The sequence below is a fragment of the Rhinolophus sinicus genome, chromosome 3, assembly GCF_057876585.1.
Source record: "Rhinolophus sinicus isolate RSI-liver-muscle chromosome 3, RSI-T2T, whole genome shotgun sequence".
NCBI classification, from domain to species: Eukaryota; Metazoa; Chordata; class Mammalia; order Chiroptera; family Rhinolophidae; genus Rhinolophus; species Rhinolophus sinicus.
This window is the reverse complement of record NC_142503.1, coordinates 89,780,161-89,908,228: the sequence shown is the minus strand read 5'-3', so window position 1 is coordinate 89,908,228 and position 128,068 is coordinate 89,780,161. Positions and strand designations below refer to the sequence as shown.

The 128,068-nt window shown below is 42.4% G+C and overlaps 5 protein-coding genes and 1 non-coding gene across 16 annotated transcripts; 2 read left to right on the top strand and 4 right to left on the bottom strand.

Moving 5' to 3' along the window:
- The first annotated feature begins 41,507 nt into the window (after window positions 1-41,507).
- Window positions 41,508-42,452, top strand: LOC109438445 (putative olfactory receptor 1F12P). Its single transcript, XM_019718315.3, has one exon. The coding sequence runs from the start codon at window positions 41,508-41,510 to the stop codon at window positions 42,450-42,452; it is 945 nt and encodes a 314-aa protein (XP_019573874.3).
- An 11,196-nt stretch (window positions 42,453-53,648) lies between these two features.
- ZSCAN25 (zinc finger and SCAN domain containing 25) lies at window positions 53,649-65,375 on the bottom strand. Of its 3 annotated transcripts, XM_019718354.3 has the most exons (6): window positions 64,995-65,375; window positions 62,448-62,864; window positions 61,382-61,583; window positions 60,708-60,799; window positions 59,264-59,387; window positions 53,649-55,406 (listed from the first exon to the last, which is right to left on the bottom strand). In XM_019718354.3, the coding sequence occupies exons 1-6, from the start codon at window positions 65,289-65,291 to the stop codon at window positions 54,574-54,576; spliced, it is 1,965 nt and encodes a 654-aa protein (XP_019573913.2). In that variant the 5' UTR covers window positions 65,292-65,375; the 3' UTR covers window positions 53,649-54,573. The 3 variants fall into 3 exon arrangements, with proteins under 3 accessions (XP_019573913.2, XP_074184610.1, XP_019573914.1); XM_074328509.2 differs by lacking the exon at window positions 62,448-62,864 and having other exon boundaries at window positions 64,995-65,372; XM_019718355.3 differs by lacking the exon at window positions 64,995-65,375 and having other exon boundaries at window positions 62,444-62,674.
- Window positions 65,376-73,292: 7,917 nt separating this feature from the next.
- Window positions 73,293-99,789, bottom strand: TMEM225B (transmembrane protein 225B). Of its 2 annotated transcripts, XM_019718356.3 has the most exons (7): window positions 99,655-99,677; window positions 81,138-81,218; window positions 78,845-78,908; window positions 78,539-78,749; window positions 76,931-77,077; window positions 76,015-76,152; window positions 73,293-73,621 (listed from the first exon to the last, which is right to left on the bottom strand). In XM_019718356.3, the coding sequence occupies exons 4-7, from the start codon at window positions 78,747-78,749 to the stop codon at window positions 73,449-73,451; spliced, it is 669 nt and encodes a 222-aa protein (XP_019573915.3). In that variant the 5' UTR covers window positions 78,845-78,908; window positions 81,138-81,218; window positions 99,655-99,677; the 3' UTR covers window positions 73,293-73,448. The 2 variants fall into 2 exon arrangements, with proteins under 2 accessions (XP_019573915.3, XP_074184632.2); XM_074328531.2 differs by lacking the exon at window positions 78,845-78,908 and having other exon boundaries at window positions 99,655-99,789.
- LOC141570662 (uncharacterized) lies at window positions 89,028-99,794 on the bottom strand. The gene is made up of 2 exons (XM_074328528.2): window positions 99,655-99,794; window positions 89,028-90,647 (listed from the first exon to the last, which is right to left on the bottom strand). Exons 1-2 carry the CDS (start codon window positions 99,728-99,730, stop codon window positions 89,704-89,706), a joined length of 1,020 nt encoding a protein of 339 aa, XP_074184629.1. The 5' UTR covers window positions 99,731-99,794; the 3' UTR covers window positions 89,028-89,703.
- Window positions 99,795-103,096: 3,302 nt separating this feature from the next.
- Window positions 103,097-117,703, bottom strand: ZNF655 (zinc finger protein 655). Of its 8 annotated transcripts, none has more exons than XM_019718346.2 (6): window positions 117,547-117,703; window positions 116,422-116,584; window positions 115,183-115,268; window positions 114,661-114,787; window positions 107,586-107,690; window positions 103,126-107,070 (listed from the first exon to the last, which is right to left on the bottom strand). In XM_019718346.2, the coding sequence occupies exons 2-6, from the start codon at window positions 116,555-116,557 to the stop codon at window positions 105,674-105,676; spliced, it is 1,851 nt and encodes a 616-aa protein (XP_019573905.2). In that variant the 5' UTR covers window positions 116,558-116,584; window positions 117,547-117,703; the 3' UTR covers window positions 103,126-105,673. The 8 variants fall into 8 exon arrangements, with proteins under 8 accessions (XP_019573907.2, XP_019573905.2, XP_019573906.2 ...); XM_019718347.3 differs by lacking the exon at window positions 117,547-117,703 and adding an exon at window positions 117,246-117,490; XM_074328507.1 differs by lacking the exon at window positions 115,183-115,268.
- Window positions 117,704-120,485: 2,782 nt separating this feature from the next.
- Window positions 120,486-126,327, top strand: LOC109438457 (uncharacterized). The gene is made up of 2 exons (XR_012494949.2): window positions 120,486-121,319; window positions 124,405-126,327. It is a non-coding gene; the product is annotated as an uncharacterized LOC109438457 (transcript).
- Window positions 126,328-128,068: the final 1,741 nt, after the last annotated feature.

Here is a 128,068-nt window from a genome sequence, read left to right as displayed (position 1 = left end):
GGCCATCTGCGGGTTGCTTTGTGGCTCATGCCAGATGGCCCCAGGCAGGGCACAGGCTGCATCTTGATCTGCTGCAAGTTCCCTCCCAGGAGGCCCCGAGGCTGGCATGCCCAGTGGGCAGCTTCAAACAGAGCTGGAGCATCACCCGGCCACCTCCAAGGACAACACACCCAAAGGGCAGACTGGGCAGGCACCAGAGTCCCACTAAAGCAAACCCTGCTCTGTAGGGTCAGCCCCAACACCACAGCTCCTCCACTATAGTCAAGGCCAGTCCTCACAGCCAATCAGCGTGAGGGTCAAACCCTCCCATTGTCCCATTGATGTGCAATCAGTAACCAACACTCAACTACAATAGGAGGGCACACACAACCCACACAAGGGACACATCTGGAGCACCCAGTTCCGGTGGCCAGGGAGACTGCACCACTGGGTTCCACAGGGCACCTACTACATAAGCCCACTCTACTAAGACCAGGAGGCATAGCAGCCCTACCTAATAAATAAATAAAAACACAAGAAGGCACCCAAAATTGGGAGACAAAGAAACATGTCCCAAGTAAAAGAACAGAACAACGTACCAGAGAAATAACTAAACAAAATGGAGAAAAGCCAGACATGGAATTCCAAACACTGGTTATTAGGATGCTCAATGATCTCAGAAAGATCTTCAGCAAAGAGATAGGAAACATAAAAACGGAGATAGAACCAGTCAGAATTAAAGAATACAATGATAGAAATGAAGAATACATTACAGGGAATCAACAGATTAGATGAAGCAGAGGATCGAATCAGTGATTTAGAAAATAAGGTACCAGAAAACACCCAAACAGAAAAGCAAAAAGAAAAAAGAATCCAAAGAAGTGAGACTAGTTTAAGGAGCCTCGGGGGCAACATCAAGAGTACCAACAGTCATATTATAGGGGTACCAGAAGGAGAAGAAGATAGCAAGGAATTGAAAATCTATTTGATGAAATAATAATAGAAAACTTCCCTAACCTGGCGAAGGAAATAGATATACAAGCCCAGGAAATGCAGAGTTCCAAATAAGATGAACCCAAAAAGGCCCACACTAAGACACATCATAATTAAAATGCCAAAGCTTAAAGACAAAGAGAGAATCTTAAAAGCAACAAGAGAAAAGCAGTTAGTTACCTACAAGGAGCTCCAATAAGACTGTCAGGTGATTTCTCAACAGAAACTTTACAGGCCAGAAAGGATTCGCAGGAAATATTCAAACTGATAAAAAGCAAGGACTTACAATCAAGATTACTCTACCCCAGGAAGCTATCATTTAGTATCGAAGGACAGATAAAGAGCTTCCCAGACAAGAAAAAGCTAAAGGAGTTCATCACTATGAAACCAGTATTACAAGAAATGTAAGAGGGACTTCTTTAAGACAAAGAAAACAAAAAAGATAAAAAATGTGAATAATAAAATGGCAATAACTACATATCTATCAATAATCACTTTAAGTGAAAAAAGGATTAAATGCTGTAATCAAAAGACAGAGTGGCTGAATGCATAAAAAAACAAGACCCTTACATATGAATATGCGACCTACTACAGACCAACTTCAGATCTAATCAAGACTGAAAGTAAAGGGATGGTTGGAATACTACTAAGCCATAAAAAAAAAAAGAAATACTGCCATTTGTGACAACATGGATGGATCTTGAGATTATTATGCTAAGCAAAATAAGTCAGACAGAAAAAGTCAAGAACCATATGACTTCACTCATATGTGGGATATGATACTGAAAGCAACAAAGGAACAAGACAAACAAAAGGAACAAAAAAACAAAAGAAAACAAAAACTCATAGATACAGACAACAGTTTAGTGGTTACTAGGGGGTAAGGGGGAGGGGTGGTGGTAGAAGAGGGTAAAGGGGATCAAATATATGGTGATAGAAGGAGAACTGATTCTGGGTGGTGAACACATAATATAATATATAGATGATGTATTATAGAATTGTACACTTGAAACCAACATAGTTTTGTTGAACATTGTCACCCCAATTAAATAAATACATACATAAATAAATAAATAAATAAATAAATAAATAAATAAATAAATAATAAAGTAAAGACATGGGGAAAAGATAGTTCATGAAAATGGAAACAAACAAACAAAAATCTGGAGTAGCAATACTTATACCAGACAAAATAGACTTTAAAAAAGAGACAAACAAGGACCCAGTAATCCTACTTCTGGGTATTTATCCAAAGAAACACAAAACACTACTTCCAGGGGACCTGTGCATCCATATGTTCAATCCAGCATTGTTTATGTGGGCCAAGATGGGGAGGTAGACTGGGTATCCATCGATGGATGAATGGATAAGGCAGGGCAGCTGGTTGGCTCAGTTGTTAGAGTGCAGTGCTCATAACACCAAGGTTGCCGGTTCGATTCCCACTTGGGCCAGTGAGTGGCGCCCTCCACAACTAGACTGAAAACAACAACTTGACTTGGAGCTGAGCTGCACCCTCCAAAACTAGATTGAAAAAAACGACTTGACATGCAGCTGATGGGTCCTGGAGAAACACACTGTTCCCCAATAAAATTTTTTTTTTCATCAGAATGAAAAATTGACTTTAAAAAAAATAATAATAATAATAGGTGGTACATATATGTACAATAGAATATTGCTCACCCATGGACGGGAATGGGTTCTTGCCATCTGTGGCAGCATGGATGGACCTTGAGGATATTGTACTGAGTGGAGTATGTCAGACAGAGAAAGACAGATGCAATGTGATTTCACTTTTATATGGACTCTAAAGCATAAAATAAACAAATAAAACAGAAACAAACTCATAGATACAGAAAACGTTTTGATGGTTGCCAGATAGGAGGTGGGTGGGGATAGGTGAAAAGCGGGAAGGGATTAAGAAGTACAAATTGGTTGTTACATGGTAGTCATGGGGATGTAGAATATAGTATAAGGACAAAGAAATGGAAAGACATTCCATGCTCCTGGATTGGAAGAATCAACATAGTGAAAATGGCTATACTACCCAAAGCAATATACAGATTTAATGCAATCCCCATCAAAATCCCAATGGCATTTTTTAAACAAATAGAACAAAAAATCATCAGATTTGTTTGGAACCACAAAAGACCCCGAATAGCCAAAGCAATCTTAAGAAAAAAGAACAATATTGGAGGTATCACACTCCCTGACTTTAGCTTGTACTACAGGGCTACAATAATCAAAACAGCATGATATTGGCAGAAAAACAGACACATAGACCAATGGAATAGAATTGAGAACCCAGAAATAAAACCACATAAATATGGACAGATAACTTTTGACAAAGAAGCAAAAATCATACAATGGGGAAAAGACAGCCTCTTCAGTAAATGGTGCTGGGAGAATTGGATAGCTACGTGCAAAAGAATGAAACTGGACTGCTATCTGTCACCATATACCAAAGTTAATTCAAAATGGATCAAAGACTTAAGCATAAGACCTGACACAATAAACTGCATAGAAGAAAACATAGGTCCTAAACTTATGGACCTTGGGTTCAAAGAGCATTTTATGAATTTGACTCCAAAGGCAATGGAAGTAAAAGCTAAAATAAATGAATGGAACTATATGAAACTTAAAAGCTTCTGCACAGCAAAACAAACCATCGACAAAATAAAGAGGCAACCAATTGAATGGGAGAAGAGTTTTGCAAATAGTGCCTCTGATAAAGGGCTAATATCCAAAATATACAAGGAACTCATGCAACTCAACAACAAAAAAACAAACAACCTAATTGAAAAATGGGCAGAGGACCTGAAGAGACATTTCTCCAAAGAGGACATACAAATGGCAAATAGACATATGAAAAAATGCTCAACATCACTAATCATCAGAGAAATGTAAATAAAAGCTACAATGAGATATCACCTCACCCCGGTCAGAATGGCTATCATCAACAAGACAAATAGTAACAAGTGTTGGACAGGCTGGGGAGAAAAAGGAACCCTCATACACTGTTGGTGGGAATGCAGACTGGTGCAGCCGTTATGGAAGGCAGTGTGGAGATTCCTCAAAAAATTACGAATAGAATTACCATATGACCCAGTAATCCCTCTCCTGGGTATCTACCCAAAAAATCTGAAAACATTTATACATAAAGACACGTGTGCTCCAATGTTCATTGCAGCTTTGTTTACGGTGGCCAAGGCATGGAAACAACCAAAATGTCCTTCGATAGATGAATGGATAAAGAAGTTGTGGTATATATACACAATGGACTACTATTTGGCGGTAAGAAAAGATGATATAGGAACATTTGTGACAACATGGATGGATCTTGAGATTATAATGCCAAGCGAAATAAGTCAGACAGAAAAAGCAGAGAACCATATGATTTCACTGATATGTGGTATGTAAACCAAAAACAACAAAAGAGCAAGACAAACAAATGAGAAACAGAAACTCATAGACACAGACAATAGTTTAGTGGTTACAAGAGGGTAAGGGGGGTGGGGGGTGGGAGATGAGGGTAAGGGGGGTCAAATATATGGTGATGGAAGGAGAACTGACTCTGGGTGGTGAACACACAATGGGATTTATAGATGACGTAATACAGAATTGTACACCTGAAATCTATGTAATTTTACTAACAATTGTCACCCCAATAAATTTTTAAAAAAGAAAAATCGGAGAATAGGAGAATATAGTGTAAGGAATATAGTCAATAATGTTGTAATAACTATGTGTGATGTCAGATGGGTACTAGGTTTATCGAGGTGATAGATGGGAGGGGTTGGGGGCAGAATAAAAAAGGTGAAGGCATTAAGAAGTACAAATTGATAGTTACAAAATGGACATGGGGATATAAAGTAAAGCATAGGGAATATAGTCCATAATATGGCAATAGCTATGTATAGTGTCAGGTGGGTACTAGACCAGTCAGGGGGATAACTTCTTAAATTATATAAATATCTAAACACTATGCTGTATACCTGAAATCTATATAAAATAATATGGAATGTCTAAATGAATAAAGTGTAAAAAAAATAAAAAGGAGAGAAATGTTGGTGGAGTTGAGTTGGTAAAGGTGAGATTGCTGGGTGCCCTATGTATTCTTTCCATAGCTTGCTGGTGACCACACCATCTTCCTGGATTGTCAAGTTCAGGCCGATGCATTAGGATTTCATTGACAAGGAGCCCCTGAAGGAGAGGCAACACGTGGTCAAGAGGGTGATGGCTACACCAAGCTTATCAATTCATGCTGCTTCCTTTCCTGCCCCTCAGAGGGTCCTACAGTAGAAAAACAGACAGGTTCATGACAAAAGAATGGCTCCCTCTCTCTGGAAAGACCACAAGTCCAAGAACAATGGGTGTGAAGAGAACAGCAACCTGGATGGCCAAGTGGACCCCGATCACCTAAGCCACAGCTGGCATGGCAAATGTCACTGTGGGTAGTACACACAGTATACAGGACATGAGATTTTTTCTGGGGCCAAAGGGGTCATAGCAGAGGTGGCTTCCTGCTTTCAGACCTGTGGGGGCTTTTTTAATGGGCACTGAGGAGCTGGTCAGGAAAGGCCTGTAGCAGCGATCAGTGTCACCTGTGACTCCAGACCCCTGCCCCTCTGCCTCTGCCACATTCCTGATGGGAGAAATGTGAGGCCTGAGCACCTGGAATTTCCATGGGTTCATTATCATCACTCAGATGCACGTTCTGTGTCTGCTTGGACTGAGACCCTGTGGATTATGTCACAAAAAAACCTCAAAGTTCCTTAATACACAAAGAAAGAGGAGACACTTAAATTGTGTTTGTGCACTTCCTTCTCTCTTCATCCTTTCTCACTTTCAGCCCTTCTGCAGAAAGTGATACTCATCTGTCGTCAATTCTTCAGGTCCCTCTGGCCTGAAAGTCCCCAGGGCTCCCTGACACTGGACTGAGTAGGTGGACGTCTCATTGGTAAATGCAGTAAGTCCCAACTATCTTACCCCCTTCCTTTTATTCACTTGGAAGCTTGTCATGCAGCTGAAATTTCTACCATCATGGTTTGTCACCTTTGGGTTAAGGTTTTCTCCAGGAGGACATGTCAAATTCCATAGCTGCCACTGGAAAGTGTAATGAGCGAATACACCTATTCATCCACGCATTGAGTCAAGGACAAGTGTTATGTGTCATATCGTGCCAGGCTGTGGGCTATAAGCCATACAGTCCCCATCCTTGGGAGTGGCCTCCAGTGAAGGGAGAGAGACACGTAACTGTGCTGAGAAAGCGGCTTACCTCTGCAAGGATAATGGAGCCCTACAGAGAGGTAAGTAAGAAAGGACTGCAATGCTATTTATAACAGCCAAGATATGGAAGCAACCTTAGTGCCCATCAATAGATGATTCAGTAGATGGTTAGGTAAAGAAGAGGTGGCACAGGTATGCAATAGAATATTACTCGGTCATAAAAAAAAAAAGAAATCTTACCATTTGTAATAACATGGATGGACCTAGAAGGTTTTATGCTAAGTGAAATAAATCAGACAGAGAAAGACAAATACCATATGATCTCACAGGTGGAATCTAAAGAACAAAATAAACAACAGAAAAAGAGAAACAGATTCATAGATACAGAGAACAAACTGATGATTGCTAGATGGGAGAGAGTTTGGGGGACTGGGTGAAAAAGGAAAAGGGATAAAGAAGTACAAATTGGCAGTTACTAAATAGTCATGGAGATGTGAAGTACACCATAGGGAATATAGCCAATAATATGGTAATAACTCTGTATAGTGCCAGGTGGGTACTAGACTATTCAGGGGAATCACTTCATAGATTACACAAATATCTAACCACTATGCTGTACAACTGAAATTAATAAAAAATAATATTGAATATCAACTCTAATTGAAAAATTAAAGAAAAAAAAATCAAAATAAATTTTTTAAAAGGAAGGTTGCAAGCTTTAATACCAACAAAGGGCAGACATGGGAGGCTGGACAATGATCCCCAGAAAAAGTAACATATCTCTCCCTTAATGTACAGTTTATGAAGTTCTTTCACATCTCTCTTAATTCGCCCTTGTGGCAACCCTGTGAGATAAGCAGTGCTGGAATATTTTAATTTCCACTTTACAGATGTGAAAATATAATTAAGGATGGAGAAGAGTCTTGTCCAAGCAATTAATCATGAATCCAGGGCAGGGAGCCAGATCTTGTGATTCCAAAGTGTGCCGGTGTCATGCTTGCTTAGATTCCAGGAGGCCACCTGAGATAACTTGGCAGACTGTCAGCCTCGCATGGAATAAACATGTTCTTCCACACCTCCCAGCACACTTCCACTGTAGTTGCAATAGTACACAGCTGGTTCTTACTGCAAAACGAAATGCACATCCTACTACCCATTACAAAACTGCGTATTCACTGAACTCATGGCCTCAGCAGACAGGAGATGTTCCAAATAGTTCTGACATGTCACCGTCAAAATCATTTAGGCTTCCAGGGAGACAGAAAGTAAAAGGTGATGAAACCAATGCGTGAAAGAGGAATCAGAGAATGGTAGGCAAATAACAGAAGACTAAGTGGACAGGAATTAATAAAACAGGAAGTGTATTGTGAAAAAAAGATAAACAACTCAGGATATGTTGCAAAATGGGGGCAAATCTTTCACAGTCTAACCTGATTGTTCATGTCACCTCCTGAGGTGTGTTGTCTGACACTAGACTGGCCTCATCCAGGGTCGCCTACAAAAAACAATGTGATTTAAAAAAAAAAAAAAAAAAAAAAGAGGCAAGGACCTGAACAGACACTTTTCCAAGGAAGACATACGGATGGCCAAGAGACATAAGAAAAGATGTTCAGGGAAGGCCCAGGGGCTCAGGCATTTGGAGCGCCTGGGAGCCCGTGTTCCTAACACCAAAGGCCCACTGGTTCGATTCCCACATGGGCCAGTGAGCTGCACTCTCTACAGCTAAGACTGGGAACAATGGCTCTCCCTGGAGCTGGGCTGCTGTGAACAGCTGGAGGTTGGCTGGCAACCAGTGTGTGGCCGGCAATCAGTGTGAGTGGTTGGCAGCCATTGTGAGTGGCCGGCAGCCGGCAAGAGCCACTGTGAGCTGCTGTGAGTGGCCAACCGACGACTGGCGACCAACTTCCTCAGCTGGTGTAGCGCAAGGCTCATAATACCAGCATGGACCAGGGAGCTGTGCCCTACAACTAGACTGAGAAACAATGGTTCAAAAACCAGGACGGGGGGTGGGGGGGTAGGGGGGTGGGAGGGGTGAGTGGTGGTGGTGGGGACAAAAAAAAAAAAAGATGTTCAACATCACTAGCTATTAGGCAAAGCAAATCAAAATCACAATGAGGTACCACTTAGACCCATTAGAATGACTGTTATAAAAAAGATCAAAAAGTGTTGGAAAGGATGTGGAGAAAAGGGAACCTTCATATATTGTTGGTGGGAATATAAATTAGTGCAGCCTCTATAGAAAACAGTATGCAGGTTTCTCAAAAATTAAGAATAGAACTACCAAACAATCCAACAATTCCACTTCTGGGTATTACTTGAAAAGTATGAAAACATTTATTCATAAAGATATAAGTATTTCTATGTTCATTGTAGAATTATTTACAATAGCGAAGACATAAAAACAACCAAAGTATCCTTTGATGGGTGATTAGATAAAAAGAAGAGGCAAATATATACAATGAAATATTACTCAGCCATAAAAAGGATGAAATGGTGCCATTTGTGCCAGCATGAATGGATCTGAAGGGTATTATGCTAAGTGAAATAAATCAGATGGAAAAGGACAAAAACTAAATGATTTCACTCATGTGTGAAATACAAAACAAAGAGTAACAAACAGGTCCGCACCTGTGGCTGTGGGGACGCAGCCCACACCTTCAGCTGTGGAGGTGCCAACCACATCTGCAGTGGTGGAAACGTGGCCGACATCCACAGCTGCAGAGACACAGGGGATCCCAGAATGGAACAGAGAACACAAAAGCCAGGAGGTGGGCTGTTTCCCTGCATCCCACAGCTGATCTCTCCCGCCGAGTGGGCAGAATATCTAGCATTTGAGGCAATAACCTCAGCTGATACCTCCAGTTAAGCCCTAGGTTGGACAACAGACACAAACTCCATACCTGGGCCCCTCCCCCCACTCTTCCAATCTTACCCCCGCCCTTCCAGAGATTTCAACTGGCCCCTGAACTGAGGAGTGGTGTCAGATTGCAGAGGAGCCTTGGTGCTCAGGCTGGGAAGACTGGCGGGCGGCTCTGGCCCAGGGAGGAGGCTAGGAGGAGTGTCGTTTTTGCTGGGCTGGGAGAGACAGGACTCCACCGCCCCCAGCCACCACATTTTCTGGTCTGCGGGAAGAGTGTGACATGGCTGGGCTGGGAGAGAGAAGACCCCTCCATCCCCAGCACCCACCCTTTCTGGCCTGCCTAGGGTGGGGCAATTACATCGGCGGAGGCACTCCCCGGGTTCAGCAGTAAGCAGCAGATGCAGCTCCCGGCTTTCAGCAGCTCAGAAATCTCCCGCCCACCAAACACACACATGGAAGAAGTGCCCTAAGACTCAGGAGAACGGACACAGGGCTGGTGGTGCTACTCTGTGTGCGTATGTGCAGGCAAGGGCAGAAACTGCACTGGCTTTGTAAAAACTACCATCCAGACCCCTCAGCCCCACGCATTTAAATCTGCAGTCCCAACGTCACTCTGGGCACCAGGTGACCTGCTCTGCCTGCACAATACGCAGGGAACTCTTTGGTACAGCAGAGGACAACCTGGAGATTACTTGGTAGGCTAAAGCCAAGACTGGCACTGCTTTTTGTTTTGTTTTGTTTTGTCTTTATATCTTTGATATCTTTGCCTGTGTTGAGTGGGGGTTGTTGGTTTTTTTTACATGTGAATGTATTTGATTTTTTCTTTGTTGTTGTTGTTGCTGTTGTTGTTGTTGTTGTGCTTGGTGATTTGCTTTGTTCAGAAATTGCCCTACCAGGGCCCAGCTTAAGAGGCACAAGATTCAACACACCAAGAGGCCAACTCCAGACCAAACCAGAGTACTACCGGGTTTGACCTACAAGTGACACACCCAGAGGGAATTCTTTACAGGCACAAGAGACCATAGAGGCCAAACCACATTTAAGCAGTCAACCCTCACGCAGCAGAACACCCTGCAGTGGGCAGAGCCAAGTCTCACAACTAGTCAGCCTAGGAGTCACCCCACCTACTCACAAGTGAAAAGCAATTAAAGATCTTCTTTAACAGGACAATATACACAACACAAGAGTCACCTTTGGAGCACACGCAGAGGAGAAGAATGAAGTAGTGCAAGTCAAATATAAAGGACACATACTACATAAGATAACACAGCAAGAACTAAGAACTCTAGGGGATCTACCTAATACATCAAAGCACACACAGAGAGTCAGCCAGAATGGGGAAACAAAGAAACATGTCCCAAATAAAAGAACAGAAGAAACCTCCAGAATGGAACCAAATGAAACAGAGGTAACCAACCTATCAGAGACAGAGTTCAGAACACTGATGATAAGAATGTTTAAGAAGCTTAGAGATGACAAAACGAACAACCAGTTAGAACTAAAGAACACAATTACTGAAATAAAGAACTCACTTGAAGGAATTAACAGCAGGTTAGATGAAGCAGAGGATCGAATCAGCGACTTAGAAGACAAGTTAGCAGAGATCACCAAAACAGAACAACAGAAAGAAAAAAGAATAAAAAACAATGAAGATGGTTTAAGAGACCTCTGGGATAACATCAAGCACAACAACATGCACATCATAGGAATACCAGAAGGTGAAGAGAGGAAGCAAGGGATTGAGAACATATTTGAAGTAATAATGTCCGAAAACTTCCCTAACCTGATGAAGGAAACCAGCATACAAGCCCAGGAAGTGCAGAGAGTTCCAACCAGGATAAACCCAAACAGGTCCACACCAAGATACATTATAGTTAAAATGGCAAAGGTTAAAGACAAAGAGAGAATCCTAAAAGCAGCAACAGAAAGACAGAGGGTTACATACAAGGGAACTCTCATAAGACTATCAAATGACTTTTCTGCAGAAACATTGAAGGCCAGGAGGGAGTGGCAGGAGATACTCAAAGTGATGGAAAACAAAAGCCTACAACTTAGGTTGCTTTATCCAGCAAGGCTATCATTCAAAGTTGATGGAGAGATAAAGAGCTTCCCAGAAAAGAATAAGCTAAAGGAATTTATTACCACCAAGCCAGCATTGCAAGAAATACTACAAGGACTTCTGTAAATAGAAGAAAGATGAAAACAATCTAACTATAAATTTTAAAATGGCAATAACTATGTACCTATCAATAATCACTTTAAATGTAAATGGATTAAATGCCCAATCAAGAGACATAGGGTGGCTTATCAGAAAGCAAGATCCTTTTATATGCTGTATACAAGAGACTCACCTCAGATCAAAAGACACACACAGGCTGAAAGTGAAGGGTTGGAGTAAGATATTTCATGCAAATGGAAATGAGAAAAAAGCTGGAGTTGCAATACTATTTCTGACAAAATAAACTTTAAAATGAAGAACATATTAAAAGACAAAGATGGGCACTATATAATAATAAAGGGATCGATCCGACAAGAGGACATAACCCTAGTAAACATCTATGCACCCAACATAGGAGCACCTAAATATATAAAACAGATATTGACTAACATAAACACAGAGATCAATAGTAACACTATCATAGTAGGGGACTTCAATACACCTCTGACAACAAGGGACAGGTCTTCCAGACAGAAAATCAATATGGAAACAACAGCCTTAAATGATACATTGGACAACTTGGATTTAATCGATATTTTCAGAGCATTTCACCCCAATGCTGCAGAATACACGTTCTTCTCAAGAGCACATGGAACATTTTCCAAGATAGACCATATGTTAGGCTACAAAACAAGTCTTGATAAACTTAAGAAAATTGAAATCATACCAATTGTCTTCTCTGACCACAGTGCTATGAAATTAGAAATGAATTACACGAAAAGAACTGGAAGAAACACAAACTCATGGAGGCTGAATAACATGTTACTAAATAATGAATGGGTCATGCAGGACATCAAGGAAGAAATCAAAAGATATCTCGAGACAAACAAAAATGAAAACACGACGACCCAAAATCTATGGGATGCCGCAAAAGCAGTCCTAAGAGGCAAATTCATAGCATTGCAGGCCTACCTAAAGAAACATCACTAATCATAGCTGGCCTACCTAAAGAAACAACACTAATCATAGCATTGCAGGCCTACCTAAAGAAACATCACTAATCAACAGTTTATCTTCACACTTAAGGGATCTGGAAAAAGAACAGCAAAATAAGGGCCGGCCCGGTGGCTCAGGCGGTTAGAGCTCCGTGCTCCTAACTCCGAAGGCTGCCGGGTTCGAGTCCCACATGGGCCAGTGGGCTCTCAACCACAAGGTTGCCAGTTCAATTCCTCGAGTCCCACAAGGGATGGTGGGCAGCGCCCCCTGCAACTAAAATTGAACACGGCACCTTGAGTTGAGCTGCTGCTGAGCTCCCGGATGGCTCAGTTGGTTGGAGCGTGTCCTCTCAACCACAAGGTTGCCGGTTCGACTCCCGCAAGGGATGGTGGACTGTGCCCCCTGCAACTAGCAACGGCAACTGGACCTGGAGCTGAGCTGCGCCCTCCACAACTAAGACTGAAAGAACAACAACTTGAAGCTGAACAGAACCCTTCACAACTAAGTTTGAAAGGACAACAACTTGACTTGGAGAAAAAGTCCTGAAAGTTCCCCAATAAAGTCCTGTTAAAAAAAAAAAAAAAGGAACAGCAAAATAAGCCCAAAGGGAATACAAGGAAGGAGATAATAAAGATCAGAGCGGAAATAAATGAAATAGAAACCAGAAAAACAATACAAAAGATCAATGAATCCAAAAAGTTGGTTCTTAGAGAAGATAAACAAAATTGACAAACCTTTAGCAAGACTCATTTTAATGAAGTCTTTTTTAAAAAAGAGAGAGAGGACCCAAATTAATAAAATCAGAAATGAAAGAGGAGAAGTGACAACAGACACTGCAGAAATACAAAAAATTTTAAGAAATTATTATGAGCAGTAACTATATGCCAACAAATTTGACAATCTGGAAGAAATGGACAATTTTCTAGAGGCGTACAACCTTCCAAGGCTAACTCAAGAAGAAACAGAAAACCTGAATAGACTGATTACCACCAGGTAAATTGAATCAGTAATCAACAATCTCCCAACAAACAAAAGCCCTGGACCAGATGGCTTTACAGGTGAATTTTACAAAACGTTCAAAAAAGAATTATCACCTATTCTCCTCAAGCTCTTCCAAAAAATCTAGAAGGAGGGAAGCCTCCCAGACACTTTTTACAAAGCCACTATCACCCTGATCCCAAAATCAGACAAAGACACCACAAAAAAAGAAAACTACAGGCTGATATCTCTAATGAACATAGATGCAAAAATCCTCAACAAAATATTAGCAAACAGAATTCAGCAATACATTAAAAAGATCATACACCATGATCAAGTGGGATTCATCCCTGGTATGCAAGGGTGGTTCAACATCTGTAAATCAATTAATGTGATACACCACATTAATAAAATGAAAAATAAAAATCACACAATCATATCAATAGACACAGAAAAAACATTTGATAAAATCCAGCAGCCATTTATGATAAAAAACCCTTAAGAAAGTGGGAATAGAGGTATCATAGCTCAACATAATAAAAGCTATATATGATAAACCCACAGCTAACATCATATTCAATGGGGAAAAGCTAAAACCATTCCCCTCAAGATCAGGAACAAGGCAAGGTTGCCCACTTTCTCCACTTCTATTCAACATAGTGCTGGAAGTTCTAGCCACAGCAATCAGACAAGAAAAAGAAATAAAAGGCATCCAAATCAGTAAGGAGGAAGTAAAATTGTCATTATATGCAGATGATATGATTATATAGAGAACCCTAAAGACTCCACCAAGAAACTATTAGAGCTGATAGATGAATTTAGTAAAGTAGCAGGATACAAAATTAATATTCAGAAATCAGTGTCATTTGTATATACCAATAATAAAACATCAGAAGGAGAAATTAAAAAAGCAATCCCATTTACAATTGCTCCAAATACTATAAAATACCTGGGAATAAATTTAACCAAAGAAGTAAAAGATCTATACTCAGAAAATTATAAGATGCTGAAGAAAGAAATGAAAGAAGATACAAATAGATGGAAACACATACCATGCTCATGGATAGGAAGAATTAATATAGTTAAAATGTCCATACTGCCTAAGGCAATATACATATTCAACGCAATTCCTATCAAACTACCAACAACGTTTTTCACAGAAATAGAACATATAATCCTAAAATTTATATGGGACCATAAAAGACCCCAGATAGCCTCAGCAATCTTGAGAAATAAGAACAAAGTGGGAGATATAACAATACCTGACATCAAATTATACTACAAGGCTTCCGTAATCAAAACAGCATGGTACTGGCATAAAAACAGACACGTAGATCAATGGAACAGAATAGAGAGCCCAGAAATAAATCCATGCCTATATGGTCATTTAATCTACTACAATGGAAGGAAGAATGTATAGTGGGGTAAAGACAGTCTATTCAATAAATGGTGCTGGGAAACCTAGACAGACACATGCAAAAAAATGAAGCTGGACCACCTCCTTACACCATGTACAAAAATAAATTCAAAATGGCTTAAAGACTTAAATGTAAGATCTGAAACCATAAAATTCCTAGAAGAAAATATAGGAAGAAACTTCACAGACATTACCCAGAGTAAGATTTTTACTGATATATCCCCTCGCACGAGGGAAGTAAGAGAAAAAATAAACATGTGGGATTACATCAAACTAAAAAGCTATTTCACAGCAAAGGAAACCATCAATAAAACAAAAAGGGATCCTACTGAATGGGAAAAGATATTTGCCAATGATATATCTGATAAAGGGTTAATATCACAAATTTATAAAAACTCACTCAACTCAACTGCAAAAAAACAAACAACCCAATTTAAAAATGGGCAGAGGACATGAAGAGACATTTTTCTAAAAAGGACATACAGATGGCAAACAGACATATGAAGAAATGCTCAACCTCCCTAACCATCAGAGAAATGCAAATAAAAACCACAATGAGATACCACCTCACCCCAGTCAAAATGGCTATCATCAATAAATCAACAAACAACAAGTGCTGGTGCGGATGTGGAGAAAAGGGAACCCTTGTGCACTGTTGGTGGGAATGCAGATTGGTGCAGCCACTATGGAAAACAGTATGGAGGTATCTCAAAAATCTGAAAACGGAACTACATTATGATCCAGCAATTCCACTCCTAGGTATCTATCTGGAGAAATCCAAAACTTCAATTCAAAAATCTTTATGCACTCCTATGTTTATTGCAGCACTATACACAATAACCAAGACATGGAAACAACCAAAATGCCCATCGGTAGATGACTAGATTAAGAAACTGGTACATTTATACAATGGAGTATTAGGCAGCCATAAAGAAGAAAGAAATTTTACCATTTGCAACAACATGGATGGACCTAGAGAACATTTAGTTAAGTGAAATAAGTCAGACAGAGAAAGACAAATACCATATGATCTCACTTATACGTGGAATCTACAGAAAAGAATAAGTGAATGAACTAATCAGAAACAGTTTTGGAGACAGAGGAAAAACTGAGGGTTGCTAGTTGGGCGGGGGGGTGGGGATAAGGGGGAAAGTGAGGGGTTCAGAAAATAGTTGGTAACTACAAGATGGCCACGGGGTTTTGAAAATTAATTTGGGGAATGTAATCAATAATGTAAAGATTTTGTAGGGTATCCGATGGACACGTGTCCCATTTGGGAGACCACCTCAGGGATGATGTAGATGCCTGATCTCTGCACTGTACACCTGAAGCTGAACAATAATGAATGCCAACTATAATTTTATATATATATATAATTTTATATATATATATAATTTTATATATATATATAATTTTATATATATATATAATTTTATATATATATATAATTTTATATATATATATAATTTTATATATATATATATATATATATATATATATATATATATGTATGTATATGGTTACAGGAAGCGGAGTACATCATTAGGAATAGGGACAGTGGAAATGTAATGGCTCTGTGCGATGTCAGAGGGATAGTGGATGGGGGGAGGGGGGTTCACACAGTGTGAGGGATATAAATGATAAACGTCTAAGTATTGCTTTGTCTTGTGTACCTGAAACTAATAAAATAAAATAAAAATGGGGGAAAAAAGCAACAAACAAACCAACAAAAATAAATAAACAAAATCATAGATACAGACAACAGAATGGTGGTAACCACAGGGGAAAGACAGTGGGAGGCAGGAAAAGTGAGCAAAAGAGGTCAATATGTGCTAACAGAAGGAAACTAGACTTCGGTTGCAGAGAATGCAACAGGGTACACAGATGTCCAGTTATAATCTTATACACATGAAAATTACATAATGTTATTAACCCAATAAATTTAATTTTAAAAAACAAATAAAATAAATAGCTCTTTTTACCACTTGCTGGGTGAGGAGCTGCTGAGCTCATAAATGTTTAGACACTTAATTTCCTGGATTCTAATTAGGGCTGGAACTGTCTGTCCAACGGTGTGAGCATAGGGCCTGGAGCAGGCCCACCACACCCCACCTTTTTGCACTCTTATGGGATCTTAACACCCCATGGGTTGAAATCCCTTTCACCCTCCTCAGGTGCAGCAGAATTTGTTTTAAACAGTTCCCAAAGTTGAACACTTTACTTTGTAGGAAGAGAAAAGGCAAAATCCAAAGGAACCACAAGAAGGATTGGAGAGAGCTTTTTTCCTCCTTACTAACACAGGCTATTTATAACATTTGGTGGAAACTTCCAGGCAGGGCCAAGACTAGGACAAATAGAGTAAAACAATCCACTTGAGAGCAAAATTGCCAAAAATCTCAGTAATAATTATTAATTACATTGAAATGCAATATATTTAACAATCAATATTAATGCAAAATATCTATCAGGAACAAAATATCAAAATTTTAAACAAAGGGAGGATTAGTAGGTTAATTTTATTTACATAGCAAGGTTCATCTAGGTAATTACACTCATGCTGCTGTGTTCAGGGGCACAGTGTTCTCATTCTGCACCTTACATTGAAATGCATTAAAAAATAAAATGGGTTGATGAATAGATAGAGGAGTGAACAGATAAATGATAAACCGAGTAAAGAAGCGCCAATTGTAGAATCAGAGTGGTGGGTGTTTACTACACAATTTTTTCCCCATCTTTCTGTTGAAATTTTCTATATTTGAAAATTATCATTCTAAAAATTCGGGAAGACATTATTAGCAGTACTTTCTAAGAGTTTAAATATCTTTCAAACTTCCCCCCTTCTCCTTCCCCAGCCCCTGCCTTAGTCAGACATCGTCATCTCTGGCCTAGACCATAACCACAGCCTCCTGGCTGATCTCTTGTCAGAGGGTGACCTTTGCACATCAGTCAGGGCGCTCCCAGAATTGATCCCTCACATTGGGCACTGCCTGTGCCACGCCCAGGTTAGAGGTGACTCAAGGCACCTGCTGTGTTCCCAGTGCCTGTCCTCAGACCTCACGCTGTGTCACCCTGGAGTCGTTACAGGTCCCTGCACACACCCTGGTGCTCACATCTCCACACGTTTGCTCATATTACTCCGCTTGCCTCTTCTCTCTCAATCACCTCCTCATCTTTAAGATTCCTCTCAGAAACTTAAACATGGTGATTGAACACATGCATTTACTTCTGAGCCTCCAGAAGCCCCATAAAATGCACTGAAGTGCTTTCTTAAAAGACATAAATCCACAGTGACAAAGACAACCAGGGCAAACAACTGCCTCCAAATGTTTGAAACCTAGAAGTAGAAGTAGCCCTCACTGTGCAGAACAGAGAAAGCTGGAGCTGAGCCCACAGCACTGGGGAGACCAGACAAAACAGAACCAGGCCACCAGGCCCACAAAGACTCAGGAACTGAATGCACAGGCATGTCTACCATCAGGAGGTGTGACTGAGAACAGGATGATTGCTTAAAGTCTGCATAATAAATAGATTTCCAGATTTCCTCCCGTATTGGCTTGAATAGTGGTCCCCCAAAATGCATGTCCTCCAGCAACCTCAGAATGTGACTCTATTGGGAAACAGAATATTTGCAGATGTAGTTAGTTAAGGTAAGATGTGGTCATACCACAGTGTGTGGGCCCCAATTCAGTGAGTGGTGTCCTTATAAGAAGAAACCCAGAAACCCCCGTAAGGAAGGCAGCAGTGTAAAGATGGAGGCAGAGCTTGAAGTGATGCTACCAGAAGCCAAGGGACACAAAGATTGCCGGTAACCACCAGAAGCTAGGAAGAGGTATGGAACAGATTCTCCTTCAGAGGCTCCAATAGAAATCAACCCTGCCAGCACCCTGACCTCTCCCTTCTGGCCTCCAGGACAGTGAGACAATCAACTTCTTTTGTACTAAGCCACCAGTTTCCCAGTTTGTGGTGCTTTGTTACGGCCACCTTTCCTACCCTGCAGAAGACTGTGGACACGACTCTGCCCATGTTGAACTGGACACACTCTGGACTTAGGGACCCCTGGCAGAGAGGAGAAGGGGGCGCTGGACTAGAATTAGGGGAATCATGAGATTTCCCTCACCTTCCGCCTCCTGGGCAGAAGACCAGAGAATTCCTCCTGGGGAAACTGAACAGTCCCAATGAGCTACTGATATAGAGATTTAGGGGTCCTCCAGGCAGATGGCTCTACTCCAAAGCCCACTACTGACAAATTACGCATGCTCTCAAATACAGGCAGACCAGCCAGCATTTAAGGGAAAGACTAAAACAAACAGGGATAGACGCTTAAAGGAAAACAAACAGTGTGGGGTCAGAATGGAGTTTGGAAAGCAGCCATAGTGACCTGAGAGATGTGCTCTCATTAAAGGAGAACAGAGTAAAAAGGAACTCTTGGAAATAAAAAATACAACCAAAGAGGTAACATTCCATAGAAAGGCAGGAAAGGGAAGTTAACTAATTTACTTCAAAAAAAGAAATAAAAAGATGGAAAATAGAAGAGAAAAAATAAGAAAACCAGAGTAGCATTCTAGGCTGTCTGTACAATTCCATTGGAAGGGGAAAACTGGAAGTCTTGGATCCTCCATGCCTTTCACCTTTGCCAATTTTAACCTAGATCCTTTTTCAGTAATGGATCATAACCATGATTACAAAAGCTTTGTGGAGTTCTGTGAACCCTAGCAAATCACTGAACTTGATTTTGGTCTTCAAGACATCTGACACAGAGAGCAACTGGAGGGAGAACACCCCATGCAAAGAGAGTAACTTGTGCAAAACCCTGAGGTGGGAATGTAACGAGGCTTAAATCAAGAACAAGGAAGGGGTCTGCCCAAGTTCACACACTGATGTGGAGGAAGAACCACACCCAGAGCTTAGGTCTCCTGCCCCCAACCAGCTCTTTGAAGTGGTAGAAATGGGACAGCCTTAGGAGTCACACAGACACAGTTTCAAATCCTGGTTTTACCCTTATTAGCTGTGTGACTCCGAGGAACCCACTTAACTTCTCTGAACTTCAACAGCTTCATCTCTAAAAAGGATTTGACGCATATATCATAGCTTGTGTGAAAAGTGAATATGATAACGCTTGTAAAACTCCACGTACATAATAGGATTCTTAGTTTGAATTTCCCCCAAGAGCAGACCCTAAGCCCAACATCTGGATGTAAATAGTTCATTTAGGCGGTGATCCAGGAAACATTTCGAGAGGATGGAGAAGTGACTCAAGGAAGGTAGAAATGCAAATACAGTGTATATTCATGAGCAGCTCACTTCTATGGGCAACTGGAAGTCCAGCTCATAGGAGACAATCTGATCAACTAGGCAGAATATGCCTCAGAACTGTGTTGAGGGAAAGGGAGGCTCGAATGCTTCCCCACCTCTGATTTGTGAAGTATTGCTCTTCTGGGCTTTAATTACCTAGCATCTCCTACCTGTCCCTCATCAAGCCAAGCACATGCCAGTGGGAAGACAGTAGCCTCAGTTCCTAAAGCACAGGAAGCCCCAGCATGGAAACTGTCTGCAGGGATATGTGTAGGTCACCAAAAGCGTCTATTCCAATATGCACATAACTGAATGTCACTTTTCCTTCTCCTTCCTCCTTTTTGCCTGCAGCATATACCACCAAAGAATGAAATTAATAGATAATATGGTTGGAAATCTTGATAGAAGTAAAATTGTTTTTATTTCTCTACTATCAAGCACCGTGCCTGGCAAAAGCAAGAGAGCTTAGGAAGACATGCTTATCCAACTAGATGACGGTGAGGGCCTTATGCTCAGCCTTTGCCTCTTGGCCTGCTAACTGCTAATGTTGCCCTCACCTCCTATTCCAGAGCCTTCTTCAAGCCACTCCCAAGGGCCTGCAGCTCTTTTCACGGAGCCCAGCATAGTTCTGAAGGCAAAGTCCTTCCATGGAGACAACACCCAGAATTGCTAGGTTAGAACAGAGGATATGTCTAGATGGATGAAAGATGGAACAGGAAGGAACAGACCAGCTGATTGAATGGGCATTCCAGAATAAGCCAAAGGATCAAGTCTGACTCCTAGATCAGCTCTTTCCAAGCAGGAGCCGCCTCCAGAAGTGGAAGACAGATGTCAGAAGATGACAATGCCAAGTGGACAAGGCCCAGGCTTCCCATCAGCTTCACCCAGAACAGCTTTGTAAATTTAGGCTAAGCATTCCCTCTAAGAATGTAGTCGAACGCCAGAGAGGGTCTCTGAATCACAGAATGACCTATGGACCTCCTACGCATTGAAGGCAGGGAGTGGAAAGCAGAAAATGGCAGATCAGATAGACATGAGATTATACAGGAAATGAAGGGACAATTGAAACAGAATTGTTGGGAGGAAGTCATCATGGGAGTCCAGATTCCAGGGTCCCACTCCAATCTGTCATTCACTTACTTGACTGTGGGCAAGACCCTTCCACTCTCAATTCCCTGTCCATCACATAGGGATCATAGGGATGTCGTAGTACATGCTCCCATTGCGCAGGTACTAGATTTCTATGAACTAAGTTCAAAACTTCCAAGGTTGCAGACCTAGAAGACAGAGGCAGGGATGCGGGGTAAGCTCAGTAGCCAGGTGGACCGTGTTGCAACTCAAATCAATTCACCAACGACATCGCTATCTGATGTTTTCCTACCGCACAGCCTTGCTGGCATAATCCTTGTTGAATATTAAACAGTGAACTCAAATTGGCACATGAACCTTAGGAAGTTCAAGTTATAATCAGGCTAGTTCAGGTAGGTTGAGAACGTGAACTCTGCTCACTCAAGGGACACATTACGAGGCAACTCTAGCACCTGCCACTGAAAGTCAAGACTACTTTGGCAGTTTCAATTCTCTCAGAATATATACATTGAAGTAGAACCTAAAAGGCTGTTAACTGCATGCCCAGAAAAAAAATTTATTCACCAAAGAAAAGGCCCTACGGAAGTTGACGGAGACATAATAAATTCATACCCATTAAAATATCTAGGGGACTTTAATCAATAAAACCCAATGCTAGTGAAGTTACTTTAGTAATAACAGAAGCCAGAATTTTTCAGATACCTCTCTGGAAGGAGGCAGGGACTGTGTGACATTCCCTTAGTACTATAATAGGCTAGAAATGGATTCTCCTTTTTTCTCCTACACAGTTCCTCAAAACCATACAAAAATACGTAGTCCTCCAATATAAAAACCTGTAGTATTGTAATTTTGGTTTGTAACTCCACATTTTGTTCTATCATAGGATTTAAAAGACAAAAGCATAGAACTCAGTTTGAGGAAGTCACTCATTCAACAGCCACTCCTCCCAATATGTTTTTCCCCTCATTGCAAAACTGCTATATGCATACAGTGACTGAAAGGACTCAATTTACTGCACCTGCTGCGTGGGTTCAAGTACAACTTTTTAATAAAGGAACTTACCTCCATCTGTCTTTTCAAGGACTTAGATGATGTCACACTACAATTTAGCTATGTTCAAAGAATTTAAGTTTAAGTGAACTACAATACAAAATAATTAAACATTAATTTGCTCTAGGGGCAGAAATATATGAAGCATATTAATGAATAGCTGAACAAAAAGCAGTGACTCGAGACTTATTTTTATCCACAACAGAAATACAGTCATCAATCCAGACAGTTTTATCTTCAGATCCTCAGGTTTTAATAAAGCATCTCATCATCATAATGAGGAAGATCAAAACTATCTGAGAGGAGGGGGGTTTAAGATGATGGTGTAGGAAGACCCTGAACTTATCTCCTTCCAGGGTCACAACAAATTTTCATTTCAGCTACATATGGAAAAGTTTTCCTCTAATAATGACCTGAGAACTAGAGGAAGGGCGCCTCCACAACCAAAGACAAAAGAGATGCATTGAGAAGGGTAGGAGAGGCAGAGACATGACCTCACCCAGGACCCCACACCAGGTGCAGTGACCCACAAGCAGGAGGGATCCCTCCCCTCCCGGAAAGGAACTCTCCTTTAAGGAGTGAAGGGATTAGGCCTCACATCAGGTACCCCAATCCTGAGGGCTGGCACTGGAGACACAAGTCCCCAAAATGTCTGGTTTTGAAAAACAATGAGGATTAAGACCAGTAAAAACAGAACTATAGGACTAGAGAAACTGCTCTTAAAGGGCTTGCACACAAACCCACTCCCCCTGAGTTCCAGCACAAAAACAACAGTTTGAAAAGCCCCTAGACCCTAAGTAAGGGAGCTCTACTAACTAACTGTAAGGAGGCTGCCAGAGCGGCAGGAACCTGCAGGGACTTTATCCAGGGACAAAACTACTGGTGGACAACATTTTTGCTATTTCATACTAACCTGCGGGTGACAGAGATGACAGGTGCTATTTTTAGAACTGTCCCTCTAGCCTGCTAGCATCAGGGGGTGTGCTCCAACCTGAAGTAAGTGGGCTGGACAAGTGTCCCACACCCCACCCACCCCATGAAACCTGACCAGGTGAGTGCTACAAGCCTTACTGTTCCTGTGCAGCCACCAGGCCACAACTGGGCCAGGCAAGCACCCTGAGCCCTGTCCTCCTCCTTGCAGCAGGCAAGCTGCGATTGGCCAGAGTGGGGCCCTGAATCCTGCCCACCCCACACAGAGACTGAGCCACAGCACGGATTGGCAAGTGTCCCACCCTGTACACACAGTAGTAGAACTGCAACTGAGTCTGGTGAGTATCCCAAGACCAGCCATCCACATGTCTTTCTTTGGTTCCAAACCAAAGAAAGCTTCCACTGGACTGGGTGAGCATCCCACACCTTGCCCTCACCATGCAGTGACTTAGCCTCAACCTCCTAGGTGAGTGTCTTGAGCCCTGCCATCCCCATACAGTAGTTGCAACCCTGTTACAGATGGCAGGCACATGCAGCACACATGAGGGAAGCCCATAGAGTATTTGGCTCTGGTGGACACGGGAGATTGTGCTTCTAAGCTACACAGAACAGCTCCTACTCAAGATTACTCTTTCAAGACTAAGAGAGGTAGCCATTTCACCTAATACATATAGTCTGACACAGAGAGATACGCATAATGAAGAAACAGAGGAATATGTTCCAAACCAAAGAAAGCAAATCCCCAGAAAAACTTAATGAGATGAAGATAAGCAACGTACTTGGTAAAGAGTTCAAAGTAATGGTCCAAAGTAAGAATCCAATTTTAGGAGAAGAATAGATTAACACAGTGAAAATTTCAACAAAAAGATAGAAAATATAAGAAGATACCAAACAGAAATTGTAATTAAACAGAAAAAATATACTAGAGGTGTTCAACAGCAGCATAGATGAAATCGAAGCATGAATGAGCGAGCTGGAAGACAAAGCAATGGAAAACACCCAGACTAAATAGGAAAATGAAAAAAGAATTAAAAGAAGCAAGGATACCTTAAGGGACCTCTGGAACAATATCCAGCAGAATAACATTCATATAGAGGTCCCAGAAGGAGAAGAGAGAGAGAAAGGGCCAGAAAAAATTATTTAAAGAAATAATGGCTGAAAACTTCCCTAATATGGGGAAGGAAACAGATATGCAGATCAAGGAGGCCAAGAGAATTCCAAATAAAATAAACCCAAAGAGAAACACACCAAGACACATTATAATTAAAATGGTAAAAGTTAAGGATAAAGCGAGAATCTCAAAATCAGCAAGAGAAAAACAATTTATTACATATAAAGGAAACCTCATAAAGGCTATCAGTAGATTGTTCAGCAGAAACCTCACAGACCAGAAGGGAGTGGCAAGACTTATTCAAAGGGTTGAAAGGGAAAATTTCCAACCAAGAATTCTCTATCTGGCAAGGTTATCATTCAGAATTGAAGGAAATATTGACTTTCCCAGATAAGCAAAAGCCAAAGGAGTTCATTACCACAAAACGAGCCTTACAAGAAATGTTAAAGAAACTTCTCTAAGCTTAAAAGAAAAGGTATTAATTAATAATAAGGAAACACACAAAAGCAAAATCCACATCAGAAAAGGTCAATAAATATTAAAGATTAATAAATGAATAAATATTAAAGGTAGTGGATCAATCACGTATAAAGCAATATAAAGGGTAAAAGAAATATGTAGTAAAATTAATTTAAAATACTATAATTAGTTGAGAGATACATAACATAATAAGATGTAAAGTGTGTCATCAAAAATATAAAACTTAGGGAGAGAGTAAAAGTGTAAAGCTTTGGAATGTGTTCAAATTAAAGTTACTATCAGAGACATCGTCAGGGTGGTGGCGTGACGTGGGCCTCTGAGGGGCTCCTTTGGAGTTTGCAACTGGTCGAGCAATGGTGACTCCAAGGAGGACTCCCTGCGCAGCAGATGGGTGGGGGGAGGAGGAACTCAACTGCTGGGGCTCCGCTTGTGGCCCGCAGGGTTGAGGAGGCAGCATGTGGCACGGCTGGACCCAGCGCTCATGGCGGAGACCCAGGGGAGGGGACTGGGGGACAGGGGCTGAAAATGGTGGTTTGGGCCTCAGTGCGGGGCAGAGGACTGGGGCCTTGGGCACTGGGACTGGCCGCCCCCTCCCTACCCTCCTGGGGCTTGCCCCGCCCCCACCTGCCCAGTGCTGGAGGCGGGGCAGTGGAAGTGTCAGATCAAAGGGATGGAGTGTTTGCTGTCCTGGGAGCTGTGGATCCTGGACACGGATTCGGGGCCGCTGGTTCCAACAGGGGAGGGGGAGCTGTGGAAGCGGGACCGGCTGTGGTGGTGGTCACTGCCATTGCTCTGGGCCACCTCTCACAACTCACCCCGCCCCTGGCCCCACATATCTGGGTGGATCCCTGCAGGAGTAAACAGAACTGCTGAAATATACGGACTCTGCATCGAGAGCAGGAAGAGCTTTGGAACATCAAAAGCTCTTTGCATACCCACACGGACACTGCGCCCGGTTACCCAGACAAACTATTAACAGAGGAGAAGTCTGTCTCCCAGGGAATCCCCCCATTGTGGGAGAAGCTGGAATAGTGCAGAGAAAACATAGCATTACCCTGTGAGAGAGAGAAAAAAAGGCTGCAGTCGGAGAGAAAATAAAACATTCTACCAAAACAAGTACTGGAAAACAAAAGAAAGACCGCTTCCTATTAACCTGTTGCAGAAGCCACTCCTGTAGATGTCTAGGAAGAGAAATAGTAAACCAGTAATTGCCATGAATAACCAAGGCAACAAGACAGCTCAGAAAGAAAGTGAAAAATCTCCAGAAAAGGCACTTAAAGACACAGAAATATGTGACTTAAATGACAGAGAATTCAAGACTGCAGTTCTGAAAAAACTCAACGAGATGCAAGAAAACACAGATAGGCAGTTAAATGAGCTCAGAAACACAAAGAACAGCATGAGCATTTTATGAAAGAGATTGATATTTTAAAAAAGAACCAAATAGAATTTCTGGAGATTAAGAATTCAATAGAAGAAATTAAGAATGAAATAACCAGCTTAGGTAGTCGAGTTGACCAAATGGAGGAAAGAATCAGTGACATTGAAGATAGAAACCTGGAAATTACACCGATGGAAGAAGAAAGAGACTTGAGACTTCAAAGAAATGAAAGAACTCTACAAGAACTTTCTGACTCCATCAGAAAGAGCAATATAAGAATAATGGGCATACCAGAAGGAGAAGAAAGAGAGAAGGGAACAGAGAATATATTCAAACAAATTGTCGATGAGAACTTCCCAAACTTGTGGACAGAACTGGACCCTCGAATCCAAGAAGCAAATAGAACACCTGGTTACCTCAATCCCAACAGGCCTTCTCCAAGGCACATTGTATTGAAACTGTCTAAAATCAATGACAAAGAAAGAATCCTCAAGGCAGCCAGGGAAAAGAAGACAGTAACTTATAAAGGAAAGCCCATTAGATTATCATCAGATTTTTCAGCAGAAACTCTACAAGCCAGGAGGGAGTGGAAACAAATATTCAAACTATTGAAAGAGAGAAATCATGAGCCAAGAATAATATATCCAGCAAAGATATCCTTTAGATATGAAGGAGGAATAAAGACCTTTCCAGACATACAGAAGCTGAGGGAATTTTCTAATACACGACCTGCACTACAAGAAATACTAAAGGAGGCTATTCGACCACCATCAACAGGGACAATTTGTGGCAACCAAAAATCAAAAAGGGGGAGAGTAAAGGCCTGAACCGGAATATGGGAATGGAGAAAGTAAGTGTGCTGAAGAAAATGGAATACTCTAAATATCAAACTTTCTTTTACATAAACTTAAGGGTAACCATTAAAAAAAAATCCAGAACTGAAATATATACTGTTAAAAAAAAAAGAAACAGAGGGAAACAACATAGAATACCACCACAAGGAAATAATAGACAACAACAAAAAGGCAAAGAAACAATGGAGACACAGCCTTACCAGAAAACTAAAGATAGAATGACAGGAAATCCTCACATATCAATAATCACCCTAAATGTAAATGGACTGAACTCACCAATAAAAAGGCACAGAGTAGCAGAATTGGAACAAAAAACTAAACCCAACCATATGCTGTCTCCAAGAGACACATCTCAGCTACAAGCACAAGGATAGACTCAAAGTGAAAGGGTGGAAATTGACACTCCAAGCAAATGGTACCCAGAGAAAATCAGGTGTAGCCATAATGATATCAGATGAAACAGACTTCAGGGTGAAAAAGATAACAAGAGACAAAGATGGACATTTCATAACGGTAAACAGGACTATACAACAAGAATACATAACAGTCATCAATATTTATGCCCCCAATCAGAGAGCACCGAAATACACCAAGCAACTACTAACAGAACTAAAGGGAGAAATTGACCAAAACACAATTATACTAGGGGACTTAAATACATCATTGACAGCTATGGATAGATCATCCAAACAGAAAGTAAATCACGAAATAGCAGCCCTAAACGACACATTAGATGAAATGGACATAATTGACATTTATAGAGCACTTCATCCTAAAACATCAGACTATACATTCTTTTCTAGTGTACACGGAACATTCTCAAGGATAGACCATATATTGGGACATAAAATCAGCCTCAGCAAATTTAAGAAGATTGAAATCATACCAAGCATATTCTCTGATCACAAGGCTTTGAAATTGGACATCAACTGCAAAAAGAAAGCCGGAAAAAAACACAAACACATGGAGATTAAACAACATACTTTTAAAGAATGACTGGGTCAAAGAAGAAATTAGAGGAGAGATCAAAAGATACATAGAAACAAATGACAATGAAAATACATCCTACCAAAATTTTTGGGATGCAGCGAAAGCAGTTTTAAGAGGGAAATTTATCTCATTACAGGCCTATCTCAAGAAATAAGAAAAATCCCAAATAAATAACCTCATGTTACACCTTAACAAACTAGAGAGAGAAGAACAAGTGAAACCCAAGGTCAGCAGAAGAAAGGAAAAAAAAAAATCAGAGCAGAACTAAAGGAAATAGAGAACAAAAAGACAATAGAAAAAATTAATGTGACAAAGAGCTGGTTCTTTGAAAAGATTAACAAAATTGAGAAACCCTTGGCTAGACTCACTAAGATAAAAAGAGAGAAGACACTAATTAACAAAATCAGAAACGAAAATGGGGAAGTTACCACGGACACCACAGAAATACAAAGGATCATCCAAGAATACTATGAAGGACTATATGCCACCAAATTCAATAATCTAGAAGAAATGGACAAGTTCTTAGAAACATATAGCCTTCCAAGGCTGAACCATAAAGAACTGGAAAATCTAAACAGACCGATCACCAGTAAGGAAATTGAATAGGTCATCCAAAACCTTCCCAAAAGCAAAAGTCTGGGACCAGATGGCTTCACTAGTGAATTCTACCAAACCTTCTAAGAGCATCTAATACCAATCCTGCTCAAACTCTTCCAAAAAATTGAAGAACAGACAGTACTCCCTAACTCATTTTATGAAGCCAACATTACCCTGATACCAAAACCTGGTAAGGACAGCACAAAAAAGGAAAACTACAGACCAATATCTCTGATGAATACTGATGCAAAAATCCTAAATAAAATCCTAGCAAATCGAATACAACAATGCATTAAAAAGATTATTCATCACGACCAAGTGGGGTTCATCCCCGGGGCACAAGGATGGTTCTACATCCTCAAATCCATCAATGTGATACATCACATAAACAAAATACAGGACAAAAATCATATGATTATATCAATTGATGCAGAAAAAACATTTGACAAGATACAACATCAAGTTATGATTAAAACACTTAATAAAATAGGTATAGAAGGAAAATACCTTAACATAATAAAGGCCATATATGACAAGCCCTCTGCTAATCTCATAATTAATGGTGAAAAACTTAAGCCCTTTGCTCTATGTTCAGGAACACGACAGGGATGTCCCCTATCACCTCTGCTTTTCAACACAGTGTTGGAAGTCCTTGCCAGAGCAATCAGGCAAGAGAAAGAAATAAAAGGCATCCAAATTGGGAATGAAGAAGTTAAATTATCACTCTTTGCAGATGACATGATGCTAAATATAGAAAACCCTAAAGACTCCACCAAAAAGCTATTAGAAACAATCAACGAATACAGTAAAGTTGCTGGCTACAAAATCAATGTACAAAAGTCCATTGCTTTCCTATATACTAACAATGAAATCTCAGAAAAAGAAATACAAAAAACAATTCCTTTTGCAATTGCAGGGAAAAGAATAAAATACCTAGGAATAAACTTAACCAAGGATGTGAAAGACCTATATGCTGAAAACTATAAGACATTTTTGAAAGAAATTGAAGAAGACATAAAGAAATGGAAAGACATTCCGTGCTCTTGGATTTGAAGAATCAACATAGTTAAAATGGCCATATTACCCAAAGCAATATACAGATTCAATGCAATCCCCATTAAAATCCCAACGGCGTATTTTAAAGAAATAGAACAAAAAATCATCAGATTTGTTTGGAACCACAAAAGACCCCGAACAGCCAAAGCAATCTTAAGAAAAAAGAACAATAATGGAGGTATCACACTTCCTGACTTTGGCTTGTACTACAGAGCTACAATAATCAAAACAGCATGGTATTGGCAGAAAAACAGACACATAGACCAATGGAATAGAATTGAGAACCCAGAAATAAAACCACATAAATATGGACAGATAATTTTTGACAAAGAAGCTAAAAACACACAATGGAGGAAAGACAGCCTCTTCAATAAATGGTGCTGGGAGAATTGGATAGCCACGTACAAAAGAATGAAACTGGACTGCTATCTGTCACCATGTACCAAAGTTAATTCAAAATGGATCAAAGACTTAAGCATAAGACCTGACACAATAAACTGCATAGAAGAAAACACAGGTACTAAACTTATGGACCTTGGGTTCAAAGAGCATTTTATGAATTTGACTCCAAAGGCAATGGAAGTAAAAGCTAAAATAAACAAATGGGACTATATGAAACTTAAAAGCTTCTGCACAGCAAAACAAACCATCGACAAAATAAAGAGGCCACCAACTGAAGGGGAGAAGATTTTTGCAAATAGTGCCTCCGATAAGGGGCTAATATCCAAAATATACAAGGAACTCATGCAACTCAACAGCAAAAAAACAAACAACCCAATTGAAAAATGGGCAGACGACCTGAAGAGACATTTCTCCAAAGAGGACATCCAAATGGCAAATAGACATATGAAAAAATGCTCAACATCACTAATCATCAGAGAAATGCAAATCAAAACCACAATGAGATATCACCTCACCCCAGTCAGAATGGCTATCATCAACAAGACAAATAGTAACAAGTGTTGGACAGGCTGGGGAGAAAAAGGAACCCTCATACACTGTTGGTGGGAATGCAGACTGGTGCAGCCGTTATGGAAGGCAGTGTGGAGGTTCCTCAAAAAATTACAAATAGAATTGCCATATGACCCGGCAATCCTCTCCTGGGTATCTACCAAAAAAATCTGAAAACGTTTATAGATAAAGACACGTGTGCTCCAATGTTCATTGCAGCTTTGTTTACGGTGGCCAAGACATGGAAACAACCAAAATGTCCTTCGATAGATGAATGGATAAAGAAGTCGTGGTATATATACACAATGGAATACTATTCGGCGGTAAGAAAAGATGATATAGGAACATTTGTGACAACATGGATGGATCTTGAGAGTGTAATGCTGAGCGAAATAAGTCAGACAGAAAAAGCAGAGAACCATGTGATTTCACTGATACGTGGTATATAAACCAAAAACAACAAAAGAACAAGACAAACAAATGAGAAACAAAAACTCATAGACACAGACAATAGTTTAGTGGTTACCAGAGGGTAAGGGGGGTGGGGAGTGGGAGATGAGGGTAAGGGGAATCAAATATATGGTGATGGAAGGAGAACTGACTCTGGGTGGTGAACACACAATGGGATTTATAGATGATGTAATACAGAATTGTACACCTGAAATCTATGTAATTTTACTAACAATTGTAACCCCAATAAATTTTTTAAAAATAAATTTAAAAAACAAACAAACAAACAAAAAAATAAAGTACCACACCACTATAAAAAAAAGAAAAATAAACAAAACTAAGAGCTGTTTTTTGAAAAGATAAATAAAATTAACAAATCCTTCGCAAGATTAAGAAGAAATAAAGAAGTGTCAAAAAAAATCAGAAATGAAAGAGGAGACATCACAGCTGATACTACATAAATACAAAGGTTCATAGGAGACTACTATGAACAATTATACACCAGCATATTGGATAACCTAGAAGAATGGATACATTCCTGGAAACATACAACCTTCCAAGACTGAATCATGAAGAAATATAAAATCACAATAGACCTATAACTAGTAAAAAAGATTGAATCAATAATCAAAAATCTCTAAACAAAGAAAAGTCCAGGACCAGAGGGCTTCACTTGTGAACTCTAACAAACATTTAAGGAGGAATTAATGCCAATCCACCTCAAACTCTTCAAAAAAAAATTGAAGAGGTAGGAATACTTCCAAACTCATTTTATGAAGCCAGCATTATCTTGGTAAGAAAAAACTTACAGGTCAATATCCCTGATAAACATAGATGCAAAAATTTTAACAAAATACTAGTAAACCAAATTCAACAGCATATTTAAAGGATTATACACCATGATCAAGTGGGATTTATCCTTGGAATGCAAGGGTGGTTTAACATATGCAAATCAATCAAGGGATACCCCACATTAACTGAATGAAGGGGGAAATCATTTGATCTTCTCAACAGATGCATAAAAAGCATTTGACAAAATACAACATCTTTCCACGATAAAAACTCTCAACAAATTAGGTATAGAAGGAATGTATCTGAACATAATAAAGGCCATGTATGACAAGGCCATAGCTAACATTAAATTCAGCAGTGAAAAGATGAAGGCTTTTCCTCTAAGATCTGGAACAAGACAAGGACGACCACTTTCACCACTTCTATTCAACATTGTACTGGAAGTCCTAGCCAGAGCAATTAGGCAAGAAAGAGAAATAAAAGGCATCCAAATGGAAAAGGAAGAAACAAAATTATTTCTTTTCACAGATGAAGGGATTTTATATGTTGTAAACCCTAAAGATGTCACACAAAAAATAATATTAGAACTCTTAAACAAATTCAGCAAAATTGCAGAATACAAAATCAACACTAAAAAATCAGTTGTGTTTCTATACATTAACAAGGAATAGTCTGAAAAAAATAAGGAAACAATTCCATTTACAATTGCGTGGAAAAAAATAAAATACTTAGGAATAAACTTAACCAAGGAGGCAAAAGAGTTGTATATTGGAAACTATAAAAAGTTGCTGAAAGAAATTAAAGACACCAATAAATGGAAAGAGACCCCATGTTCACGAATTAGAAGACTTATTGTTAAAATGTCAATACTACCAAAGCAATCTATAGACTTAATGCAATTTCTATTAAATTTCAAATGGCATTTCTTTTCAGAAATAGAAAAATCCATCTTAAAATTCATATGGAATCTCAATGGACCCTGAATAATGAAAATACTCTTGAAAAAGAAGAACAAAGTTGAAGGTCTCACACTCCTTGATTTTAAAACTTACTACAAAGCTACAGTAATCAAAATAGTGTGGCACTGGTATAAAGAGAGGCATATAGACCATTGGAAGAGAATAGAGAACCCAGAAATAAACCCTCATATATATTGTCAAATGATTTTCTACCACAGTGCCAAGACCATTCAATGGGAAAAGAACAGTCTTTTCAACTAATAGTTCTGGGGAAACTAAATATCGGCACGCAAAATAATGAAGTTGGACCTTTACCTTATACCATATATAAACGTTTACTGAATATGGATCAAAAATCTAAATGTAGAAGCTAAAACTATCAAACTACTAGAAGAAAACGGGGAGATCTCATGACATTGAATTTGGCAATAATTTCTTGGATAGAACACCAAAAGCACAAGAAACAAAAGAAAAAACAGATCATCTGAACATCAAGTTTGAAACATCTATGCATCAAAGAACACAATCAACAAAGTAAAAAGCAACCTATGGACTGCGAGAAAATATTTACAGATCATATGTCTGATCAGAGGTCTGATCCAGAATACATAAAGAACTCCAACAACTTACCAATTTTTTAAAAACCTGATTTAAAAATTGGCAAAGGACAGGGAAGCTGAATGGCTCAGTTGGTTAGAGCGCAAGCTCTGAACAACAGGGTTGCTGGTTCAATTCCCACATGGACCATTGAGTTTCACCCTTGTCAACTAGACTGAAGACAACGAGCTGCCACTGAGCTGCTGGAGGGGCGGCCGGTAACCTCAGTTGGTTAGGGCGCAAGCTCTCAACAACAAGGTTGCCGGATCAATTCCCGCATGGGATGGTGGGCTGTGCCCCCTGCAACTAAAATTGAAGGACCACTTGACTTGGAGCTGATGGATCCTGAAAAAACACGCTGTTCCCCAATATTCCCCAATTAAAAAATAAGAAGAAGAAGAAGAAGAATTTTTTTAAAAAATTGGCAAAGGACTTAAATGGACATTTCTCCAAAGATATACAAATGGTCAACAAGCACATGCAAAAATTCTCAAAAAAACTAATTGTTAGGGAAATGCAAATCAAAACTACAATGAGATACCACCTCATATCCATCAGGATGGTTATTACTATATATATAAAACAGTATCCATTCCACCTCCCTCCATGTTTATAAAATAATTATAAACATTTTAATTATTATGAGTAAGAGGCCCTAGACAAAGGCAATTCCACCTTCAGAGTAGACTGCCTGTCCTGATGAGGTCTTTATGCATTAATCGTCCCCACTGCTGGAATAGCAATTAAAAATAAAATTATTCACTAGGGAAGGAATGAGCAGAAACCAAAAATCACAATTAAGGAGAACTCTCAGGAATCTGGCATTACATCTCTCCTGGAGACCTGAATTCTCCTGAATTCATGCCCTTTGAACTTGTGCTGGTGCAGAGTTCTTTCTGGTAGGACAAAGGTTTAGCTCCTTGACCAGAAACTCACATGTAGAGGCATCCAAGTCATAGCAGCCCTACCATCCTCGCATGTTCTTGCTGACACCATGGTCTGTGATTCTCCCAATGTCTCACATGTATTTTATATTTATTGATGTTCCTTCCCTCTGCAGATTCACTTCTTTGTGCCTAATAAACTTGAATAATAAAAAACAGAAAATAATAAGTGTTGGTGAGGATGTGAAGAAATTGGAACCCTGTGCACTGTTGGTGGGAATGTAAAATGGTGCGTCTGCTATGGAGAACACTATGGTGGTTCCTCAAAAAATTAAAAATACAGCAACCACATGATCCAGAAATTCCACTTCTGGGTATATACACAAAAGAATTGAAAGTGGGGGCTTGAACAGATATTTGTATACCCATGTTCATTAACAGCATTATTCACAATAGCCAAAGATATGAGTACGCCTAGCGTCCATCACCAGAGGAATAAACAAAATGTGCTATACCGATGTAATGGAATATTCAGCCTTTAAAAGAGAAGGAAATTCTGGCATATGCTGCAAAATTGATGGACCTTGAGGACATTATACTAAGTAAAATAATCCAGTCACAAAAGGACAAATACTGGATAAATCCGCTTACATGCGGTAACTAGAGGAGTCAAATTCATAGAGACAGAAAGTAGAATGGTAGTTGTCAGGGGCTGAGGGAAATGAGGAATGGGGACTTATTTAATAGGTACAGGGTTTCAGTTTGGGAAGATAAAAAGAGTTCTGGAGATTAGTTACACACAGTATGAATGTACTTAACACTACTAAACTGTACACTTTAAAATGGTTAAGATGGTAAATTGATGTTACGTGCATTTTATCACAATTTTTTAAATGATTATCAAGATAAACATTGGAGTTCTGATCGATTGAATAAACAAGATAAATTCCCTGGAATGAAAATTAAAAGTAGGAAAATATTAAGATCTCCCCTGTAGACAAAAATAACAAATTAATCCACTGAAAGCAATAACTTTCCAGTAGGAAAACCCTAAGGAGATGATGTGTCTGGAGCCCTGGAGAATTGGGCCCAGCCAGACCCAAGGCAATTACTGCATGTTTATTTTTAATAATGCCCATTGGGTATTACTCCCTAGAGGTCGAGAGTGGCCCTGTGAATAATCTAAGTGTGAGGTCCACACACCTCTGCTTGGCCCACCAATCAGGGACTGGAGCCCTGCTCTCTCTCAGCTTCCTTGCTTACCCTGCCTTCCACCCATAGACTTGCCCCACATCTTACTTTCCGTGGGGCCTGGGGTTGTGTCTCTGGCTCTAGGCTGCTTGTGAGCCATATGTCTCCTCCTTAGCGAAAAGAAGCAACTCAGGAGGAGGCAGTTTCCTCGGGCAGGGTTGGCAGAAATCAGACCACCTGGACAGGTCAGTGCCAACGTGGGTGCAGGAGGAGACAGTCCTCTCTCATTGCCCCAAAATTATAAGCCTAAAGACATCTCCTCCTCCTCCTCCACTTCTCAAAGACAAACAGAGCCAGAGACCTGTAGAGGACCTTGGAAATCATGCAGGGATCCAACCCCATCACTTTACAGACAAGAAAGCAGAGTACACACTTCCTAAAATCACACAGGATTTGATTCCTAAACAACCTCTGCCCTCATTCCTGACTACGGAGGCCTATCCAGTAATTCCAACCTTCTCTAATTCTTATTCTTGGCAGAGACATCTGAAAATATTTGCTGGTGCTAAGACAGGCTCGGAAGCAGAGCAGGTGAATGCCTACAATGGCCTAATTTTTACATTATGTTGAGTGTAAGCAATTTAAGGGGGGGGGACTAGTAAAATGAAACCTCAAACTGTTCCCATTACCTTCCAAGTTAATATTTTTGTTAGCAGATGTACAAACATTTTGGCAGATGTGTTATCTGTATGTATATGCTATCTTATGTTCTGCTTTTAAAGTCTATATCATAGACAAATATCCAGAAATTGAAATATTCTTTCATTTTTAATATCTGTATAGTATTCCATTGCATTGATATATCATAGTTGCAAATCTATTCTATTATTTTGGACATTTGGTTGCTTTAAATCTTTCTTTTTCTTTTTTTATTAGTTTCAGGTGTACAAAGCAAAATAATAGTTAGACATTTACACCCCTCACAAAGTGATAACCCCCCTCCTCCAAGCTACTATCCCTCTGACATCTTATATAGGTGTTACATTACCACTGACTATCTTCCTTATCCTATACTCCACCTCCCGTGACTATTTTTTTCCTTATAGTTACCATACAATATTATTCTCCTTAAACCTTTTGTTCAATTTAGAAATAATGTTTCAACAAATATCTTTGAACAAATTATCTTCTTTTTCCATCTGATTTGTTTCCTGCTCTAGGGTCCCAAAAATAAAATTCCTACATTTATATTTATTTACATAATCTCTATAAAGCTTTGTAAGTTAGATAACTGTACCTACCTATAGAGTTTTGAGTAGAATTTAAAAGCTAATATTTAAGTACTTAGTACAGTGCCCACTATAAAGTATATTCTTATTAATTTATTATAAATAATAGCATATCTATACACTTACTTGGAATGCATGAGCAGCTGAATATAGTTAAACCTTTCAATTAAAATCTATTTATATCTTATATATTCCTTTACTTTATACATTATAAATTTCCAAGTTTAATTAAAATTCAAATATTTAATTTCATATTAAGGGCAATGAAACCACCCTTTCCATTCCTTTTTTTTTTTTTGACATATCAGTAAGCAATTTACTGATTTTTGTGTGATATGATAGCCTACAACCTTGCCCACCTAACTTTATTTTTAGCAATGATTTCATTTCTTTTAACAGCTTAGTCATAAGATAAATATTTTGCAAAGTGTTTTCTTTATTTTGTATTTCTTTTTTCTTTTCAGGTAGCCATCACCAGCATTTCTAGTGAAATATTAAATAAGGAATGATAACAGAGAACACCCATATCTTGTTCTTCTTTTTAGGAATAAAGTTTAAATCATCAATAAACATGATGTTGACTGTTGTTTTTAAAAACACAGTTTATCATATTAAGAAAAAACACTCCTAAAGTCTTCAGAGTTTAATTTATAATGTGGTGATAAATTTATCTGGATCTAATTACATTATTTTGATATTTTGTTTGTGATTTACTAGGTTAATAGATTCCTTTGATTTTAACAGCTAATTCTTTGAATGTGTTCTTTTCTTAGTTTGCAGGTATTTTATTTGGGGCATTTGCATCTATGTTTATAAATGAAATTGGTCTAAAATATTCCTTTTATTGTCTTTGTTTTGAGTTTCAAATCATATTTCCCTCCAAAAATGAATTGAATAATATTTACAGTAATAATCATAGCCAAGGTATCTGGATGCTTTCTATGTACAATGCCCTGTTCTACATACGTTATGGGTATCTTCTCATTTAATCTGCACAACAACCCCTTTAAGCAGATATTATTACTCTATCCATTTTACAGAGTATTAATATATCTTACTTTTCTATGTTTTCAAGTTTTTTATTACTGAATTAATTATTGGTTCTTGGAAAGTCAGATTTTTTTCATTGGTGTCAGATGCCCTTTTAGATGTCTTTCCCTATTAGCATTATATTCACATTCTCTAATTCTTTTTGCACCTCTGGGGGTATTTAATATATTTGTAAGTAGCCCTCTATTTTATTTGATAAAATATATTAGCTTATAATTGAAAATAATATTCAACTTAAATGTCAATCTTTTGTACTAGCTATTAAATGTATTTTCCAAATCCTGACTTCATTTTAATTTTCATTCTCATTTGTTTATCAAAATTAATATTGTTCATCAATTCTTTTTCAAAGAATCAAATATTAGATTTCTGCTTAAACTAATTATTTTTCTTTTTCTACATCATTTGTTCTATCTTTAGTTATATTATCTATTTTTCAATTTGTTGTTTCCCCTTCTAAATTATTTAAACAGAGTTAATTATGACTCAATTGTTTATACAATAATACAGGAGAAAATTAAACATGAGGAGCCCAAAGTCAAAGACAAGCATTTTCTCCACCTCTTGGGCTTTTATGAAATAGGTCTAATGTTTAAGCCAACACAATCCCAGAGCTGTGGTGGTCATCAGAGAAAGATGCAGAACTGCCGTCATTGAAGCAGGAAAATAAGGTCAATCCGTATGCTGGCTGTCTAAGAATCAGGAACAGAATCCAGACCTAAACAAATAGGTGTCTGAGTCCAGGTATGTATGGGTTACGCAGTGTTTCCCATGGTGTGGAGCCTGTCTTATGGGAGTCTACAAGTTGGCTTTAGGTGCGTTTCAAAGATGGAAGCAAACAGCATCAAATCTTATGGTGAGAAAGGGATTCCCTTTTGAGTTCTCTCTCAACCCTCTGGACTACTTCAGAGAAATACTCAGGTTGGTGCTATTTCCCTCACTCCTCTCTACAACTTTACGTTCTCCTTCACCTGGTATTAGCCTAGTGTCTCCCACACATCAATCATATTTACTTATCACCAGGAATTGTTTCCTTAATACTGTTATTTAATTTACTAACTTTGTTCATTGAAATTCATCTATTAAAAAATTGTGTACACCACGATACATAAGAAAGCAGTATCACTTATTGAATTTTAGCTAGATACCATTACCTGTAGAGAGTTTTGAGTCTGACACCTACTTTTTCTTGATTCAAGGTCTCAGCTCAAGGAGTCGATGAGGCATCCCAACAGGGAGCGATCAGAAGAATGAGGATGAGCAAAGGACACCGAGAGTGAGCACTGGTGAGGTAGGAGAGGTGCCAACATAAAACTGTGAAACCAAGTGAAGAACGTGTTTGAAGAAAGAGGAAGTGCCCGACTGTGCCAACTCTGGCTCGTTGGTTTTAGTAAAACGGAGCCTGAGAATGAACCTCAAGTGTAGCCTTAACAAGGGAAGTTTTACGGCTTGGTGGGGAAGCCTTGCGGGGGGAGCTTCATAAGAGAATGGGGGAAAGGGGGCTGGAGGATGAGACCTGACCACATTCTGAGGACTTTCGTGGAAAGGGGAAGTAGAGAAATGAGCTGACAGCTAGAGGAGAATTTGGGTGAAGGGTAGACTTTTTAAACTGGGAGATATCTGCATGCTGGCAGGAATGATCCAGAAGCTGGGGGGAAATCCTTTCGGTTTTAAGTTAGACTCTCTTAGCTTTAGTTTTCTTAAAATAGGAGGACTTGGGAAGAGTATGTTCCTAACAAGTGGGGAGTAATAATAAGAAAATTTTCTTCTCCCGCATCTCAGGGAGAGGATTGGAAGGAACAGAGAGGACAGAGTCACCCTGGTTTGAAAGGGATATAATCAAGGAAGAGACAGAGCTTTTGTCACTACACACACTGCCGCTGTTGTTCACATGCTTTTGTCAGTCTAGGAATCTATATGCAGCCACCCAAACAAGTCCTCTCTCCTCAGACAAGATGGTCCTCTTCCACCATGCCCCTGTTCCACCTACATTCCCTTTCTCCTGTCCAAACATTGGCCACTCCAGGAATCCCTCGTCCATTTACTCAGATGCCCCAGGTTCAAGTTTATCCAGATATACTTCTTCAGTCAAAACAGTGCTGCTTTGAAATCAGACTGGCCTGGAATCAAATCCTGATGTCTTCGGAGAAATTATTTAAACCCTCCCAGTCTCAGTTTACTCATCTATAAAATAAGAATAATGCCTAGCTTATGTAGGTTATTGTGAGGGTTAAATTAAATACATGCACTTGCCTAACCCTGTATATGACACACAGTAGGTGCTCAATAAATGTCAGCTCCCTAGTCTAAGGGCTGTTTCCTATGTGAAAGTTCTACATTTGACTAGAAACTTCTTGGGAATAAGAACAATGTCCTTTATGGTTTTCTTATCTTTCACATCACCCAGTAAAGAGCTCTTTTAATCAGAACTGATCAAATGAAGATCTCAGCCATATTAAATATGTTTCCCTTCATTTTTAATTTTCACCAAATAGAGTTCCCTCCTGTTAGGCTCCTGCATTTCTATCTAATGGTTGTTTTTTACCCAAATTTCTACCTCTGAATTGCCAAACGCTTGCTTGAATCCTTTAAAAAAATCAAATCAGTAAAACATTAAAGCAAAATAAGCCATTTACCTTCCATACTAAGAAATAGCCTTCAACACAGGCAAGGACCTCACCGGGGACCTGCTGCGTAGCCTAACTCTCCATCCCTCCTATAACCCACAGTTCCTTTGCTCCAAGCAGGCACTACCTCAGCACAGTGGCGGCATGGAAAGTCAGCCTCCCAAGATAGTGTCCCCCTGTTGCTCCCTGCCCAGTTTTCCAGTGAATTATCACCCCACCCTCATAGCTTTTCCAGGCCGATTTCGCCCATCAGCTATTCCCCCATCCCTAGTCAGCACACTAACTCCAGTTCCTTCTCTCTCCCCTCCCTCTTTATGATTTATATTTTCCTAGGACCCAAACCTCAACTATGTCTTGTGAAGCACAGGAAAATAATTAATATTATATCTAATGACACTTCAACTAAGCGTGCATTGAACTATTTTGAAATTCAATTTACTAGAGTCCCTGGGTTGTCCTCCTGCTGACTCTGTTACTTTGGGCAGTGTTAGACCTGTGGTTTCTCTGTTATCTGCAGGGGCAACTCTTACCCTCCAGAGGTGAGTCCCTCCCTGGGTAAGCCCAGACAGAAGGGCTGGCTGAGCTGTACCAGTGCGGAGCAGACTCTTCTGTCCAGGTTTGCCCTGGCTTCCTTCACCCCCAGCTTCAGCACCAAGGTGGCCCAGAGTCGCTGTGTGGCAACCGGAGCCCCCAGAGCCCTGAGCTCTATGTGGTGGGGGAACAAGGGGAAACAAAATATTCAAGGGGAAGGAGGGTAGATAAAAATAATGCCCTCTGGTTCTACCTATGTGCCACTGTGGTTTCAGAATTCTGTAGAGCAAGGGCCTTCGGGTGGCAATCTTATCAGGAGTAGAAACAAACTATATTTCTACAGATCTTTACTTAATATTGAGACAACATCAGTTGCTCACATCAAAGAATGAGAGTATGATGGAAATTTGGGGGGGGTGCAAACACCCTAAGCACTCCCCCGTGGTTGCCACCACTGAGTCCCTGGCCATATGTCACAAGGATTCTCTTTGGAAGGATGCAAGATAGGGTTTTGTGGGTTTCAGGAGCAGCAGCATTTTGGTTGTGAAATAATTAAAACCCTGACTTTGGGGTGCGTTGGAGCCATAGGTCTTTCCTCTGATAGATTGAGAGCATCCTTTGGGATTTGTACATGGAGATGTGGCCAGATGTGATTGAGGGACCGCATGAGCGAAGGTGGGAGGCATGGACACCTCCACCCTCTCGATAGCCTGAGCCTGGTCTTGATCTCCCAGCAGGACCAGTTGACCATGGAGAGAGGAAACCACACAAGTGCATCCGAGTTCCTCCTTCTTGGACTCTCCAGCCAGCCCGAGAGGCAGGAACTGATCTTTGGGCTCTTCCTGGTCATGTACCTGATCGGGGCCGCAGGGAACTGGCTCATCATCCTGGCCGTGGGCTCAGACTCACACCTGCACACGCCCATGTACTTCTTCCTCAGCAACCTCTCCCTGGTGGACTTTTGCTTCATCTCCGCCACAGTCCCAAAGATGCTAGTGAACATCCAGGCGCAGACTCAGTCCATCTCCTATGGTGGCTGCCTAGCCCAGATATACTTCTGCATTTTGCTTGCCAACATGGACAACTTCCTCCTGACGGCAATGGCTTATGACCGATACGTGGCCATCTGCCACCCTCTGCACTACTCTTCTACGATGAGCCTGCAAACCTGCGCCCTGGTGCTGGGGAGCTCCTGGCTCATCGCCAGCTCCCACTCCCTGCTACACACCCTCCTCATGGCACGGCTGGACTTCTGTGCCAGCAACATGATCCCTTACTTCTTTTGTGACCTTGTCCCTCTGCTCCAGCTCTCCTGTTCCAACACCCAACTCAACCAGCTCATGATTCTGCTGGTGGGGGGCTTGATCGTCCTCGTCCCCTTCCTTGGCATTCTCGTCTCCTACATCCACATTGTATCTGCTGTACTCAAGGTCCCATCTGCCCGGGGCAAACAGAAGGCCTTTTCCACCTGTGGTTCCCACCTCACTGTAGTCATCCTCTTCTACGGGACCATCACAGGGGTCTACCTGAATCCCTCATCTTCCCACTCGGCTGACAAGGATTCGCTGGCTTCAGTGATGTATATGGTGGTCACCCCCACGCTGAACCCCTTCATCTACTGCCTGAGAAATAAGGATATGAAAGGAGCTCTAAGAAAACTCTTCGATATAAAGGCTGTATCTTGTGGGCTGTGACAGCAGAGTTGCCCCTCACGGCCTTTGTGCTGGGAAGAGGATGAACCCCAGGGACAGGTTGCACATACAGAGGGCAGGAGAGACACAGACCTCATTATCCTGGGTTGTACTGTGGCCAGGGCCCCACAAGTAATTTGAAAGTCCAAAATTTCTCAGCACCGAAACAGACTGCCCAGGTTACCGAAAGGGGGATAAACTCTCCTCTAAAGACATAACCACATTAACAGACGCAAATTAGCTTTATCTGCAGATTTCTGGAGAGGGTTGAAAAGGCTTTGAAAAAGGTGAACTTACAGAGTCTGTGACCTCTGCTGATACCTTTGCCAAAGGGATGCCTTCTGAAAGCCCCCATTCACTTCCACGTTCCTCAAATCCTTAACCCTTCTCCTTCCCAATTTCCAAACTCTTCCAGTTCATCCCAACTTCCTCAATCCCCGTCCCCATATTCTGGGTTGAACCTAGCTCTGGGGACAGCTTGATCATCATCCCTTGAGCTGTCCCACTCTTGCCCTTAGACCCTGCTGAGTGGTGTCCCAGAGCTCTAGACACTTGTATCAGGAATGTCTGTAGTGACTGTCTCATCGAGCCTCTAAGCAGACCCCACACTGTTCCACTTATGTGTTCTCTTTTTTCTTAGGGAAGAAAGGTCTGCCATCCATATGGTAAAGAGAGAAGAAAGACTTAGAATTGCTTCTCTGGTTAAGAAGACCATGAAGGGAATGGGCCATCATAATTCTTATGAATGTGTTTTTCTACAAGTTGACCCAGAGAAGGAGACAAAGAGAAAAAGCCTCATAAAAATGAGTTCATGGCTGGAGAAGCTGTGTGTGGCTTCCTCTCCAACAGAGTAATATTCTGCAAGTGTAATAGAGCTGAAAAGAGCATTCCACAGACAGTTGTAACAACTGACTTCTAGTCCTAGCCCCTCCAATTACTAGCCATTTGACTCTAGGCCATTTGAAATTCACCATTCCACCCAACACACCATGCTTTTTTAGTCTCTATTCATGCTGTTCCAGCAGTCTCATCTTGCTTATCTCTATCAAAATTCTAGTTGTCCTTCAAGGCTCAGATAAAATAGCATGCTCTTCATAAAGCCACCTCAAGTCTTCCTAGCCAAAATAATTTCTCTCCTCTGGAACTCCATATAACTCAAATTCCATTACAACCCTTTTCATACTCTGCTTTGCATGATTCATGTTCACCCCAACTCTATGCCAAACAGAACTGCTGAGTCCTTTAAAATTTTATAGAAGGTCCTGTTCATCTTAATGAACTCATCCTCAGAAGGCCCTATCACAGGGCCTGGCTTAAAAATGATGACTCAATAAAAATATCCTGCTATATACATCATGATAACAACAATGCAAACAGTGGAGAAAGAACACGGATGGCCTTTCTCCCCATGATTTTGCCTCAACCAATACCTTTTACATCTAGAAAGAAGTTACAAAGTTGGTTGGTCAGAGCCCAAGGAGTTCACTGGCCCGTCTCTTACACAGGGCAGTGTGCCCTGAAGGGTCAGCATCCAGGGGTGAAGCTCCCTTCCTTCCAGCCTGGCCCTGATTAGTCCCCTTCTACTCGTGTCTGGCTGGGAGGTCCTCACTTGGGGTCCAGTCACCCCCACCTCCACACCATGCCTGGACACTCAGGTCCTCAATTCAGATCTAGGGCTGAGAGAGGGAAGTAAGATCGGCTTAGACTGTTTTCCAGCCCACTTTTTACCAGTGAGCTCATGATGTAGTTTATTGTGTGTAACTCAGACTAACAAAGTGGTACTTTGGCTCAGAGTTTGCTATTGTTCCTTGCGCACATGGTTTCCTGAGGAGCTCTCAGGATTTGGGATGATTGGCAAGACAGGATTTAGGCTCCCCTGGGTCTCTGACATAAAACCATAATAAAAGGAAAAAAATCTCACCTCAAACATGTAAAAATGATGTGAAGAAAAAATGACATCAACATGGAGAAGAGGTCTTCCTTTAATATGCATTTGCTACAATGGTGAATAATACAATGGTTTCATTCCAAGGTAAAAAACAAAAACATTCAACAAGGAAAAAAATGGACAGCAATAAATAAATATGAAAGACCTTCAACTGACCTTGCTCATCGGTGGGTGTTGAGAAGGCTTTCTGGCTCTGAGAACTCTCTTCCAAGGAAGGGTATAGAGTAAGAAAATTCTTCTCGTATGGCACACACCTTTTCAGACTGGCTCTCATCCTGGCCTGGAAGCTATTTGCTGATGGGTAAATGAATAGAAATATTCTCTTCCTCATCCTACAAATAGGTCAACTGTAAAAAGTTCAGAAGCTCAACCACCCTTACAGACTTAGCAGTATAAACCCTTCCTTTTCCTTCAACAAATCAGCACTTTCCTTTAGTCAAGCCCAAAAGAGTTACATCTTAAGCTATTTCACTAAGAAGCTACAGTCATATAACAGAAAATAACACCTCATCTCAAAGAGAGCAAAAGGGAAGTCTTTTTCTTGAATAAAGATTCTGAACTTTCTAGAACACAGTCCAGTCTTCCGTTGAATCTGGCTTCTGGATTGGGACTGATTCTCAAAGAGTTTGTGCTCTTCCCCAAACTATTATTTCAGTGGTCTCCCCATCCATGTCCTCAACACCCTCTGAGTCCCTCTCTATGGTCATACAGGACAAAGAGTTATCAGCTTACTTAAAAGGATATTGTTAAAGATAAATTTTACTGACACAGATGTCAGAACAACTTATAGACATGGGTCCATTAAAGAGCTCCTATTGAATCCTCTGCAACACTCGACTCTCCCAGTTCCATCAAGCCTGCCATGCTGTGCTCTCCACACCCAGCTCAGCACCAAGTCATAAATAAGCGCAAATTCATCATATCAGAATTCAAGTGTTTTCCATAGAGCTGCACTCCTGGGATGCCCAATGGAAAGTGTTTCATCTGCCTCCCCCATAGGGGCACATGAAAGTGGAGTACAGCACTGGCAACCAGGAAAATGAGAAGGCACCAGACAGAGTGGTAGATATTAGGTAACTACTGTAAAAGGCACTGATTGAAGAACTCTTTATTAAGCTAGGCATTGCACTGAGTACTGAGACATAGCAGTGAATGGACTTCTGACCAGATAAAACCAAATCAAAGTCTTTTCCTAGTGAGAGATCGGGATGGAACTATCCCGTTTTCAGTTCCTGTGTTATGGCTACCAGCTGAAAGTCACGCATAGCACTTTGCTGTGAAGATGGCGCCTTGCCGGTCACGTGTGGGGCCATCTCAGATCTGCTGTGGGCTGGTGAGGGGAACTTCAGGATCTGTTGAAATGTTTGAATGAGTGCTCTGGGGAAGCCACAGTATTCCACACAACAGAGCAATCATTCTCGAAATGTATGTGCGTTATTAGCTCTTGAAGAGTTGGATAAAAGGAAGATTCCTGGGTCCCGTAGAAAACTGCTCCAATCCCAAGTACATTTTAAACCAGTTCCTAAAGTGATTTTGATGTAAATGGTCTTCAGGTAACATTTTAAGAATCTCTGTTGAAAAGCATTGTTGTTAAAAGATAAACTGAGGCATATTAGAAAATGTTAAAAACTTATTTGAGCAAAAATTGATTCCAATGAGGCAGCACCAAACCAGCCATGGTTCACAGTGCTCCGCTCACAGGAGGTGGGGACAAGGCGTTTATAGAGAAGACATGGAAGCAAAGTGGGGAAATTATCTGATTGGCTATAGCTCAAGTTTACCTTATACAGGAAAGCTTAGTTGACTGCTTGTGATTGGTTGCCCTTAGGTTTCCATTTCTTAACCTAAGGCATTTACAGGCTTAGGTTTTGGTTTGCCTATGTAGGCTGCCAAGGTATTAGAACCACCTCAATCTAATGGCTTCCCTACTTAATTAATAGTATGAAGGACAAAACCTTGATCTAAAATATCCTAAGGGTAGTTTTTACTTGAGCATTAAGTGTGACAGGGACTTGCCAACTCCACTACTAGCAAAGCTGTAAAAATACATCAGCAAGCTGATAGAGCTGGTTTTACTGAGTGTTGAGTACCACCCAGAGGCAGCAATGTCTTCTACAGTACCATGGAAACCAGGGGAAAGTTCAAGACAACAGAGCTGGATCCTGCCTAGATCCTCTACATTGAATCTTTTGAGTCAGATGCCATTATTCTATGAGAAAATGATCTTCTGGGGTGAAACCCCACACGATCTATTACAGTTACCTGCCCTGCTGCTCCTTTCAGTTTCCTGAAGTATGAAGTACTTCAAAGTAGAGGTGTGATCAGAGCCAGATGGGATTTACCAGAGGTATTTGGCCCATTTGGAGTAGGGGAGGGCAGAGAAGCTAAGAATGGTGAGGACATTGAAATGTTGTGGGTTTCCAGGTGTAACCGCTCCTGCTGATCTAACAGTACATGAAGATATTCCCATGTTTCTCCGAAAATAAGATCTAGCTAGACCATCAGCTCTAATGCGTCTTTTGGAGCAAAAATTAATATAAGACCCGGTCTTATACTATATTATATAAGACCCTGTCTTATGCTATATTAAAATAAGACTGGGTCTTATATTAATTTTTGCTCCAAAAGACGCATTAGACCTGATAAATCCATCTAGGTCTTATTTTTGGGGAAACACAGTAGATGTGGGCTGGAACTGAGTTCCTGCAAGGTTTCTTCGGGCCTGGTGTTGGGGGAGCCTCCAGATGTACACCCGCAGTCCCTGGGTGGTACATAGCTCTATTGGTACTAGCGTGTCAAGCTGATGTTTTCTGGGTGCCTAGTCCCCAGCATACCAGTTGAATTAAACATACACAGCATACCAGTTGAATTAAACATACACACAAAACTGGGCTTTCAACCCTAACCTGCCTTATGAAGCCCAATTCCAAATATCTAATAACACTTCTGTTATTTCATATTCAACAATTTTAAAATTAAACTTTTCCCTTTTAACTCACTGCTGCTCAAACAAGTTACCCCTCCATATTTCATTTATTTGACCAATAGTTTTGCCCTGTTGTAGAGCTCTGTCTTGAGCACCAAGTAAGTCACAAATTGTAAAATAAATCATTCTAGAACACTGTGAGATTGAAAGCCCACAAGGATATTTGCATATATGTATTAGCCAGAACATAAATTAATTACCAAAGATGCTCACTGAAGCAATGGCCTGCAACCAGCAGTTTTTGGGAAAATGGTGTCTAATTTGGGGCAGGAGGCAGAACATGGCCAAAAGCACCCATAGAAGCCATGAAGCCTTACGCAAATAACCTTTAGACTTAAAGGTTGTTGAGTTGAAAGGATTCAGTGAGGACACCAACACAAAACCAAGACCAGGGATAAAGAAAGACACTGAAAGGGGACTTTCCATAAAGAAAGAAAGTTGTCGGCCCGAGGTCCTCCTTCAGTCACCATGTCAACCCCGCACATGGTGAAAACATCATGGGAATGAATCCGCAGCTCTTGTGCGAGACGAGGTGTGATTAAACCAGTACATCTTATTAGTTACATGCTGCATCACTCCTGCTCCCACCTCAGGGCAATTGTCATTGACAAGGGCTTGGAACACTTTTCCTCCCAGTGAAAAGATACTCAACTTCATATATTCACATATACCTTTATATGAATATAATTTCAACTTTACAGAAAAGTTGCAGTAAGAGTAGTGCAAAATACACATATATCCTTTACTCAGATTCATTTATCATTAATATTTTTACCCCATTTTTTCTCTTCCCTCCTTCTCTTCTTCCTCCTCCCCCTTCTCCCTTCTCTCTATAAGTAGGTAGGTAGGTAGGTAGGTATACACATATGTATATCCATACACACACACAAACACACACACACAAATGCTCCTTTATCCCTAAATACTTCAGGTGTATTTCCTTAGGAATATTCTCTTACATAACCACAGCGTAGTCACCAATGTTTATATGTTTAACATTGATACAATAATTTTCCTAATCTAGATCCATATTTCAGTTTTGCCAATTGACCCGATTTTTTTTTTTAAGCTGCATGATACTCCATTGAGTGGATGAATGTGCCATAGTTTTTCCATCAACTATCTTGGATATTTAGGCAATTTCCAATATTTTTGCAAATAATGCTGTAATGAATAACTTTGTGCATGTGTATTTTCACATTGTTAGAGGTGTATTTTCAGAGTAAATTCATACATAATTTTGTTAGCTATTGCTAAATTCCCCTCCACATGAGGTTGTACCATTTTGTATTCCATCAGCAATGAGTAAGAATTCCCGTTTCCTCACAAACTCATCAACAGCATGTATTGTCAAACTTTTAAATTTGGGCCAATCTAATAAATAATAATATCTCAATGTAGCTTTAACTGGCATTTATTTTCCATGAAGTTGAGTATCTTTTCATATGATTAAGAGCCATTTTTATATATTTTTTTATGAATTCAAGTTTGTCCATTTTTCTGTGAGACTTGGGGTCTTTTATTTTGGCTCATTTTTTTTAAGTTTTTGGTATATTAGGAGTAAATATTTTTCTCCTAATCTGTCATTTGTCTTTGCTAATTTATTTTGCCATTTATAACTTCGTAAGTTTTTAGAAAAGTTTTATGTAGAAATTCATCAATCATTTCTTTAACTGCATCTGGATTTTGAGTCATGGTTTAAAAGTTTTTCTCTAAACCCACATTTTAGAGGCTTTCATTCATTGTCCTCTAGCATTTGTGTTTCATTTTTTACATTTAGATTCCTGATTCATTTGGAGTTTATTCTTGAATACGGTGTGAGAAATGAATCTATTTTTAATTTTTCCAAATGGCTGTCAATTATTCCAATACCATTTTTTAAAAAGTCAATCTCTCCCAGTGACCTGAGACATTACCTTTATTATATACTAGATTTCTATATAGAGCCAGGTCTACTTCTGAATCTTTTATTCTATTCCATTGGTTTATGTACATACTAGTACATAACACACTGTTTTAACTGTTTATTTTTTTCATCACTTAGTTTCCCTTCATTCCATTAGTACCTTAGTCGAGGCAGCAGGAACCTTTATAATGGAGATTGGAAAAACCTCGTGCAGACTATCAATAATAAACTACTTATTGCTCATTCTGCTTTCCCTGTTCATATGACATTCTGGGCCCTTCTGCAGGAGCCAATGAAATTTCTAGGATGATATAAATTCTAGGTGGATTTTTCAGACATGGAAATAGCGTAATATTCAAATAGCTCCTAGGTGGGAGTCAAGAAGGTGAACAAACTTCTGCAACCTTTCTTCTCCCAATCTCTATCTAAAAGCTATTCTAGCACCTCTAAAGAGACTGAAGTTTTTACTAGGAAAGGAAAAACATGTGAAGCGAGCTCTTGGATTTGTTGCCATTTCCTGGCCTCTGGCCACTTAGATGATGAAGCTATGACTAGTGCATGTGGCAATGACAGCAGCCCTTTTACGGGGGGGGGGGGGCGGGGGGGGGAAGGAAGACTGAAACTGGCTGCACTGAGCTTAAGCTACCCCTACTACACACATGCATTTACTGGGAAAGGCGAATCTAGGCACCAAGCAAAAGCTTTGTGATATAGAGGTTCTGTGGCGGATGTTCGCCTGAAACCCAAAACGAGCCAGGTTGCCCGCATAGGAACCATTTAGGGTGTTACAGATTTCCAGGCCCCTATCCTGGGATTCTACTTTAATAGCTCTTGGCTCTACTTGGCAGTACTACATTTAGAACAAGTGATCTCTAGTAAAACTCTGTTGTTTTCTAGAAAGTTAGGCTGGCGCATTAAGCTTGGCATGAAGTTGCTCATCCTTGGCACGCCAGCCCTTTCTCTCAATAGTAAAGCATCTAATTCACTTTAGCTATTATCCTGAATGCTAAAAGCGGTCATTCTCAGCTGGGTCCATTTTGCCCTCTGTGGGATGTTTGTCAATGTCTGGAAACCTCTTTAGTTGTAACAATTGGGGGTGCTACTGGCATCCGGCAGGCTGAGGCCAGGGAAGCTGCTGAACATCCTACAGCGCACAAAACAGCCGGGACTGCCTCCAAAACAAAGAACCGTCTGGCCCAGAATGTCAGTGGTGCCGAGGTTGAGAAACTCTGGAAGTGCCAGTTATTTTCCCTGCCACAGACGTGGAGAAAGTCCACTTGTGTTGGTGGATGGAGACAGGTGGGGCTTGAAAACCAGCTTCTTTTTTTAAGAAACAAAGGTTCTACTTGTCCCTAGGTTGGGAAAACAAGGTCCTGAAAGTATTTAAGTATAATCAGCCTGCAGACAACATTCATGACATACATTTTGAGAAAGAAAAATGTTTTAATGCAACAGCTACCCAGGAGAGACTTTGGGCAGAAAGTTATGTGGTTCTGTCACCACCCAGGGGATAAAAAGAGGTTTCTCTTACAAAGGTCACACCCCCGGAAGTGCACCCTTCCTCGGCATCACCACACATGCAAGCAGGCCCCACAAGTGCACAGCAGCGCTCCCAGGTGAGTGAACTGCAGACTCGATCGTCCACAGTGTAAGGTGACCAATGTCCATCGGCCCTGGAGCCCGTTTACACCACTGTCCTGACATAAACAGCACTTCCCTTCACTCTTAAAAGGGCAGAAAATGTACAAGATGACCCTGTGACATCTTGTCCCACTAGAAAGCAAAAAAGCAATCAAAGATGATTAGAGGTGTGCCAAAAGGAATCAGGAGCCAAGCTGAAGAGGCTCCCGCGAGGCAAAGGTGAAATGATTTAAGCATCACAAAGAATAATTGTAGTAGACTGGTTTAAATCCTTGGAAACATTTTGATTTTTAAAAAGTGATTGATCACTTTTACAGGAAGCAAAGAAGCCAGATCACTATTGTGAAAACAGGCAAATAAAGGGAAGAACCAAGCATTTTCTTTCCTCTATGAACTGTACCTAAGAGTAACCTAATAGTTAATGAGGGGAAATTTCTTATAGGAGCATTCCAGCTAACAAATAATCATTCACAGAATTAATGAACTAAATGGATAGGCTCCTAACATTATATAATGAGAAACAACCACACTTGCCACCATCTGTATGTTCTTGCCAAAATGTGAAATATGAATCTGGTTACACGTCTAGACCTGTAACTTTTTAGTTAATACAGAGGGCAGAGAACCATATTAAATAATGCCATGGGTCTACAAACAACAAAATTCAGAATATAAGAAACTCTACAGGATAATAATCTAGTTGTTTCCATGAATGAATTCCAAGGGTAAAAAAGCATAGGCAGTATAGATTATTAGACTTAGAAGACAAAGCAACAAATTACAATTTATGGATCTTACTTGAATCTTAAAGAAGCTTCTAAAAAGTATGTGGGTTTTTAAAAAAATATTAATTGGGAATTAAGGAACTGTGCATTTTTTAGGTATAATAGTAGTGTGGTTATTTTTTTTAGAGTCCTTACCTTTCAGAGGTACACACTGAAATATTTATAAACAACGTTTGGGATTTGCTTCAAAACTTCAGTGAGGGAGGAATATGGGGAGGACAGGGTAGAGATGAAGGAAATTAGCTGAGTTTATAATGGTTCAGGTTGAATGAACACATGAGGATTCATTTACATATGTTTTAACTTTTCTATTACAAAAAACCTCTAAATAGAAAAATACAGAAAATATTTGACACTTGACTAGATATAAAAAAATAAGGCTACTGTAGTTCCATGGAAAAAATTCTTTTCTGAGGCATTGTGAGGTACCCTCCATCATCTTCGGTCTCCAAGCAGGCAAGGGAGCCCAAGTGGGAAAGACAGCAAGGCCCGGCTCCCACTAAAGCTTCTCTTAAGAGAGTCCAACCGGCTGAAAACCCAGGGCCCTGTTTGGCTCAGCGCATAATCAAAGAGAATCTCCAATTTAATTCAGGTAAACAGAAAGAATGAGCAACTCCCAGCCCTGGATGGCCCCATGCTCCCGCCCTGCTTTGTAACACAGACTTCTCAGAGAAAGCCAAACTCAGGCCAGGTCAGCCCCCAGGCCCTCCAGACGAGAAGCCAGAGGCTTAGAAAAAGCCTTCCGTAATTTTACTAACCATTGTCACCCCAATAAATTTTACTTTTAAAAAAAGTGTTTTAAAAAAAGAAAGAAAAAAAATAGAAAAAGCCTTCCATTGGCTTTGGCTGCCAGGAGGCCATAAACTTTGCCAGGCTTGTCTGGGAAGTGGGAATAAAGGCTGATTTTACATCTGAACCTCAATGTTGCTGAGAAGTAGCAGCAGCCCAGCACCTCAGAGAGTGGCCGTCTCAGATACGTTCCGGTTAGTGCAGCCTCGCGGGGACACCTGCGAGGCCAGGAGGTCATGTGCTAAATCCAAATTAAACACCATGGCTACGTACCAATAACAGGTGATAGAATAATGTGTTCCAACATGGACTGAGTAATGCAACTATTTGTGTTAAAGTCATTACCATTTATCTTATTTACAATAGAAAATGGGGGTGGGGGGGAACCAGTAAAGGAATATGTATTAAGAAGCATCATGAGACAAATCACATCTTGCAATTATAGTACGCTGTCAAAAAATAAACCGATTTACAGTACACTGTCAAAAGACTCACTCAGCAGCCGGCGTTCAGAGGCGCAGCATTACAACCCTGCAGTGCAGTCCATGCGAGCGAGCTATGCAGGCTCCAGATTTCAAACAGAAAGGAAACCCTTTAGTGACGTCAAAATAATATAAGAAAGCTTAAACAGTTACAAACACTGCATCTTCTCATTTTAAGGAAATGCGCTTTTTCAAATGCCTGCAAACACTTTATTTGGCACTCATGCACAACAGACTGCTACCACCTCGTCATCTCCAGTTGGCATTCAGGACCCCAGCACCTCTCAGATGACAAAGATCTGGATGCACTGAGGACGGAGATTATTCAGTAACAAAAGGTAAGTGGCAAAGGCATCTCAGGGCAAGAAGCTGACAGGACCAAGGTCAGACTCAGGTCCCAGGTCCAGAGGGTTCATGGGAGCATCCACAGGTCCCACCTTGGGTGGTTCTGACGATCAAATACATTCACTAAAATGTGAGCTGCACAAGGTCAGGGGTTCTCCCCATTTTATGTTTTATTCACTGACATCTCGAGCACCGAGAAGAGTTCCTGGCATATTGTTGGGCCTCAAGAAACATGTGTGGAATGAATCAAGTGAAAATACAGAGAAAAGCATTTTATATACTCTAAAGTGCCATCAAATAGACAATATTAATACTAGTTCACCCTTCAGATTCATTTAATTAGATCTTTATACAGAACTGAATGTTTTTAAAAATAGTCTCATGTTTATTCAGTTGATCAATAACAAAATATTAATTTCCTAATAGATGTATGGACAGTTGTTACAGTATAAGGAATGGAATGGGGAAGCTTTACAGATGAGTGTAGAAGGTTACAAAGGGGGCTACAAGTAAATGAGGCTCCCTGGGTGACCCCAACTAGGAAGGGAAAGATCCAGCACGCGAGCAGGCAGGCAGGCTGGGTGGGCACAAGAACATCCTCTCACAGCACTCACCACAAACGTAACCGAACACGATAATGAAGGCTCCACGTGTGCTTCCAGTGCTAAGTCACCAGCTCGGGGAGGAAGAATACCACTGTCTCCCCAGCGCCAGGCCTATAGCAGGTGTTCAATAAATATTTGTTAAATGGAAAAGAGAGTGGGAGAGGAAGGGAGACAGTCTGTATCCTTGCAGGCAGGACACAGACCTCAGAAAAATTAGGTTCAGCTGCCAACATTGACAAAATTTTGCCTTGACTATCAGACTTGCTCAGGAGGCGGATATGAACATCCCACTACAGGAGAAAAACCTCAACCTGAACCAAAACTCAGGATATCATTTCCCCAAAAGACGGTAAGAAAAATTGTTAGCACCACTTGTCTAAGAGATGTGAGAAGCTATGCTCTCTGGAAACTCAAAATAAACCAGGCCTTGCCCTTTTCCTTTTGAACAAGTGGAAGCAAATGGGTCAAAGTGCCTTTCTGCACCCCATCACCCCTCAAGGCTCCCTCCAAAGCGCTTCAGTGAGTAAACATGAATGACATCCTCCAGTGAGGTCTCCCTCCACTTGATGGTGCTGGAAGGTCCCACTGTCTCCAGCATCTTCCATTAGCAAAAAGGATGCATGTGCCCGGGGCACGCTTACTGCACTGCGATCTCCTGGCGATGCTGAGTTTTCTGGTGCCGGTTGAGGATGGACCTCTGGTTGAAGCTCCTCCCACAGGCAGGGCAGTGGTAGGGCTTCTCCCCGGTGTGGATCCGCTGGTGTCTGACCAGCCGCTCCCCTTTGCTGAACCGTTTGCCACACACCTGGCACCCGTAGGGCTTCTCGCCAGTGTGGGCTCGCCGGTGCACTGCCAGGTTAGCGTTCCTGCTGAAGCTCTTGCCGCACTCGCAGGTGTAGGGCTTTTCCCCAGTGTGTGTCCTCCGATGCACCTGAAGATGCTGTCTCCGGCTGAAGCTTTTCCAGCAGTCCCCACACTTGTAGGGCTTCTCCCCCGTGTGGCTCCGCTGGTGGACCTCAAGGTGGTGCCTCTGACTGAAGGTTTTCCAGCACTCGCTGCACACATAGGGTCTCTTTCCTAGGTGGGTTCTCTGGTGCTTCATGAGGTACTCTCTCAGAGTGAACCCTTTCCCACACTCAACGCAGCCATAGGATTTCTCTTCTTCATGGGTTCGCTGGTGTCTAACGAGATTTGAGCTCCGACTGAAGCCTTTTCCACACTCAGGGCACTGAAAAGGTTTCCAGAAGGAGCTGTGCGTCTTGAGGTCATCGGGCAGGGGAAGGACGCCATGCTGGGGAGGAAGCGGCCCTGGCATGTTTCCCACAGAGCTGCCGGACTCCTGCTCACAGCTTCTTCCAAGCTCAGGGCTCTGGAGAGCAGCTTCCCCAAACCTCTCTGACGTCCCCTGAGCAAGCGCCCCCTTGAGGTCTGTTGGCTGGGTTTTGGCCTCCTTTTCCTTGCTCCCAATGTCTACAGGACAAAGGAGATACAGATTGATTCTGTAGCAGCTATGACAGTAAATTTACGTTAGAACATGGCTTCTAAGCATGTCCCATTAACAATTCCTTCTTTCCATTGACCAGAAACCTCTATATTTTACTTCCACTGACCCTAAAGTCAGATTTTCCTTTACTTCTTTCCATCTCTGTCACGGACTGAATGCTTGTGACCCCCCCTTCCCCTCAAATTCATAGGTTAAAGCCCTAAACCCCAAAGAAATGCTATTAGGAAGTAGAGCCTTTGGCAAATAAGTAAGGCCACGAAGACGACCGCTGCGCCCATGCTGGGATCCGTGTCCTTATAAGGAAGACACAGATCTCTCCCCATCCCGCCTCTGCCATGTGAGGATATGTCAAGCCAAGAAAAAGGCCCTCAGCAGACAATGGATCTGCTAGCACCTTGATCTTGGACTTCCCTGCCTCCAGAACTATGAGAAATAAAAGTCTCTTGCTTAAATCACTCAGTCCCAAGCTAAGACAAACTCCATGCCTTCTTATAGAACAGTCTGCCAAATTTTAATGTCTTCCCAATTAACTTTCCAATTCAGACTCCTGTATTTCCTTCAAAATCTAACTCACTGATTTCCTCTAAGAAACACACCCTGATTATGCTTGTATTTTCGATCTCTTCAGCACATATGTATTCAATCAGTGCTGTTTATTTTGCACTTACTTATATGTGACCTTGTTGTAAATGCTACTTTACATCCATCCAAATGTTTGCCTTCCTCAGTGATTATAAGCCTGTTCCAGGAATCAACTACTACCTGCAGTTCTCCACAGCCTCCATTTACCTGTTCAGCTTGCTGTCCCTGCTCATGTGGCTCCCTCCGCCCAGCCTTGTTTTATTTACTGATCTGCTTCTCCTGGGGCCTGGCACAGGGGCTGACTCAGGAAAAATGCTTAATGACTGCTGGATGGACAAATGAACCCAGTCTGTCCGTGACGTTTTTGTACAGGCCACCTCTACGTTACCATCTCTATTAAGATCGAAATGCCTGTGGATGTTACTGAAATGCCTTACCCCTTCTAGAAGCCCTTCCTCTAATCCCGCTTACACTCTCTAAGTTAACAGAACAGTGGTTTATGGAAAAACAAAAGAAAGAGGGAGATAAAAAAAAAGGTAAAAACTGTACTAGGAAGCAAAGAAGCCAAGAGAGAAATGGTAAGTGGTGCGTAAAGAGGAAAGGAGTCCTTTCAGGCAAGATCATTAAGAGAAAAAGAAAACAGACATTACGTGTTTCCTGATCTGATCAAAATATAAAGCACACAGCTATCATCTCTGATACACTCTTTTATAAACTTCATGAAGGTAAAAGAGTACAAAACCAAATGTGGCGCTCAAAGACTTTTCATAATGAACACAACCAACCATGTCATCAGCATCCAGTTCAAGAGACACTACCAGTGCCCAGAAATCCTCTCCCATCCCCACCAGTGACTATATCCTGCCCTCAGGGTAACATGCTATCCAGAATTTCATCACCATAAAGTACTTTTGTCGGTTCTTGAATTTCATGTAATTGATTCACACATTGTTTGTGGCTTTAATAGTATTACGCTTGTGACATTCACCATATCATGGTATGTAGCTGTAGCTACACTACATTCTTTTTCACTGGTGTATAGTATTACACTGTAAGAATATATTCCATCCTATTTATTAATCTGACTGATGTTCACTTGGGTAGTTTCCAGTTTTGAGGTATTATGAATAGTAAAATTAAAATGATATGCAATGCATAAACCTTAAATGGACCTTGAAGAAATGCAAATATGTGCTACATATTACAGAATTTTATTTTCTCACACAGCTGTCAATGCAAGAGCCAGCACAGGGCACTGCGGGGGCTTGGGGGCTGCCAGAGTGAAGAGCAGTGCGGAAAGTCTCTGTGGGCTGGAGAGGAAAGTGGGGAGAAGAAAAGACACATGGTTGGGAATGGCCCTCTCCTTCGTTCCCTCAAATTCTCTTCTTTTCCTTTAATAACTTCTTTGTATGTACTGACCACTCATATGTCCTGACCCCACGTGGCCTTTTTTCATCTTGAAATATGTTGAGGAAGGCTAAAGGCTGCGATGGCCAGCAGATGGTAGGCCTGGGAAACAGAACTTCACCTCACCCAACCTCAGCAGAAATGCTTAGGGAAGTGCTTCGGTTCTGAAACAATGAGTGAGTAAGAGGACAAACATACAGCAGAGTCTCTAGAACAGTCAGAAATGGCCAGGAGGGTGCAAAAATCCTCTGGGAACGGGAGAGCAGAATCCTTCCCCCACAGAGTGTCACCACTGGCAGAGGTACACCGCTGAGGGGCATTAAGACACTGCAATGATGGCACTTGCGTCTGGGGCACACTGCACGAGCTCGTGCTGTGCAGTTATCTCTGAGGGTTTCCACATCCTCTGCCATCAGAGCAGTCTTACCTCTCTTTCTCATGGTGTGATAACCTTGTACCGGACCCAGGTCTCCTGAGCCCCCTCCGCTCGCCCACTCCATAATTACAGGCACGTGGGCTCTTCATCAGACTTATAGAACTGTAGAGGCAAGTGCCTTTATTTTTAACTCTTCATAGTGACTAGCAGGGTGCTGGCCACATAGTAAATGCCAAATAAAAATTCTGGAGTGTATAACTGAATGAATGCTGACTGACTCATAAAGGAATCACTTAATAATACTTACACAACCAATAAAAATATCTAGCACTACCATGCTTGCCAAATGCTTAGATTTATTATCTCATTAAATCCTCACCACTCCATGAGACAGTGTTCTATGAATATCCCCATTTTACAACTAAGGAAACTCAGAGCTGAAAAGGTCAAGTAAGATGCCCAAGGTCACAGTTAGGAAGTGGTGGAGTCAGGATGGGTTCTCTCATGTCCTGGAGGAAGTACAATGACACTCTCACTCATCCCTCAAAATATTTCAAGACGAAAAAAGGCCACCTGGGGTCAGGGCATATGAGCGGTCAGTACATAACTTACAAAGAAGTTAATAAAAAAGAAAAGAATTTGAGGGAATGAAGGAGAAGGCCATTCCCAACCACGTGTATTTCCTCTCCTCGCTCACCTCCCCATTCAGCCCACAGAGACTTTCCACACTGCTCTTCACTCTGGCAGCCCCAAACCCCTGCAGTGCCCTGTGCTGGCTTTCCCAGCAGGGCCTTCGCCCTGCACTTCCCTCCTCTTTTCTCCTGCTGGTCCTCCTCCTCTGAGCTCCTTTCATGTGTGTGACGGCCAAGTCCTCCCAGCTCCCACCTCATGTGAGACAGGTCCAATGGAGGGTGTGCTTGTTCTGTGACACAGGCCCACACCAACCCCTCCTGTCTCTAAAATCCTACTGTGTGTCCTCATGCCCTCTACACTCACTGCAGGCTACAAAGGCTTCACTACGTTAGTCCTGCCTCAACACAAAGCTACATGTGGCGCCTGCATACAGAGGACACTCAGTAAACACCTGCTGAATGAACGCAATCAGAGAATCAATCCTTTGCTGCTTTTCTCCTGCTCTCAAGCATGGTACCCTTCAATCACGGACACAGACTAGGTGCTCGGGAAGTCCTAATGACGGACCTGTCTCATCACAGCCAGAATAATTACCTCACGTCTTCTTGCCCCTTGTCCACTCCTCTCCTGACACAGGAATGCACCTAGCTAGTTCTCACCTCCTTGATCCATGCTCTTGCCTTGGTCCCATTTCCTCGTCTGCCATGAAGCCCCCTTGCTTTGTCAGTATAGCACCAGATTCTGAAATCTGGAGCAAGGGCAAGAACCCTGACTGTAGCTTCCACACACCTCAGTCTCTTACCTGTGGGATGGAAACAATCTTACCTGGAGGTGAGGCCCCACAGTCCTGTGGTTCCACGTACTCCCCAAAGCAGTCTATCTGAGCTGGGGTCACGTGCCTCCACTCCTCTGGGAAGGCCAGAGCAATATCTTTAAATGGTCCCAAGCCCTGAAACAACAGGAGAGGTCTATGGATCAAGAAAGAATCCTGAAGTAGGAGCAGTTCAAAAGGAGAGAGACCACAGGGGACGACACTCTAGGGCAGAACAGAGTGAGATGGAAGGAACCAGGGTCCCTAGATGGCCTTGGGAGCAGAAACACCTACCTTTTGACGGTGTAACCACAAAGAGTAATGGACTTGTTTGAGCCACTTTATTTCTGAGTCTCTGCTGCACGCTTAGCTTGTATCTAACAACCACAGCATCTCATTTCTACTTTTATTATAAATCACCTCCACCAAATCCTCAAGCTTGATCAAAACTGGAAGCTGCTATTTATCCCCTCATTTTGAACTGATTTTCCCTCAGAGATAAGTAAACATTTGTGTAAGCCCTGTTTTAACATTGCCATGTTAAAATAAATGTTTTATTCACAAAACCATGAAGAACTATTATGAAGATCTGACCAAATTAAAACATGCTTCCATTTTGCATTTCCTCCAAACCCCATCCTAAGAAAACAGGAATAAGAAATGACGCAGGCATGAAACCTTGCCCAATACTGCTTTAGCTAGATCAGACTTGACTCACTTCCTTTTTTCTGCTAAATGACACTTTTTTCTACAAGAAACTCTTCAGTTTAAGACTCACACTTTAAGACCCATTGTGCCCTTCAGAAAGGTGCCACACTGGAAACCGTCCACCTCCCTGGTAACGCTCAGCATCTCACGGAAGAGACTTACACTGGGGCAGGAGTACCCCATCTGTGCTCTAGTTCCCCCACTCATGGCAGGCTAAGAAGTGCAAAGAAGGCCAAAACTCCGGGTGTGGCCAGAGTAGGGGCCAGGCAGCCACTCTGCTCAGTAGAGTCCTGGGAGCCCCAACCATAAGTCATTTCCTTCTGCAGATGTGGGGGGACGGGAGGTGCAGAGGAAGAGCAGCAGCAGAAGGACCCATGAAGACTATCTAGAAAGGGTGACTGCTCTCCTAGCCAACCACCTCACCCTACATCACACCTATGGGGTTTCTGTCAACAATTCCTCTTCCTTCTCACAATTAAGAGAGAAATACTGGATTAATAAAAAAAAATCAAAAAGTAGTACCAACGAGTGAGTAGAGCCTTAGCCTGGAGCCTAAGGTATAAGCTCGATTCAAATTAACAAGTGAGGAGGGTAAAGTGGAGAGAACAAGGCTGTCATGTCCACTGGAACAAGAAACGTAGACTAATTCAACTCTGTGGATGGAGCTCTGCTGTGAAGAGAAACCTTGGGGCAAGTAAACCTCACTCAAAGCAACACCATGATCAATGGAAGGACAGAGGCACAGCTCACCTGGGATCCAGCAGTAAGGAATCCTGCTGCCATCTCTTGGTCTCTGGTGTTCACTGGGGGGAGGCCAGGACCAGCCTGAAGAACTGGCAGAGCTGAGCATGGGGAAAAAAGCGTGAGCAGGATTAGCGCTGCCTTGCACTTAGCCCATTCAAAGCTATTCACTGCCTGACACACAGAACCCCAGGAACCACAGGAGACTCCAGACAGAGAGGGGTTTGGGTGTAGCTTACCCTGTTCTCAGCTGGGAGATGGTCCCAACCCAATATGCCCTGTCCGTTCAGGGTTAATCATGCTCCCTACCCTGGGAATAACCCCCTCTGAGATTCAGTAACACAATAAAGTCATACATTCCTTTTAGGGATATGGTCTGTCTGCCTAGTTAAAAAGTGTGTCAGCTGCGTATTTCCTGGTGGTTTCCAGAAGGGATGTGAGAGAAAGGAGAATGACAAGCGAGCACAGTCCCAGCTATCCCCTCAGAAATCAGAGAGTTGAGGTGTAGAAAACAATTTCACTTCATCTGTTTCCTACTAAAGTCAAAGAAGTAGCCAAGAAAGCTCAGAATTACACCTCGCAGGTAACAATGTATCGGTTGCTCGGTTTGTAAAGGAAAAGATGAGGGGAGCATACAAAGCGCCATGTCCTGTGCCCTTAATTCCTTACTGTTCGCGTCTTACCCTGCTCCTGGAAGGCCTGCGTCCCAGCTCCCGGGTCCTGATTGAGCTGCTCCTCGGTGCCTTGGTCTAGGCCTTGGACTCCTTCCCCATGGGGCATCCCCCACTCAGGCTTGACCTCCACTGGCCCCAGGTGCATACCTGGTTCCCAAGGGCCTCTGCAAAGTGCCGTCTCCTCCTGCTCTGCCTGCATGTGGCATGGCACCTAAAAACAGTCACCAACACCTATTAGAATGAGGCCTGGAAAGACTGTTATGAAGTGAGTTGAATTTAAACCTAAAAGGACAGACAAGAAAAGGACCATTCCAGCCACAGGGGGTAGGAAGGATTAGCCGGCTCAGCTCCCCGCCAGGACATCAGTGAGAAGGTGAAAGGGAAGCTGAACTCCCTTTTTCAGGCTCTGAGCAACTCTTATGAGTCCATGATGTTTTACAGGGTCCCTTCTGTCTGCCTCAATACAGATCAAATTCCACCACGAATAATATCACAGAGAGCCTAAATATTGTCCTATTGAGAATTTTAGCCCAACACGCTCACGACGAGGAAAAAAAAAAATTCCCTAGTTACAGATGCTGAAAGTAAAAACACAAAGCCTCGATTGTTCAGCGAATTAGCGAGCGAGAAAAAGTTGTTCTCTTCGTTTCCAGCCAACATGCAGGTGACTGTGTCAGAAAGTGACAGAGATATGGCCAGAGTCTCAAGGAAGCATGTGAGGTGCAATGAGAATATTCTCCAAGTGGACTTTCCTGCAGTCCCACACGCAGCTCTGCCCAAGGAGGAATGGGTCTAGGAGGGACCTTGAAATCCATCACAACTGCCTTATTTGGGCCTGAGGCCCACAAGGGAACTATGGCCAGGCCTCTGCCCTGATGACCAAAACAGAAGCCTCGGGAATGGCTTTTCTTGCTGAAAACTCCACTGCCCCACAAAGAAGTACCGCAGAGAGTCTAGGAGCCGAGGAGGGAGGTTCTGCACCTCATCCACTCCCACTGCTTCCTCAAACTTTTCAATTCTTTAAGTCTCCCCTTCCCACACCAACAAGTAAGACCTGAGACCCCTTCTCACCCACCGCCTTGGCCTCCAGTGCTCTCTCTGTGAAGTCCTCCACCATGGCCACCAGGGCCTTGCCACTCTCCAGGCCGTGCTCCCGAATCCAGGCATAGAACTCCCGGGGCAGGATGGTGAGGAACTGCTCCAGCACCAGCAGCTCCAGGATCTGCTCCTTGGTGTGCAGCTCGGGCCTCAGCCACTGGCGACAGAGCTCCTGGAGTTCCCTGAGGGCTTCCTGGGGACCAGCTGCCTCCTGGTAGCGGAACTGCCGAAACCTCAGCCGAAAAGTCTCAGGACTAGCGTCCTCCCTTCCCCTGCCCCATGGCAACTCTTTCTCCAGTTTTACCACAGGAACACCCATCTGCTGCTGAGGATCTTCCGCCATCCCTGGACGCTCTTTAAGCATCTTCACACTCCCACCCAGAAGACTGATGGTCTGTTGGGAAGACCAGACAATGAGCATAAGTGAGACTGAAAGATCAGTCGATCCCAGTTGTTTCTACATCAAGGAATATTCTGCTGGAGAACATGGTAATTATCTTCTATGAGACATTTTCAAAAAACTGAACTATGTCAATCCTGAAAACTATGTCAATCAATTCAGTATTTGCTAACCACCTAATATGGGCAGAGAGTAAATACAAAATGTATAGGTTTTAGCTTAGACCCACAAATACCTTTAGGGAGAAAACATTAGGGAAATAACACTACAATGGGAGACTGCAAGATAGGTGATAATTTGGTCACCAGGGCACACTCTTCCAACACTAAAGGAAATATACAGTGAACACATACATATGCCAGGCCCACAGAAACTAGAAATACAATAGAGAACAAGATAGACAAGGTATTTCCCTTTGAAACTCATATACTAGTACAGCAGACAGAAAAAAAAAATGTAAGCAAATAAATTAAAATTATAAATGGGGATAAGTTCTAGAAAGGAAACAAGTAAGGTGCTCTGTTGATGGGGGACAAACAACTTCGAGAAAGCTTTTCTGAAGAGATGATACTTAGGCTGAGACCAAAGGATAAGAATGCGCCAGTCATTCAAAGAGCATTCCAGACAAAAGCTTTGAGGCTAGAAATTACTCTGCATGTCGGATACCAAGCCAAAGTGCAGTGCGACTTCAGCAGAGCGAATGGACAGAGCTACATGAGAAGTGGTGGTACAGACGGGCAGAAACCAAATTATTCAGGGCCTGGACCACAGTAAGATTTATGGGTTTTGCACTTACTTCTTATTTTCGTGGGGAGCTACATGTTTTACAAAGGTCACTTTGCATGCAGTATGTCAAGAACAGATTAGAGGGGAAAAGAAGAGAAGGAGCAGTGATGGTGGTCCAACCAGGAGATGATTAAGGCTTAGATCAGGATGGCGGCAAAGCAGCAGACAAAGCCAAGACATTTTGGAGGTAAACCCAACAGATTTGCTAGTGGTTTGGATGTATGTGCAACCTAAAACAAACAGAGCAACATATATACCATTATTATAACTGATCAAAAGATTTCTAACTCGTGTAGGCTTTACCGTTTAGAAAGCATGTGAACACACATAGTCTCATTTAATACTTACAACAATTCTGTTTGGTGAGCACTACTTCCCCTACTTTTCAGATGAAGAAGCTGAAGATGTAAGAGGTGAGATGGGGGGCCAAGGTCAGCCTACCAACATATATATATATATGGTTTAGATGAGAAATATGGGAAGCCAAAAAGGGAAAAGGAAATGTAGGTTCAAGTGCTCATGAGAAAAAAAGAGGCTTGTACTAGAATGGAGAATGAACACTATTTAATTCCCCGAGAGTGGGGGGTGGGGGGGGGGGGGACAGGGAGGTGACCTAGGCTGGGGAGACACACCTGGAAGTCCAAAAAAGTGGGTAAGGAGCTCAGCTTTGGGGGGCAGGGAGAGCACTCTAAATGGAGCAGAGAATGAGCAACTGGCAGAAGGCACCTCCGAAGCTTCTCTTAATATTCTATTAGGTGTTTGTGTATTTTATCTACCCTTCTTAAACCTATTTTACATTTTCAGTCTATTCGTTTCTCTCGTGCATCAATTGAGATGGCTGTGTCATGACCTTCTAGCTATTACATGTATCCCACTATAGTGCAAATGTTTACCAATGTGTCTCTGTCTACCAGAATCCCTGAACACAAGAAAGCTCCTCACTCATCTTTTATCCCTGAATCTGATAAAGAGAAGTCTCCATTGCTATTAGTTAAATGAATGTCCTACGCTGGCTCTAAAATAACTACTTTGACTTTTCAAAGAGTTCCACTTTGGTTCAAGGTCTCGGGTGCGTGGACACCTCTACGTTAGGCTAACCCTGGCCAGGCGGGATCAGCCTCGCTCGCTCCTACCTGAGCCTCTCGCGGACGCCCCGCCCCCTATTCCCCGGGTCCCGGGCGTCCAGGCCTCGGTGCCGCCGGAGACGGCTCCAAGGAGGCGCGCCGTCCGCAGCGTAAGTCCTGCCGCAGCCGATGCCCGGAGCTGCACCACAGCCCAGCCCCGGCACCCCGACCACCGACACCCCGCCGCGCCGCGCGGCCCCAACCCGGCTCTCACCCGCTGCCCCGCACCCGCGCCGGGGTCGCCACTGCCCTCGGTGGACCGGAAATGGGCCGCGGACGCTGTCAGACAGGTGCGTAAGGAAAGGGCACCTTCCGTTTCCTCTCTAGGACTTTCGGAGGTCGGGGCGTCTCGGTGGTCGCTCGTCCCCGGGGACTGTTCCCGAGCGTGCGCGGGACCGCGAGAAGCTTTTTCCAGGGCTACCTGCACCCTTGAGGCTCTCGGTTGGCAAGCTCCTTTGTACGCCCATGCCTTTGCACCTGTTTTCCCTCTGTGGAAGGACTCTCCAGACATATATCGGGCACGGCGCCTCTCTCAAGGGCCTTTAGAGACCAGTGGGTCAACACGTGTTCATTCCGCGCGCCTCGGTGCTCTTTGTACGAGGCGTAGGGGCCGAAGATGACGGAGGGGAGCATTGAATATTATAGGTTCACAAAAGAGGGGCCTCGACCCCGGTAGGAGGGAGGTGGCGTGGGGAGGAGTCAAAGAAGGCTTCCAGGAGGAGCCTGCACCTGAGCTCAGATTTGAAGGGTGTAGCAAAAAATGAGGTAAATGTCCCCAGCCGAGGGAGCACGAGGAGCCCAGGTAGTGGGGAGGCATTAACGGCATTCCCGCACCATCAGAGCCACAGGAGCAGACAGTTAAATTAGGTATTTCGGAAGGTAACCTAAAGGCAAGGGAACGGTTTAAATGCGGAAGAGAACAGATTTTAGAAAGATGCTGCTGAGAACCCTGCCGGAAAAACTGAACAAGAAGGGAGGGAAGAAAGTGGGAAGATAAGAAGACTGACTGTCGGAGTAAAATGTGGCTAAATAATGCAATTCAGGAGAATAACAGCCAGAGACTGAACTGGGGTAGTTGGTGAAACTGGCAATTGCAAGGAGGGTGTAGATATGAAACCTATTTGGGAAGTAAAATTGGCAAGTTTTGAGGACTGATTGGATCTGGAGGATGAAAGAGAAGATGGAGTAATTTAGTAAATGACAAAGGCCACATTTCACACCAGTAAGATAAGAATGAACTTTTTAAAAGGAGGTGTGGGGACAGAGTCCCAGAGAGCAGTTTCCAGGATCTCTGCCTCGCCTGGGGAGGTGCTGGCTGGAGTAGTGAATGATCATCAACTGTGATTGGTTGGCCATCAGCTGTAACCGGTTAGCCAGTTGGCTACTGATGTAACTGCCATGCTGTGATGATTGGTTGGTTGGTTGGCAGGAAATGTGTGGCTACTACTGCCGTGTGTCTCCCCCACCACCAGAGAGAATATAGTGATATGACTCCCCTATCTATGGCTCCCTGGGTGTTCCTTTTTGGCCTAGCCATATCCTGCGTGCTTATGTGGGGAGCAGGACCAGAGGCCCCGCAGTCCACCCAGCACGGCAGGAGGCAATTGGTTGGTCATCTGGAAAGAGAGAACATTGGGTCCTTAATCTTACACCATGCCACAGGGCCAGGTCCAGCTGGGCTCACAGGAGCTCAGATTCTTTTGTATTACAAATGACATTAACAATGCGTCTTGGAAATAGTGTTGGATAGCCTCCATTCACAAACATGCACTCACATCCAAGAGGGATGAGACTGGAACTTAAACCATCTAAGACCAAGAGAATCTGCCTGATTGGCTCAGACAATTTGGGAAAACTGCACTACATACTTAGCGATATAAAAAAAAGCATTCTTCAGCTCGCTGTGGAGAAGACACAGGAAAGAGGGCATTCTGGAAGAGGCAGAAGGAGATTGGATCAGATCACAGGTTTCTAGGTCAGCCTTGGAGAGGAGAAAGGGGTTACTCTGAATTGGGAAGAAAAGGAAAATGGGTGATGATCTAGGTCAGAGCTCAGCAAACTTTTTCCATAAAGGGTCAGGTAGTAACTATCCTATGCTTTACAGGACACATAGTCTGTTGAATATTCTTCATTTTTCACAATCCTAAAAGAACCATTTTTAGCTCATAGCCAGGGCTGGATTTGACATAAGGGGTTTAGTTTGCTGACTTCTAAAGCAGATTATTTTAAAATTATTCTAGAGAGATGTTTCAGGAATTCATTCTTGGCCTCTTCTCAGTGATGTTATCTGCTGAGAGTGCAAGGAACAGTGATAGGTTTGGAGCTTAAATGATGGAGCAAAAAATTGGAATATCTGTTGTGAGGAATGAAGTAAGAAAACAATTGGGTGAATGGAAAGATTGTCAAGCAACACTGAACACCCAATGTGAGATTGAAAAGAAAACAAAACAACAAGTGACAGAATCAATCCACACAATTGTTTGTACAATCTGGGGGCAGATCTGCAGAAAATAAACAGCCGGATTAATCCAATATTGGGGTTTTGTCACAATGATTTATAAAGAATGCCAAGCCAGATGGAAGGAGGGCTCTGGTGGGAGAAGGTTGTACTGAGTGACCATGGATGGAGTCCAGCTAAGCAGAGAGGAGGGATGGAAACCACCAAGAAAAACAAGAAGCTGAGGAATCGGGGATGAGGATGAGGCTGTGAAGCAAGTTTCAGAAATTTTTCCAGAAATGATACAGGCAAGCTAGGTGTAAAATGTATATGCTTTCTGTTTCTCATAAACATAATCATGCTATATTCTGTTCTGCACTTTGCTTTTATTCACTAAACAATATATCTTTCCAAACCTTCACATATTGATATCTACTTCATTCTTTTTACCGGCTGCACAGTATTTCTTTGCATGTATTTCCCCTGACTTAAGAAGCTTATTGGTGGACATTTAGGTTGTTTCCAGACTTAGGATTTACCAGAAATCTGGAATGAACATTGTTATACATAATTCCTTGTGCACTTTGCAAATAAATCGAGGATGAATTCCTGTACATTGCTGGGTCTAAAAGTTATGTGCATTTTGAATTTTATCAGCTTTTGTTGCCAAATTATCCTGCAAAGAGGCTGCACCAGTTTCTACTCACACAAACGCGGGGGATAACATTCGTTTCCCCACAATTTCATTAATACTGGACGTTATCAAACTTTTTCATTTTTTGCCAATATGATAAGGGAAATAAATGTATTCCAATTTTTATTTGCATTTATTAATTATGAGTGAAGTCAATCATTATTCCTACCTTCGTTAATTACTTGTATTTCTTTTTCTGTAAACTGGCTATTTTTTTCCTTTCCTCTGTTTCTGTTATCTCTCATTGATATATGAGTTTTGTTTTTTGTTTTTTTCACATTAAGGAAGTTAGCCCTTTCTCAAATGTTTTGCAATTATTTTCCTATTCCTATTATTTTCCTAAAATGTATTTTGTCTTTCTTAATAGAAGTTCATGCATTGCAACATTGTTTTATGAATTCAAGTTGATCTTTCTTTTTTTAATCTTCTGTTTTGTGCCTTCCATACTCCAAGATGATTTTTTAAATCCCCCACGTGCCCTTCCAATATATTTATGGTTTTATTGTTAAGTTGAAATCTTAGTTTTGTCTGAAATGCATCTGGTCAAAGAAAAAAAAATACAAATCTAGCCTCTCCCTTTTTTTTCCCCAAAATTCTAGCAAGCTTTCCTCAATACTATTGAAGGATCTATTTTTCCTTATTGATTTAAAAGGTCAGTTTTATCAAGTATTATATTCCTATGTCAAATTGGCTCTATGTTTGGACTCTTATTCTATTCTGTAGTGTATCTATATCCTGTGTCAGGACCTGACACATTGTTTTAATTACTGCAGTTTTATAATATCTTTTATATTTGGAAGAGCTTTTCTACATCACTGGCTCTTCTTTCGCATGGTTTAAAGAGGAAAATTTTGAAGAAAAATTATAAACAGTCATCTGAAAACTGCAAAAGAAACCAGCCACATTCTGACCTCATGCTCTTCTCCTGAGAGATAGGACTATAACCAAAGGAAATGGTGTCGTCCAAAAGGAGACAGATTTCAGGAAGGTGAGCAAATGAAGGTGTTTGTTTTTCTAGTGAAGAACATGGTACTATGTGAATTGAGAGCATTGTGAGGGCCTGGGAAATAAGAAGGGGGAAAGGGAAGAAGGGAACGAGAAAGTGACAGAGGGGCAGAAGGAGAAGGAAGAAAATTATCTGAGAAAAGCGATGAGGGTATTGAGTGAAATACAGAAATGGTGGAGAAGGGGAGTTGTCATTACCATGGAGAAGAAACAGAAGAGGCAGCAGAGTTTAGTTAAAAATTTAAAATTTTAAAAACCTTGTACTGAACATTGGAGGCCCTGGGGTGTCAGGCCTGGCATTGGAGTAAATACTCGCCTCTTGGGTTCTTCATTAACTGTATGCGTAGAATTATATCAGGCCTATCTTTAGCAGGACAAAGTAAAATGGCTGATGTAAAAGTTGTTTTAGCATCAACTACAGAAATGAAGGTAGAGATGTTGAAAGTGCTGGTTTGCACAGTTTTGAATATTTGACTAATGTTACCCAACTTACCCTTTGAGATTTAATATGAATTTTTGAATAGGTACATTTATATGATTCAAGAGTCAAAATCATACAACAAGTTTCACAGAATTATTGCTCCTATCTCTATCTGCTCCACCCGTCCCATTCCCTAATTTCCCCCTCTGAAGATTTATTAGTTTACTGTATGGCCTTCAAATGTTTATTTGCAAATACTAATATTCATATATTTCCCCTATCTTCTCTCCGTTTCCCACACAAAAGGAAGTACACTAGATACCTTGCTTTTTAACATGTAATATGCCCTAGAAATTGTTCTAAATCAGTACCTAGACATCTTTCTTTTTTTTTTAAAGCTGGTATGCATGTAACAATTTAACATGTCACCTGTTGATGGACATTTGAGGTGCTGCTAATCATTTATTACTAATGCTGCAGCAGTTAATACCTTGCACCCACATCATTTTAAAATCTATGTGCAGGCATATTCTTAAATTGAAAATATTGGGTTAAAGCATTAATGCTTCTTCAGTTTTGTAGGTATTACTAGATTCCCCTCAATACAGGTTATACCATTTTGCACTTCCATTTGCTGCATGACAGCCCGTTTCCCCACAGCTTAGCCAACAGAATGTATTGCAGGAAATGGCATTTCAGTATAGTTGTCTCAATTTTTTGAACATTTTGCATTTCTTCTAAGTTTTTAACACAGTAATAGTTTAATAGTAGTTATTATAAAGTTTGTGTTTGCTAACCCCAATATTTGGGTCATCATTGCATCTGCTTCTATTGTTTTTTTTCCCCCTTGTCAGTCACTTTTTTGCATGTCTAATAATTTCACATTGTAAGCCAGTATTTGTGCGTAAAGGAAGTAGCAGCTCCAGGCCTTCCATGATGGGACAGTGCTGTGTTCCAGAGTATCTATTCCAGTAGAAAACAAAGCACTGCCCCATCATGGAAGGAGTTGACCATTTTGTATAAATTTTCCCACGAAAATGTTACACCTTTTTAATAGAAAGGAACTTTATTTTAGTAAAGTTTTCTTGAATTTTAGTTTTAAATATTTGTTCTCTTCCTTTATTTCATTTTTATTCCTTAGGGTCTCCAATTTTATGTATATTGGATCTCTTTTATCTATATTTTATAGCTTTTACTTTCTAATCCTTTTATTTCATTTTCTTCACTTTTATTCTTAATCCTTTATGTCTTACTTTTCTGGTATCCATTCTCCCTGGTGCTTCTCATAATTTAGTCTTCATTTCTGACTCTTTCCAGTTCTTTCTATAATTCTATCAGTTCCTGTTTCCCCATCATCTGGCCTTCACCTTCTGTTGTCAGGACATTTCTTCTCTAAGTATCTATAATTCTGATTTGTGGTTGTTGTGCTTTTTTTTTTCCTAGCTGCAATTGCTTATGTTTTTTAATTTATCTTGGAATGTTGAATTATAATTTTCCTCTACTTTGTGGCAACACTTTTCTGGTGAGCTTTTTCATATCCAGACTTTTGGTTCTCTTTCTGCGTTTTCCTATAATACACTTGCATTGATATCTGTTTTACTGTTTTATTTGAATGAGTTTGATATTCCTGGACCACCTATTTGGAGAAGGATACTGTGGAAAATGAGTCAGGTAAGCAGAATGTTCCCAGTTTCTCAATGCGAGGGCTTTTTCTTCAATTGTTACATTGAGGAAAACTTTCTTTAATACATAGTTCCCGTGTAGCCAGGATTCCTCTGATTTTTCTATCCTAACAGTTCAGTAGGGCTTATATGACCAGTCACTACCTTCTTCTTCTCCTTCCTTCCATTCTCCACCAGTCATTGATGCTAAGGGTAACTGTCATCTGCCTTCCAAGGTGGTCTCCTCTGTTTTACAAGTAGTGTTTTCTTTTTTTTTTTTTTTTTTTTTTTTAAAGATTTTATTTATTTATTTTTTTATTGGGGGAAGGGGAACAGGACTTTATTGGGGAACAATGGTCAAATTGTTGTCCTTTCAGTCTTAGTTGTGGAGGGTTCTGTTCAGCTTCAAGTTGTTGTTCTTTCAGTCTTAGTTGTGGAGGGCGCAGCTCAGCTCCAGGTCCAGTTGCCGTTGCTAGTTGCAGGGGGCACAGCCCACCATCCCTTGCGGGAGTCGAACCGGCAACCTTGTGGTTGAGAGGACAGGCTCTAACCAACTGAGCCATCCGGGAGCTCAGCGGCAGCTCAGCTCAAGGTGCCGTGTTCAATTTTAGTTGCAGGGGGCGCTGCCCACCGTCCCTTGCGGGACTCGAGGAATTGAACTGGCAACCTTGTGGTTGAGAGCCCGCGCTCCAACCAACAACTGAGCCATCCGGGAGGCAGCTCAGCTCAAGGTGCCGTGTTCAATCTTAGTTGCAGGGGGCAGAGCCCACCATCCCTTGCGGGACTCGAGGAATTGAACTGGCAACCTTGTGGTTGAGAGCCCACTGGCCCATGTGGGAATCGAACCGGCAGCCTTCGGAGTTAGGAGCACGGAGCTCTAACCGCCTGAGCCACCGGGCCGGCCCAAGTAGTGTTTTCTTAAATCTTTCCCTTTAAAGACTCCCATGAACTTCCTATGCCTTCTCTGCCTCCCCAACACACATGCTCATGTTTCTTCTCTATCCTATTCATAGCCATTCCCTCTCATGGTGAGTCCTTCACAGACATCTAAAGGTTAATATTTGCTGATGACTTGGAGAATTTGCCACCACTAGAATCCCTGTGTATTTTCTGACCCAGCCCCACTGTGTCCACCATGCCATTTTTCCAGTTGTGGCTTCCCATACTGATTCTACTGGTTTAGGGTTGTTTGGGCCACAATTACATATTTTAGAGTTTGTAGGTTTTCTCTATTCCTAGTTTCACTGACAATCATAGTTCCTATATGGATTTTTTAGGAGGAAAAGTGAGATGGTTGTCACCATATCCCTATAAGAAACTCCCAAGATACCTTTTGGAGAAAAATTATAATTAAAACACCTACTGGCTATCTTTCAGGTGTGTATGTCTTAGCTCCTCTGCTTGGGTGTGAGCCTCCGGAGAACAGGAATTGATTCTGATACCCCCATGGTGCAGTACACAAGGTCAACCTTTAATAAACACTAACAGTCCCAACAGAGCCCACTTGCCCTAGCCATGTCCATCATATCTCCTCTCCAGATAGATATACACAGCTCCCTGCATTTGTTTTTAAAATTACATGAAGTTCTAAGAGCTTTTCCACATATGTGTTCTTTAGAGAGAGAAGTGGGGAGGCACTGTTCCTTTGTATTGTTGAGATGAAGGGTCTTGAATCACCCACCGTTTGGCCTCCCCACTGTCCCAAAGCATTTGTACTTCCTAGCTACACCCATCCTAGCTGGAGGCTGAGTGCTCCCCAGTCTGTAAGCACCATCAGGAATGTTAAGGGGGTACATTAGAGGTGTACTCAGAAGGCTTCTGGCGCTAGTGGAAGGATGCAATGCCAATACACTCATTGGGTAATTTGCCTTATGTTTTCCTCAGAGGCGTAGACTGATTAGGCTCAGACTTCCAGACTTGGGAACTCAATATTGGAAATGTTTTCACCTTTAACCATCCCCAGCCCTTTCCCCCAACACATACTTAAGAAAAGTTTCCTGTACTGAGTCACACTTTTATATGGGGACATCACTTTTTCTTTTTAATGTGACTAACTCAAACACCTTATTCTGTGGTTACATTCTGTTCAGTTTTTGTTTTATGGGGGTTCACTCAATCATTTTATAATATTCCTCCCTCCCCTATGGCCCTCCAGGCCAGCTTTTTGAGGTACGGATTAACAGGCAGTAGTCCTTTTGTTGAAAACACCTGCCAGAAAATTAAAAAGAAGAGAGAGAGAGAGAAATCACTCAGGAAGCCAAGAAGAATTCAAAAACCTTTGAACAAATTTCAAATACGAGCAAAATAGAGTCACTTTATAGGGAAGTGAAGGGTTAATTTGACACTCAGCTCATTAAACGTAGTGGAGACTGGCAGAGAAGGAGGCACCACACACACCTAACACATGCATTCACACAGCTGACGAGGCATAGAGGACAGACTCTTCTGGACTAGATAATTGTCTCTTCCTTCAGCAGTGTCTCCTTTTGTATTGAGCTAAGTTCTCCTCCCAAACTCTCCAGATTCTCCAGGTGCGGGATCCCTTGGGTTTCCTCGGGACTCTGGGAAGCGGGCAACAAATGGCACCTAAGGCAGGCTGTTTCTTGGAAGAGGGAGATGGCACCTAGGTAACAGCAAAAGTTGGGCTCAGGTTAGAGACAGTGTGGTGCTTCATGCCGTAGAGATCAGGAACTCTCTCCTCTAATGCAACTCCTGGTCTGTACCTGCCCTCCCTAATATTCCCCTCCCACTTAGAGTAGAGGGTAAGCAATGCATCAGAAGACAAAGCATACAAACAGGTGGATAAACTCACAGAACCATGGCCAGGGCTGGAAGGCATCTGAGCAATTGTCTAATCATTAAAAGGTGAGAAAACAAAGTTTAAGAGAGGAGAGTCAAACACAAAACCCAGGCCTCTTGACACCCAACTCAAGACCTTCGGTAAAAAGTAAAAGTAAGAAGAGAATCAATGTTCATAAGAACAAATGGAGATACCTTAAGTGAATGGTAAACGCTATATTAATGTTAACACTAAATAAGGACAACTTCTATTTTCAGCATTATAGATACTCTCCCACTAAAAACAAATTCTAAATAAAATATTTCTTCAAAAATTTATTTGTAAATGTATCATTAAGCTGGCATCAGAGTAAGATATTCTTAGAAGCCAAAGCCATAATGAAAACAGGAATCTAGAGAGTTAAGCAAGCAATTCAGTCTGACAATTAAGATCACGAATTTATTGCAAGGATGTTGCTAACCTTTTTTTGATATCAGAGGGATTATTCATTATGAATTTGTACCAACTGGACACACAGTTAACCAAGTTTACTATTTGGAAGTGCTGAAAAGGCTGCGTGAAGAAGTTAGACGACTTGAACTTTTCGCCAACAATTCATGGCTCTTGCATCACGACAATGCACCAGCTCACTGTCTGTGAGGGAGTTTTGAGCCAGTAAACAAATAACTGTATTGGAACACCCTCCCTACTCACCTGATCTGGCCCCCAGTGACTTCTTTCTTTACCCAAAGATAAAGGAAATATTAAAAGGGAGATATTTTGATGACATTCAGGACATCAAGGATAATACAATGACAGCTCTGATGGCCATTCCAGAAAAGGAGTTCCAAAATTGCTTTGAAGGGTGGACTAGGCGCTGGCGTCAGTGCATAGCTTCCCAAGGGGGGTACTTCGAAGGTAATGGTAATGATATTCAGCAGTGAGGTGTGTAGCACTTTTTCTTTTTTTTTTTTGGAAAGAATGTATTTATTTATTCCCCCCCCCCTTTCTTCTGCCTTCCCCACCCCACCCACTCTGGTTCAAGCCGCTGTTTCTCAGGCTAGTTGTGTAGGACACAGCTCCCTGGCCCATGCTGGTATTATGAGCCTTGCACTCCCCCTAGCACTATTTCTAGGGTGAGTTTGCGAACTTAATTGTCCAACCTTGTATATTCAATGTATAATAAAATTGAGTTAAAATAGATTATGATTATGGGTCCGATAAATATAACAAGGAGAGGATTAGGAGTAGGGACAAAATTAAATAGGATTAAGAATTTAGAGGGTGATGGTATGTAAAGATAAAGTGGGTAGGTGAGGAATAAGATGGACTTCAGGATTAAGATAGATGTAGGAATAATAAGGCTTAGGAACCAGGATGGCATAAGGAAAAGGGAAAATTTGGAAGTCTGATTCTCAAAACACGAAGGCTAAGAATGGAAAGGACTAGGGTGGGGGATAGGGTGAGAGCAGTGGTGTCCAGTAGAACTTTCTGCAGTGATGGGAATTTCTATATCTGTAGCCACTGGACATAATAATGTGGTTATTGAACATTTAGAATGTATCTAGTGTGACAGAGGCACTGAATTTTTAACTTTATTTTATTTTAATCAAAGTTAAATAGCCACACGTAGCTGGTGACTGCAGTTATGAAAAGCAAAGCTCCCTTACTTGTTTGTCTTGTTCTTTTGTTGTTTTTGGTCTATATCCCACATATCAGTGAAATCACATGGTTCTCTGCTTTTTCTGTCTGACTTATTTCTCTTAGCATTATAATCTCAAGATCCGTCCATGTTGTCACAAATGGTCCTATTTCATCTTTTCTTACTGCCGAATATATATAGATATATATATATCTCACAACTTCTTTATCCATTCATCTATCGAAGGACGTTTTGGGAGGGGGGTGGTAGATGAGGGTAAAGGGGATCAAATATATGGTGATGGAAGGAGAACTGACTCTGGGTGGTGATCACACAATGTGATTTATAGATGATGTAATACAGAATTGTACACCTGAAATCTATGTAACTTTACCAGCAATTGTCACCCCAATAAACTTCGATTGAAAAAGAAAAAGAAAGAAAGAAAGAAAGAAAGAAAGAAAGAAAGAAAGAAAGAAAGAAAGAAAGAAAGAAAGAAAAGAAAGAAAGAAAGAAAAGCACAGCTCTAGAGTGTCCATGGCTCCTGAATCCAGACAGAGGGCAGGGAGAGGGGCCCCAGCCCCAGGACACTCACCAGTCACTACGAAGAGACAGGTGTCAAAGCCCAGGACGTAGTAAGGCCACTGCACAGAGAAGTGGGGGGCACTGGGCTTCATCGTCAGATGCCGGATCTCCAGGGCGTGCAGCACCAAGGCCAGGCACGCACAGGCCCCTGCAGGTCACAGACAGGCACACTTGCTCTCCTCCCGTGGTTCCTCCTTCACTCCACACTTCTTCAGACTTAATCAGACAGAGCCACGTGGCCTACAGCCTGTGTGGCGCCTGCGTGGAGGCTCCTTTCTCCTGCTGGCACCTCTTGCCCTCGGAGCCAACAGCTTTCATCCACATGCCTGTCTCACCCCCTTTCCCAACTCATCTCGAAGCCTGTGTGCCTCACCTCCCAGGGGCGCCCTACTCAAGAATCCGTTTCCTGGATACCCTCTGTGCCTGTGACCTCAACTGGCTCCAGGCTGGGCCCTGGGTGTGATGCTTTGAAGGAAACTCAACCTGATTTTCCCACTGTGAGCCTCCTACCTCCTCCACCTGATGGGAGCCTCCCAGGGGAGAGCCTTGGTCAGCCTTTTAAAGTGAAAAGTCCCAAAAAGCAGAGATGATCTGTTCCACTCATTCATCCAAGAAACATTTATATTTCATTTATATCACATCTCTCAATTATATGAGAATTCTATGCCAGACTCTATGACAGTCGCTGGGATAATTCTGGTAAAAAGACCCCCAGACAGATGGCCCCAAGCCAACGTGGTAAGCGCTGTACCAGCTGGAAGTGTGGAATGCTGAAAAGCCCCAAAGGAGAGGAGTCATAAATCCTCAGGGGGTGGGACACTTTATAGAGAAGGCAACCGAGGAAGGAGGCCTTAAAATACTCCCCCCTGACATCAGAGACCACCCAGGCCCTCCCCAAGGTGGGGGCCTGCCTGCCTGGTCCACACCTGTGAAGAAGCTGATGAAGGCTGACACAAAACTGTACTTCTGCGTCCTCGAAAAGAGCTGAGATGCAAAGGACACCATGATGAGGGTGTTGAGGAAAGACAAGATGACCGCAGACAGCAGAAAACCTCGGCCGAGGATGATGTAAACTGCAGGGGAGAGAGAACAGGCTGGCGCTGGCATCCTGACCCCAAAGGGCAGAGCCTGGGCAGGAATAGCCCCTAGGGCTGCACCACCCCCAGATCCCATCATGGGGCCTGGGGCTGAGGTTCTGTCTGATCCTGTCACTTTGCCACCAAGAATGCTCTGGCCCCATTTTGGTCCACATAACATGGAAGTATACGGAAAAAATTAGACATATGGTGGTTTTAATAAGCAACATAAAATAAAACCTTTATGATAAAATTTCTTGCACATAGAAACATGAAGAATCGCATCAGTATTGGTTACACTGAAACATGTCACAGGTGGAAAAGCAGAACTTTGTGAGGTCAGGATGTTCTGAACTCTATGGGGAACCCCTATTTAATTATCCTGGTTAATAGAAGTAATGAAACAGACCCGAAATAACAGAGCCAGAGTCTTGAGGACAGGGTGATTTATTCTCCTACTGTTGGCATGATTCGGACCCATGTTAAAATGAGTTTGCATGTCCTCCTGACTGTGCAGAGATGGACAGCTGGGGGCGGGACAAACAGACAAAGGTGTTGAAGACCCAAAATTCTAGAATCTACCCTTGGGTTAAACCAGTGCTTCTCAACTGGAGGCAATTTTGCCCCCCATGGGGGATATTTGACAATGCCAGGTAATCATGGTTGTCACACTAAGGGAGGGAGGGTTCTTCTGGTATCTAGTGGGTAGAAGAGGGCAGAGCCACTACTAACCAACCTATAAGAAACAGGAGAGCCCCCACAACAAAGATCATCCGACCCCAAATGTCAGTAGTGCCAAGGTGGAGGAACCCTGGATCAAAGAGCTCAGTCTGGCTCAGACTCCCCCAAAATGGCTCTCCTCTCCTATTAGCAGGAGATAACCCCTAGGTCTCCTGGGGTCAACTCTTTTCCATGACAGACGTCATGAACTTCCCAAGTTCCTTGTAAAACATGGTCTCGAGTGCCTCCTTGAAAATGTGGTACCCAGGCCTGAGCACATTATCTGCAGAGCTGCCAGCCAGAGCCATACAGGTGTGTGGCTAAGGGGACAAGTGGAGGCTGAGATCCAGCCTGCGCTCTGCTAAGCAGGCTGCTCCCCCAGCTGGGAGCTGTGCCCACCCAAAAGGGTGCTACCTGGATGGGCTAACGGTGGCCCCAAGAGGTGGGGAGCCTCACAGAGTAGGGCAGGATCCCCTTCTCCCTCCCAGGTGGAGCCACTCCTTCCCAGAAATAAACTTCGTTGCTGACACATTTGCTCCTGACTGGCGGTCAGCCTGCCGTTATTAACCCCCTCCCAGCCTCCTCCTTTCCTCTAACCCCAAGGGTGTGGAGACTCAGAGAACATACCCTTCTGGGCTTATTAAATTCTGTCCTCTGCCCACAACCAGTCCTCTGTCCTCCAGTCCTAACACTAGCTCCATCTCCATCTTGGCTGTCCCCACCTCTGTCCCTCCTTACTGGATAAGGGTCGAGGCTTCCAGCACGTGATATGAAAGCAGTTCTCAAACAGGCCACTGAAAAACACTTCTCCGGACTCCTGGTTCACAAGGCGCACCCAGAAAGGAAAGACGGTGACCAGCACTACAAGCAGGTAGCCCAGGGAGGTAAAAGCTGGGGCGATAGCCCACGTGAAGCCCTTCATGTCCTTGTCCTCGAAAGCCAGCTTCATCTGTGAAAGGGAAACGTGAGGGTGAGAGGTGGGGCACTAACTCCAAGTTCTCATGTGGCACCAGGAGATAATGCCTTAGAAATGCCAGCACATACATCAGTACATGGTGATTCCTCTGCCTCGATAAACTTGACAGCCTCACAGACCTCGTCAGCGGACCTAAAAAACACACAAAACATTTTCTGCCACTAACTCCCTAGGTGATCCTGCGCATGTGGGGTCCCTTCTCTGAGCCCCAATTTCCACCTCTGTAAAATGAGGAGGTTGGACTAGGCCATTGCAACCTCTTCCAGCTCTAAAGTTCTAACCATTCAGTTGTTAACACTCACCCACTGACTACAGAAGAAGCTCTCCGCCTCCCTCTTTCAGTCTGCTACTTACCACTTGAGATTTCAGAATGAGGACCAGGGGGAGATAATAATACCAGGGTCTGAAGTACCCTTTCTCATTGGCTGGCCTTCTTGCCTCAGCACCTGGGATTTAGATGGGGAGGGTCCACCTGGCCAGGAGGAGCCCTCCACTGAAAAATGAGTAGGTCATATGCATACAGGAAGTTTTACAAATCACTGTAAAGTTTCATCGACCCTCCTGAAGCCCTAGGTACCCCTCTAGGCCTGGAGGTCAAGGCCGTCAGTTAAGGATCACTCGTGTCTTCTCCTTCACTACTGTCATTAAAGATGCCTTCTTTTGAATGAGCACCTGCAATGTATTATAGAAGAGCTGGCTGGACTAGGCTTTAGAGGCCCTCGACTGTCATCCCATCTTTGTCACTTGCTAGCTGTATAACCTTGGGGAACTTGCTAAAACTCTCAGGAGCTTGGGTCCCCCATTTGGAAAAGGGAGGAAATGACACCTGCCCAGTGAGGTCACGGGGAGGACCCAATACTGCAAACCAAAGGGCCAAGCACACCGCTGGGACTCAAGTGCTTGATTAAAGTTGGAGGGGCAGGGGAGGAGGTATGAGGAGATGGACTTCTAAAATTCAAATATCCCTGTGGGTAAAGGGGCTAGTGGCCATTCACAGCCTAAGAGCAAATGTATTCAACTTGTCTGCTTTCCTCTCTGCCTTTGCCAAGTTTGGCAGGGGAATGAGATTCCCCCAGGTGGAGAGGAACAAGCAGGGGAAGGAAAGGAGTTGGGTGGGAGTGGGGGGCACTGCAGGGAGGCAGAGGGATGGCACTATGATGACCCTGGTTACATGGTGACACAGAAGGGAGGCATCAGGAGATGTGAGAGAGACATGACAAGGGAGGTGAGGGGCACCCCAAGACAACAGCCCTTCTTTCCAAGTCATGCCCAAAGCCAGACCTGGGGACCCCTGCATAAGTAGGACTATCCTTGGCAGCACCAAGGATTCGAGCTCTGCCTGGTGAGTGCAGAAGACAGGGCCCTCGGACTGGAGGCGCTGCTCTCCCCTCTCCGCACCCTATACAAATGACCTTGCGCATGCCCAGGCATTGAGGCCTCTCCACCGTCCTGATGCAGACCCCCCTCACTGCAGCTGGGGGCAAGCAGTGTCTTTGAGGCTTTGAGAACTACAGATCACTACAGCAGAACAAGCCTAATGGCAGAGGGCAGAGGTGTGGGTGCCCTCCTGCACGTCCCACCCAACTCTGCTGTTGATAAATGGGTAAACCACGGCTCCTCTTTGAGTGCTGTCAGAGCGCTTTGGGAATGTTCGAATGGGCTTTTTCTTTCTGTTGTTCACCAGTTTCTCTTTCTCCCATCTGAAAAATTTGATCCTTCCCTCTCTCCAAAGCTCCCCTTTCAATCTCCTCTCCACAACTTCAGGCCTATTGATGAGTCACCTGAACTTCAGGACCTCAGTTTCCTTCACTCTAAAATGAAGAAGTCGGTAGGTCCAGAGTGTTGAGTGCCAGTTCTAAAACTTTCCAGGTAGGAGTCACGGCTACCTCTAGACCCCCGTCCACCGATGGGATGGATTACCCTGGACATTTTCATCTGATGGTCTGCGCTCCTTCCTGTCAACCCGCCAACCTCAACTTGCCTAAAACTGTCTGAGTGTCATCCCTCTTTCAGTCATTCTCTCCAAACTCCAGCCTAGAGCTCATGCTGTCTTCCTCCTTTCTCCAGCTTATCAGCCTTCCTCATCTTCTTAGTTTTCCTTTCACAAAGTTCCCCAAGCAACCACCCTTCCTGCCCCCACACCTGCCATGTCTCCCTCTAGTCCTGGAAATCACAGTTGACCCCAAGCACCTGCAGCTTCCATGGCTGGGTTCCTTCCCTTGGGCGTGCCCTCTCTGCGCCTCCAGACCTTTTAAATCCCACCTCTCCTGCAAAACTCAGCTTGGTCCTGTGTACTCCCCGCAGACCCCCCAGCCACCAGCCATTATCCATTCCCTCCCCAAAAACTAACTGTGTACTTACTGGATGTCCCATGACCAGCGTAGGCCGATGGGGGCAATTTGGGGATGAAAAAGACAGGAACTTGTAGGCTCTTGATAACTACTGGGGAGAGAGACAAACACATCACATGATACAGTGCTTTGCTCTCCCTAGCCTAGGGCTGCTGCGGGGCCAGGCATAACCCAGTGCACCCCTCCTGTCTGCACCCCACCTCCACCACCCTCCACCCTGCACCCTGCTCTCCAGTGAAGAGGACCTTGTCAGCCTTTCTCCAGGGATAGGCCAGGGTGCTATATAGAATAGCCCTTAATGCTGCGACTGGATGACTATGCCCCAGGGATATGCGATTTGGGGGATGGATGCACTTACATAGGCTGGACTCAAAGGACCACAGACATTTTAATATAAAAAGGGGATTCTATATTACTAGATCCCCTAGTGCTGAGGAAGAAACAGAGCGGAAGAGAGTGGGATCCTGCCCAGGCTCCCACGGTCAGAGCGGACCAGGGACCAGAAAGCCACATGACTGCTCCTCCCACCTTACCAGCCACCACCCACCAGCAGTTCAGTTCAGTGATTCCCAGATGTGGAATTTAGTGGAATCCATGAATTTTTTCTAATAGGTGTGTTCACGTGCATGTGTGAGAAAGGGAGACAGAATGGAAGAATGTAGGATTGCCAGCTTTCTCTTTTTTCCCCCCAAGGGCATTAAAAACAAAACAACAAAAAACTATCATCTATTGTTGACTGTTTTAATTATTATTTAAAAAGGACCTAGGACACTGGAAGGTAGAAGAGCTGCGTACTCCTCTGTGGGGCCTGCACCAGCATCTGGGAACCACCGGCTCGGCTCGGGTGGAGGGTCCTCAATCCGGGTTCCCTCTGGGAGAGTCTCCCTGAGCCATCCTGCAGCAGTTGAGTGCAGCCCTGTCACCTCTCCAGGCCCTGTGCACCCCCGGGGACACCTGGGAACTGTATTGGGTGATGAAAGAGGTGGGCTACCGTCTGGGCCGCGGGGGGATTGAGGGGGTGGAAGGGGAGGAAGGCCGTTCCTTCGAGGATAACCTTTCTCTGCCCGGCCCTTCCGTGGCCCCAAAGTCACAGTGACATATTCCAGACCCTGCCCCGTGGGTCCCAATAGCCCACTGGGTTGTTTTTCTGGGGTTGGGGCGGTTTCTCCACGCCCTCCCCCTCCTGAGCCGTGGAGCCACCTCTGCTTGCCCTCCACTGATCTCCCCTCCCTCCGCGGGGGCACTGTCGGAGTCTCCGGGTCTCCTGCGCGGGGCTTCTTTGCTCCAGGCGGCCCTATGGCAGCGGGGTGAGCCCGCGGCCCCTCGTCGGCCTCTTTAGCCGGGTCCAGGTTTCCGTTGGCACCAGCGCAGGTATGCTTGGTCTCGGGACAGAGTCCCCAGCCCTGGGGCCCCGCGGAGGAGGGCGGGGCTCACCTCTCCCGCAGGCCGCCCTGCTGCTCACCGGGCCCTCGAGCTGGAGGAATCTGGCCTTAGACGTTGGTAGGCCCTCCCGGCCTCGGCCTCGCTCACCGGTGCGCGGACCGGGATAGGGGTTGGAGCAACCTAGAGTCGGCTGCAGAAGGGTAACCTTGGGGAGGTTACTTCTCTTTCTGAGGGTCAGTTTTCTCATCTGTGAAAGGGGAATAATAATAGTAACTTCTGTTGGAGGGCAGAAAGGATCCAATGAGAAGTGGCTGGAAAAAAGATCACTATCCACCCCACACAGAGATAGCGCTGCACAAACAGCAGCCTCCACCTGGAGCTACTGTAAGAAGCTCTTAATTATCTAACTCTACCAGTTCACTCCCCTGCCCAAGACCCTCGCTCCCAGGCTCGCTCCGACGCCCATGTCTTGCGCATGCGCTCTGATCTCCTTCAGGCCTCCCTGCCCCAGCTGTGTGCACCTCTCACCACTCTGGCCAGTTTTAAACTTTTCAAAGAGAGAGCACTCAATGGAGGCAGGACTGGCTTCCTTCCAATCCTAGGGATCTGGGTAGGGGGCTGGTTCTCGTGATAAGAACAGACACCCTTGGAGCAGGGTAAGCTGTCAGTCCCCCTTGCTCTGAGTCTGCACTCACCAGGGAAATGCATTTAAAACTCATTGAGATTTTTAAAATCCAGGACCAGGACCATGTCTGCCACCCCTTCACACCTCTCCACTAGTCAGTACATATTCAAAGACAACAGGAAGGGGTGAGAGTGCATGGAGCGCTAATTTATGAGTCATCTATCAATGACAGGCCTTGTGCTATTCAGATTCTATAATATGTGTCATAAGGCTCAGAACCCAATTTGCAAGGCTTCAGTCAAGAGAGGGCCTTCAATGACTTAGCTGGGGCAGGCAGAGGCACAGCTGGCAAGGGCTGGAGCCAGGCCAGGTAGACCCCTGCACAACTCTTTTCTGCCCTGATCTCAGAAAGACAGCTTTGATCTTTGCCACCTGACAGGTTTTTATTCTCCAGGTGGCAGGGGAAATAGTCAACTTCCATCCTCACATGTATCCACCCTAGGGATAACGGATGTTTGCCTCTCCTTATTCCGACCCTTACTTGGTTCAAAACTTCCCAGGGAAGAAGCATTCAGATCGGCTCAGCTTGGGTCATGTGTTCATACCCCTCTGGCCAAAGAAGATGAGTCAGGTGTGTCCCACAGTGGCCAGGCAGATAGGGTCATCCAAGAAGCCAGCAATTTGGACCACATATTTGGAACAGGGTAGGCAGAACTTTCTTAAAAAAGGGGGATAGTGTTCTCGGAGGAAGGAGAAATGATGGCAGACCATGACAGCATTTTCATATGCACCATCGTGCAGGAGACCCTGCTCGCTGCGCCATTTGTCGTGCGGGAGACCCTGCTCGCTGCGCCATTTGTCATGCGGGAGACCCTGCTTGGTCTCTGCTCCCACTCCCCACATAATAACGCAGGACATGGTGAGGCCAAAAAGGAACACCCACGGAGCCATAGGTAGGGGAGTCATACCACTATATTCCCGCTGGCGGCTGGGTTGGAGACACAGGAAGCAGGAGCCACACTGTGCGCAACCCGCCGTCCTAACTGCAATCCACACTTGCCAGCCACCATCTTCTTGCTAGCCCCCATTTTCTGCTAGCGTAGCCACAGCAGTTGTATTAGTGGCCAATGGCTCACTGGTTACAGCTGACGGCCAACTAGCTACAGCTGATGGCCATCCAATCACAGTTGATGGCCATTTACTACCCGAGTGAGCACCTTTCCACGTGAGCCTGAGAGCCTGGAAACTGCACTTCTGGCTCTGTCCCCACAACATTACTTTTTAAAAAATATTTTATTGGGGAATATTGGGGAACAGTGTGTTTCTCCAAGGCCCATCAACTCCAAGTCATTGTCCTTCAATCTAGTTGTGGAGGGCGCAGCTCAGCTCTGAGTCCAGTTGCCGTTTTCAATCATTAGTTTCAGGGGGCACAGCCCACCATCCCATGCAGGAATTGAACTGACAACCTTGTTGTCGAGAGATCACGCTCTAACCAACAGCCATCTGGCCGTCCCTCCAGCAGCTCAGCTAATTGTGTTATTCTAGTTGTGGAGGGCACAGCTTACTGGCCCATGTGGGAATTGAACCTGCAACCCTCTTAAGAGCTCGGGCTCTAACCAACTGAGCCATCCGCCACCCCTATACATTACGTTTAAATGTCATTACACAGCAAATCCAAAACTGACAGGTATTATTATCACCATATTGCAGATTAAGAAACAGAATCTTGGGTTAAGAACTTGCCCAAACGATCATGTATAGTTGCTAAAAGATCATGGCTGATTGCTAAAAACATTAGGCTGTAGAGGAATAGATTCTTCACACGGTGCTGGAGTTTATCATCCTTGCAAATTGCTGATTGCAAAAGGAAAACATATCTTTACCTAGGAGAGATCTTAAACAAGTGAACAACCAGCGCTACTTTGGATGGAATAATCTGACATCATAGGCCTCTGGAGGCGATACAGCATGAAGGAAACATCACCAGTAAGATATTCTTGCCAAAAATGTTTAACCAGTCCTCTAAACCTCACTTAAGTTTAGAGGAAATACAGGGGGTTGAGGAGGAAGTCAAACACCACCACAGGACAACAGAAATCAATTTTGTGGAAAATTTTAAAGGATAACTGTCTTGACTCCTCCAAAAGTCAATGTCATTTTTTTTAAAGGTGGAGGAATATTCTAGATTAAAAGAAGAGACATAAAGCCAAATGCAATATGTGACCTTTGATTTTATTTTGACTTGAAATAACATAGCTATACAACACATTCTTGGGGCAACTGGGAAAAATCTAAATATGGGCTACATTTTAGATGGTGTCATAGAATTATACTCTTTTTCTTAGGTATGTTAATAGTATTGTGATTATGTAGAATAACCTTTCTGTTAGGAGAAGTATGCCATAGTATCTAGTGGTGAAAGTTATATCCAAGCTCACTTTCAAATAATTCAGAAAAAAGTGTGTAGATAGATCAAAAGCAAATATGGAAAAATGTTAATAATTGTTCATCTAAGTGGAGGATATAAAGGGTGTTCATTATACTAGTCTTTCAACTTTTCTGTATATTGAAATCTTTCAGATAAAAAGCTGGAAAAAATAAAGAGAACTAAGAACACACACAGCTGGAACCTAAATTCACGTTTATCATTCAGCCACTCAATATGAATGCCTTCTCTAATGACAGATACAATGCTAGGTGCATACAGCCCCTGCCCTCATGGAGCTTGCAATCTAGCACATAAGACAGGCAAGTGAATAAATCATTTTTTTAAAAGTGTGATCAGTGCACACAGGAAAGTATAGCATGCTACGGGAATTGCAGAGTGAGAACAGTTCAGTCCAAGGGAAGACCTGCCAAGGAGGCGCCATTTAGATGGAACCTTATTACCCAAAGAGGAATGCATTGTGCAGAGGTTTTCACCTGCTCTCTGGTAAGAAATACTGTATATCACACGCACGTGCGCCCCACACAGAGAACAAAAGTCTCACTTACCTTTGTTACGTGCAATGCACGTGGATGTTTTCTATTCCGTTGTAGTCCTGCCTGCTTTTTCCTTTTACACTTAGTGCTGGTCGCAACTCATTACAATAAATCAATTTTATGATCCACTATTGGCTTTTGACCTACAGTTGAAAAATAGTGTTCAAAAACCCATGGAATTTCAAAATGACCAGGAGGGTGGCCACAAGAGGGCTGGAGAAGTCAGAGGTCAGGGCTGGAGAAGAAGGGTCTGGTAGGACTTCATCCTGAGGGCCCTGAGGGCCCTTTGATGGGATTAAAGCGGTCACATTTGGGTGCCAGTGCTAAAATTCATCGCCTTCCTCCTATCTCCCCTTCGCCCAGACTCCTAACTCTTTACCCAGAGCACAGGAAATGCCTCTAACCCAGGAGAGGGAAAGGGTGCAAGGCTATATACACGGTATGGCTAGAGACTGCCAGGCCAGCCTCTCCTTTGACTGGAAATTTTAGAATGTGTGCACCAGTTGAGGTTATAGCCTCTTCTGGAAGCAATTTCATGTTTTCACAGGTCTAGGGTAGAAGGACGTGCAAGGGAAGAGGGAATTGCCTGTGGAAAAGGGGGTAGAGCAGTGCCCAGGAGCTGGGGCTGGAGCCTTCAGTTCTGACTGCCCCCAGGCTCTGTGCTTCCTTGGTCCAGAGCTCCAAAGTTGCCCTTGACCCTTGGTTCCAGAGCCCCAAGTTGCCCAAACTGCAGTTTAACTGTGTAACAGAACGGGGAAATGAGCAGGCCCCTGCCCCCATGAGTAAGCTGGCTCCCAATAGCTGGTTTCACCCCCAGTGCAATGGGTCCCTCTCCCCGCTCCTTCAGTTTAGCCTGAGACATGCTTTCTTCTTTCACATACTCGCAGGCCCCTGATGCTGTCCATACATTAAATAAGGGTCACCTGGCAAGAGGTCAGCCCAGCCCTCTGGCTGGCCCTGTGACCAAGCCACCAGATCCTATGTGGTCTCTGTGTCCTCTCAGCACTGGTGAAGCGTGAATACCCTCTATTGTATAGCTTCTCAATCTTGGTGGCACATTAGAATTACCTGAGGATTTACAAAATCCCAATATCCAGGCCATACCCCACAGCAAACGCATAGACTCTCTGAGGTCGGGACTGAGGCTTCACTACTGGGAAGCTTCCCCAGGTGGTTCCAGCACACAACCTAAGTTGAGGATTCCCGCTCTGTTAGCGCTTGTTGCAGCCAAGAACCATGAAGGGGCAGCGTATAGGGTCACTATAGATTTGGGGGACCAAACATCCTGGTTTGCACAGGACTGAGCATTTTCAGGATGTGGGACTTTCAATGCTAAGACTGAGAAAGTTCTGGCAAACTGGAATGAGTTGGTTGCCCTCATGTTCACTTGACTGAGTTCTAAGAGTTTGGTGAACTAGTCTGTTCACTAGTGACACTTGTGTCCAAAGAACCAGAGCCCCACTGCTAGACAAACTGTTTTCTCCCCTTTTCTTGTCTCCACAGACACCTCCGCTCTTGAGCCTGGCACACAATCCTGCAGTCCTGGTGACATTCCCTGCTATGCTTCTCTGCCCATTAGAACCCTGCCCAGCCTTCACACCCAAGTCTTCATTCCTGAAGCTTCTCAGACCCCACAGAAGGAAAAGGCCCTTTCTGTGGTGTAAGGGGGTGGGGAGGGACTCGAGGAGGGTCACATGCCAAGTGGAGTCTGTGGGCACAGTAGCTCAGAGCTCAGATCTGATCTCACAGAGTATAAGCCTATCATCAGGACATCCAGATAGTAAGAGTGTCCTTAGAACCAGGTGACCATTATTTAATGTCAATAACCCCCTATAGGAATGGCAGAGGAAGGCAGAAGAGTACAGTGAAGAGAGTTGAGACAAGACCTTATTTTCCAGTAAATAGATTCATCCTGCAGCCATCCACTGAACACCTACTACATGCACAGCACCAGACCACGCATGGAGACTACAGGAGGCAACTTTCGATTTCAAGAGTCCACAATGTAAGTATAATTTTCACTGATTTTTTTTTTTAGATAATCCCTAATCCAGACTAACTGGAGGAAAAATAATCTGATGTTTTTAGATAAAAAACAAGCATTTACATTAAAGCAGTTATTTCTCTCAGATACCTAGAATAAATCTAACAATGTATTTTTGTAGAGGTATTTTTGGAACTTTTATTTTTTAGTAATCTTTTTTAAACTTTCATTTATTTAAGTGTGTTTTTTTCAGGACCCATCAGCTCCAAGCTGAGTAATTGTTTCAATCTAGTTGTGGAGGGCACAGCTCACAGTGACCCATGTGGGGATCGAACCAGCAACCTTGTTGTTAAGAGCACCGCACTCTAGTCAACTGAGCTAATCGGCCGCCCCTGGAACTTCTTTTAATGATTAAAATATTCATGGTAAATGGGGACTCAGAGGTTTTTTGTTGTTAATTTTATAAATCAATTAGGTATCACACTATCCAACTGCTTTGCAAACTTTTTCCTCAACAATTACATGGTAGTGAAGCTCTACCTAAGGTTGTGGTGGAAGTTTTATTATAAAGGAGTTTGAACCAGCTTTTTCCGACAGGAAATCTTGAAAATTATTATTGAGGTTCCTTTTAAGTTACTAGGGTTCAGAAAAGCAGAGCTAGGAGGACATACACACACACACACACACACACACACACACACCCCCCACACCACACACCCTCCCAGCCGCTGCTTCAAGCCAGTGAGGTGAGTCAGCGACAATGCGTGTGAGTTACAAAATAACTGCTGCTTTTCTCCTGCCCTCAACTCTCCCAAGAATTGCCTTGTAGCCCACACGAACTGAAACGTAAGGAATTCTGGCAAATGTAGTTCAGTCTACCCAAACTGACACATAAGCCATGACATGTCATACTGAGGAATTATTACTTGACTTAGAAAAGCTGCACATTTATTAAGTGCATGTATGTCACATAAAACAAAAGGAGATTCAGTAGTCTGTAGGACATTGAGGAGCAAAATACTGACCCAAGAAAGAAGAAAGACCCAAGAGCCACTTCCATCTAATTACAACAAACAGGACAGATGAGATAGATGGAAAACTATTGGGTTCAAAGGTCACCTTATTGCTTTCCTGATCTGAGTCGGAATCCAAAATTCCCTGATTCTTTCTTTCCTGGAATGGACATAACTCAGTCCATTTTCAGAGGACGACTAAGGAGGTTTGAACAGCAAACCACAGAAGCTCCCTCTGATGTGGATCCTTAATATCAAAAGCAGTGCTACGGTTCTGCTTCAGTCATCAGCTTGGTAGAGCTGCATTACGCCCCTTCTGTGCCCCTCTCTGACACAAAGCGAGGCTTTTCCCATGTCCTTCATTCCTCCAAAATGAACCTGCTGATGCTGACTAAGGCAGGAACTCGATCTAACTGAACACATCTATGTGATCTGTTCACTGTGTGGACTTTCAGGTCTTAAGAAGAGCTGAACTAGGACTGAAGCCCATCCACACTCACTACACCCAAAGGGTTTCTCTCCAGTGTGAGTTCTCTCATGTTCAATAGGAGCTGAACTCCGACCAAATGCATTACCACCTTCGTTTCATTCACAGTTTCTCCCTTGTATGATTTCCCAGATGATCAACAAGGTATGAACGATACTTGAAGGTTTTCCCACACTCTTTACATTGAGAGGGTTTGACTCCACTATGAGTTTTCTGATGCTGAATAAGGTGGGAGTTCCGACTAAAGGTCTTCCCACATTCACTGCATTCATAGGGTCTCTCTCCAGTGTGAAGTCTATGATGTTTAATAAGGAGTGAACTCCTACTAAAAGATTTCCCACACTCATTACAATCATAAGGAGCCTCCCCAGTATGAACTCTCTGATGTTCAATGAGGTGCGAGTTACGACTGTAACGTTTCCCACAGTCATTGCATTCATATGGTCTCTCTTTGGTGTGAACTCGTTGATGTTCTATAAGATTTGAGCTCTGGCTGAAGGCCTTCCCACATTCAGTACATTCATAGGGTTTCTCCCTAGTGTGGATTCTCTGATGTCGAATAAGACTTGAGCTCCGACCAAAAGCTTTTCCACATTCATTACACATATAAGGCATCTCTCCTGTATGAATTATCTGATGCTGGAGAAGGTGTGAGCTGCGCCGAAAGGTTTTCCCACACTCACTACATTCATAGGGTTTCTCTTCTGTGTGTATTCTTTGATGCTGAATAAGGTTTGAACTATGGCCAAAGGCTTTTCCACATTCATGACACTCATAAGGTTTCTCTTGCATGTGGATTTTTTCATGCTGAATAAGGTATGAGCTCCGCCTGAACAATTTTCCACAAATATTACACATTTGAGATTTCTTTTCAGTAAGAATTTGTGGCTGTTGGATAAAGTTTCCCATATTGCCAAAGTTTCGTCCATATTCAAAGACTCCCTCATGTTTGTTTTGTTCACATTCATCTCCTTCATGTAGTCGTATCCCTACTTCACGAGTTTGCTGTTTTATAATTAATTGCTCCTCAGCCCAGGTCTCACCATCTGACAGAAAATATAAAAAAGGTAAATGTAACAAGAAAACCTGATGGGAAACAGGATGATCAAAGTATTCCAGAAGTATCTGATTCAAAAAAGTAGGAAAAAGGGCCTTGCAATATAGGGAAAAGATGAATACAAGTTGAGCAGATTTAAAGCTAAAGTTAGGATTTATATATGAAGTAGCCAACCAGACAGATACACTGGGATTAACAGAAAAGCAGAGGGAAGTGTGATATCTCAGCCCACAGGAAGGGTGATGTTGGTGTACAGGTGTGAGGAGGGGCAGGGACTGAACAGATAAATAAAAGAGGAGAACCTCACCCCCGAGGTTCTATCCACATGGTACGATGGCCATGTGGATTGTCTCTGCGGTAACAGGGGAGACTCCCGTCATATAATCAGACACCAACATCTCCCTCCTCCCTCTCTACACACAGATGCTCACATGCTCACTCATGAACACAGACATACTCAGACCTTACCTGCACCTTTTAGAAAAAGTGCAAATTGGGAGGATTAGACAAAGGCAGGGTGAAGGGGGGAGGGAGAGAGAACAGGAGGAAAAGTTGTTTAAAATATGAAGTATAATATAGAGAAATATTTCCAAATCTATTTCAAATCTAAGAGAATATATAAAAAGAAATTCTGTACCCTAGCTGCATCTAAGGGAGATGTGATAGAAAAATATTTCCCACTTATTGTGTTTCCCCGAAAATAAGACCTAGCCAGACAATCAGCTCTAACGTGTCTTTTGGAGCAAAAATTCATATAAGACCCAGTCTTATTTTACTATAATATAAGACCGGGTATAATATAATATAATACAATATGATATAACATAACATAACATAACACAATATAATATAATACCAGTTCTTATATTAATTTTTGCTCCAAAAGATGCATTAGAGTTAATTGTCTGGCTAGGTCTTACTTTCGGGGAAACAGGGTACTTTCATACAAATAAGTTTTACTTATTAAATAGGGCTTACTGAAGCTAGAGAAGTTGTTTTGCAGTACTAGAGAAAGTAGGCCCCATGCTTAGAGGGATCTTTCTAGAAGAAGGTGGTGCTGAGGAATTTCCAATGCAGCATTTCTATCATCAGTGAAAGTCTAAAATGTATAAGATGTGATCAAACAATATTGTGAATATGTAAATAAAAATTATTATAGTAAAAGACACATTACTATTAATCCCCCTCAAAATGCTCCCTCTCACTTCAAACACACTTACCCATCGTTCTTGCCACTTCCTGAAGCAGTTCTGGAAGTCCCCTTTCATAAGTGTCTTTAGTTGCACTGTCGTGGCTACAGTGATGTCATGAATCATTTTGACTTCGGAGAAGAGCCAGAAGTCACACAGTGCCAGATCCGGTGAATAAGGTGGATGAGGACATACCATAATGTTTTCATTTGACAGAAACTGCTGTATCTTAGAAGCGATGTGTGACACAGAGCATTGTCATAATGGAGGATGATTTACGGCACACTTTAAAATACACCTTCTCTCACCCGTAGCTCACACCCGAGTGCACTGAACAAGCTGAAACTTGTCACACACTGTTGCTAAGGCTCGACGTGCCACTTCCCCTATTGAAGATCCCTGCCTTTCTGTTGGATGGCACTCAGCGGCAGCATTCACCATATTTTTTTATCACAACGGAAAGGCTCTGTGTCACACATCACTTCTGGTATGGCATTTTCTGTCAAATAAAAACATTATGGTGTGTTATGGTGTGTCCTCATCCACCTTATTCACTGGATCTAGCACTGTGTGACTTCTGGCTCTTCCCCAGACAAACTGACCATGAAAGGTAAACATTTTGAATCGATTCAGGACACTGAGGCAGACATGACAGCACAACTGCTTCAGAAAGTTACAAGAAAAATGGGATGTGTTCGAAGTGAGGGGAGTATTTTGAGGGGTATTAATGGCAATGTGTCTTTTACTGTAATACATTTTTTAATGTAAACATTCACTGTATTTTTTGATCACACCTCATAAGTAAGATCATACAGTATTTGTCTTACTCTGTCTTATTTCAATTAGTATAACAACCTCAAGGTCCATCCATGTTGTCACAAATGGCAGGATTTCCTTTTTATGGCTGAGTAATATTCCCTTATATACATATACCACATTTGCTTTATCTATTCATCCATTGATGGACATTTAGGTTGTTTCCATGTCATGGCTATTATAAATAATACTGCAATAAACATGGGGGTTCAGATATCTTTTTAAGATAATGATTTTGTTTCCTTCAGATAAATAACCAGGAGTGGAATTGCTGGATCATATTGGTAGTTCTACTTTTGCAGGTCTAAATAGTAGCTAGGCGGGCCAATTCTTTTAGCAAGGTACCATAATGCACTCAAGTTGTTCACTGATGTCTTCAACAGCACAATCCAACAGACCTTTCTGTGGTGATGGAAACATTCCACATCTGTGCTGTCCAATACAGTACCCAGTAGTGGCCAGCGCAACTGAGGAGCTGAACTGTTCATTGTATTTAAATTAATTTAAGTTTAGTTACCCAATTGTGGCTAGTGGCTACCTACTGGACAGCATAACTCTAGAGCTTACTAAATCTGCCAAATCTGTTGCACAGGGCTTGGCGCACCTAAACTTAGAAGTCCTTCAAAACTGGATTCATTAAATAAGATGAAACACAAGAAAGAGAAGATAACAAATAGAGTCTCCATCAGCTCATCAACAAGTGAAAGAGCAATAACCAGGGCATGATTCCACCTGGACTTGACATACTTCATAATAATTGCCTTCTGTACTTGGCTTTGGCAAATATTAAAATGAAGGCTTTTTCTATGGCTCCCTGACCTGGGCCCTATCTGCCTTTCCAGTCTCATTGTGATCTTCTCCCCTACACAAAGCCTCTTCTGCTGTTTGTTGAACCAGTCTATTCTTTCTCTACCATAACATATGAAGACAGACATTCTAAAGGATGTGCCTTTTATTTGGCCCACTGCCAAAAATTTGACAGCCTTCCAGATATATTCAAGAATGTAACTCCTACTGCTTTCAGGCCCTGTTCAGTATTACCTTCTCCATGAAGCTGAAGGTGATCCTTCTATCGTTCCTGAAATACTACTCATCTTTACAAGTCATATGACACTTCACCCATTCACATTCATTCAGTAGATTTTACTGAGTACCAACAACATGCCAGGTCCACTTCTAGGCTCTGAGATACATCAGTGAGCAAAACAGACAAAAATCCTGCCCTCTGAGCTCTTTCATTTTAGTAAGCGGGATGGATAATAAATGATGTCAATTACATGCTATTAGAAGATTGATAAAAGTGTTATAGAGGAAAAAAGCAAGGAACAAGGATTAAAGTGCCAGGGGCAGTGAGTGAGCAGAAGGATTGCAATTTTAAATGCCATGGTCAAAGAAGGACTAAGAAAATGACATTTAAGCAAAAACTTGAAGTAGATGAGGGTATCTTGGAAGGAGCATTACACATAGAAGAAATAGCAAGTACAAAGTTCCTGGGTGTTCAAGGAGGCAAGTGTGACTGGAGCAGAAAGAGCTAGGGGGAGAGTAGTAAGAAATGAGGTCAGAGACATAACAAGGGGATCAGAGAGCATAGGACCCTGTAGACTACTGTAAGAGGTTTGCGTTCACTAAGGAAGTCCGGGAACCACTGCAGGGGTCTGACCAGAGGAAGACAAGAGCTGACATTTCGACAGGATCACTCTGGCTGCTGTGTGGGCAGTGGCTGTATGGAGGCAACAGGGAAGGCAGGACAACCAGCCAGGAGGCGACTGCAACAATCCAGATGAGAGATGATGGCGACCTGGACCAATATAGTGGCAGAGGAGCTAGTAAGAAGTACTTGGATTCTGGGGAAAATGTTGATGGTCACAATGACAGGATTCTTGACCAACGGATATAAATGTGATAGAAACAAAGGTTTCTCTCAGGGTTGAGTAGCCGGAAGGGTGGTGTTCCCATCTACTGAGAAGGGGATATTTGTAAATCAGCATCACCAATAAGCTAAAAAAACATTTCTATGTGGCTCTCGTACCAGTCCCAAATCTGCTCCTCCTTCTGGTGTATGACTATTTGGTATCATATTCTTGCAGCTCTCCTGCAACTTTAACATTTTTTCAAAATAGAAAAGGGAAGGGGACTCCCTTCTCTGCTCCACATCGGCTCAGTAAACAAGTATTGTTGCTTCTACTTACTAATATACTCCTTGATATTTGTCCCTGCCTTCCTGTTATCACTGTTAATGTCATAACGTTAGATACTAAGCACTTCTCAGCTCCCTAAACAAATCATTCTCTTTCTTGATACACAACACTCAGCCACTATCCTCCTGTTGAGAAAAGCTAACACATCTTAGGATCTCTGCCAAACAAAATCTGAACTCTTTGGCCTGGCATTCATTTTCCAGTCTTACTCCACTTTACCTTTACACATCTTTTCTATGGTCCAGTTAATCTGAACTAACGTCTTCTGAGCATTTATGTCCCAGGCATTTCCTTTTCTGCTCAACCTTCTCCAACACGGAACAGCCTCCCTTCCAACTTCACCTATCAAAATCCTATTTGTCTTTCAAGACCCAGCTTAAAGGCAGCCTTCTTTGTGAAACTTAACCCAGCTCCAGCCCCCAGCTGGAAGTGGTTTCTCTCCTTTGAATCTAAAGCATACAATTCCTGCCTCCCTCACGGCATTTAATTAACCACGTTGTCTTTGGGCCTTTCCTTAGAAATATTTTTAGTTTTGTATGTGTGTTTCCTTCAATTTATATTGAAAGGATCTCTAAAGTAAAATATGTCTTCCATTTCTTTTTCTCCAACCCCAGGACTATGTAAAGAACTCTGCCCACATTAGGTGCTTAAAAGCCATCCTGAGGGGCGGCCGGAAGGCTCAGTTGGTTGGAGCGTGAGCTCTGAACAACAGGGTTGCCAGTTCAATTCCTACATGGGCCAGTGAGCTGTGCCCTCCACAACTAGGTGGAAGACAGGGAGACAGCAAACTGCCGCTGAGCTGCCGGAGGGTCAGCCATATAGCTCAGTCAGAGCACAAGCTCTCAACAAGATTGCTGGTTTGATTCCTGCATGGGATGGTGGGCTGCGCCCCCTGCAACTAAGATTGAAAACGGCAACTGGACTTGGAGCTGATGGGCACTGAAGAAACACACTGTTCCCCAATATTCCCCAATAAAAAAATTTAAAAAATAAAAAGTGCTCCTGACTATTTCCCAGCAATCCATTAAAAAGTTCTACTCATCTATAAATCACTAAGGGTCCCAAATAAGGGTCCCAAATAGACCATTTCTAAAGTCTTCTGGACTAAGATACAAAGATACAAATGGAATTTAGAGGTATACCCCTTCATGGCAGAACCCCCTGGAATGCCTGGACAAACAGGGGCCAGTCTGAGCTAGAGCTAGAGAAGCCCAAGAAAAGAATAGCAGCTGCCTCTTGAAATAACAGGCACATAAAATGTTTCCCTGTAGCCAAAGGTTTAAAAAAAAAGTTTCTCGACTAATCTGCTTCTAATTTAAAAGCAGGGGCAAATATTTGCAGTTCTTTAAGTAGTTTAACTACAAAGCTGTGTGATCCCACGTACATTTACTTCTAACAGCAGAAGAAAGAGCAGTGCTTCTTGTATGGGGTTAAACAGTGTCGTGTCCCACTCCCACCTCCCTGCGCCCACCCCAAAAAAAGTTCATGTCCACTGGAACTTCAGAATATAACTTTATTTGGAAACAGGGTCTTTGCAGAAGCAGTTAAGATGAGGTCATAATGGATGTGGGTGGGTCCTAAATCCTATGACTCGTCTCTTTATAAGCTAAAGGAGAGAAAGAATCAGACACAGAAATGCACAGGGAAGAAGGCGTAGAGAGAGAGATTGGAATGATGCAGCTACAAGCCAGGGAGCCCCAAGGATTGCTGGGAGCCACGCAGCTAAGCACAATCAAGGAAGGCGTCTTCCCTAGAGCTTTCAGAGGGCGTTTGTTCCTCATGGACTTCTAGTCTCCAGAACTATGACAGAGAACGTTCGGTTGTTTTACGTCATATGGTTGTGGTGATTTGTTACAGCAGCCCTAGGAAACTAATATACTTCCCGTTTGATTTCACCAATCAACAAACATATTTACCGCCTACTATGTGCAAGATACTGGTAGAGGTATTAAAACAGATATATATGACCAAAGTGCTGCAAAGCACAAAATAAGGAATGATCACAACCGACCTAAGTGAGTTGGGTATGGCATCCTCAAAGAAGTACAGTGAGCTGGGTCTTTAAATATGACCAGGATCAACAAGGTAAAGAATATTCCAGGAAAAAATAATAGTATATGCTGAGGCTCAGAAACCTAAAAGGGAATACTAAATTTAAGGTATATTCAAAAGAATTTCAACATGACCAAAATATATGCTCCATGTGGGCAGGAAGCAAGAGATATGGCAGAAATATAGAATACAGCCAGATAATGAAGACACACATAAGCCACACTCAGGATTTTGGACTTTGTCCTATAGGCTGAGAATAATATGATCAGACTTGTTTCCAGGAAAGTTTATTCTGGCAGCAGTATGGAGGGGAGCCTAGGGTGGGGGAAATAACCAAAGCATAGGGATGTGTCGACAACCCAGAAAAGATATAATGGGCCTACAATGAGGAAGTGGCAGTGACAGCTAACAGAATCAGATCTTTCTGAAAAAAAATTGATAGGATTTGGTGATTGAATATGGAGGGAAGGAGAATAGTAGAGGATGACTCCAAGTTTTCTGGTTTGGGAAATTAACCAAGGTAGTCATTGGAAGGTAGAGAGGCAGGGAATGGCAGAAAAGCATGAGATGAGAAGTCTCGTTTGATTAGGTTAACTGAATCCAGGCACTGAATAGCATAGTGCCTGGCAACTGTATTACTGAATGAATGGATAGATGAGGTTACATTTTTAGATGTGGGAATCCCATTATGCTTTGCTGACACCCCATGGGCCTCCTTTGAACTTCATTCTTAAACTTACTCAGTTACCCATATGCCATTTCCTAGGGTGAGGCATTTCTCCAGAGCTCATTACCTGAAAATGCCATACTCTTTCATCTGTAGGCCTTGGTTACTAAAATTAACCAAGGTAGTCATTGGAAGGTAGGCAGGTAGGGGACGGCAAAAAAAGCATGTGCTCAGAAGCATACTGCAAACACCTAATATTCAGGAGTCAGTTGGAAGCAAGAGCAGCATATATAGTGGTAACTAAAGTCATGGAAGGGGACAGGATCATCCACAGGACGGAAAAGAGGAGAAGTCTGAGAACAGTCTTGGGGAAAATCAATGTTTAAGGAACAGGTGGAAAAACAGGAGTGGGAAAGACCCTGAGAAGACAAGAGGCAGACGAGAATATGGTGCTTCCAAAACCAAAGAACAGGAGTTACAAGGAAGAGGAAGCACATCAACAGAAAATATTAAGGGGTCAAAAAATTGGGGCTGAAAAAAAATGTGTCCAGTGGATTCATTAGTAAAGCCACTGGCAACTTGGATATAACCAGTTTTGATGGCACAGAAGCAGTACCCCGCACTGAGAGGTGAATGGCAATGACAAAGATATTAGCAACTGGTGAAGACTTTTTTTAAAGAGGTATGCCAGTGAACGGAACAAAGGCAGTTGTACCCAGCTTCCCTCAACTGCTCAGTCACCAAGTCCTGCAGGTTTCCATGTAAATGTCTCTTGCATCCATTTGTTTCCTTCTTCACAGTCCTGATGTCTTTCAGAAGCTTCAAGGAAGAGGCTGTCCTGCACTGAGTCTTCAAGCATGGAACCTTGAGTTGTGTGGGGTTTGGATAGGCGAGAATGCAGGAAGCAGCAATGTATGTGTGTTCTGTATTACCTTGTATAAACAAACCACTCTTGCTGGGTTTGTCTCGGGGAACTCTGAGGTAAGACTTTAAAGAGGATCCTGAATGCCAGATTATGAAATATGGACTGAATCCAGTGGGCACTGTGAACTAACATGAATGAATATTTTAGGAAGGTGAATAAAAGCACTTGGCCTCTCATAAAGACCAGCAGCAAAGAGCCTGTGGTAAGGGCCTATCCTATCCTCTCTCATCTAAAACCTAACTCCTTTTGTTCGCTGACTTCCTCCCAGACCAAACTCATGATTTTCTAAGGCTTCCTGGGCTAATACCAGTTCTCAGGGATCTCCTCTTGTGAACTTTTACGTTGTTTATTGTCCCATAGTTTCTCATGGTTAAAGGTCCAACTCAACTCAAAGCTCGTGGGTGGGTAGGGGTTAGGTTTTCTTTCAACTTAGTCTCACCACCTCATAATAATAACTCAGTTAATACTTGTTAAAAATTATCCTGAAAACCTCATTAGAATGCTCAATATGTGAAAGAAAATATCCCCAAACATAAGCCATCTCAAAGTCCCAATGTGGATTATCTAGGCCTTTGTCCCCTAATTAAACAATCCAAGTCCACTTTTTATAAATGGCCAAATATATACTAGATAATGGTGAGATGGCAGATTGAAATAAAAATGTGGATATTTATAGTTTAACTTCATTTCTATCAGCAGTTGGCTGGGCTTGTCTACACCACAGGCAAGGCACCCGCTTGCAATTAATACCTTGGGTGGAAAACGTGTCTTCCCTAATGATGAAAGAGAGTAAGGGAAGGAGTCTACTCTTCCTGGTACTTGGGGTATAGGACAGACTTTACTGGGTTCATTCATTCATTTATTCAAATCACATGCATTGAGCTTCTCCAAAGGCCAAGCAAGTTGGCAGGTGCTGGAATGACAACTCAAGACTTAGCGCTATGACAGTGCTCCTGCAGGTTTGCTCCACGCAGTCAGAGAGGAAACATAAGTTATAGGCTTTATTTACATGCAATAGAGCTTCAGGTAAAAAAAAAAAAATCAGTAGTCTTGCACCAGGACAATTCTAAGGTAAATCGTGTCCATCTGATCTGAGGCCCCGGTTAGGACAGTTTAGACAAAGAAAGCCGGTTAGGTCAACTCCTCACCCTTGCTCTTTCGGGGTTCCTGCTCGGGGGATGGAAACGGGGACTCCGGAGACATCTGCTCAGGCAGCTTCTCCATGGGCTGGGTCCAATAACCGGTGCCGCTCCAAAGCCAAGATCTTCTCTAAATCTTCTTCAGAACAGAGCACAAGGGACGGGCAGTCACTTCAGGAAACGGTGGGAGAAGGGGACAGACAGAGGGAAAACGGAAGGTGAAACTTTCCCCAGAGCGACTCCCATCCCAGGAGGTCTGAGAAGCTTCATTCTCAGGCCCCGCCGCGAGAAGACCGCTAGGCTGGCGTCACCCGGAGGCGGCCTGAGGCCCCAGGCGCCGCGCCCCGGCCGTGACCGAGCAGGTTCCTGCGGCCCCACACCAATCCCACGGGAGCCCCGCAGCCCGAATCGGCCACCGCGACGGAGCGGGCTTCCCCACTGTCCACCCCAGACCCGGGATCGCTGAGCCCGGACACTCACTGTCCCCACACGATCCGTGCGCTCCGCGGTGTGGGCGACCTCCGCCTCCAGTAGGCGGCCTGGGAACTCGGGTTCCTCGGTGTGCACTTCCGGGTCCTATCTAGGCAGCTTGGAGGTCTAATCTCGAAAGCAGGTTCTCCACCGGGAGCTGGGCGCACAGCGGCTTTGGGATGGGGACCTCCTTCGGTGTTTGTCCTTCCCCAGAAAGGATTGTAGGAGGATGGTACAGATTTCTTTATTTGCCCTCATTGCCTAAGTGGACCGAGCATCTAAATCGGTTTCCTTCTTTCTCATTCCCTCTGTCTTGTGTGTACCCCATTTGCCTCCTCCGCTCCTGCCTGCCTTGTTTTACTACACCTGTCACCTCTCTTCTTCATAATCACTGGCCAGGTTAACCCTGCTGGGCCCGAATTCGTCACCTAGGCCCTCATTCCACCCAGTCCTCTCTCCCTTTGTCGCTTCAACCCAGCCCCTCCCACTTTTGCAGGAGAAACATACTGGTACCAATACCAATATGAGAAAGAAAAGCCTTAAAGAGGTCAAATCCAAAGAGCCTTCTGAGCCTGGAGTACAGATTTGCCAGAGGCACCTTTGAAATGTCGAAGCAGGAAAAAAAGGTTAAGGAAATGAGTTGTTTATAAGGGTAGTTTCCTGCTAAACGCAGAAATAACAGCTACCAGTTGTGGAGCACTTAAACTGACATCTCATTAACCCTCACAACAATCCTGTGAAGTTGGTACATTTACTATCTTACATGCCAGATGCTGCAGAGGTAGTTAGCAACTAGAGGCAGCATTTGAACCCTGGCCAGTTCAAACCAAAGCCTGGTGCTAACTGCACCCTGGACAATGAAGGACAATGAAGGCAGGGTGGACATTTGTACTATGAGCAACTGCAGAAAAATATAGACGCCTGTAATTATACCCAAGTTGTAAATTTATAAACATGAATGAAATACAAATATAAAAGGCTAACCATTTTCTAAAACTGAAGAGAGTGAATAGGTTGCATCAGCAAAATAAAAAATTCCAGCATTTATTTTGATTTGTACAGGGCACCATCTGATTTGATTGAAATCACTCTTAATGGTCTGGATTAAACATGGGTTCCTTCATACACTCCCATTTTGAAAATGTGATGTCATATGATACAAATGTTAGAAGAGTCAGATGTCACAGTTTGCTGACTCCAGCAGGGAGTCCCTGTAGGGAGGCAGTTCCTATCACAGCCCAGGATGCCTGATTTCTCTAGTCATGTTTAAGTTCTCCAAACCCAGGGTATCCCTTCCTGGGCAATGCTAGTACTCCACTGTTAAATGCTTGCTCATTGATTCCCTTTTTAAAATTTTATCTCCCTTCTATCTAAACATCTGTTCTATTTTTACAGGTTTTTATATTAGTGTTTATATTAATAACTTTTGGGCACAGTACATTTTACATTAATTTTCATGCTGTTATTAACATTATACAGACAAGAAAACTAGAGGCTACGTAAAATTTCCAGTCACACAGCTAGTAAGTAAACAGCAAAGTTCAAACACAGGTATGTCTAATTCCTAAGCCATTGCTTTGACAATTTGCTCATCTTCACTCAGTGGATGGTTTAATCCATTTAACTGTATCCTTTGGCCAGCACTGAATATCATAGTGTCTGGCAACTGTGTTACTAGATAGATGAGGTTACATTTTCAGATGTGGGAAGCCCATTATGCTTTGCTGAGATGACACCCCATGGGCCTCCTTTGAACTTCATTCTTGAACTTCCTGTTACCCATATGCCATTTCCTAGGATGAGGCATTTCTCCAGAGCTCATTACCTGAAAATGCCATACTCTTTCATGTACAGGCCTCCGGCGTGCTTTCGTGCCTGCAATCCTCCCCCTGCTCCTCCTGTAGCATGCTCCCTCTCCAGTCTACTTCTATCCCTCCTTTGCTCAAGCCGAAACCGAGGAATCAAACTTGATTTTTCCATTACCTGCTTTGCTCCACTGCTTTATATATAACCAGAGGTGACAGTATATCTTGGTAAAGATACATGTCCATCAGCAAGTTCTAGTTAGCAGAAAAAATGGAAATATAAATCTAGTGATGGGATTTGGGGTGTCTTGGCAGGAAATAGGAATTTGGAAGCTTTGACCTGTGGCCCGTCATTGTTAAAATTGTCTAAGCCTGTTTCAAGGAGGGGGCGGGGGTCTCTGACTAGCTCCCACAAGATATTGGGATATTTGCCCCTAGTATACCAGAGAGCTCTGGGTGCATTTAGAATTAGCTGCAAACCGTAATAGCGAATCATTGGGTTGTAACAGGGAATGAAGAGCTATCAAAGAAAACTTCTCTGGTTGGTGTCTAACACCAATTTCATGATGATGGAAAACTCTGGAGTCAAACAGACCTGACTTTGAACTTGCGGTGTGACCTACGAAGTTCTTTAACCTCTCTATGCCTCAGAGCCTCTGAATAACAGAGCTAGTTCCCTTGCAGAGTAGTTGTGAGGATTAAGTCTGAATATGTACATACATGTACACTTGGTGAGTGGACAGACAGAAGACAGATAAAATTAGATGTCCCTCAACTATTAGATTTCTTCTCTTCCCTTTCCAAACTTCAAGACTGAAAAAGACAAAGAACTCAAACTCATTATTTGGACTGATTAAACATCCGCAAGCTTAAAGTGGCAGGTTACTTGCTCTTGAGGATTATTTTGGTTTTTCATTTTTAAAAATGTATTTATTAAGAAAAACACATTCTGCCTACTTCTACTGAAACCTCAAATGATTTCCTCTTATGTAGACAGCATCCCAATCGAGTAACTCTTTAAATCCTAAACATTCAGACATTGTTCCTCCAGAGATCGATGGAAGAGCAGGTACCAGTACACAGGAGAGTGACCCACTCTTGTTGTGAAACAGGTTTTTGGAAGGAACTGAGTTGCAGCCAGGAAGATGATTCCAAAATTTCCAAATGCTTCTGGCTAAGGCCTTCAGATTTTATTTGAAACAGATTCTCAGAGTATCAAACACATCTTTATTCAAGTGGAGGTACAAAAGCACATTGTTAAACCAAATGCATACATGTGATTTTTACATATTCTACTATTTACGGATTAATTCTGTTTCATAATCACCGGAGGTGACTATTAGTCTTTACAAGTAAAGGTATACACGTTCATTAACAGGGAAAAAACATGCATTTTCATTTGCTTTTACATTTAGATCAATTCGTTTAGATCCCTCCCTTGCCCTGATGGGATCCTAAGCTTGCTGATGCTAAGAGGTAAAACATAGTGGCAGAACTATCCTAGAGGTTAGCTGTAAGATGCTTATAAAGCGAGCAATACATTTTTATATATTTGTTGAGGATCCCTCGTGAATATTATAACATCTGAACTATGAAGGCCTCAATTGCTGGAATGACTAGAATTTTAAATAACACTTGTCTTATTCACAAAACGTTATGAAGCTTAAGATGGAAAAATACAATAAAATGCTTTGACATTATCTAAAGAATCACGAACTATTGCTACCGTGTTTCCCCCAAAATAAGACCTAGACGGACCATCAGCTCTAATGCACCTTTTGGTTAGCAAAAATTAATATAAGACTCAGTCTTATTTTACTGTAATATAAGACCCGGTATTATATTAATTTTTGCTCCAAAAGGTGCGTTAGAGCTGATGGTCTGGCTAGGTCTTATTTTGGGGGAAACACGGTAGGCGTTACGATGAACTCTGGAGCCAACATCTGTGATCACTTTTATCAATCAAGAAACCCATGTTCTTTTACATGGCTTGTAGAGTCTAGTAAAATACAAAAGTGTGATAATGATAAATAATTACACACAAAGCCCCCACTTCAAATACTGTCCTGGATTGATGAGGGAAGACTGGGGACAGAAATTAAAATAGATAAAGCAATCGTAACAGTTAAAATTTTACCAGGAACAGACCTGCCACTCTCTTGAAATACTCTCTCTAGAGATATTACCTAAGAACAGTAATATTTTTGTTGGAAGGCTGAGCTCTCTCTTATGAAGCTCTTTGAATTTTTTATTAGGTTGGTGCAAAAGTAACTGCGGTTTTTGCAATTATTTTTAACCTTTTAAACCACAATTACTTTTGCATCAACCTAATAGTTTATATTCTTTATGTTTTGCCCTATCAAAAGCAGACCTAAGCATTTTGCTGGTCTTCAATGGAAGTATATAAAGTGATTCTAAACTCAGACATGCAGAACAAGCGCTGAATGCAGCTAGCCCACCATAATCTCATCGGCTCCCTGATGTCCTTATCATCTCTTAGAGGGCTGTGGACGCAGACAGGCAGCTAAGAACCTGGGCATCACTTTAAAATGTTTAGCTGCCTGCCATGAACTCAGGGGAGACAGAATTATTCATACTCATGGATGAACAGGATGTGGAAATCCAATTTAAAGGAAGTTGCTTCACTTTATGAAAGAAGACACCAGAATAGCAACATCAAGTAGGGAAGGCATACCTGCTGGTGAAAAGCTTAAAACTAGGAAACCACCAGTCCAAGGCGCTTAAGAGAATGGAGAAATCCATAGGAATTCAAGTGCTGTGGCTGGAAACGAGTATGTAGGGTTCTCAAAAAAGAGCAGGCCCAACAGTCTGTTTTGGAGAGAATTTGGGCTGAGAACAGCAGAAAAAGCTAAATGAGCTATATTCCAGATGCTGATGTTTTAACATTGGAGTAATACCTTAGGGAAGCTGTGAATAATAAGTACCAATTTCAGGAAATAAAATGTTTATAGGCTATATTAAAATAAAAATAGCTTAAATGAATTCCATAAATAAAGTACACATAGTTACATACAATACCTATTATATTAAATAAAACAATGCCGTAATAAAACAGCACTGAATTCACCAAGTCACTCCTCAGAATAGATTCTTTTGCAATGAAAAAGACTGGAACTATATATTAATGATTTCATATACAAACAATAAACAATTTTCTCTCCAACATTTTTATGTCGAATAAAGCCTGAAATATGGCAATAAATTTTTCCATTTGCATTATACCAGATTCTGGTCTGGTGCAGGTATTCCGATGATGAAAAAGACTTGAACTCCTACACTCAAATGATTTCTCCAGGGTATGGATTCTTTGATGTTGAATGAGGATTGAAATATGATTGAATCTTCCCCCCCACTCCCCCCATCCCTACACACATTGATTACATTCATAGGCTTTCTGCATGGAATGAATTTGATGATGAACAAGGTAGTGTCTTTGACTGAAGGTTTTTTTCACATTCATTAGTGATGAAATTTTATTCCTGTATGAATTCTCCAATGGTGACTAAGGTATGAACATAGCATGAAGCATTTACCACATTCAATATATTCGTAGGTTTGTTCATTGGTATGGGTTTGCAGGCATCGACTGAGTTTAACTAATAGCTTTACTACATTTGTCACATTCAGAGGGTTTCTCTGGTGTGAACTCTCCGATACTGAATAAAGGTTGAGCTATAATTGAAGGTTTTACTATATTCAGTACATACATGATTTCTCCCTGGGGTGAAATCTCAGATGTTGAATGAGGCCTGAACTTGACTAAATGTCTTCCCATGTTCATTACATTCGTAAGGTTTCTCTTTGGTATGAATTCTTTGATGTTGAACAAGGTGTGCTCTCTGACTGAGGTTCTTTTCCCATGCATCACAATCAAAGGCTTTTTCTCTGGTGAGGACTTCTCGTTGTAGGACAAGATCTGAGCTATGATTAAAACTTTCTTCATAATCATTACACTCAGAGGATTTCTCTTTCCTATGAATTTTGTGATGCTGAATAAGGCATGAGGTTTGACTGAAAGCTTTTCCACATTCATTACATTCATGTGTTTTTTCTCCTGTGTGAATTCTTTGATGCTGAATAAGATGGGAATTCAATCTGAAGTCTTTCCCACATTCATTACATGTATAGGGCTTTTCTCTGAGACGAATTCCTTGATGTTTAATAAAGGTCAACCCACATTCATTGTATTCATAGGCTTTCTCTTCACAGTGAACTTTCTGATGTTCGACTAGGTATGAGGTATGACAGAAGTCACTGCCACATACAGTACACTTACAGGGCCTCTCTCTGTGAATTCTCTGGTGTTGAGTAAGATGTACACTACGACTGAAGACTCTTTCACAACTGCTACATTTGTAAGATTTTGCTCTAGTGTGAATCCTCTTATGCTGAATTATGCCTGAGCTCTGACTAGAGGATTTGTCAGATGACTCACAGGACTTATCAGACACTTCACATTTATAGGGTTTTTCTCTAGTATGTATTCTTTTATGTCGACTAAGACTTGAACTCTGACTGAAAGATTTTTCACATTCTTTACATTTGTAGGGTTTCTCTCTGGTATGAATTCTCTGATGTCTAGAAAGGGCTGAGCTCTGGTGGAAGACTTTCTCACATGCATCACATTTATAGAATTTCTCAGTGGTAGGAATGCTTTCACATTTACTAAGGTGGGAGAGCTCCATCAAGCTTTCTTTATATTCACTACTCTGAAAATCCTGTGTTAGATTTATGTGTTCCTGTTTATCAGCAGCTGAATTCTGGTTGAGGCTCATGTCGTACTTATCAATGTCATCAATGTTCTGTATTCTAAGATCTTTCTGATCTGTATCAAGGGTAGATTCCAGACTGAAGCTTTTTTCAGGTTCATTACATTCATTGTTCTTCTCACTGGTGAAGGTTTTCTTGCTGATTGTTATTTGCCTAAACTCCCTCTCCAAGAAGAGAAATTTCCTTAGGATTTCCTGAAGCCTTTCTAATCTGTCCTCAGGTTTATACACTTCTCTAGTCTCAGGAACTTGGGCAATATCCTTTTTGAGTCTTCCTACTCTCACTTTGTATGAATGTACTTCTTCTGAAATTTTCTGCTTAGGAATCAACAGCTTGTTCTCTTCTCTGGTATCTCCATCTGATTCAATATATAAATAGAAAATGCAAATATAATCTGTACCCCGTGCTTAGAAAAAGAAAACTCAGAGAGGAAAATACTAAATAATCTAGTCTCTACCAGGATGAGAGTTTATTTACTCTGAAACACAGGCACAAAATCTCAACAGCAGATAAAAGGGTGTGAATAGGAACAGTGAGGTAGGATCCAAATGGTTCAGGGTATGGCAGAAACAGAAGGTACTTTCATGAGACTAAGAAGATAACCAATTAAGGTGTTTCAAAGGAGTTAATAGGGAAAATAGTTCAAAAGAATTAAAAATAAGCAACTTAAATAGGGACTTAGTACAACTTGTGGATGACAAGGAACAAAATAAATGCAAAGAGTTTATCAAAACTGAAGGGAAAGGAAAAAGCTCTCCATTCAGTGATACAGGCAGAGCTCTTCACTTTGACTGTCAAAGTAGTTACAACTTGGCTCAACAACTGGACTTTACTTTCCTACTAATTCCATCTGATTGATTCTGCCTTACTCACCTGAGCAGTCATCTCTTAAGACTTCTCTATTCTTAGTTTCCAGATCAAAGACCAGTAGATCTTGTTCCAGCTGGGAGATCCCATCAGGCTTGAAAATTGGAAATCCTGCTCACAGAGAAGGAAATGGGATGTGGCAATTTTTCAGCAGATACTACACCAACCCATTTTTCTATTAACTAATGGTTAATGGAGAAAGTAAATTCTTAGAAGACACTGGGGAAGCCTGAAGCGTGAGTGGCAAAGATGCTCTACAAGGAGCTCCTATTTGTACTCTAGAAAGAGGCGTGTTAGTAAGGGGCAGGCTGATGCCTTTTGGGAGCAAGAGAAGTCATCTAACATTCCTCAGACAAGGGAATTTGTGCACGGGATAATTTCACAGAAATTATTATTTTCAGTCCTCATCTGTTGCTTATAGATCAATCGTGTGTTAGACCTGGTCTATAGTATTAGACCTAGTCAAAATCCAGGTAATCAAAATTACAACTTTGCTGGACTGGAGAAAAGTGAATACTCAAGCCCTGTTGCAGGGTGAGCTGAACTGTAGCAACAGAATCAGTGAAGCCTGAATAAATATTCCTAGGACCAATCTCAAGAAACAATTCATTTCAATTCACATGAGGAAACAAAGAATAATATGACACATTCTCACCCATTAGGAGCTTACACTCTTGTTTATCCAACAAACATTTATGCAAAGTGTGCAGGGGATAAAGAGCCAAGCAGGAAAGGTCCATCCCTTCAAGGACTTTACACTCTTAAATGCAGAGACAGAGATATAAATAACTATAATATGATATAGTGAAGCAAGTACAATAAAAGTGCATCTTTACATAAAATGGTCTTTGTCTGGCTTGCATAATGGACTGGGAAGATCTAATCTCTTTTAAAGTGAAAGAAAGAGGCAATGAGCTTCTGAAGGGGCAGAACTATTATAGTATCAAAGGGGCATTATTTTATATGTGTTCAGCCCAGAAAGCTTCTAGTAGCACACATATAGGTCTAGCTCAATCCTCTCATCTCCAAAAGCCTTTCTCTCCACTTACTGAATGTCTACAAAATTTATCTGTTCCTCTTATCCTGGCATGTCATTATATAATGGAGTTTATACATTTTTTAAAAATTGGTTTCTAGTATCTTCATCTCTACCTGATTTATAAACTCTTTGATAACAAACACCCATGTATCTTGTATCTTGCACTTGTTCTGATTAATAATTTATTTAAGAGCTGCTCACTGAGTGCCAATTCTGTGCCCAAGAGTCAGCATATAACAGATAACCAACGTTTTAAAAAGGGCATTGGGCCTGGAAAATATGATAAAGCAACAGCTGCTCTCTTGGGATTCCATATGAGAGCCTATGAGCAGAGAGATCAGAACAGATTATAAGACTGACATTTACTGGGGCCAGCCTTGTGGCTCAGGCGGTTGGAGCTCCGTGCTCCTAACTCCGAAGGCTGCCAGTTCGATTCCCACATGGGCCAGTGGGCTCTCAACCACAAGGTTATCAGTTCAACTCCTGGAGTCCCGCAATGGATGGTGGGCTCCGCCCCCTGCAACTAAGCTTGAACACAGCACCCTGAGCTGAGCTGCCTCCCGGATGGCTCCGTTGGTTGGAGCGCAGGCTCTCAACCACAAGGTTGCTGGTTCGACTTCCGCAAGTGATGGTGGGCTGCACCCCCTGCAACTAGCAATGGCAACTGGACCTGGAGCTAAGCTGCACCCTCCACAACTAAGACTGAAAGGACAACAACTTGACTTGGAATAAAGTCTTGGAAGTACACAGTGTTCCCCAATAAAGTCCTGTTCCCCTTCCCCAATAAAATCTTTAAAAAAAAAAAGATATTTACTGTGTTTCTGAATTCCTTCTGGGCAAACAGTCGATTCTCCTTTTGCACACTTAACTTAGTTAAGATCTTCCATGTCAAATGAAATAGTTTTGCAATTTAAGAAAACGTTAGTGTGGCATAAAGCAGCAACTATTCTGCTCAGAATTCTGATAACATAATTTGCAACTTTTAACTTTGAGATATTAAGGTGCTTCTAAACTTTGATAACTGAAATAAATTTTGGTTATTTACTCTGTATCTACACTTAAATCACATACGCACAACAAAAAAGATCTTCATGTAGGATGAAGGGTTTGATTTTAGATTTGTGTTTAAAGTAACGTAGAAAGGTATAAGAGAAAATGCTTAGCTGGCAGTTAGAGATACAAGATTGCAGTTTACAAGAGCAAACAGGGTTCAAGATACAGACTTAAAGTCATCTGTATCATCAAAATATTAAGCTAAGGTTTACTGTTTACTAAGCATTTAGTAGGTGCAAAGAACCACACCAAGAGCTTTACAAGCTTTCACTCAATACTCACCATACCTTTTTGAGGTATGAACTATTATTGTACCCATTTTAGAAATGGGAAAATGAAGATTCGTTAATTAACTTGCCCAAGGTCATAAATGGTGAAGCCAGAGCACAAACCCAGACAGTCTTATTTTAGAACCTGGCTTTAAAATAATCTAGTAAAGGGGCGGCGGATGGCTCAGTTGGTTAGAGCACAAGCTCTGAACAACAGGGTTGCCAGTTTGATGCCGGCATGGGCCAGTGAGCTGCGCCCTCCACAACTAGATTGAAAACAATGAGCTGTCGCTGAGCTTCCGGAGGGGTGGCCGGATGGCTCAGATGGTTAGAGTGCGAGCTCTCAACAATAAGTCCCACATGGGATGGTGGGCTGCGCCCCCTGCAACTAAAGACTGAAAACGGCGACTAGACTTGGAGCTGAGCTGCACTCTCCACAATTAGATTGAAGGACAACTGCCTGGAGATACACACTGTCCCCAGTATTCCCCAGTAAGATTTAAAAAAAAAAGAAAATCTGATCCAAAGCTCCTATCAGTTGTGTCCTTTCCAAACAAACATTTATGTAACTACTACCGTGTTTCCCCGAAAATAAGACCTAACCGGACCATCAGCTCTAATGCGTCTTTTGGAGCGAAAATTAATATTAAGACCTGGTCTAGTATTATAGTAAAGACCAGGTCTTATATTAATTTTCGCTCCAAAAGACGCATTAGAGCTGATGGTCTGGCTAGGTCTTATTATCGAGTAAACACGGTTATGAGCCAGGTACTTACATAATCTAATTTAATCCTTGGCACAAACCAGAAAGGTAGACATTATTTTTCATGTTTTAGAGATGAAGAAAATGAGTGTCAGTTTAAATATTTGCTCAGCATATCACAGCTGCTAAGTGGAACCCAAGTCTGATTCCAGTTTATATTCTTTCCAATCTACCACAGGGTCACAGAAATCATTAAGGCAGGTTTTCTTGCCATTGGCCTGAATGCCTTTTACTAAATTTAAGTCAAAACTGTGCTTTCAAAATATGTATTTGCTTTAAAATTTTTCCTATCTAAAATTATCTTTTATTAAAACCTTTTGATTTTTAAAATTTAAACCTTGACCATTTTCTAATTAGATCTATTTTTAACTTAATCCGGTCTTTAAAAGTAACATTTAAAATAATGGCTGTATGCAATGTCAGAGGGGTAGTAGATGGTGGGGGGGGGGAGGATTATCACTGTGTGAGGGATATAAATGATAAATGTCTATTACGTTGTTTTGTGTACCTGAAACTAATAAAAATAAATAAATGATATAAAATATATATATACCTCATTATTTGGTTTGCTGCTTATACCAGACTTGTGCTAAAGTTTAGCCATTTGGAAGCTTCATGCCTTTCTTTCCTGGTCCTTAACAAATACACAAATAAAATCTTTCCTTAGGAATATCTTTTTGTGTATATACCTATTATAAAGGAATATATCCCTAGCAATTTTACTTCTTCATGAATGTATGTCTTTTCTGCTCCCAAACTGTACAACCTTATGCCTATCTATCCTATTTATCTTGGCCGTTTTTAATTATCATCAGAGTACAAAGCCATAAAAATATAAAAAATGCCACATGTGGTTTAACTAATTGTACTAAAGGCACAAAACACTGAAACAGAGCATGGGTTTCAGAGTCAGATCTGAGTCCCACGCCCAGCTCAGACCCTGAGTGGATCACTCACCTTCTCTGAGCCTCAGTTTCCTCAGGTATAAAACAGAATAATACCTGCTCACAGGGTTAAGGATTAAATGAGATATAGTACCTAGTAAATGGTATATAGTACCTAGAAACATATTGGATGCTCAATAAATAGTAAACAGCTGTGACAGTAGGACAGTCTATACAAAATCATTTTTGTCCTCAGGACATCAATTTCAAAAAGTAAAGGGTAAATGTCAAACATTCCTGATTTATCAACTCACTTACCTTCAACTAGAATTTTGATAAGTATGTTTCTAATGCTGTCATTAATAGGGCACCTGCCAAACTAGCCCATGTGAAATGCAATCCAAGTCTCTTTCCCAGTCTTAATCTTCATTTTAAGCACCAAGTCACAGATTACTTCCCTTTGGGTATGACCATCAAGCCAGTAATTTACACACTGTCAACAGAATATGCTTTTAGATTTGGTAATGAAAATTATGACTTTTTAGCTATTTTTTTCATTCTTTTACTCAGTTGTTCATATTCTGTACATTTACTACATACTTAGCATAGTCAAAGCACTTAACCAAAGGACTAAAGTTCTGATGTCTGTGGCAAATACAACTCAGAGCTACCGCCATGATAAAAAGATATAAACTGGAATGTAGGGCTGCTAAGTCAGGGACTGAATTATAAAGTCTCAATTTTATAACACCAAACATAAAGCTGTTAATTAAGTGTGTAACTTTAAATCTTACATGGAGTTTGCTGAACCCACAAATATGAAAATGACTTCCCCAAAACTGTAAAAACTAATTACTAAAGAGATGCTGCTAACTTGGTCACAAAAGCAAACTGAGGAGGATTTCTTGTATGCATTTGTGCCCAGTATGTGTGAGTGTGCATGCGTGTCCTGTATGTGCAGAGATGACAGAGGAAATGGGATGAAATTCAGTCCAATAGCATGCTGTGTTATTTGGCTGATTAAGCTGTTAAGAAGTTTCTTTACTCCAAAAAGTAGACAGATAAACTGTTGGAAATTATGTAATTATTAGATAAAATTAACAGTATCTTACAATTACATATCATTGTACAATATACAAAGTTGTTAAACATACATTCAAGTTGATACCCTGAAATAAAGAAATTGAACTCTTTTGCCCTCCCATTTCCCCTCCATCAAGAACAGAGCTAACGAACAGTTGATCGGGAAAGGTCATATAAATGCATCAATCTATTTAGCAAAAAAGAATAAAGGGGACAAAGGCAGGACCCTGGAAGGGGCCACAGGGACTTGAAGAAGACGAGAATGTTAAATATGAGGAAAGCCCAGGGGTCGCAGGAGAGTTAGTCAACACACGGGGCAGGTCCTGTTCACTACAGAAAAAGAGGGGCGCACAGCATACATTCCACATCCTGAAATAACATGAAAAGATCATAAATGAAGAGCTGGAGTTGAACTTTGTGGTTTCTCAGAACACAAGTAGATGGCCACCAACCGCGGCTTCTGAATGAACTCAGGATTCAAAATGCATCTGGTGCAACCGAGGGCTTCCTGGGCCCTTCAGAAATTTAACAAAGGTCATTTGAGGAGCTGCAATTTTACATAGTGGTGGCATCCTGGGGAGCATCTATTCCATCAATCAAGTGTAATATCTTATAATTGTGGAAAAGGAGTTTCCGAGCAGGGACGAGCAATATCGATGGGAAGCCGATACTTGGGCCATCTCTTGGAGATTCCTGCCGAAAGGACTGCAAGTGTTTCTCCAGAGAAAGCACTTGCCTGGGTATGACTCAGGGCCGGGCAGGAATTCACACTATGAATCCGGGTGGTGGGAAGACGGAGAAGTATGCCTATAAAGATCAAAGAGCCAGGAATGGAAAACACGCTAAAAACTTTCCCAGTGGGCAGGCTGCCTCCCCACAGACAAGAAGATCTCTTTAATCCTGAGTGTAATCGAGGAGACAAAGCAACACCCTGGATGCCACCAGCATAGGCAAAGCAAAAAGAGAGACAAAGAGAAAAGAATAACTGAGATTAATAAAAGAATAACTGTGACATACATAAATAAAAGGAACTGAACAAAAGCAGGGACAGGCAAAAAAAGAAAGAGAAAAAGGAGCAGTGCTCACATCAAAAGGGCTGCCAACAGCCCCACTGATGTTTCTCCAGCACCACAGGCTGCCTAACCTCTGCTGCCCACTGTACCATCCAAACGACAAAGGAGAGACTTGGTTTAAGTCTGAGACTTCCACTCCTGGGGATGAGATTACTTAGGGTTACCACCTGGGTGACGCACTGAAATGTAGTACAGTGAGTCGTGTCTTTAAATGAAGTCTCTCAAATTCTGTCTGCTTGGAGATGAATTTAGGGATCTTAAGAGGGATTACTTAACAAGGACTTTAGCCTCTCTCTAAAAATGGCATTTCTTCTTCTGAGGAAAACGGGAAACTCGGATACAGGAGCACTGAATTACCAGGAAGGAAAGAGTCTGCTTGTGGGTTGGGAGGCTCTAGAGTAAGGGTGTCAAAACTGCGGCCCGCGGGCCAACTAAGGCCCATGAGCCATTGTTAATTGGCCCACAGCAAATTCCAAAAATATATTTAGTTTACTTAAATAAACCAGGTGAGGCAATATGTACTTCACCTCGAGTGAGTGGCCCGGCTGTTTGTGTATTTTACCGCATATGGCCCTTGGTAAAAAACGTTGAAAAAAGTTTTGATACCCCTGCTCTAGAGTCTCTCATAAAAAAGGAAAAGACAAGAAAGGTAAGAACTTAGGCAAAGCACAAGCAAGTTTCCCTTTTCTAACCAGATACCCCACAAAAGCAGGAACTGTTAACTCAGGATAAGGAGTAGAATGTCTTACCCTGAAACTCCCAAAGGAAAACCACTCCTGGAGGAGATGACCTTAAAGATGGAGGATTCAAAGGTTCTAAGACCAGGAATCTGAGCCACACTCTACTTTCTCAGAAACCTCATACCTACTCAGTACAGAAATCCCAACAGGTAAACTGAATAAAAAGACAGTCCTTACCCAGCGAGACCACGTTCCCATAATTCTCTAACATCACTTCTCTGTAGAGCTCCCTCTGAACAGGGTCCAGGCATCCCCATTCCTCTCGGGTAAGGTGCACAGCCACATCCTCGAATGTCACAAACTCCTGAAATAACACAGCCTGGCTGCTCTGGGGAAGGAGGCCATGACAGCACCACGGCCAGAGAACGAAGGAGACAATACAGAGAGATCTCCCGTGTGTACTTATGTCGGGAGGAGTGAGAACAGATTAGAATTGAGGGAACAAATTCCACAACCCTTTAACATCTCATAAGCGCCCAGCACAGCACCAGGGACAAAGAAACAGTGTTTTGCTGGTGGTGTTAGGAAGACGGGAAGGTGGTCTGTGTGAAGTCCAGGTCTCTGGAGAGAATCAGTTCCCAAACTGGGGTCTGCTACTGAAAAAAATTCCAAGCAAGGTTTACAGAAGGGATGAGGGAAAGGCCACACTCAGTCAGCAGCAATAGTCCCTGAGGAAAAGCAGAGGGTTCCTCAGCTCACCTGGTACCTGGCTGTCAGGAGTGCAGCTGCCTGGTCTCCTGGGCTTCCCTCGTGGGGAAGAGCAGGCACCTGGGGAACAGGTGGAGCTAAGGGAGGAGAAAGGAGCCAAGAGTGAGAGCAGCCCTTCCCTAGGGCTCCCTTACAGGAGTCAGTGGGACGTTTCTTCACATCAACATTCTAGTAAAACCAATGAACATTTATCAGGTATTGAGTGTGTACTCTGCTCCTCAGAACTTGCATACCCTGCTTACACATGTTTAGACCCGTGATAGAGGATTTTATTATGAAATCTCATGTTTCACTTTATCCTCATGACATGACATTCCTCTAACAGAAGGGGAAGCACTATACCTCTTTTGCAGATGGGCAAAGCAAAGCATAAGGACTCGCAGTGACTGGTGCAGGACCACGGTGATTTAGTAGACTTCTGACCCTTTCCCAAACACTGTTCTGTAAACATCACTAAGCCTTTCTCTTATTAATGGACGGTGTCTCTGCAACCAGTGTGTAAGGCCCCTAAGAATAAGGAATGGTCATCTGTTTCCTCATAATCCTTTCCACACTCCCCAAGTTCCTCACAGCACTCTACATACTGTGGCACTCAGTGTCACTGACACAAGTTATTTCAGGCACTGCAGTTGGCCACAAGTAAGCTAAGATTCTTACAAAACAAAGGAAGTACAAGACAGATCAACCTATCTAAACAGTACATAAAAATGTTATATCATAGAGTCAATGTGACATGTATACATTCATACAGGCAATTCCTTGCACTCAACCAAGGAATTAATGGGTGCTTTCTTTATCAAAGTTAGATTAGTCACAAACACTGCAGTTGCAATAGAACAGCAGGTGGCAAAGCACACAAAGTTATCAAAGTGCAGCGAAACTAAGTGAAGGGAACAGGGTGAGGGACAGGCCCCAAACCTAAGAGGAAGTGAAAGCCAGGCAGGGATTGTGAGATGTGGCAAAGGCAGCATATCTTAGAAATTATTGTGGCTGTGGTAACTGGAATAAAGTGAAGGTTGTATGAACAAAAACAGCTGGAACAAAGTGAGTGACCACCTCTGTCTTTTAAGGAAAGATGGGCTGCCCTTAATAGAGGGTCCCAGACCAGGACTGAGCATCTGCCCTCCCTTCCAGACCTCCCTCCAGGGGCCATCTTCTTACTGAAGTCCCAGGCCTGGGAGCAACTCTACACTCCCGTTCTCCTGGATGTCAGTGCTCTCTTGGCCTTACCCCCAGTGAGTCCCTGTTCCATGGCGGAGTCCTGCACGACCTGAGGCTCTGGGGGCAGACCCTCATACTGGGTCTCCAAAGATTGAAACTGGACCCTTGATGATCCTGCTGCTTCCCGGGCTGATATTTCCTCCATCCCTGTTCTGGAGAACAATGACCATCACTGTGGAGTGAGATTAGGAGAAATTATTGTAATAAATTAAAACAGCCCATCATTTCATATCCTCAGGACTTAGCAAAGTATCTTATATATTGTAGTCAATAAAAAATAGTCAATAAAATTAAACTACAAAAGGAAAAGTGGATATTATTCAGTTTTAAATAGCTGAGAACCAAATCATACGCTCCAAGAATGCAGGTTTATTTGAACTCCACTAAATCGGAATTTGTGGTATTTCAAACACAATCAAGAAAGTACAATTTAATAGTATAAAGATTTCTGTGGAAAGTTTAAAATATTCGAAATTTACAAACTTCTTTCAAAGCCCAAGTTTGTAACCAGAGAAATATGCCACTTATGATTGCTCATTAATTTTTTTTAAAGCAGGCCCTTAGGAATTACTTGGTAAACACCACGTCAGCCCACATTCAATGACTAAATGGTCCTGTCTAAATAACAAAATTTCACGTTTGGAGTCAGACCCTTCGCTTACTCAAACTAGGCAGGCAGGCCTTTTCCCACAATCCTGACAGTAACCCAGGGAAGAGCTATTATTCGAACAGGTTTGACTGGTGTCCTTCAAACCCAAGGACGCGACAGGGTTCCGTCTCCCTTCCGCAACACTAAAACAGGGCCCTTGCGCCCGGTCCTCAGAATGCCTCACCCGGAGCTGCCCTTCTCCCACTTCCCTGTGAGGTGAAGACTCGGTCCCAAAAGGGCGAGGCGGCTCACAGAGACCCTGTTCACTCCAGGGCAGTCACCGGGTCCTGACAGCCGGGCCCTCAGTCCGCGGGGCATCGGGGCAAATACCGACTGAGGTGAAACAGGCCCTCGCACCATCCGCCCCGCGCGCTCCTGGGGAAGCAAAGCGCGGCGGGCAGGACCGGACACCTCCTCCTCCTCCCCCGGAGGCTAAACAGGGAGCCAACCCCACTGCGACCCCAGGACGGCTTCCGGGGACTCACCCAAGTGGAAATGCGGGCTAAACTGCCGTCCTGTCGCAGACACCTTTGCTCGCCGGGCCACCCTGGGCTTTCGGGAGTCGCTCTACACCGCTTGGAGGCCGGCGCTTCTCGGTGGCACTTCCGGAGGCGGAGTCCGACGGCTTGGTGCGGAGGGCGGGACCCCGGATGAGGGCCCCGGATGAGGGCGTCGGGTAAAAGGTGGGAACTACGGAAGGCGGCTTGAGTCGCTTTTCCATGTCAATCTTCCGGCTTCGTCTCCTCTGCTAAACTCGCTGGCTGCCTCTAGCCAGTATACCAGTAATGACCATGACAGCCCCGGACTTGGGAAAGGGCTTCCGCTGGCCCTTCCCTGCTTCAGCCCTAATGGTCCGACTTCCAGGAGTCAGCCGGTAGGGAACTAGCACAAGGGTATAGAGTACATTTATTAAAGAGACGATTGAAGGCGCTTCGGTGATAATGAGGACTACAGAAAATCCTGGGATCGGAATCTACTGAAGTTCTTGGGGGAAGGCGGGAGCATTGAGCATATTGAAGTGGAAGAGAAACTGAGACTGGAAGAGAGCCACATACCTGGGGAAAGGCTGGACTGTGCAGAAATAAGGATAGGTAAGCACGGAGGACGTGGACAGGCAGGCCCCGTGCTAGGACAGAATCCCTTAGGACATTATAACTTCTGGATCCTTAGGGAATGCGATGTCTTGTGGTGGAAATAGATCCGCTAGGGACTGGCAAGTCTCTTGCAGAATCGAAAAAGTGGAGGGAACTTTAGATATTACTCCTTTGTTTAAGCTCACAAATCAAATATCCTTAAATGCTATTTGATATCAAATTATAAGAAAAATCAAAAGCGTGGCATTCTATATGTTTTTTTCAAACTACGTCAGCTTCATATTCTGATGTGTCTTCCCTTTCTTTCCTCCTTTAGTATCCCTGGTTTAATACCTTGTTTCCCTGAAAATAAGACCTAGCCGGACAGTCAGCTCTAATGCATCTTTTGGAGCAAAATTTAATATAAGACCCGGTCTTATTCTATAAGACCGGGTATAATATAATTAATATAATGTAATACCAGGTCTTATAATATTAGACCGGGTCTTATATTAATTTTTGCTCCAAAAGATGCATTAGAACTGATTGTCCGGCTAGATCTTATTTTCAGGGAAACACGGTATAACTTCCTACTATGACACAATCTCTCTAGTTAACAGTATCCCTGTCACAATGGAATCGGCATTAACATAGAAAATGCACTGCTTAGCCAGTTGCTTGCTGGACAGCTCCAGCTAGACACTTTCTTCTGTTGAACAGAAATATACCCCCCTGGTGATGTCTTTTTCCTGTTGAGATCCCTGGGACAACAGATTACACATTACTTTCTCCTTTTCATTAACAGCTCTTCTAATATTCTAGGATAGCTGTAAGTTTGGGGTTCTTTCCTGAGTTGCTATTTTCCCACAAATTGTACCTATTAGCAGAGTGCTGCATTTCTCCAGTAGAGATGAGCAAACTGGCAGTGGTGCATTTGTGTCTAAGTTTTAGCTGACTTTAGTTTGCTCCAGTGAGAGGACGACAGGAGGGACCAACTTAAGGGTCTACTTCCCACCAATAGCATCAATCCCTAACAAAGAGTGGTAAGAAACAGTAGCTACTCCTTTGCTTCTAAGCAAAATTTTCTTTCAAGGGTTCCTCAGATAACAGGTGGAAACAATTAACCAACTCATAAAATTTGTGAGTTTTTAGTTTATAATATATAGCTTTAAAGAAAATGTGTAAGCAACCATTCCCAAGGAATTGAGCACTTCGTTAATCTTTCCTTTATGCCTACCATTGCACTAGGCATGGATAGATACAAAATAAGTAAAATATCACACCAGACTTGATGCCTGCCCCGAATATGAGTTTGTCTTCCTGACTGCTTTGCCTCTATCAGCACCATCATCTGAGGGCTTACAGGATGCCGTGTCCATTGGACATACCTTAAACCAAGGAAGCTATTTTGTAGTCAAGGAGGTGTGACAATGAGCTTGTAAAACACAGAATTCATGGTGCTTACTCACCACTCAGAAGCAGTGAGCCTGATAGAAGTGTGGAATGGTATGTCGAAGATTGTTGAATTGCTGATACAAGACATAGCACCTCGCAAAGTTGGGGATACAGTATATGCATTGATATGCACTGAACCAATAACATATATATGGTATTGTGTCTCCAATAAAAAGACTACATAACTACAGGAACCAAGGGTTCAAAACAGGAGTGGCCTCTATTACTGTCAGACCCAGTAATCCATTTATGGAATTTGTGCTTCCTATCTCCAAGGCTAGAATCTGCTGGGCTATAGTCCTGATTCTCAGGTAGAACATTTCTTTTAGGAACTACATTAAGTGTTCTACTGAACTGGAAACAGAATACCACCAGGCCACTTTGGGTTCCTTGTGCCAGTAAATCAATAGGCAAACAATGGAGTTATAAACATCCCCACAGCCCCTGCCACACACACTACATAAATACAAAAACATACCCAGCCAGCTGCACTCAATAACCTACCTTCTTGAACCCTTTATCAGTTTAATGTAAAAACAGGCATGGGAGTAGAGGGGAGAGGGCAGGTTTTAGACAAAGAAGAAAAACAATGCATAACAATGTAATGGCTCTTAGATGACTTGGAACACTGAACAGAAATATGAGGAAGTATGTGGAGGAAGACGTTCTGGGAATATGTCTTCAAGGAGGACCATAGGTTAGTGAGCCAGCCAGTGATAAAGCAGCAAAGACCTACTCAGGTGGTTTATTGAAGAGTCATAGGGAAGTAGAAAGAGAAAAAATGACAACCACAGCAAGGTCAAACCTCATAGGGAATGGAAGACTTATCAGGGCTTTGAAAGTTATGCAGAATATCACCTAGTCATTGGTAACTTCTACAGTAGGTAGCTGTTCCTTTTGTGGACTTTCTATTGTGCTCAAACTTGCCTTGGAACTTAGAGTCGTGTCAGTCATTCAAGGTCTCAGTTACTGTTTTATAAAAGATGAAGTTTCTTGCTCTACCCAAGAAGTAATGGTGAAAGCCGTAATTATTGATAACATTTTGTCAGCAAAATGGCTCAAATTCGACTTACTATAATTAATACCATTGATGTTATTCTGCAAATTCCCTGGACACATTAGCCAGAATCAAATCGTATAACTTCTGTTATTGGAAAGAATGTCTGTTGCCCATAAATCAAGTATTTGAATATACTGTCCATTCAAGTGGTAAGGCATAATCAGGGTCCCCAGAGAAGCAACCACTTCGGGTTTGTTCCTGACTTCACTTTGATCTTCCTCTGTCTACACTTTTGTTTCGGTTCCTCTGCCACAGACACACGATCACTAAGTATTATTGTTTGATAATAACTAGAATTCCGATTACTGCCATCAGTAAGAAGAAGTTGGAGAAACATGTAAGTATCTGAGCAGGGCAGTATCAAGGGAAACTTAACCCCCACTTTATCTGGATTGTTAAAGCTGAGCTGAGGAGAGAGATGCCCTCCCCAAAGCCGAACCCTGCGATTGGAGAACAAGGACGCCTAGTCCTCCCGCATTTCTAGAGCGGACCCCGAAACGCAGCCCAGTCCCGGAAGACGGGGGTTGACGCACTTCCGGCTTCTGTGACAGACACAGTCTCACTGAGTTAGGGTGAGCAGAGTTCATTGGTAACAAACTCGCTGTCCTACGATCCTCTGGGTCAGCTCCCTTTTCCATTCCAGCACCCCCAGGCTTCTCCGGGGTTCACGGTGAGACGTGGGTCCAACCGGGGAAGACGGGTGGGGACAGAGGTGGATGAGTATGGCTGTGTTGCGCGGTCCCTCACGTCACGACCGCCCTCGAACGGGGTGGAGGGTCCACGTCCCCATCCTGCACCCCAGCCTTAGCGGTAGGCAGCGCCGTTTCCCTGCAGACAGCCCCGGATCCAAGCGGGAAGGGAACGACGACGTTTTCATTTCCCGACTAAGGTAGGATGAGATGCCTGGGGGACCGTGAGTAGGCAATCTGCGTGTCCCCGGGAAGAAGCAGTCTCGTCCTTGGTTTTCACTCAAAGGGGTCGGGGACAAAATGACTCGTTTAATTTCCGTGTTCCCTAGGGAATCATTCCATTTGCTCTCTTTCCGGTGAGCTTTTTTTCTAAGTTTCTAGGGACCCGAGGTGCAAAATGAGGAAGACACTCAAGGCTCCTAATCAAGCTCCACGGGCTGTTTTCTTGGTTGTTTTTTGTAATAGTGGACAAGTGTAAACCTCTCAAGTGTTTGCAGATCATCTGCTCACCCCCCAAACCCACCTCTATTAATGGTGGTGATTAAAGAGTGTTTGAAGCCTCATGAATATTGTGATTTGGATGCAGTAAGATTATATATATTTCACCCTTTTCCTTTAAGTTTCTGAACTTTCTGAATTTTTTTAATGTATGATTTCAGACATTAGTTGGATTTTTCAGTTGTGGGAGCTGAGTTTGACTTGGTGCGGTGTTTAGTGAAGGGAGGTTGTGGTGATGTAGTGGCAAGTGTGTTGGGCCTTTAGGAGACTAATTACCAGTGCTCCCTGCCACTGACTACAAGGGTGGTCTTGGACAAAACACCACCAAGTCTCAATTTTGTCCTAAGTAAAATAAACTAGCTTATCTCAAAGGGCCCTTCCAACTTGAAAATTCATTGATAGAGTGATATAACTGAAAAATCCAGCTAGGCCAAACCTGATGCCCCATCTCCATTTCCTGCAGTACCACCAGGATACAGAAAGATACTTTCATTATGGAGAGAGAGGTATAAGAAAACACAGGCCAGTGCTAAAAAGATCATTTGCAATCAATAAATGAATTGTGGAGAATATACTGAAAGCAGATCAATGAAACCTTATTGTTTGCTGGAGAAATAGGTTGGTTACACAGTGTAATAGGAAATATATAAGACACTTACCGAATTAACATAATTTTTTATGCGTTTTAAACCCGCTGCCATAATATTTTTCCCATTCTTACTCAGATGTTTCATAAATAACCCGACAGTCGCAATGTTCTGAAATCTGTTCAATTTTTATAAATGACATGCCCTTCTAAATACCGAAATACCAGGCCTATAATGAATTTGTTGAACTTTGTACAAATGGGCAGAAAATGTTGACATTGTATTCCTTCAAACAAATATTTTTTAAATGCCTGTGGGTTGCAAGGAACAATAAGCGACTTAAGGGCAACCATGAAAGCAAAAGACAGTCTTTATTCTTGAGGAGTTAATCTAGTTGAGATAAGGCATGAAAGCATTAAAAATTAAATTTCAGCATAAAAGCCATCAAAATATTACAGACCAAACAGTGATGGAGACAGTTAACGAGTCTAAAGTCAAAAGATGACTGGGTGCTAGGATCATTCAAGAAATGTAAAATAAAACCTAGTCTTTCTACAGCTATTTGCCCAGCATGTGAGCAGGAAACATCCAGGTAGGCCTGTCCAGGTTGGGGAGGCATGACTATGCTCCTGCCCTCATCTCTGCATCTTTTGAGTTTCACCTCCTTGGAGTCCCTTCATTTTGACAAATACTGCCACATGGGGGAAGGCCTCTGGGGATGTCATGCCCCCTCCCCCACCTTTAAAACTTTAACCCAGATGTCAAAAACCAAAATTCATTTTCCTCGATCTTAAAATACCTGAGACAGAATGAAGGGAAATGAGCAAAGAAAATATGATAGTTGGAAGATGAATATAAGAAGGGCAACAGGGGCCAGCCCGGTGGCTCAGGCGGTTAGAGCTCCATGCTCCTAACTCCGAAGGCTGCCAGTTCGAGTCCCACATGGGCCAGTGGGCTCTCAACGACAAGGTTGCCAATTCAATCCCTCGAGTCCTGCAAGGGATGGTGGGCTCCGCCCCCTGCAACTAAGATTGAACAGGGCACCTTGAGCTGAGCTGCTGCTGAGCTGCTGCTGAGTTCCCGGATGACTCAGCTGGTTGAAATGCGTCCTCTCAACCACAAGGTTGCCGGTTCGACTCCCACAAGGGATGGTGGGCTGTGCCCCCTGCAACTAGAAAACGGCAACTGCACCTGGAGCTGAGCTGCGCCCTTCACAACTAAGACTGAACGGACAACAACTTGAAGCTGAATGGCACCCTCCACAACTAAGATTGAAAGGACAACAACTTGACTTGGAAGAAAAAAAAAGGCCTGGAAGTACATACTGTTCCCCAATAAAGTCCTGTAAAAAAAAAAAAAAAATCAACTTAAAAAAAAAAAGAAGGGCAACACATGATGACAGAGGTTGGTGCAAAAGTTATTGCGGGTTTTGCAGTTTAACTTTTTAAACCGCATTTACTTTTGCAATATATGCTATAAAATGGCAGCAAAAGTTAGGGCTTATCAGGAAAGATTAAATGAGTTTCAGCATTTTAAAAATATAAATACAAGTTTTAGTTTTCCCTACGCCCCAGCAGATCATCTTGTACACTCTGCTTTGGTGATCACTTTTTAGAGTGACTAGATGTCACTGTAGCAGCATACTTAGGGCCTTGGGCTTCAGACTTGGGTTTGAGTACTGGCTCTACTAAACTATACGTTATTTAATCTTTCTCAGCTCCTCTTTTTCATCTGTAAAATAGGAATAATAATCTTGTGTACTTTATTAGGTTTCCATGGACATTAAATGAGCTGGTTATGTAAGGCATCAAATCTGCGTGGCGCACAGCTAACACAAATGACAGTTGTTCAGCATTTACCATGTCACACCATTGGATTTAGTGAATTGTCTTCATGAATACTTACATGAGGTGTTGGCAGTACTTACATAGCAATACAATGTTACTTTTTAATGCTTCTATTAAATTTTTCTACCCTACAGGATTGTAAAAACCAATCTCATAAAATACCTAGCTCAGAAAGGACAGTCCTGCAAACAGACCCTATTTGGATCAAGTGAGCCAGTTCCTTGAACCTGAAATAATGACTGCTGAGTCAAGGGATACTGCAGATCTGTCTCCCCAGACTACTCAGGAGATGGAAGGCATAGTGATAGTGAAAGTGGAGGAGGAAGATGAAGATGAGGAGGACCATTTTCAAAGAGAAAGAAATAAGATAGAGTTATCACCACAATTTCCTAGTCGTTCCACAACTATGAATGAGAGAGCCTTATTATCATCGTATTTAGTTGCATATCGAGTGGCAAAAGAGAAAATGGCTCACACAGCTGCTGAAAAAATTATTCTTCCAGCATGTATGGATATGGTACGTACAATTTTTGACGATAAATCAGCTGATAAATTAAGAACGATACCTCTTAGTGATAATACAATATCTCGTCGAATCTGTACTATTGCAAAACATTTAGAAACAATGCTCATTACACGGCTACAGTCTGGTATAGATTTTGCTATCCAACTTGATGAGAGCACTGATAATGCAAGTTGTCCAACACTCTTGGTTTATGTGAGATATGTGTGGCAAGATGATTTTATAGAGGATCTGTTGTGTTGTTTAAATTTAAATTCACATATAACTAGATTAGATTTATTTACTGAATTAGAAAACTGCATTGTTGGTCAATATAAATTAAACTGGAAAAATTGTAAGGGAATTTCCAGTGATGGAGCAGCAAATATGACTGGAAAACATAGCAGAGTTATTGAAAAATTGCTAGAAGCAACCCATAACAATGCTCTTTGGAATCACTGTTTTATTCATCGAGAAGCTTTGGTATCCAAAGAAATTCCACCAAGTCTAATGGATGTATTGAGAAATGCAGTGAAAACTGTTAATTTTATTAAAGGAAGCTCACTGAACAGCCGACTTCTTGAAATACTTTGTTCAGAGATTGGAGTTGACCATACCCACTTACTGTGTTACACGGAAGTTCGTTGGTTGTCTCAAGGAAAAGTATTGAGCAGAGTATATGAACTCAGGCATGAGATTTACACTTTTCTCATTGAAAAGCAATCTTATTTGGCAACTATGTTTGAAGATGACATTTTGGTAACAAAATTGGCATATTTAAGTGATATTTTTGGCATTCTTAATGAATTAAACTTGAAACTACAGGGGAAAAACAATGATATATTTCAATATGTTGACCATATTCTAAGATTCCAAAAGACATTATTATTGTGGCAAACAAGACTTAAAAGTAACTGCCCTAGCTACTATATGTTCCCAACATTGTTACAACACATTGAAGAGAACATTATTAATGAAGACTGCTTAAAAGAAATAAAATTAGAGATATTGTTGCATCTCACGTCTTTGTCTCAAACCTTTAATCATTACTTTCCAGAAGAGATATTTAAATCAGTAAAGGAAAATGTCTGGATGAAAGATCCCTTTGCTTTTCAAACCCCAGAATCAATAATTGAGTTAAACTTGGTGCCTGAAGAAGAGAATGAATTGTTGCAGCTCAGTTCATCATTCACGCTGAGGAATTATTATAAGACATTAAGTTTATCAGCATTTTGGATTAAGATCAAAGATGAATTTCCGTTACTAAGTAGAAAGTGTATATTGCTATTATTACCATTCACAAATACCCATCTGTGTGAACTAGGATTTTCAATCTTGACGCGATTAAAAACAAAGAAAAGAAATAGGCTCAATAGTGCACCTGACATGCGTGTAGCCTTATCTTCATGTGTCCCTGACTGGAATGAACTTATGAACAGGCAAGCACACCCATCACATTAAATACAATCTTTGTGAAAGTTTGGTTTTGTATTTAATTTTAGGCAGTGTTTTGTATATTGTATTTAAATAGTAATAAAATTCTATTTGGAATTGACTATATTTCTTTTTCCTGTATAGTAACAGTAAGCATTGTTTTAGGAAACTTGTCAGTTACATGAAGGTGTGTGTACAGGGTAATATTGTAAAATACGTTTCTGGGAATGTCACTTTTGAGAAATAGCGCTCTTGATAGTGTTATGATCAGACCTGTTCCCCTGTCCACTGCTGCTGTCTTGCTCCTTCCTTTCAGGCAGAGCCCCCTTCAGTTTCTCACCATGGATGTGCCTCTGTGCTCTTCCCTAGTTTTAATTCCAGGAAGTGAATCTCAATGCTAATCCTGGTTTAATACCATCCTCCTTGTCACTGGGTTTATGTAACCAGGGGCATGTGTTATCATTCTAGCTAATGAGGTGTGTAGGGCAGTCTATCAGGATATTTCTGTGAAGGTTTCCCTTGCTCTCAGACAGGGACACAAGAGAAAAGATAGTGGCATAGCAACAAGGATAGCAAAACTGAAACCCACAAGGCAGCATCTACAACAATACCAGGTGACTGGTCCCACCAACAGTTACAAAATTAATGTAGTCGCAAGCCACTGTGTGAAAGGAAGCAGAAAAGCAACAAGCATCTGAAAGATCTGACAACTGCAAAATAATCAACAGGTAGGTGTTCGTGCAAATTACAGTGAGGTGTATTGAGAGAAGCACACTTCAATAGAGGGGAAGTTTTAGGGGTTTGTGGTAAACTCTGGGAGCAGTTTAGGGCCTGTGAAATAGAGCCCAAATTGACCAAGACGAGGAGAGACCAAGTCCTTGTGTCCTTGAGGATACGCCAGAGCCCAGAAGGTGAGTAATTCTGGGGAAGAGAGCCGGGGCCCCAAGCTCAGGCTGCAGACCTCACTGAGCAGTCGGTCTGCGGGCTTTCTGTCCCAACTACCCAGTTCTGTGACAAGTCTGACACAAGCAAATGGGGGTGGTGTGCCTGGTAAATGTGTGTGCCCTGTCCAATGGATGGGTGGAGAGGAAGGGGAGCCCACAGCACAGCCAAAGCTTCACCTACACCAACCCGGGCCAGCGTTAAGTCAGGTGAGAACGCTGGCCTGGAGATGCTGGCATTGATTTTTCACATGAAAGAAGGAATTGGAGTTCGGCGGTGAGTGATGGCAGAAGGTCCCACACAGAGGAGTCAGGAGATTGAGTCCAGTCATGGACCTGTCACTTCCTAACTGAACTGGCCCAGATTTGCTACTATGAGACTATCCTTTTCAATGTAAGGATGTTTTGCAAACAGTCCCTATACATTATCTGGTGCAGTGATTACTGTGAACACCAAACACTCCATCCTGGGGGGCTGGGTCTACCACATGTGCAAACCCTTCTTCCAGTTCTTACCATTATGGTTGGTGCCAAAGGGGTGATGCAAAGGGGGGTCTACAGCCCAAGTACCAGATCCCGGATTTAGGAGACTGGTTTCTAGCCCCATATGGCCTTCTTTGGCTGTTCCCACTGCAGTCCGTGTGGGCCCAGGAAATTAGGAAACTTTATGGAATGTTAAAATTATCTGTTGAATTTCTTCATTTTGTAGGTGAGAAAACTGACTCACCAGCCATTATTAGAACTCTTGGTTTTGAATGCTTCCGATGTTTTTTCCTCTGTGTTACAGAAGTATTTTAATATTAGACTCAATACAATTAAGAAGGAAAATCTATGCTTAATAATATATCCCAAAAATAGAGGAAAATGGATTTTGGCTTATCCATTATTTTAGGATAATTGTGCCAACAGCTTTTCTCAGCT

Coding starts and splice junctions, on each gene's coding strand:
- LOC109438445 (XM_019718315.3), top strand. CDS start 41,508: ATGGAGAGAGGAAACCACACAAGTGCATCCGAGTTCCTCCTTCTTGGA.
- ZSCAN25 (XM_019718354.3), bottom strand. CDS start 65,291: ATGTCTGGAGAGTCCTTCCACAGAGGGAAAACAGGTGCAAAGGCATGG. Junction 62,865..64,994: donor GCGCGGGTGCGGGGCAGCGG/GTGAGAGCCGGG, acceptor TCTTCCCAACAG/ACCATCAGTCTTCTGGGTGG. Junction 59,388..60,707: donor TCCTTACTGCTGGATCCCAG/GTGAGCTGTGCC, acceptor CTGTTGTTTCAG/GGCTTGGGACCATTTAAAGA.
- TMEM225B (XM_074328531.2), bottom strand. Junction 77,078..78,538: donor GAAGCCTCGACCCTTATCCA/GTAAGGAGGGAC, acceptor TCTCCCCTGCAG/TTTACATCATCCTCGGCCGA. Junction 76,153..76,930: donor CTTCATCAGCTTCTTCACAG/GTGTGGACCAGG, acceptor TGTGACCTGCAG/GGGCCTGTGCGTGCCTGGCC.
- LOC141570662 (XM_074328528.2), bottom strand. CDS start 99,730: ATGGAGAAGCTGCCTGAGCAGATGTCTCCGGAGTCCCCGTTTCCATCC. Junction 90,648..99,654: donor GGAACCCCGAAAGAGCAAGG/GTGAGGAGTTGA, acceptor ATTTTCTGTCAG/ATGGTGAGACCTGGGCTGAG.
- ZNF655 (XM_074328506.2), bottom strand. CDS start 117,421: ATGGTGCGAGGGCCTGTTTCACCTCAGTCGGTATTTGCCCCGATGCCC. Junction 116,585..117,245: donor TGGGAGAAGGGCAGCTCCGG/GTGAGGCATTCT, acceptor CTCACTCCACAG/TGATGGTCATTGTTCTCCAG. Junction 107,691..114,660: donor TGGGAACGTGGTCTCGCTGG/GTAAGGACTGTC, acceptor CTCTGTGAGCAG/GATTTCCAATTTTCAAGCCT.